Here is a 123,407-nt window from a genome sequence, read left to right on the forward strand (position 1 = left end):
GCATTACCTTGGCTATAAGGCCGTGCTCGAAAAAGGAGAAAAGAGAAAACACTAACAGGTATAAATTTATGCGGGAAGTGTTCTCTCCCAGGAACCGCTGTTTTCTTAGATCCTGGCCAATATATCAACCTAGAAATATAGGAAGACCAGTGCAAAACTATATATCTCAGTGTTATTACCCTACAATTCTGCCTCTGTAACCGCTTGGATGTGTCAGAAATCCCTCTCAACATGAGAAACAAGCCGCCACACTAGAATTACTACCCGGAGGCATTATGTTGGTTTCAAACATCAAGCTGTCTCCTCAGTCATGGTTATGTGATCTCTCTGACCAAATTAAACAGGAAATGGCCCTTTGCGAGCCTCATAGCTGGAAGGCCTTAACATTAAAAACAGAAAAATATCTGCGATGAGAAGTTAATTTCCATCTTTGTCTGATGAAACTCAGAGGAAATCTGCTTCTCCCTGTGGGAATTTAAAATGAGCCTTTACACATGTGTGTTCGCAGAAGAATGTCACATGGTGTGTTTCTTTATATATGAATAATTGAAACCCTCGACCTTGAGTATTTCTTGGGAGCAATGAAAATATATAAAATGTTCCTAATCATGCTGCGCAAGTTATTAAGGTGTAAAATGTATGATATTTATATAATTGTGAATACAGGTGTCAGCCTATAGTCAATCAAAAGGAGACCAACCACATGACTGTCATACATATAATTAAAAACAAGGTAGTGTTGGTTTTTCAAAAAAAAATAGATATTCACAAAAAAGTGAATAAATATTTTTTAATTAAGTTCAACACAGCTATTGTGGTCGTGAAACCATTAAGTAAATTCTGACTTAGCCTTGAAAGTCATTTTTTATTTAGCCAAAGGTTGAAAACCAATTTTCAATTCAATATACTTTATTAGCAGCAAAAATAACCACATATTATATTATCCAGTTTTACAGCATCATGAAACAGAACGAAAAAATCCAAAATAAACTTAATAGATGTTTTTAATACGATGAAGCAAGAATGTATATAAAATATGCAATAAAACGAGGAACAGCCATTTCTCCAACCAATTAAACACAAATTAAAATGGCCCTTAAAGGACATACCGTCAGAGGGCTTCTTCTTTGAATGTGCTGTAATTTAAATGTTACTGACATCACAGATTAAACAATCCTCTGAACCTGCTCCAGAGCCACTTTTACATTTCCTGGATAGTCATGTCAAATGACACTATTCCTCAAGCCCTGAGTGTAAATTCAGTACCTTGTGCTCTACTTGTTCTAAGGAAAAGACACACACACACACACACACACACACACACACACACACACACACACACACACACACACACACACACACACACACACACACACACACACACACACACACACACACACACACACACACACACACACACACACACACACACACACACACACACACACACACACACACACACACACACACACACACACACACACACACACAGTATGTAGCCATTACAAATCACAGTCTCATAAATACATCGACCAATCAGAAGCTTCTATTTTCTGGGAAAGCTGATAACTCTGTAAAAGGTTCCTGAAAGTGTTTTTTAATTTACATTTATTCATGAAAAGCTGAAGGTTCAGGTTATATTTTAAACATCTAAAACTTCAGTCCAAGCATTAATGCCACAGATATCTTTATCTCTTCACTCAATGTTAAAGGTTAGTTTGTCATTAGTTCTGTTGTTATGCTGATTCTTCAACTTGACCAGAAATGAGAAACTACTGGGAAGCCTCACAGGAGTCATGGAGTATTTTTAACACGAGCAGTTATATCTTTCTTCATGTCCGGGGCTGTTTGAGGATTTATGGCAGAGTTTAAAGACGGGTTTATGTGGATCACACAGACTGTAACCACATTTTAATTCTTTCTCAATATTAGATTGAAACAAATCTAACTGTGTTTATTCAAACAAACCAACTTCTGCCTCAACATTAATGGTTTTCATTTCTAAAAAATCTGTAACAATAATGAAACATCAAATTACCCTCTACATTACACTTCCCCATTCAATGTGATCACTACTATGTTACAGCATAGGTATTTACAGGTCTAAATGATGCTGACATACCACAGTTTAACATTTGTACCGCATGTTCAGAAACCACTGCATGGTCAGTTTGACTAAATACTAAATACACACATGTATCACACCAGGTTTGGTAAAATGGCGAGTTAAAGAGTTAGTCCAAAATAAGATTGTGTTAGAAAACACAAAGTAAAAGTCTTTATATCTATAAAAACATTCTTCATGATTAGAAAATATCAACATGTCGCATTTTTTATGGCACCACTTCCAAAGTCAAGTGCAAATGATCACAGAGAGGCAGCAGGAGTAAGGACACAGGAGTTTAGGGAGCAATTCAAACAGGGCTTCAGCATTAAGCTATACGTTCACCCTGTGTTGTAAAACCATTCGTGTTGTAAAAAGGAAAGAATTTCCACATAAAAGCTAAAACCAACATAAATAATAAACATAGTCATGACAGAATCACATGTGAGGTAACCCAAGCTTCTGGAGGCTGTGATTAGTAAAGTACCCATTTGACAGGAGAAGGCAGGTATGGTGAAGGAGGACACCGGGGCAGGTGTTGGGGTCATGAGGAGGTGTGCCTCTGCCTCTGGCTTCCCGCTCTGCCCCTCTGCTTGTCATACTTGACAGAGACAATAAGGAAGACCAGCAAGGTGACGCCCTGGATGCCCGCCAGGAGGAAGAAGTAGTAGTGCAGAGAGCAGTCGTTGATATTGCCTGGAAGAGAGAAAACCGGAGTGTTATTGTTTTATATAACGGTATACAGAGCCTCAGCGAGACTGGCATTCAAGTGACAGTTAAAACTTTTATAGCTTTGCAAACTGTGCAAAGCAAAATGACAAATATATGCAAATGTGAAGAAGATAACAGTCAGTCACGACATATTCAGATGGGGGCAGCAGGATCAGTCCTTGCTTCTCATCTCAATGCTGTGAAAGACAGTTGACCCCATGCTTCGCCGCTGACACAGAAAGGCGACAGTGGTGATGTGGAACTGGAGTCTCATCAATAACAGACGAACATACGCGATTTGACCCAGGGAGTCTTTCATCGCTGTTAAATGACTGCTTGTGTCCTCATGGGAATTGAATACAAATACAAAAAGGAGGAAAAACTGAAGTGATGTGTGAATTGTTGGGACTGAAATGTGACTGGGCTGAGCACACGCTGAACAGTACGTTTCGGTTATTTAAAAAAATGAATACAAATTCTAATTGTCTTATCATTTGCTGCCCAGTTGATTGAAGTGGTTCAGACACAAAGCCCAAGAGGAAAGCTCTTAATAATCCTGTTTTTCGCCTTGCTGGGGTTTTACATGAAGTGCAAAGCTCACCAAAATACAATTGTACTCCACAGTTTAAGTATGGAGACGAATGGATTGGCATTAGAGCGGCTTTTGTCCTCTTGACCATGTTAGCCAGACCAATTGACTTTGATGCTAGCAGCGTGAGATGAGGCTGTTTACTACTTTCCTGGGGTGAGCTGTAGGTCTACACTCAGTAGAGGAGGATTTGTGTTTAGGTTTTTCCCCCTGCTACAGCACATTTAAAAAAGTATAAACAGCATTTTTTTTATGTTTTGAACAGATTCAATTTTCATTGAAAGTTTCACCATATACCTAGAGCTTATTTCGTCATATGAGTAAATGTGAGGAGCGATCTGCGGTCTTCTCAAAGAGCTCCCATTAGCCTATCCATGTGGAAGTGTCACAGCAAATGAAGAGCCAGAGAAGGAGAGGCAGCCATGATTTTAATTAGAAATGGGAGAAATTCAAAATCCGTGTTCTGCCTGTTCCTGTGGCAGGTTGTGTGCAGAGTGTGTATTCGGGAGAGTGTTCTAATTGCACCTGTCAGTGGGTCCAGACAGGGCTTATGGACTTATACAGGACATCTAAAGATTGTTTTATTTATTTCACATCTAACATATTTTTACCTCATTAAACCACTTTGGAATGTGTTCATGTGATGCAGGTAGTGTAACCATGAAGCTGCTGTGCCCAATCACGGTGACGCATGACAACAACAACTCAATGAATGAAAAGCAAGTGATCCCGTTGACGAGCACAATCACTGGCGATCAGTAGAGCAGATCAAACTCTATAATGTCACCATGTGTTCTGTGCATGCAGACAAATCTTCAGTGTCTCTGTTGTCTGCATGCTTCTGTGGATAATTACAAATTGAGGGGAATAAAGAAACACGGTGATGATAGGCTGAGATTCTTTGTCGATGCTCTGTGCACTGGGCCGTCTCTATAGCGTGAAACCTTTGATCTAGGAACAGAGCCCTATCTGCTGACTGTGATGTTCTGCCAGAGCATTAATGAAATGAGTGGCAAATGGAAAACATGACAAACACTTTGACCCCCGTCGCAGTTTTAATTTATTTTGTTGTCATCTTAATCTGGTCTCAGGCTTAAACTGTGATAGATCAAAAACCAAAGCGGTGTGGGAATAATTCATGAAGCGCACAACAGTGTGCTTGACAGGAAGAGCATGGTAGGAAAGGCGTGTGTCTGTGGTGAGGGGGTGCTTTTATTTTCAATCGATAATTCACCTTAACAGATAGTACACCGAGAGTCGAGAGCTGCTGCAGTCTTAATTAACAGAGCGGTGCTGCTTTCAAAATATAAGGAATATGTCAGGGAAATTATGCAAGAGGGAATATGTGTGTGTTTGTGTGTTGGACAACAGCAGCAATATCCTGAGCTTTGAGTTCAATATGATGAGAACATTTACACAGTATGAAAATAAGTGCAGGATTCAAGAGTGCTCTCCTGGGCAGGTGCTCGATGTCAACATGAGGACGCATGGAACAAATTCAGATTTCAGGACTTTTTACTCCTTTGTAGAGGAAGGAAAAATGTTACTGCCCTGGGAAAATGATTCTGACAGATGACTGGATCTCCACCTTTGTTCTAGATTTCAAAACTTCTCTCTTAACACAAGAAATGAAAAAAGGGACCCTGGCAAAACTAAAAGTACCATCCAATTATTGAAACAGTCCTGGAAATTGTGCAAGGTTTCACTTTTGTAAGGGGTCTTGTTCTAATTTCATTATACATTAAGTGAGGCTCTACCTCTTCCACTCAGCCTCCCCAGGGCCCACTTGGCTGCTAAGCACTTTCGGAAAATATGGACGGAAAGCTAATTACAGCAGCAAAAGACTAAACAAGGACTTGGTGTTAGATTTTTTTTTTTGTCAGAGTCATAAATATTTGACAAATTCTGAGCGAGAGAGGGAATAGAGCTCAACAGTGTGGTTCCAGATGTAAAATCCCATTCATTTTCTGAAGAGATTTTGATTATCAGCCAAACTGTAACCATCCGAGGTAGACTCACAACAAGCCAAGAGATTGGGAAACACTGTTATGTGCCCCTGTAAAAGCCACAATTCGTATGAGATCAACTGCGTTATAAGAAAAACATGTTTTATTCAGAATGTGAAGGACAAGTACGGCACTGCCTACCATCGTCAGGTGAAATATTGACATTCCTGATTGGTGGAGCTCGCTGTTCCCATGGAAATGTTTACTGCAATAGTCATGCTGGCTACAATCAGCAATACTGTGTATTGATCGATAGATCCCATCTGTCGGGCAGTCAGCAGATGTGTCACTATTATAATGTTGGTTCATACCGGTTGTTTCTATAATGACTTTAGTTGATATTGTTTGTCATTAGCTGGCTGCAGATGACGTATGGCGGGTCTCAAATTCGAAGGGGGAATATTTTCTAGCCCTACCCCTCGTGTCTACATTTTGAGGGGGACACTCCCAGCAAAGGTCACTTCATATCTAGGGCCAAGGGAGAGGAATAGGGACAGGGCATATTATTGTAGCACTCTACAAGCAAAGTCAAAATCAAGGTTGAAGCATGCAGGAAGCTGTTCGAAATGAATGATTCGCAATGGTTTATGGGATACGTAGCTCCTTCCAATTTAAAATAAGTATGTTTTATGGATTTCCTAAAAAGTCAAAGCGAGAAAATGAATGGGAAATTAATAAATCTATTTAACCAGAGCTTTTCTAAAAGTTGGGCGTTCCCTGTTATAGTGCAATATAGTGCAATATAGTGCAATATAGTGCAATTTCAAGAACACAAGATGTGTCAGAGGTTTCCACACTTGTGCCCAAAGATCCTGTTACACAGCTCTGAGTTAGTTAATATAAGCATGACTGTGAATACACTGGATTACCCCACAGGAGGTCAGCCATCTAATATCTGAGTCATATTAACTCGGGAGACATTTTACGTGCGAGTGGGTTTGAGCGGCCCATGTGAGTCCAGATGAAACACGTCAATATCAATTTAACAGACCTTCAGTGGAGTGACCCAACATCTTAATGCTTCGGTGCTTTCAGTGCCCTCCTCTGAAAATGGAAATATCGGTATTTTCTGCAGCTCTCCATCGCCGCGTCAAAACTTTATGACTGACGCTGTTTTGAGTTTTGTAGCTAACCACAAACATGTGATGTTCATGTGGCCTCAGTTGCCTCTGTCTACTAAATAAATAAATAAATTACTTCATACCATTCAGAGAGAAAAAGAGTTCATCCTAAATTTGACAGATGTGACATGAAAGTCTTCTTTTAAAAATCACATAAAAAAAAGAAACATTGTTGAGCCGGATGTGTGAATGTCATCTCACTCTGGACGTCTGAACACGTCCTAGACATTTGATACGAGACCAGTCAGGACTTCAACACCTCAAACAAAAGGCCATTTCCTGTCATGTGACCAATGTGGCTCCCAAAAAAAAAAAACATTCACTTGAGTGAATAACCCCCCCTCCCGCCCCACAAAAGTGGAACATATTAAATACAACAAAGAGACATTTTCGCGAAATAAAAGCCTTTGTGTGTGTGTGTGTGTGACGGATAATTCTGGTGAAGAAAGTGCAGGTTGATATTTGACAGAAGAGGAAGAGATGCTTTGAGGTCATGCGGCCCTATAAAGATAAAAAAGAGCGTGAAGAAAGACTGCTCGTCCAGATGCATCTGGGGAGAGGGGGGAGGAATGTGCTGTGGGATTTTAAAGATCAATAATTTCAGCACATAAACTCAGCATTTTAAGTTTGAAAACAGATGTGGCTGAAATATAGTCTGACCGTTTCACCACAGCTCTGCAGGCTGCAGTCATTAGCTCTTACATTAATGGTCATTCAACTAATGGTCATGTGGACACTCAATTGAGAGGACTCTAAGAAAGTGGCCTGTTTTTTGAGTAATGTAATGTCTATGTTTTGTGAAACATTACAAACTCAAGTATGTATGATTATGTCACAAGTAACTAATGAAGATGATTTTAAGTTACGTTTTAAGTGGGGTTTTTTTTATATATGTCCAGGTTGCATTTATCGACTGTGACGAAAAAACACTAAAAACACTTGAAATTTAGTACTACAGAGAAAGGGATTGAAGGCTGAGTACAAAATTAATACGAATGGAAAATAAAAAGCAAAAGTGCACACAATTGGACACTAGACACAATATCTTATTTATCAGTTCAAAATTGTTTCCATAAAATGCCAGAATACAGCGAACAATGGCCATCACAACAACTCAATGCACCTTCTTTCAGAATTTGAGCCTTGAGTGTCACCAGTTTCCAAAGCAGCTGGTCATACGGTAACAAACGATGGACTCTGAATTTGACACTTTACCTATGCTGATTAAAATATATTTCATTCACAGCGAGGGAACATGAAGCTAGAGCACGACAGCAGCGAGCTGAGCATCCACCAGCGTGATGCCAGAGCGGCAGTGGCATCTCCATGTAGTGCTCCAGGGAAAGCTTTACTTAAGAGGAGCAGGGCTATGCAATCAGACCCCCAGCCTGTGATTAATGCTGCTCATCTGTCTTCAGGCCTGCACTGCAACTCAGCACAGCTCACCCAAGATGCTGTTTACTGCACACCATTCTGCCCGCAGCCTTGGAAATAAGTTGAATCCCTTCCACCTAGACAGCCATGAGACGTAGAAGAAGCGAACATCCAACAAAGAGTGAAAAACAGCCTCAGAAACCAACTGCATGATTCCTGACTTCACTTCATGCTGCAGCTTTGTGCCATGTGTCTTTTATCAGTGGCCAGGAGGATGGTTTGTTCCATTTCCGCTGCTCACTTTTTAAATGACTGGTTTTCCCAAGCAAAAAAGGAGTCTTACAGGCAATCCGGCGCTAGTTTAACTGTCCCTCAAGTGAAGCAAGGCTGAGCAAGTGATGGATTCATGAAGCATGCCAAGCATCTTCCAGTGCTAACATCATCAAAAGCACCCCCCACCCTCCGCTACCTGCCGGGACACATTAATTAACTATTAGGGGTTTGTGGGGAAATAAAAATACAGTGTTGGCTTATTTACCGCATGCTCAAGCAAAAGTGCATCTGTGTTGGGAGCCTCCTCTTGCTGGGAAGCCCATCCATCTGCTGCCACCACTAGGCTATTCATTCTACCACGTGGACAGATTTACACAAACCTTCTTATTGTTCGTTCCTGGAAAAAATACATTTCTGCATTTTTTATCAATACCAACAATTCGATCACAAGTCCATACATGCAGTCAATGTGCAAAGTCAATAGTGCACTCCATGTGCAGTGGATATCTATATCTATTACAGCAGGCTTTATATCTCTTAATGCTGAGCTCAGGTGGATTATGGACAGCCCTCAGAAAACTGAGTGAGCAATGACCATTCATATCACCTTTGTGCCAAAGATCATCTGATGAAATCATCATGCTTTAAGTTCAAAACTAGGAAACGTAATCATCATCAGCATGAAGAACTCCCTTGAGTCTACATGCATCTCATACAGCCACGAGATCAAATTACACGTCTCACATTGCTTCTGATTGGTGGAGTTTGCTGTTCCCATGGAAATGTTTACTGCAATAGTCATGCTGCCTACAATCAGCAATACTGTGTGTGATCAACGTCACAACACACATTGTGTCAAGCCTAATCCACAACGGCACAGCTCTATTAATATACATTTAAACATCGCTCTTCAGGATAATGTCAACACTATTGTCTATGTGGTATGACTTGGTTATTGATAGAATAAAGCAACATGTAAAGCTTTAAACCTGCAATGTCAGCAGAATTTAGCTGTAAACACAACATTGACATTTAAACATAACACTGTTTTGCCTTTTCACGCACTGTATCTAGAAGATCTGGAGATATTTTTGGCTGCTTAAATAGGTTGAATTTTGCAGAAGATGTTAAAACCTTTATGGATGCTTTAAAAAGGATCCTCCCAGTGCTGCTGTGGGTCAGTTGTGTTTTGCTGTCATTACGAACTGTGGTGAGACAGATACAATATAAATGGGGTATATACAATGGACGATATACATCACGTGCAGGGTATGCTTCACCCCTCCACTGCTTAAAATGTTCTTTACGTTAGTTACATTTTCTCCTGGCAGAAACATGTGATAAGTTATTGTGTGTCTTACCGAAGTCTCTGTGGGATGACATCCAGCCAATCTCTTTAAGGGAGACAAGAGCCAACAGGCCGTAGCCCACAAAAGAGCCAATCCCAGAGAAGAAGAAAAAGAGCCCCATGATGGCACTCTGCATGGACTTGGGTGCGGCAGAATAGGCGAACTCCAGACCTGTGAGACAAGGAGGGCATTTTTTTAATTATTATATAATCAAGTATTTATTGAATTGTCGATGAACATGTAGGAATTACAGTATATAAGGGAAGAACACTTAAAATTCTGTGACCTGCTGCAAATGAAAGTGTCTCCCATGCTGCAGCCAGTGATAGTGTGACATGCCATTTATCTATATACTAAGCAGAACTCATACTGCCAAGTTCCTGTCTGTAGTAGTTGAACAAATGAGGTATACATGCTTGAAACATGATCGGTTCTTGTGACAGAGGCTGATTTTCTTTTGCTAGGGTGGTGTATAAGAGACTGAAAGACTGCATGGTTGCATATGAGGCACACTGTAAAAACAGGAGAGCATCACACTCATCATCAGTCAGTATGTGTGACATAAAAGAACTACAAAACCAAGAAAATGGGCAAGGGACCTTAGAGAAAAGAAGCTGTGGAGTGAAAAAGAAAAACATAAAATCTGTCTTTTTCGCCCCAAGATCTGTCAGCCTGCAAGCTGACATTGATAATTTCATGGCACCTCAAACATGTGATTTTTTCAAATGAGGCCCTATAGCCACAACTGTCAGGAGATATTAGGGAGCTAGAGTTAAATACGTTTCAAGACGATTTGATGGTAGAGGGACATTTAACACATTAATGTGATGAAATAATTTCCTCACTGATACCTGCGCTAGCCGTGCAAAAAACGGAAAATCTACATAAGAAAAAGAATGAGATAAAAGCAAAGCAAAAAATAATGTAAACTCAGTGTAAAACTAGAATGACCTTTACAGAGGCTCACAACACTACATTTGTTTATATCCTGAGCTAACCTTTGGATAGCAACAAACACTGGTCAATAGCTACACACATCACAGGGGGCGGCAAAGGTTGATGAGGGTTTGCAGATACAGCTCTGTCAAACAGCAAGGTAAACGGTGCAGAGCTAAATTGTAGCATTATATTAAATCCAGCTCCTGTCTGCCTGTGAGAATAGTAATTTAGGATACAATCAGTGATTTCCACATCTTTCACCACATGCAAAACAAACAGCTTGACCTTTCTCCACCAGAACCCAGAAGTATTCGAGAAAACAGACAGAAAAAGGGAGGAATTTAAAATGTCTATCTAATTTTGTTCCTCCTATGAGCATTGTTAAGGAGTGATTTTTTTTTTCTTCGAAAACAACAGTAACCTTTAACATTTAAAAAAAGTGCAATTCATAATTTAAAATACTCTGGGTATTGAGGTTGAAAAACTTTTAGCATAGTCTTATTGCCCAAGAAGAGACTAACCTGGGTGGTTTGTGTGCAGAGAATTACCTAACGTCCTATAAGACTGGGGACTGCAGCGAGGAAGTTTGATGGCACCTGAGGTTTCAAAACAATTTATTCCATCAGAAGACTAAGGGGAAATATTCCTCTTAACCAGACATACTGTATGTCACAATTCTGTCAGCCAATTTCCTTTGAAATAAACCCAGTGGGATGGTATGCAGGGAGAGAGGAGGGTAAGTTTATTTTAAGGATCCCTTTGTTATGTTTGGATTTGACTTTCATTGGGACCCTGATAGTTTTGTCCAGAGTCGGAAATTCTGCTCAAGGGCTTTAATAAATATAATCAAATTATGAATAAAACAAATCTTAGGAACTGCGGATTATATAATAAAAGATGACAAATGTTCACTCTTGCATACAACCCAGCAGTAACTGGATCAGCCAGATAATACTTCCACTGTGGTGACAAAAGAAGTCGTAATGGTTCAATCTTCACTCTTATTGTGGAAATAAGTGAGGACTATATGGAAGAGCCAACAACATGATCTGTAGTAATAGGAGAATGACTCAATCATGGCCAGAGGCCTTAACAAGCTCAAATCACTAAGATAATTGAGGCCTGAGGGCGTGATCATGACTGTAGAAGTAAAAAAAAAACATTTAGATAGACAGATAACCACGGTTAGAGAGTCGATTTCTGTTGTGCATTGCAGGGTATATTGTAGGATAAAAATAATGCACAGCTGCCACATTGAAGTTGATGTCTCACAGACATAAGCTGCCCTCATTTTATACAGGAGGATATTGTTTCTGTCGTTTCCATGCTTGTCTCAGACTTAACAGCCACTACTTCATACAACATTATTATATACATTTAGAACAATTTCTCACTATGTGACATTATTGTATTACAGGGGAAAATGCCCTTACTTCTCATGGCTTTTAATGAAATGGCAATTCCTCTTAAGGCCAAGGCTCACGAGAAACAAGAGCCATCTTTTATGGAGCGGTTTGTGGCTGTCGGCTCCAGAACAAACCTTTCTGACCTGCTTCGATTCATTTCGTTATTTTAAAAATTATTATCTGGTAAGGAAGGGAAATATATTTCTCTGGGGAAATCAAATTCCACCAAATTTCCACCACAGGATTATGGGTGGCCTCATTTTGATGATGGTGACATCTTGGAATGAATCTGAGCTAAGGACATAGTCACAAAACTTCTTACTGTGACAAGCTAGTCCATGTGCTGTATTTCTGAAAAACATTCTTTAAAAGTGAAAGAATAATGAATAGGGAGGTTATTAGGAAGCTTAGAACTTTAATAATGGATCAATGCAGTCACAATCAATTTTAGTAGTGTTTTGTAATGCACATAGCTGGGTTCAATTATGTTGAGGTATTGAGACATGTGCCTTTAGATCTTTGGTTGCCCCCCTTGCCTTTGTGCCATGGAAGCAATACATGTTGCTGTATTTTGGGCAATGTTTTAATCAATAAGCCTACTTACAGAAAGACATAGGATTAGAAGAGTTTTGCCTCAATGAGCAGAGTGCTTTGATTTGTCAGGTATTTCATTCACCAAGTTTGCCGAAAGTAACAAAAAAAATAAAAGTAACAAAAAAAAAAAAAATTGTTACCATATATTTCTATTTAAGAGCAATAGAGTGGGGAACTAGACTGTGTACCATGTAGAATGATTTAAGCCCAATGTGTGTATTTTTGCCATAAAGCCACCATAGTGCCTTCTTAGATTCTGCCAGTTTTAATTGGACTTCACCGTTTGCTCTGCGAGAAGCCAAGTGCCCTTGTTCCTAATTACTCCACAGTAGAATGCCTCGTGCTCATGTGTACCATTTTCATGAGGATGTTTAAGACTCGTTCCCTGCCGCTTTGCTCTACATGCAAATGTAACTGTCAGCATCTTAACTACTTCAATGATAATGAAACATACCTTCATTTCCTCTGCATTTGAGTGCAATATGTCCCTGTGAACAGCTTGACAGCTGAGTAAGATGCTAATTGGATATGTAGTCACGTCAATGCAATTTATATTGTATCTTTGGGACTGTGTGTGGTGGAGGGGGCATACGCTGTGATACAATATTCCGTATGCTTGGACATTTTTACGTTCACGGTAAATGTCCAACACTACACCAGCTGACAGAACACGGGGGTTAAAAGTTTATGCTATATGTCAGATGTGTTGCAATTTCAACTACGCCCACAGGGACACATGGTGCAGCATTAAGTAGATGTCTATGTATTTATCCATCTTATTATCCACTCTGTCTTTTTGGACAATGAGCAGAGGAAGAGGGCTAATGTGATGCTAGTCTACGGCTGCCAAGGGCAAACCAAGTGCACAGCTTCATCATCATTTCAACTGTAAGGTTACTTTATCCACACCTTATTTATAAAACATCCCATTACTGAACAATGTCTTGCAGTGTTGTGAGAAAATCAATTATCGATCAACATCTTGGGCTATTTACTTTGAAATACAACCCACAAACACATTAAGACGCTGCCGGCAATGAATCAAACAAACTGGTCAAAAAGGGTGGATTTGTCTTCACTGCATTCTGCTTTGGAAGAATGGGCACTATGTGTTTTTCTGCCACTCAGAGAGAATATAAATCAGACCGGCTCACTCCGTGTGGATGGGTAGTGTATTTTACTGTTAGTTTGAATCATCGTGTCTTCTTGACTGTAGAAGTAGGAGGTAGCTTCTACAAGCTGCAACTTTTTACAAGAGATGACAAACAACTGTACCTGCGATGCTGGCAAAGATCTCGCTGATTCCTATCAGCACATATTGAGGCACTTGCCACCATATGGGTAAATCCGCCGCGTAGTAGATAACGTCGCCAAGCACCTGCTCGATGGTACCCTTGGATTTGACGATCTCCAAGCGTTTGGTCTCCAGAATACCTGAAGGGACGCACACAGAAAACAATGAACATTAAAAGTTAGCTGAGCGTAGAGGAATTAAAAAAAAATGGCCCAAAAATAAAACTGTATATTTACACGTTTATGTAAGTTATAAGGCTGCAAAATACTGAAAACACTAAAGACAACGTGTAACCAGGGCATTGGGTTAATTTAAAAGCTTGTATATTTCAGTCAGGATGAAGAAACAGTTGTTGGAGTATTTATCACTGAGAAGTCCATGACACCAACAAACAGCCAAACACGCCCAGAGCTGCAGGATTCAGAGACACTCCATTAAGGATTTAACTCGTTTTTAAGGCTACCCCAGCACTTCATTAAGATCACATCTGCACGCCTCCATATTACAGCAGTTAGCAAAGGAAGAGTGCAGACAGTTCAATAATAAGAGCGAAGCAGTTGTCATCAGCCCCTACCGCCTCCGAAAAGCTTTATTCGATAGCCATTATCATGTTACCAGCGGCTATTTCCAGATAACTCCCAGAAACAGTCTCCCATCATAAGCACACTTAATGCTGTATTTGAGGGGAGTTGTAGCCTTGTAATCCGACTCGCCAATAATAGCGGCCGTCCATCTCAGGCCACTAGGCTGCCGAGAGCAAGCCTCTCACTATAAACACATATCCCTGCTTTCATTTCCCATACCAAACTTCACACATCAGACAAGCCCGTGTGATCCCTGGGAAGTCTGCTCCAGCTTTTATAAAAAAATAAATAAAGAGACCTTAAAGCCATTGAAGGAGGTTGGACCATGAAGATAAGAGAATGAGATTAAACATACTTAAAAAAAAAACATATTTCTTCAGAAGCAGTGTTGGCAGAGAGCTGGGCCCAGCGTGCGTCCGACATTTCGGACACAAAAGAAACGGGGATCAGAATCAGTCCATACTGCTTGACAGCATATCTTCAGACGTCCCTTTGCACTGGATGGGAGGTCCGGTTGTCCTCGTGCCACGCATGTCACACAGCTCGTGCAATGAAATTCTGTGAAATATCGCTGCACCAGTGTTTTCATGGCACAATTGTTGCACATGCAGATGAAAGTGATTCTTTTTTTTACTTAAAAAAAAACATATTTCTTCAGAAGCAGTGTTGGCAGAGGAGGTTATTAGGAAGCTTAGAACTTTAATAATGGATCAATGAAGTCACCATCAATACTAGTAGTGTTTTGTAATGCACATAGCTGGGTTCAATTATGTTGAGGTATTGAGACATGTGCCTTTAGATCTTTGGTTGCCCCTTTGCCTTTGTGCCATGGAAGCAATACATGTTGCTGTATTTTGGGCAATGTTTTAATCAATAAGCCTACTTACAGAAAGACATAGGATTAGAAGAGTTTTGCCTCAATGAGCAGAGTGCTTTGATTTGTCAGGTATTTCATTCACCAAGTTTGCCGAAAGTAACAAAAAAAATAAAAGTAACAAAAAAAAAAAAATCGTTACCATCTATTTCTATTTAAGAGCAATAGAGTGGGGAACTAGACTGTGTACCATGTAGAATGATTTAAGCCCAATGTGTGTATTTTTGCCAAAAAGCCACCATAGTGCCTTCTTAGATTCTGCCAGTTTTAATTGGACTTCACCGCTTGCTTTGCGAGAAGCCAAGTGCCCTTGTTCATGGCACAATTGTTGCACATGCAGATGAAAGTGATTCTTTTTTTTACTTAAAAAAAAACATATTTCTTTAGAAGCAGTGTTGGCAGAGAGCTGGGCCCAGCGTGCGTCCGACATTTCGGACACAAAAGAAACGGGGATCAGAATCAGTCCTTACTGCTTGACAGCATATCTTCAGACGTCCCTTTGCACTGGATGGGAGGTCCGGTTGTCCTCTTGCCACGCATGTCACACGGCTCGTGCAATGAAATTCTGTGAAATATCGCTGCACCAGTGTTTTCATGGCACAATTGTTGCACATGCAGATGAAAGTAATTTTAACTCTGAAAAGCAGGGGTATGGTCGAGGTTGTGGACACAGAGTGGCAGGCTGACGATGCACTGTGATGGACTGGATATTCTGTGGGAGGAGGATGCCACAGTTGGTTCGTTCACAACTATCAACTAGTAGACAGATGCAGATGAGCCCATATGGAAATCTGGCTGAGAGAAAAACTGCTGAACATATATAACAGTTCAAGGCAGCTCCCAGGAGTCAATGTGTGTGACTGAATAATGTAAAGCAAGGCAATACTGAGGATAATCAGCACACTGGCTCAGGAAATTATTCCTGGATGAATAATTGTCACAATAAGATGCAGATACAATTTCAGTAATGCTGGATCTCAATAACTCACAGAGCATATTACTGTACAGATTGAATCCAGTCGTCTTATTCGACTCCTAAAATCCAGGTCAGAACTATGTTACTCACTAGTTGTGTATTCTCCTACTAATCTGTGACCAATGGCCACACCACGGCACCATCACAAGCCCTTTCTCCCCACTCCCAGCACTCAAACTTGCTTCCTGCAATATTAAGAATATATTTTGCCTGAATTCAAATGCAAGGATTGCACTTTCTTTCAAGCAGCCAAATGGAAAAGTAAATACCTGAATGGCTTCTGAAAATCGAATGATTATAGAGCACCTTTCCTTCTCGCACTGCTAATGTGCTCTGAAAAGAAAATAGTACCCTAAACCGAGAAATAGACACATCAGATTTGGTTAATAGACCCATTACCACAATCCCACTGATTGAAAAATATGTTTCTGATGGGCTAAGTCAGGCTTTAATAACTCCGACTACACCATCTGACTGCTCTGCCTCAACGAACCTTCTCATCTCTGCTTCACTACATCTGTATGATGTAAGAAACATGAATGTTTGAGTATAGTTCAGTAAACTAAAATATTTCACCTCACAAATGCTTAAATATTTCTATTTGCTCAAATTTATAGATTGAATGTCAGTGCATCTGTTAGATCCTCCTAATTTATTATTGTTTCAATTTGTACAAAATAATAAATATTTAATAAACTAATAAAAAAAAAATATCCTGCATAATTGCTTAAAACTTGATTGAGTTCATGTTTCACATTGAATTATCAACCTGGTTGAGGCCCAACAGCCAATATCTAAAAGGTCACTTATGACAGAACATGTTCATATTGGATGTGGCAGATGCAATGTGCATCTGAGAAAAAGAAAGGGCAGTAGTTGTGGGAAATATAATGTGCATTGATTCTAAGGAGTGTTACTGATTAGCTTTCTTCGTGCCTCTGCGCTTGTGTCTCTCTCAGAACATTAAAGCCAGGATGTATCAATGCAGCAGCACCCGCTGACAGGCCTGGATGAGACTTTGTTTTCAAAATAATCCACAGGCTGGAAGTAAATAGGACTGAGCAGCACTGCTGCACGTGGGTGCAGTCATTCAGGATCAAATAAGTGAGAGACCACAGCTCCCCCTGTGCTCTACAGGACGAGGAAGAAAGGTACAATTCTGGAAACCTGGTCCCTCTTTGCCAGGTGAAAAATTGTGTGATCATTGGCAATAAATACATATGGAACAAAAACCCTCTGCTAATTCCCATAGAAAAACAACACAATAAAGATAGAGAAAAAAATTCACAGAGTATCTCTGAATCATGCCATGGGCAGATCAAAAATGCCTGATCAATAATATTCCGCATTGAGCATTGCATATTTGTGTTGTGTTGTGTTGTGTTGTGCTGTTGCTGGTGAGGTGTTTCTTTTGATTGAAATTAAGATTATGTAGATGAGACACTGCAGCTTCATAGCTCGTTGCCTTTTCGAGCATTGATTACATGTGGCATTAACCACAGCTAACTTTGTTGTTTGCCGAGTTCTTCTGGCCTACTTAGGTGGCAGCGCAGAGGGGACGCGTCTGCCAGTGCACTCACCCGCTGCCACAGCCGACCACATCACAAAGAACATCCCCACTGCAATCCTCTTCAGAGAGGAGGGCAGCAGGCCGCGACGTTTCAAGATGGGGTCCACCACTTTGTCCTTAAGGGGAATCAGCATAAGGATGAGCACTGCGTCAAACATGGTGAGCCAGGCGGTCGGGAAGCGGAACGTCATCTGGGGGAACCAGAGGAGAAAGATGAGGTAAAACTGTGTAAAAAAGGCAACAAAGCATGAAAACTACAGAGAATGCTTATGAATTCCAACACAGTTCAGAGTGTGCATGAGAGTGTGCGTGAGTCTGTGTACTTTGGCCTCGATATTGCTTTGGCACCCCCATGTGGTCAAAACCAAGCACAAGGAAATTAAAAGATATTTGTTCAATTCAGAGTAAAGACAACACAGTCAAAACAATAGTATAATTAGTGAATATGTGTTAGAATTATTATTATTACTGTTATTATAATAACTATAATCATGACTGAAATATTTAAAAGAAACATTTGAAATCTAAATCTATCTATGAAAGGGAAAATAAAACTGTGCACATTGGATGACATATTAATCAGGTAAAAAAACAACAATCCATTTATGAGAATACATCCTATCTGCAGCTTCAGGCTCTGTCTCATTGACTGAGCATTGCAAGAGTGAAAACTGCTGCAGAGGATTTTTGCAATTCAAATGCCAAGTGCCATCTCAGCTCCTCATGTGTCTCCGGTTTAACACTTCTGATATCATCATTTATTCTCAAATTGAATTTTCATTTCTTGGAGTATCCGCTGGCAATCTATACACAGCTCCTTAGAGTGTGTTTTCCTCCCGTGCTTCCATATTATCATAATCAAAATTATAGAAAATGCTAAGTGCGATTTTTTCTATTTCAAAGGAAAGCCTGGCAGGAAGGAAAGAGCCGTCCCTGACGAGCTTTGTCTTGTGGTAAATAAGGGAAAAAAAATGTACTTCCCTAAATGGACTACAGACATGTGTACTGTACAGAAATGTGTACTGTATGCATCAACACTATATCATATGTCCCAGCTTGGGATCTAAAGAGATAAAAAGTTAAGAAATAAGAGAAAAGGCTTATTTCAATGCTAAAATAAGTTTTAAGTTTCAGGGGTACAATTATCTACTTTTGTGGCACAATAGTTAATTTTACCTCTTTAAAAATATAAATATATAAAAATTTGACAATGTGACTGTGGCTGAGGGGTATAGTGGTCGTCCCCCAATCTGAAGGTCGGCAGTTCGATCCCCAGTCTGACCCATCTGCATGCCCAAGTGTCCTTGGGCAAGATGCTGAACTCTGAATGGCCCCCCCATGGAATATCAAAGTGCTGCGAATAGATGCACTGTATGAATGTGTGTGTGAATGGATGAATGTAAAACTGTACTGTGAAGAGCCTGGAGTGGTCATCAAGACTAGAAAAGCGCTATATAAATACAAACCATTTACACAGAAATCACTTATTATTATTACTAGTGAAGAGTCTTGTTTCCTTGAAGAGATACTATTTGTTCAGTTTAGCCAATGAAATGTGTCAGGGGAGGTGAGGGAGCGGATCACAGAGGCATCTAATCTCACTTCCCTTTTGATGTTGAGAAGTGTCAGGACTGGTAGCAGAGAGGCTTAGTTCCGTTTTTGATACCCGATAAAAAGTATGCGGTGAAAAACCAGCTAATATATTTCTTAAACACAGTTAGACGCAATGTGAAGAACGACTCATGAAAACTTATCAGAACAATCTAACTGTGTCACAAGACTTACTGGTTATTATTGTGAAATAAAAGATTATACGTGTGGCCGTTATATAACACTAGGTTTGATTGTGTGGTTTACCAGCTTGTTTCACTTCATATTTCCATGAAGTCAGTGCACTTAACAGTCCCCCCCAGTGTGCCTGTGTAAAAGGCAAAAGAGCACCTGTTATTTTTATTCAACACTTCCTATTACAGTGTTATTCCGTTTAACCCATTGACATATGAGGGGGTTGTGTATCATAAGGAGTCAGTGAGGGCGTTTCTGTCAGACCCCAACATACAATCTGTCAGAGGGAGACGCAGGTAAGCCAGCAGCAGCCAGGGAGAATCAGGTGGAGGCGCTGAGATACAATCACTGGCAGGTTGCTAATCTGCCAAGTATTAGTCTGTGAAATCAGTTCAGATTTAATCCTCAGGGCATTACCAACCTTTGCTGCACCCTCCAGCTGTTGCCTTCCATTGTGTCTGTGACTACTGACTTGGTCGGACCTGCTTATGAGTTAGCAGGTCAGGGGTCCACGGGTTTAATGCAACAGAGGTATGGAGTAGTGGGAGCAACTAATCACAATGTCAAACCACACCGTTGTCGTGATCCAGCAAGGAGGTTATGTTTGCATTGCTGTTAATCTGTTAGGGCATGATAGTACAAAAACTACATACCCTATATTATTGAACCTAGGTAGAACGGTGCATTGTGGGCCAAGGGGGATCATTTTAACCTTTGAAGTGGATGCGGTTAAGGAGGTGGATCAGGAAATGTTTTCTCCTCTTTTAACAGGTATGCGCTCTCCGTTGCCCTTGGAGTTAAAAAGAAACAGGGGATGGAGTGAGAGTGTCTCGACTTTAAGTTACCTGGTGGGAGTCCCCGGTGCTGTTGGAGCTATCAGGAATCCTCAGATGGAGGCTCTGCAGGACGTATGTTGTCTGCATCTGCAGCACAATAAGATTAGAGTCTCAGCAGGAAGGCATTTCCATGTTATGATCACCAGGAGGTCTCGAGCAAAACATCAATAATCTGCCCTAATGTTTTCAGAGGCGTGTACAGAAAGCCAATACATTACATTCCTTGATATTTTTAATCATATGTGAAGAATAGTGTTTTGATGGGTTGGGTTGATGAGTTGATCTTACCTGGAAGTAAACAGTCCAATATGGGATAAGTGCCAAGAAAACTGGAAGGATTTTCACCAGAGCTTTCACTTCATCTACTTTCTCTTCTGGAAATTTCCCGCCATAGGTCACTTTGGCACTGTCCAATAGTGTTGGTTTGTTGCTTTTTGGGAATACAAAAAAATAGTTTAAATGGAAATAGGCTTTATATGCTATTCAAAACTACAGATTGAATCATACTTTAAAACAAACACATACAATAAATAAACAATCCATGGCATACAGTTGAGACTTATTCTAAATGCTTTGCAATGGGACACTAACCAGGCGTCTTTATGAACATGTCACTCTCAAATAACAACACTTCTAGAGACTTGTGATAGTTTTTATTCTAAAGCCTATAATTCCCTTCTCAGGAGAAAATGCCTTAATAAGGAATTCTTGAAAGGCTATGGGATTGGCAAATTTGAAATATTAAATTTCAAGTTTTTTGAACAGATTGTGCTACTTTGGTTCAAAGTCGAGTAACAGCACTTCAGAATAACTTTTCACCGCGGGGAATGAAGACAGACGCCTGGACCAGTGAGGAAAAAGGAATTATACAGGCCAGGGGGATCAAAAGGGGCTTTAACATAAAGTTTTAGCAACACCACCTGGGTGTGTTACTCCACTGGATCAGTCACCCTCCCATAAAGTCTACCATGAAAGGCTGCACCGTTGGAAAGAGATGCTTCAATGAGACTGATGAATGCTATGCTACAGCTAAGTTATTGTGAATGTGCTGTTGTCATTCAGTGTGTTTAAACCTTTTTTTGCCTGACGATACTGTCCATTGTTGCAGCTCCTCTCTATTCAGCCTCTGTCTGAAACACTTGGTATTGGCTCCTGTCTCTTTAGCCCCCCCCTACCTGATATATAGCCCAGTCTGCTCTGATTAGCCAGTAGGCCCACCCTGTTCTGATTGGTTAACTGCTTCCACCAATGTAAGAAATGTCACCCCTCACTTTCCCTGGCTGTCGGTGTATAAAATGCCATTATACAAAGAAGTGACATGCTGCTCTCACCGGAGCAGGCTAGGTTCTTTGGGTTTGGGGGACCAGCAGGCGAAGCTCAGGATCTTGGCCATGTCTGTGAAGGCGCTGCCATCAGCAGGCTTGGTGATGAAGACAGTTCGGCCCAAGAGGAAGACGAGGAAAGAGACCCCAAGGCACACTGCTGGAATGATGTAGCCGAGCTCAAAGCTTATATTCTGCTGAATGTAGGCCACGCCTCCCAGAGACAGGATGGCTCCTAGGTTAATGCACCAGTAGAACCAGTTGAAAAATCTGCGCGTGGCCTCTGGTCCTCTGTCTTTGACCTGAGATTACACAGAGAGAAAACAAACAGTCATGCTGCGATTGCGTCATGCATATACTTTTAAGAGAAATCTATTAAGCCACCTCAGGGTAAAGACCATAAACTCTGATGACTGAGTCATATTAGTCATTTCATTTTGAACGTGCAGCTTTCGTCTTTCAAAAGGTCTGGTCATCAGCCCTTTGATGGGAAAGTTGCCACATGAGGAAGTTTACTCCAAAATGTCTAAATCAACTGCTTTTAAGGCACAGCTACATCGGTGAAGCTACACATTAAATAATATAAAACAGCTTGATAAACAATGAGAACCGAATGGAAAAGAAAAGCTGCACTGATAAAGAGGAAGCATGATCACAAGCTCAAACTGACATGGATGTGAAAGTTATTGCATGGAATGCTTATACCAATAGGTTACTGTTAAAGTAACACATGACAGGGAAAGGGGGATTTGCTTTTTATTACTTATGAGAGTGATAAAATTTCAACATCAACTTTTTGTTTCTTCTTTCCTCCTGCTCTCTGTCGTTTTGAGGATTCTTCTGAAATGTGCTGTAATACACAACTACACTGATAGCTTACCGAAAAAACTGCAATAATTCAAGTAAACGTCTATGCAAGCAAATAATATTATTCTCTTAATGCCACTGAGCCATTCCACGTGCAGCTATCCCTGTGGATGTTATCAGTGTGTGATGAAGTGGATATGTCTTATGTATATGAGCCCCAAAAAATGCAGCAGTGAAGCTACTATTAACCATTGGGGGAGATAACGTCAGAGCATTCACAAGCTTTCCTCTCTTCCCACTTGTCTCAGTTACAAAATCACTTGCTTGTCCTGCGTTATCAACAACATCTGCAGTTTTGCTTTTGTTGCATTTATATTTACTTCTGACACAAGATCCCTGAGAGTAAACGGTTCCCCCAGTCTTCTAAGTCATGTCAGGACAACAAGACAAACCTGTAATTTACCATATGGTGTCAGTGTTGACCCTCCATCAAATACAGAATATGATCGGTAAATATCACACTGATTATAGGCTGACACATGATACATCTGCAGTGACTCACAAGAGGGAAAAATGGGATAAAGATGTAATAAGTTTTCTTCCCTTCTGAACCCTGCTTTAAGTTCATGACCCAACTGGAACATCTGCCCAGTAACAGCTGCCTGCATCGATACTTAATGGAGAAATAAAGATATTTGTGTCGGGCACCTAGTGGACGTATTCCACGTCTGCCTTTTTCATGTATGTTGTATGCTGCTTTGAGATTTCATACGTTTTTTCTCAGTTTAACTCAAACATATGGATGTTGCTGGCGGTTGTACATGATGCGTGTTTGAACACGATCAAAAGAAGCAGTGACAGAAAATCGTGTAATGAGAACTGTGGGCTCAGGCACTAAGCGTATTTACGCTGCCAGTCCCCCTCGAAAAGCTTTTACCCATTCCTGATTCGATACTTGGGAGAAACAATGTTCCCATTGATGAACTTTCTTATTACTTCACCTTTTAATTATAAATCTCTCTGCATAATCTGACATTATTTTGGCACCAAACTGCCAAACAGTGATGTATTTCACTTCTTATTACTTCCAAAGCTTCGTTCAAACTTGTGTTCTTGGGGTTTTGTGTGAGTGACAGAAATACAGAGGGGTTGTCATTGACTTGACATTAAAAGGTCCACAGTGTCTGGCCATGATGATCGAGAGCATGCGTGTCTCAGTGAACTGTCAGGATGCAACAGAGATCCCATCACATGTTTGACATTATGTCACACTGCATACCCAATCTTACACAGGCCTATCTCAGAAGAAAAACATTTCTCCAAGACCTTGTAGCTTATGATAAACTACAACACTCCTGTCAACGTTTACAGACTTTGAGATTGAATGTAATATTGTTTATACTCTACCTGATCGGCCCCAAACGGAGTGATGTTGGCCTTCACTGACCCCACACCCAGTGCAATTAAAAACAGTCCACTGTAGATTACAGGGCCACAGTATGAGGCCCGGATGGGGCAGGTTACATTGGCTGGAGGGGTGCTGTTTGTGCTCAGACACTCAATAGGCTGCACAGGGAACGACAGCTCTTCTCCACACATGTGGACCCTGGTGTCTTCATTAGAAATGAAGGGGAAAAACAGCAAGCCACTAAAATACAGGATCAGACTCGCCGCAATGGTCCAGAATTTCCCAAGGTAGGCGTCCGCCAGCCAGCCTCCAAAGGGTGAAATCAGGTAAGTAACTCCCATGAACACCAGCGGTGCCTGGCTGGCCTGCGTGCCCTCCCAATAGAAAGGGCTGCTGTTGAGGAAGAGAACCAGGTTGGATGTGATGCCGTAGAATGCAATCCTCTCCAGTGACTCCGCCAGCAGGATGGCTGCACATGCCAGTCTCCTTCCCTGGAACACTGACGGTGGTGGGGGTCTGTTCCCAGATGGGTCCAGGAGAGGGGTGCTCTCACTGGCATCCCTGCTGTTGGCCATGCTCGTCCACCTGAATCGAAGGCTCCTGTTTGATTGAAAGTTCAAACCTGAGAAGAAAACAAGGAGGGTTAGCTAAACTTGGCCATCACCGAGTGCCCAGAGAAAACAACACTCAACATCTGAACAGTGTAAGGAGACACACATTCTTCCTCATCACATGTCACAAGAACACTCAGTGAAAACAGTCAACTCTGTTAACCTAGCTTTAGCAAAACGTTAGCTTGGGGAATAAAAGTTTGCTTCTGAGGTTACCTTTAATGACTGACACTCACCGTTATCTCCATGAACTCAGATAGTGGTGGCCGCTCAAACGTCGACTCCGGCACGTCTGAAATCAACACTTTATCAAAGGAGAACTGGAAGTCAACAAAACCAGTCACAGTACCACCGCGTGACACACAGAGCGATCAGCGAGCAGTCACGCTTGCGTTTCCCTGGAGACGATCTATAAATGACCCAACCCGGATGTGCCCTGTCAGGGAGGCGGCTTCCACCTCATCCGCGTGGTTTACAGATCTGCTCCGTTCGCGCAGACGTCGAGTGGAGGAAGTTGTCTTTTTTTTCCATCGGAGTTGTTGTCAGCGCAAACCCTGACGTTGACACGCGTGTCTGGAGGATGCCGCTGTGTTCTGTGTGTGAATATGTATCTGTCAATGTGTGTAGAATCAAAATAAAGTGTCTTGGCGGTTGTGTCCGACCTTTGCGTGTTTCTAGGGGACCATATAGGGGGCGGACGTGTAAACATGTGGAGCGTGCTGCTCAGTCAAGCTACGCTAACCTAGCAGAGCGCTGGTGCATCTGAGTGCTGCGTGTAACTTCAGCATGTGTTCAGGAAACGTGATCTACCGGTGTAACGAGCCGAGGACAGCGCGCACCGAGGCTCCGCTCGCTGCCTCACTACGTGTGCTTAGTGCCCTCGCGTGAAATAGGTGTATATGCTCGACAGACCAGCCTTTTAGTGGAGGTATGAAATTACTGTTCCTAGCCTGCCTCAGCCCTCAAACTGGGAACCACACCACAGCTGAGCGGATCAGGTAATTGACAGTGTGCCTTTCAGAAACTGTTGTTGTTTAGGCTGTGAGAGGAAGTCGCAGTGTAGGTGTTGTCCGGGTTGACCTATAAATAAAGCAGTTGTGCAATAGCACAGTAACTTTCCTGGCTCGAGTAAGTCAGCTGGAGTTTTGACTGTGTGGTGTGATCAAGAAGCAGTAGATCAATAGCGAATGTTAACAAGGATTTTGAGATGAAGTTATTTGAATGTTTGCAACTTAACTGAACTTCCCCTGTTGTTCACAGTGACGTGTTTCTTCACACTGTAGGTCCTACATAGAGTCAGCAGGACACACGTGTGAGCTCAGGGATGCAGCAGAATTTCAGTCCCCTGCTGAGGTGGCGAACCTAGTATCCCAGAATCCTCCATTTGAGGCTGCACTGGCCATTCACCTGTTCAAGGCAGCTAGACTTCTTCTGGGTAAACGTACTTCCCACTGTGTGATCTATTTCCTTATCTGCTGTACATACGTGTCCCTTTGTCCACGCAATAACACCGTCACAAGCTGACAGCCACCTGTTCCACAGATGTGAGAGCCTTTCTGTTTTATGTCCAACCTTCACACCAGACATCCAGGTACCCTTCGGAGTTGTCTTTGGCGGAACCGACATAAATGAAGATGTGAAAGTGAAACAGAAGCGTGTGGTTATGGAGCAGGTGCTGCTGAAAGCCAGGTGATGCTGCTGAAAGCTACTGTTTTAACCTGCCTCCTTTCAGGGAGCTTGAGCACAGGAATCTTACACTTTTATTCAATACATCCCACAAACTGTATGAGACCACTTCCCGGTTACAGTGAGGGGGAACATGATCCACTGATCAAGCCGTTAATTAAACTAACGGTGGGATTGTAAAGTGTGTAAGAAGCAGTTTTTACAGCAGACAGGTGTAACTAATAACGTTTGTTATGGTTATGTTACTGTGCAGGCTGGTAGCTGTTATGTGATGATCATCATTTGTATGTTCAACCTGCTCTTGTTCTGCTTTAACAAGATGACATATCCCTGTTTGAACAAGTTATGTCCCCTGGGATATAATTATTATATCAGTAATGGACACTATTCAGTTGTTAGTACTAAGACCCATATGGATTTTGGGGAATTGTCAAAGAAATCTGATACCAATATATCAGACAATATATATACATATTTTTTAAGTAAGTTACTGTAATCCCTTCTATAAATAACTATAAAGCAAAATACAACCAAATATCCAGAATATGAATCAAACATAAAATGTAAACATAAACGCACAACTTTTCTGAAGTATTATTAAAAAAGTTTTAATATTGGCAAACACAAATTCCGACACCGATATATGTCCACATCTGCAATTTTTACCAGTCAATCAATAGATAGGCATAGCTCTACTGCATTTTTTTATTGAATCTGGACAGGCAGCAGATGTGACAACTTTTTTGCGCTTTTTTTATTACTCTACTTATTTATACATATCACTTGAAATTGTTCAAAAGAAATTGAGACATCCTTTAATTTCATTAATGCAATTTTTAGACATGCTCACAAACCTTTTGCAGATTTACAAGACAAAAAAAGGATTGTGTCAGAGTTGTGACCAATTGGAATAAATGGGTCATTGTCATAAAGCACTGTCTACAGTATGTTACCTATTTAAATGTGGAATAGTATTTAGTATTCTTGAATTTTCTGCTATATTTTCCACAAAGATTTCATCTGTTGCAAAGCATCTGAATCTTAACTAGTGTATCTGTGAATATATATATATTAAAAAACAGACTGGATCCTCACAAGAGCCTGGAGTACTGGCATGAAAGAATGAGGCTGAGCACATGGGAGCTAACCCCAGCCGTGCAGGCTGCGTGTTCTCTCCTTCCCTAGTTTAACACTGATACGTTTAAACCTTAATCTGCAGACAGACTTGTCCTGTGCCCTGACGTCACATCCCGGTGTGTGCTGCTATCGTTGCGATGGAAATAGGTGGTTAAGCATCAATCTTGTGAATCGAAGGGGCTAATTGTCTTCTGGGAGAAAAGGAGACATCAAGGTCTAATCACTTCAAACATCTGAATCCTTGCACCTCCTGCTGCTAGTGCCTCCTCACACAAACCTTAATCAGGAAATACAGTCACCACTCCGAGCCGTTCGGCCCATTTCCTTACGCACCCTCACATACCTGCAAATGAATATCTCCCCACTGTTTTTTGCTCTACATTCCCTTTGTTTTACTCTTTGTATTCTTGTTGTATTAATTTTTAAGTCCTGTGCCTTCAATCAAAATTGAATCCTTCAATCCAAAGCTTAACTGTTCAGTGTCAAGACTTTTTTGTGTCATCGATGCTTCGTCTCTATTGCTGTCATTGCTTGTCAAAGTGATCATTTACTGTTGGCAATGGAATTCTTGATTTTATGTGGGTGAAAACAAAGTTTCTTTTTTTTATTAGGTTTGCCGTTGCATTTACTGACAAACTAAAAGAAGATGCAGAGATGTCTTTGGTATGATTCTGGTCTTTTGTATTTTAATAAATCAACTTAACTAGTTTATAAGTAATCAGCATTGATGCATGATGAAGTTTGTTTCTCATGTCCGTCATTGATCATTTCTTGAGATTTTACTGTCAGAATTGTGTTTGTGCCTGTCGGCATATTCCAGCCTTTTGCTGCACCCTAACCCTCCAAACCTAGCAGCTAACAAAACCCACGAATGCTATTTTCATATAAACTAAACATCGACCTATTTCTTGCACAGCCCTTATGAAAATCAAGAGTGCGAGGAAAAGTTTTTTTTGTTCGCATTTTAAGGCACATCGACAGACAGCAGGAGGCTGCCGGCTTCAATAAATATAACAGAAGGGTTTTTTATATAAACACAATATCCTGCCCTGTCCCGTAATAGCTGAGCATTAAAACATTATTACCATGCTTTATTTTCAGATAAGATTCCAGCCGTGAGCAGTAGATTGCGGCGAGTGGCATGCTTTATCTGCAGCATTTAGTGCTGACAGCAGGCAGACAGGACAGGCACTGAGAGGCATCGCTACGCTTTCTAATGTGACAGAAAACACACGTAGGGGATGGATCCAGTGTGATAACACCCAGTCAATTTCCTTTCCCTCTGCGGTGATCTATTTTTCAGTGCCCTCATTATCTTAGCAACTGCTTTCCTGACTCTTTTAAAGTTAAGATTCCGATTAAGTACGATTGCCGCACAAAGAGCATTAAGTGGATCTTTCCATTTCCTGGCATAAAGAGGAAAAATACACAATAAGATATAATCAAATCTAATTTGTAAATAGAAGCAATATAAGTAATTACTGATTGATTTAAAAACACTTGTGCATTTATATTTAGTGCTTGTTTTATCCAGACTTTTCTAATGCTCTGTTTTTTTCTTTGAAGCTGTCCCAGGGCAGTAAAATCTATGTCCAGCCCCAAGGTAAGCTCTGCGGGATGAATATCCTCGCCTGATGATGTGCATCCCTGACTCTCTACTGAAGTGTTACATTAATCAGCTTTGACATTTTTTCCTCCATTATCATACTGTCTGCTGTACGGCGTCATATTCGCTTTTGCCATTGGCCACCGCAGCATGTAGGACGGCCCAAATCACTCTTCCGTGTTGCTTCCCACCAGCAGCCTTGTTTGGCAAATAGTGTCCCTTCATAGATTAGAGCAGAGCCCTGAGCCCGCTGCACGGCCAGTGGAAGCTTATTTCTCAAGCTTGTCACCAGATAGTGATCACACTGAAGAGCTTTTTTACATGGGCCGCACAAAATATTAGTCTGATCTTGTTCAATCGTCTTCTGTTTTTCACATACTGGAGGTTTTTAAACAAACGTCAGTGATTGCACCTTATACAAATAAACCCTATGAGGACTATAGGATGTGTCTGCAGTTTACGTTTTAAGAGGTTACACTATAAACTTAAGGCCATGGTAATCAAAAACAATTCAGGTTATATACCTCTGAAATTAAAAGCCACTTGGATTATTTATTTCACTGTGGATTGAATCACTGTTGTACATTAAAAGCTAACAGCCCTGTGCCCTGTGTTTATTTTAAAGGTATCCAGACGTACGTGACAGACAAATTCTCCTGGACAGAATTCTTGAGGAGCTCAGGTACTGTCACCACTTCAGCAGGTTGTCATTGCAGCAGTTGTCTAGATAACATGGGATGATTACCAGGCACCACTTTACACATCTGTAGGTTTACTATCTTTTCTAGTGAAAACTCTTCTGAGGTTTCTTTATCATCCAGAGAAAGCAAGTAATACACTTCTTTTTTTTTCTCCATTAGTTTTCATTGCCTTACTGACGGGATAGTAAATTGTGAAATTGCTGTCATATATATATTTGTTGTACATATGAAAGAAAAATAGTCTTTTACCTGGATATTTGTGTGCTGCGTAAGAACAGATTTTTATTGGGATGTAACATTATAGTAAAAGACAGAGGCAGTCTTGCGTAAGAATTTGTAAACATGACAGACTCAAAGTAATCGCTGTCTATCTAATCACAGCAGGGACAGCCTTACTGGAACAGGTGCTTGATACTTTTATCCGTGCATTAAAACAGAGAGGTAACTGCATAGCGAAGTTTAAGATCCCTTTTTAAAATAGGGATTCTGGTATCAGACATATAGTGCCCCATGTAACTGTTCTGCATGTAAAGAGTATATCCGATCTAATATATATCCTTATTCTAGACTGCATCCTTCATCTCTCCCCTTATCTCCTCTTCATATTCCCCAAACCTGAAAAGCTCCAAGCAGTGAGCATACATTTACTCAGCTGTGTGAGTTGCATCAGCCTGGTGATCAGGGAGGCCATGAGTTTCCAGCCTTATCCAACCTCCCATTTGAATACCCCAGTAAATGAACACAACAGCTCATCCGAGCATCCTCCCCACACACAACCCGGACTTTAAATTGGAAAATTGTGAGATGATTTCCCTCTCAGGTACATTCGTGCTCATACAAAGCACTGTTTGACTGCACAGAGGAGCAGTTGATTAATAGCCCTCCAGCCTGGGGCCATTCGTCACTATGCCTCACAACCAGTACCAGTAATACTTATCGCCCACAGACACTTCTCCATTTGTTATACTTGAAAAAGGGGCTAATACTATCAGATGAAAGCACTATATTCAGACTCATAGTTGTTTTCCAGGCTGTAAACATCGTGCCGCTTCCTGCATTTGTGAATTTTGGGGTTTTCTTCACTCAAAGATGTGGGTTAGATGCAGTGGTGGGAAGTAACGAAGTACAAATACTTTGTTACTCTACTTAAGTAGATTTAATATGAGCCACTTTAGGACTTTAACTCAAGTCACTTTCTGACGGGTGACTTTTACTTTTATCAAAGTCACTTTCAGGTAAGATATCTTTTAATACTTTTAGTACAGTACACTATGGCTTTCAAGTACTTTATACACCACTGGTTAGATGCAGTTCCATCCATTTAGTATTTTTCTGGTCACATTCCACCAGATTTTGAATTGTTTGTATGTAAAAGGGACAAGTGAAGGTGACCTCAAGCCAGAGAGTTCTGACTTCAAATTTTCATTAGAACTGATCCTGCATATGAAAAATGATTTCATAAAACCTTAAAGGCGTTGTTGATGGGTGATCTGGACTTAGCCATTCGATTTGACATGTGCTCCTTTAAGACCTTGATTACCTGCTTTGTCACTTTCGGTAAGCAGTCTCAGCAATTTCACTCATGTTTTAGGTTTATGAAAACACATCAAACGCATTCTGACAGAAGTGACTCCTGCAGCAACCTGCATTCTCTCCCGTCGCCTCTCATCCAATCTTCACACACACTCCCAGCACAGCAGGGGGCACTATCCCATGTGTGTGTCTTCTCTCCTCCCAGATCTGTGTGCATATTGATTACATTTTTCACCCCTCCATCTGGCGGGACATAAGCATATAAAAATCTTGAGTATGAGGTCTATAGGCGACCTTAACGAAGATGTGGAATAGATGTATTCTGTGTGGCGCTGTGGCGCAGTGACACACTATATAAAAATACATCCTGCAGTGAACATGAAAGAGGAAAAGCAACCCTCCTACATGATTGAAGATATGTGACTTTACTGTATACGTGTCTGTGATTATCCTCCGGGTGTCATGAACCCTCCTGAGGCACTAACTTCAGCACTGGGATCCAGAAGCTGTCAGTCCATGTAAGCCGATTGGTGTATGTTGTTTGTGGCCCCTGCTGTGTGCCCTGTGAGGTGAGGTTAAGGGGATACATGAGAAGAAAGTGCAGCGATCCTTTGACTCACCGAAGGATCATTGGAAACAAGCAGGGTGTGTGTTGGGTCGCGGATGATTGATATTGAATAAATTACACATGAAGCGTTGAGTGAAGAAGCTCTGTGAGAGATAGATTATTAAAATTCAAAGGACGGGCAAAGGTGAGGTGTTCAGAGAAATGCCAGTTATCTTCTTATAGTTTTCTATTTTCAGATTTGTGATACCCCCATTAAGGAGGTTATGTTTGTTGGTTGGTTGGTTTGTTTGTAAACAAGATTATTCAAAAAACAACCGAATTGATTCCCATAACACTTGGTGAAAGGATGGGGCATGGGTCAGGGAAGAACCCATTCAATTTTGGGGCAGATCTGAACCAGGGGGCAGATCCGGGATTTATTCATCAGTGTGTGCAGTTTGGTGCAGCTTGATCGAGTTGAAGGGAACTGTTGGACCTTGGCTGAGGTCTGCACTGTACTAAGTGTCATTCTTCATTTGTTTCTTAGTAAGATTAAGATTAAGATTAAGATGCATTTATTAGTCCCAAACACATGCAAAGACATGCAAAGGCACACTCATGCAGGTAGGGAAATTTAACCTCTGCTTTTGACCCATCTGGTGCAGGACACACAGAGCAGTGAGCGAACATGTACGGCGCTCGGGGAGCAGATGTTGGGGGAGTAAGTTGCCTTGCTCAGGGGCACTAGACAGGGTAGGGAGATCAGAGACTTTTGGATTTTTGGACAGATCAATCCAGGTTCGTCTTTTGTCGTCTCTCCGTGGAGTCGAACCAGAGACGAACCAGAGACCTTCTCTGCCCATAGTCCAAGTTTCTGCCACTAGACCACCGCCTCTCCTATTAGATATTAGATTACGCAAAATCTACTAAACCAAATTCTACTAAACTTGATGGAGAAGGAGCCTGGGAAGAACACATTACATTTTAGTGCAGATGTTAATCAGGGGGATTTATTTTGTTTTTGTATTGCAACATAGGGGATTTTTTCAGGGAATAATCCAACAATCTTAGTTTATTAAAATCCGGCGTATTTAGAGGGCTGACTTCAATGATATTTTCAGATTTCTTGAAAGGATTTGTTCAACGGCTGTTGTTAATTTGTTGTTAATCCGTAGCATTACTAGTTGGCCTATTTTGAGTTACTATACAATACTGTCTTAATGAGTCTTTAGTCTTTGTGTTCACTGTTAAGGATTGTGTCCATTTCGGTTTTTATTTTATATTTCTAATTTCTTATCGTATCTGATTTTGTAGCATTGATGGAGGTATGCACTTCAATGGGTTTCTATATTGAACCAAAAAAGTAAAACTTGTGGACATTAAAACCCGACAGAGCTTTTGTGCGCGACAAATACGACATGTATTTTCAGCTAAAAGAGGCATAGTTCCAAGTTCTTTAATCATAAGTCACAAACATACACAATGACTCACTCTCTTCTCATGTGACCTGGCTGTTTCTTTCCTGCTATTTAAAGAAGATAAGCTTCAAGCCTCGTATTTTCTCTGTTGTGGTGATAACCGAGTTGAACAACATCCACAGCCCACAGTGAAACTGCAGCACAAATGTTACTTGTTTGTGCAGCTTGATGTGTATTTTTCTGACTAGAAACGCTGCTTCCCTGCCGGAGCCCACTGTGTAATTTTGGAGCATTTCCTCCGCCGTGGCTTCATACAGGTAGATGATCACTCAAACATTTTAGTAAAGAAGTCAGACTTCAGGCTCCGGCAATTTGTGCACAAACTCTGAAATCGCTGTAGAGTTTAGACAGAATCTCACTTTTATAATTGAGTTAGTATATGTGATTGTGTCCCCTTTGCCGATGTTATTTTGTCTACACCCTGCAGACTCCAGTCTCTCTGTCATCCTGTGCCACCAGGCAGATTAAGAGAAGCTGTTCAGATAGATATATGCTCCCACATCCATGCACAGACATATACACAGACACACGCACACATCCTGATTAAAGCATCGGGGGATTTTTCAGAATGTCCTTCTGAAATCAAAGGCCAACGAACAAAAGTGTGTTTTTCATTGAATTCACAGAACGGCACAGAAAGAGAGCAGAGAGATAGCTGCTGGCACAACTGATGATTTGTACAATTTGTTTTTCTCCCCTGAGGAAAGATGAATTGTGTTTCACATCCAAAGACTTTGTTTGTTTCTTTGAATTTCTTGTTCACTTTGACAGGTCTGTGCTCTGGTATGATTCCAGCGATCCTCCATTATATTCCTGCTTCTTGTTGTGAGGTAGTGACACTTGTGTTTACCTTAGCTGACGACCTCTCACATCCTGCAAATCAATGCAAGGAAGTTTGATGCGTCCCACAGACGAAGTGGTTTTTTGACGATCCGCTTCACATCGGGGTCAATGCCCAGACTCCATGCTGACATTGGAAGATGCACTTTAATAGCATTAAAAGAGCTGCCTCAGCCTCCTGATCTGGACTTATCTGGCAGCAGGGGATTTCACTCGAGTGTCACTGTGCTTTAAGCACGTGCCGGTGTCTGTCTGTGGTATTATTTCTAAAATGTTTTGTTTCTTGGTTCGTCTAAGACAACACCCCACTGTCACCACCCCCGACCCCCCTCAGCTGTTTTTACCCTCAAATTGTGGTTCACCACAGCTTTGCCAGCTTAGCTATTAAGAGCAATACAATCTCTGCCATCATGATTTATCTGTCTGGCTCATTGTCAGACATCAAAGGTCAGGAATCTCAGATTAAACTTCTCTTGTAACCCTTTAATATTAAAATATTCTTATACATCTTAAGTGTTGCTTGACACCAACTTCGCTTAAAATGACATTAATCCGGGATTGTCTTTTCAGTTGTAAAGAATTTAGCATTAAAGCTTTGAGACTGATTAAATAAAATAAATATTCTTTTGTCGCTGCGTTCACCAGTAACCTTTTTATGGGATATGTGTGTTATCTTAACTCGTCTTGTTTGGGACTGGGACTGATATCTTGCAGTCTTTAATAGATTTCCATGGAACTTGGTACAGATATTTATCTCCAAACACTACTGTGCCCAAGTCCAGCCTCACAAAGCAACTTGAATGACTGGTAATCTCCATTTTGGTGGACGTTTAAATCAGGGTTACACCTCTTTGTTTAAGGACTCATGGATAATCACTTCCAGAAATTGGCACCCTTTAAAACAACTAGTCTCCCTGCTCACTCCACTCACCACAAGTAGCTGTGAATGTAACTCAGCCCACCTCCTATACGAACCCTGCCTATCAGGTACGGTGAGAAGTAATTATCTCTTTAAAGTTCATTAGAGGATTTGCTCATTGCTAAGTCCAGTGTCTGCTGCTATCACCCCAGAGCAGGGCTCTTTCATGAGGCTCCCAGCTCATATTCTCTGCCTCTAAAAAGTCAAATGCAGTCCACAGTAGAAACTGGAAGTGATCACATTTGTATTGCAGCCAGTTTACGACTAATCTTCGGATTGATCCTGAAAGTTGGATGGGCTGGGAAGAGAGTTGATTTAGTGGCCTGGCCTCTCAATTAAAGTAAGGTTCTGAAAAATATTTGATGTTTTTAGCATGGCACGGGGTTATCTCATTTTAATCTAGGTCTGCTCAGTGAGCAAATACTCTGGCTCTGTAGTTATGATGCTGTGTTACACTCTGATTATGCGGCAACTTTCCAATGTTTTCAGCAGACTATTGCCCTCCTGAGTGTTACAGCTCTGATCAGAGAATTGTGGGAGCACATTAGTCACCACTGTCTTACTTTCCTCATGACCTTGGGTGATGTATTGCTTTCATTATATGCCGATGTACTTGGGATGTTCATTATGCAGTGTTTTGATATTGTGGTGCTGTCTTTCTTTGTGTCTGGCGTCTCTCCAGGTGTAAGCACTGAGCATGCGGATGAGCTGCGTGTCTTCCTCTTGGTCTGTGGCCTCAGAAGAGTCAAGGACCCCCTCTATCTGGTGAAGGTATTTTCAGGTAAACCATGTAAGTCTTTTTGTACAAAAAATAAGAGATAATAATAATAAACTTAATTTACATAGAATGAGAAAGATAATCAGTTCATGCAACAGTAGGGTATAAAATGAAGCTACAAACAAAAGAAGAAACGCAGTAAATGTCAAATATTCATAAAAGGAGGACATTTTAAAGATGTTTTGATGTTGCTTTTCAGATCTCAGTGGGTAAACTGTTCCACAGCTTCTGAGCTTTAACAACAAAGGCCCAGTCACCCATAGTCACCAAATGAGACCTAGGAATATCAATCTATTGGAATTATATATGTTCTGGTAATAAAAAAGCTGGAACACATATTGTAGGCAGGCCAGCAAGAAGGGCTGGCATGCAGACATGTTATTTCGCCTCTGTCAACCTCAGGGTCAGGTGGACTCCCACAGCCCTCCTCACTGGCTTCTTGTCGTGGCCTGTGTCCTCATGACTTAAGAATGATGTTAGAGCTCTGTGGTTGACTTTCAGCTCATTGAAAATGTATGTGATAGAGCTATGAGATTCTTCTGACAGCTTATTCTGCGCCCCCACAAAGACACACTTTCTAGTTGAGACCTGTTTTTATTGTTTGGTTTGTCATATTTTTTTCTGATGATCTATTCCAATCTCCGATCTATTGCCAATGATCATCTTTTTATTTGGCTTTAATAACACATTTATGGTAGAGGGCGTTAAACTATACTGTATGAATGTATTATCCAGATAGAGATGTGTGGATTGTCACATGGCCTTCATTTGAATTGAATTGCACTGTGCAAACAAGATAGTTGCCCTCCAGGAGGTTGTTAGAGCCCCTGAAACTACTCTTTATTCCTCAATATAAAATTTCTCCAAAGTTTGAAAAAATGATATGGCCCTGCCCCTGTTCACTGTCTTGCCACCCTCACAGCTCACCTGTAGTTGAGGAGCGTCATCCAGCTCCTGAGCCCCAGCTGCAAGTTGACAGGATTGGTTTGTTAACTCTGGCAAGAAGGTTATATTTTCATCTGCATTTATTAGTTTTTTATTCAGCAGGATTACAAAAAAATACTGGAAGGATCCAGTATTGGTCATGGGAGAACCAATATCATTTAGTGTGTGGAGCGACTACTTTTGAAATTAAGATAAAGGCCTTTTTTTTTCTTTCACCAATTTCCAAGGTAATAATTATTGGATCTAGCTGAAGACCGATATCTATGAGTGTGTGCCATTTGTTGCAGCTTGATTGGACTTCATTTGACTGTTGGGCCATGGCGAACGTCTGAGCTTAACTGAATGCTGTTCTATTTTGGTTTCAGAATGGTATTTGTTCACTTCAGTGTTAAGATGGAAATACTCAGCCAGTAACATTAAATACATATTTCAATTAAAAAAAAAATGATATCCTATACAAGGCAAAACATCTTGACGTTAAAGCTTGATTTTCACGGAAGAGGGACAAATATATGCTGTAATAACAAATAAGAAAGCTGCCTCTGTTAATTTGTTTTTCATGCTAAGGTTGTTTTTGTTTACATCACCATTTACATTGTGTGTCTTATAGAGTGGCACTGTGAGAATCCACTGAATGTGCTGATCATTATTGGGCCAAAGGTATGTACCAATTATACAGAAAGTCAGTATGTTTATTTTCATACTCGCCATGTGTTCTCCTTCTGTACTGTGACTCTTTGTACGGTTAAATTACCTCGAAACCTGCCCTGGGAATACAGGATGCCTCTAATTGGATGTAGCAGAGATACTGGCTCTAGCTGTTTAGCTGGAATTAACAGTCATCGCCGGGAGGAAATGGCAGTGTTCTAAACACAGGGCGGGGGGTCAGCAGCAGCAGCTGTAGTGTGTGGTCTACTGATGCATTTCATACCCCAGATTAGCACTCACGTTTGTCTAGTGACCTGTGCAGAGCTACCTCATTTTAATACACATGGATGGGCATGTATCTGGACGTGTGCTGGTAGAAAGCAGTTAGCCCTGTCACACAACATCATGCTTCTTTCCTATGTGTCATCCTGGAAGACATTAACTGCACATACACTGACTGCACAAGTCTAGTAGCTGGAAGAAAAATCAATTTAACTCTTACAGCCTGCCATGATTTATGATATTCATAAATCAGCCTTTACATTTACTGTAAGTTTTTTTTACTGATTGCACTTTTATGCTGTTCTGCAGAAAGAAGTCATATCCTGGGCAGCAGCAGCAGCAGCAGCCGCCTCAGTGCTCTTACAGCTCTTGTGTGTTTTCCCTGATTTTATTTCCAATTTCCCACTCGCTGATTTCGCTGTATGTTTGTCTTCATCTCCTCTCGACCTTTGACTTGCTTTGATATGACATCATCGAACCGTATTCTAGTGTAGCATCAAACAGCGGAGTCAGGCAAGAGGCATGTTCTGCTTTAGTTTTGCTCGTAAACAACTCAATTAGACATGTACTGAAGCGTCTTGCTCTGCTCGGCTTTCTTGCTGTTTGATGAAATTGTTCAGTGGAAGGGGAGACGCGTGATTCATCTCAACACCCCTGAATCACAGTGGAAGCGTGTTAGTTTGTTTGTTCATCTGAGAAATGAAAAGCCATATATTATTCTCATGATAAACTTGTATTTTTTATGACTGTCAGATTACCGCCCTTGATAGATTCAGGATTCCACAGATAACAAAACGTAAACATTGCTTGACATTAATGAGGATACTGTAAAAAAATTAAATAAACACAAGACAGAAGTTAGATTGAGACGTGTTTGGTTTGGGCTGTCATGCTGCACCATGAATCCACAGCTAATTCATGAAAGTAGTAAGTGGTCTGGCTGCACAGCATCTGTCATTAAGAGTGAAATTCAGGTCAGTTTGCGAGCGATGACACATCTCACTGCCCGGTAACTGGGCTTTTTTCAAGGAACACGATCTGCAGCATACTTTCTACCACAATGAAAGAAAACGAACTGAAAGCTTACTGTGAAAATATAATGATATATAATGATAGATCTGACACAGTAGCAGAATGCACAATGTGAGTTGCTTTAAAACAAGAAATTATGTAGCAGAGGAAAAGAGAGCGTCGTTATTATCTCAGAAAAGGGAAAATATGACAGATTCACTTGGACAAGCAAAAACATTGGCGTAACATCTGCCCTCCCCTTCTGACTACTGAAGTCCCTCCCCTCTGTTTTCTGTTGACTCACTGCGGGACAGCAGAGAATCTGTGCTTAAATCATTTGTGATTGTTAATGCAGCCTTTATCGTGATCTATCCCCCGCTGGTTCTACAATGTCTGCTTAATCCCAGATTACAGCAGGATACAAAAAATGTTCTCAGTTCAAATTCTTTGATTTTAATGCACATTTGCTGCAAAGCAGATTCAATTTAGAAATTCCACGAGCTATAAAATGACAGACAGAGAAGAAAAACGAAGGATCCTGCTTCGTAGCATCTTTGACCTAAATTACTATGCTTTGATTTTTCTGTGGGCAAGCTAATGCAGGCAAATCCCACATTGCAATTAATCAGATTGTTCACCCACCCCATCCTGACCCCAATCTCTGAAAATACAGGATTTGCAGATAATGATTTGCTCTGAATAGAAATTATGAATTTTGCGTCATTGTTTATTTTGTCCTCCTGATTAAGTCATTGTTGCCGTCCTTGATGAGATCAGTGCTCAGATAAGGGGTTTCACGCGTCTTTGTAATTTTTAATCTTTCAGATTGATCCTGTGTTTACTGTCGAATTGGAAGCTGTTGTTCAAAGGTAAACCATCTGTTTTATTTTGTTGAATTTTTTTAATCAATTGCACGTCTCATAAAAGCAAATTTAAGATCTGACAGATTAATTTCCAAGATCTTGCTCCTATAACAAATTTGATGATTGATCTACCTTGTATTCATCCCATGTGGTACAACAAATGATTGCTTACATTTATTTTAGCATAATCTGAACAGAATGCCGATTTGAGGGGAGCATCAAGATCCTTTCTTTTCCTGTCACGCTGCTCTCTAGTCTTGGCTTTCAGTTTTTTCGCCGGGGGCCTTCACCGCAACAGCGATCTGTGCGGCAGGAAGCTGCCCTCTCCGGTTAGGACTTTACCTGCACACTCTGTGCATGTAGCCATGTTTCCTGCCCTGAGCGTGTCACTGCTGCTCAGAATCATTCATGCCTCTGTGAACCCTGAGTCACGCAGAACTGAGCTTTGCCATTGCGTCTGCAGAACAGCAGGGGTCTTCCTGGCCCAGGAGAGGAGCCAACAGGAGCTTCACGCTGCCATGAAAAGGTGCTTCGCCATGGTCAACAGCTCAATCTCAGAGGGCATGTCAGCAGCGATCTTGGAGGTAAACATCTTCAGGGCTCATGGGTAATTGTAGGACACCGTGTCGTGCCTTCGACATGGATACTGTTAAATTCAATTTATCGTTCTGTTGCTCCTGCATTGTGGTGCACATTAACATTAAGGGAATGAGAACTCGATTTATCGGATGTGAGTATTTACAGGAGTCCTTATCCCTGCTACAATGTTATCTGACCACCTCAGGGACAATTACCCAAATTAATTGCTTGACTCAAATCTTCCCATTCCTGAGTGAGCAAAACCTGCAAATCCACTTAATCTCTTTTAAACACAGTCGATTAAGACAACCCACAGTGGGCCTAAAGTCTGATTAGTATGTTAACATGTTTCACTCAACAACCTGCTGAAGGTATTAGCCGATACTGATTGTTAATTCTGTAAGTGAACTCAACTCGGCACCGAAGTGTAGAGGAGCTGAGCAGCACAATTTTCACGGAGCTCAGGTGCTTTTCTTTTTTAATCTCTTTTATTAGAATATAAAGAGTGAGTAACTTTTGTCCGTACTTATTTCGAATCTCAGTGTTTGTGACTTTTGAATGGGTAATGTTCTTTCTGCTCCAATAGGCCATGGACCTCGGGGTACCTGTGCTGGCCAGGGACATTCCAGGAAATTCAGCTGTGGTGCAGCATGAGTTCACTGGCCTGTTGTACTCGTCTCCTAAGGTATATAGTGACAGTCACTGACCAGGTCACCATATGCGTTAAGCCCCGTTAAGCTTTAACACTGTGTTGAGGGCCTGCACAGAGAATCTACTGCATATACCTCTGCGGCTAACACCTGCGACCTGCACTGACTCGAAGATTACTAATTGCGTATTATTGAAGCCCAGCCTCAGGATGTATCTTTAGAAGCCTTGAAACTTTTGAGAAAGAGTACTCCAACTTTACATCATATTGATACATTTTGTAATTTCAATTCCAAACATAGGTAAAATAATGTTAAAAGAGTTGATGTTTTCTCAGGTGGACAGGTTAGATTCAGAAAGTGAAGCATTCAGGGAGCAAAGATATCCCATTATCACATAGTGATGCAACGAGTAGCAGCAAGCAGGAAAGAGAGCCCCCTTGAGAACACTTCATTCTGATATTTAATGAGGTTCCATGCAAAGACAGGATGACATAGGTTAACTGACAGAGGGATTGAGCATGCTGCTGTCATCTAGCGTGATGTTGCCGTAACGGTAGAGATAAGTCCTCTCCAGGGGGGTCACGTGCTCAGCTGATCTGCCAGGAGGAAGCTCTCACAGATGGTTGCAGCGACTTGGGCTGGATAAACCACGACCTCAGCCAGGACTAATGGGCAGCGAGCACTGGTCTTTCAGCCAAAAACTTTCCTTGTGGTTGATCTACTTTTATTTCACCTGTCAAAATCCTATTTCATTTCCGATCATTCTGTCAGTTTTTCATCTTTCAATGTTAGTACACGTGCACAGGTATCAAGTAATGTGTAAAAGAAACAAACAAGTAGGGGGGGAAAAGTGAATGTGAAGTGATTATAAGCATGCTGCTCATAAGTTGAGCTTTAATCCTGTTGCTGAGGATTTATTACTCTCATATGGCCACAGAGAAGAGCTGTTTCCAACCAAGAGCCTCTTCAGACATAATCACATCCCTTGACTGAAGTGAAGTTAAGTGAAGTGGCCTGCTGACTGGCAGTGCCTAAAAGTTTGTGTGCCTATTGGCTCTCTGCGGCAGCAAATTTTGGCTGCCACACTGTAGGAATACTTTAAGGCACTTTAGCTACCTTTTGTTGGAGGCTTCTCTCAGTCTCATGGGCCAACAGTTGAGCAACCAGGATTCAGGATGCTTTGTGGCTAACCTACATGTCATTCAATGCTCAGTGATGGCAACATTATTCATTTTTTATGTATAATTAATAAATCCTTATTGTCCTGTGACAGCTGGTTGGGTAGTGTTGTTTAAATGTTTGCATTAACTTGATTTGGTTTCTCCTTTCTCTATAATTAAATGAGAAGTGGCAGCTATTACAGGATGGAATAAGAAGGTCTATTGGAAAGTCCTATTTGGCTCTGGAGACACAAATATCTCCATCCTCTGGCAATGTGTTTTTGAAGTATTTACTTATCAGTGCAGAGCCTTTGTTCTTATGTCTTGGATTGTCTTAATTGCTTAAAAAACATGTTTCTCCTGGCACCTTTCATGACCAGCTTCAAGTGGCATCAGACAGTAAATGAGACTTGTTTTGCTTTTGTTCCGACCAGGAATTTTTGCATGAAGCTCGGAGGCTCTTGTCAGATCTCGAGCTGAGAGAGAGAGTGGTGCAGAACGGAAAACTCTACGTGGAAGAGCATCACAGCTTGAAACAAGAGAGAGAAACCTATCAGCGGCTGGTGGACATTCTGCACTAAGATCACCACATTCAACTCGACTTTCTCAGGAACAGAAGCAACAGGGACATACAATGTATCTACAGGGCATTATTTACATGTCATTTTCACACGTGTCTTCTACAAATTAATCCGGTTTTATCTGCACTGCCAAACTGAAATGATGCAGCAGAGCACTTTGAACCAAAGAACTACAGTAGAAATTGGTTGTTTGCCTTGTCAATATATTTTATGTACTGTATTAGAAATTGATAATGTACTGTATTTATGGTTAATAATAATGTATGAGAGTCATCGGAACTACTTAATAAAAAAGGCAAACAGCTCCACGGGTTGTTGTTAACTGGGTGATGATCTGAAAATGTGTAGTGAGGCACAACATCTGTTTGTAATACAAACAGCTTGTATTGCAAACAGCCTAAATTCTTGAAAGTGCCATTAAATCTTGATTTAGGATCAGCAGGATCAGCTAATCTACAGTTGCTAAAAATGCTTCAAATGTTGCTTTCCCCTGCAGTCTGTTTGCTACCACATTCATTTTTAATAAAGCACAATGGTTGGCTTGAGATTCCAGAGGCTAGCAAAAACTTAATTTGTTTAAAGGGCAAAGGGGCACAAAAGGTTGTTGTAATTTTCCATTTCAAAGGTTGATTTTGGCAACACATTGGGCCTTTGGATGGTTAGAAAAACGTGATTGTTCTCTCAAATGTTTTGCACTATGTCACGCTGTACAATGAAACATTACACAAAATATAGACATCAGTAACTGACCAGCATACTGTTACCAACTGGTAAGCGTCTTATATTACATAATCGATTGAAAGGCAACAGTCAAGATCATAGATTTTAATGAGAGAAAATTTTATGAAAATTAATTAATTAAATTTACAAAGAAAATGGTCCTGGATATTTCATAATACAAAACACCAATTTCAGCCAGTATTATGTTTGATCAAAGCCACAGTTTTGGTGAAATCTATATCTGTCAGACTGAGTTCTATATTATGACTGGAAATTGGATATATTGGGTTTGTAATTTGAGATACTTTGTCAGTGTGTCTACACTATATCCCAGCATGTGAGTGCAAAAATTAGAGAAGTAGATATCCACATGCAGCATTAACATTGGGTGTCTTTAAACGTTGTGTCAATATTGCGTAGAGTCCATCTGGTCAGCCATCTTTAACATCTCCCCACACATCCACTCACCAATATTAACAATATTATACAGTACATGTACATGTAAAAGGCCTTGATAGGTAATGAAATGTAGAGGAGGGCAATTCCAAAATCACATGTTCTTCACAGTTGTTGGAGTTTACAAAGGCATTGAGGTGATCAAAGCCACATCCACTGTACATGTGAGGTCTGATCAGGTTCTATATTATAACCGGTCCCCAGGCTCTGTGATGGGCACTTGGGGTTCCTCCTCAAAACTGTCCTCCTTGCCAACCCAGTGGATGCCATAGCCGTTCTCCCTGGGTGGTGAATGCTGGCGTTCCATTGTGGAGAAGGTGGTGAACTGGACTCTCTTTCTCTTGCTGGTCGGCGAGTGGAGTGACTCGGTGTGCATAGGTTTGCTCCTGAAGGAGCCCACACATCCAACGGGAGAGTCTGTAACAGAGGCCAAGCAACTGGGCCTCCTGGACAGAGAGGTGGTCTTATCCGGCCCAATGTCTATCACGGTGGTGGTAGTCTGGGAGTCTTGCTGCACAGGGCTACCTGGCACACTCATCACCAGCTCAGCGTCTGTGCCGAGCCATACCCAGTCATGCCTGTGCCCTGTTGGCTCATGGGTATGAGAGGGAGGCTTCTTGTGTCTGAACTTAACAACGTGTGAAATACAGTTTACCAAGAACACCAGGATAGCGAGGCAAAAGACGCCCAAAAGAGCATACATGCCAATCTCCAAGTCTGTGAGAGGCCTGTTTGCCAACATTTCTTCACCCCCAATTTCTACCTCAGCTGTCTCCTCCACCTTGGTGGGGAAGTTGTAGTTTACCAGGTTCCCAGGGGCTTTCACAGTGCTAGTAAAGCTAACACTGCTCATATCCTCCACTATCACGTTGTCTGAGCCATATCCTTTGCTGCCGTCACCGGGGATGCTCATCATGCTGACATTTATCACCGTGGTAGGACTGCTGGGGTTTCCTGAATTGCTGGTCTTACCCACTCCTCCAAGGCTGCCACTGGTTATGAAGATTCTTTCTATAGATTTGATGGTGGTAGTGATCTTTTGCATGGCGCTCTCCTCTCTTTCTGAGGTTGAGCTGCGTGGTGGAGATTGCTTCCTCTGTTTCTTCTCACTATCCACCTCTTCTCCATCATTTCCATAGTCGCTGCCGTTGTCCTTTCTGCTAACAGTGCTACTCTCGAAGCTGCTGGTATTGCTGTTGGTTGACCTTCCGCTATTTCCCTGAAATTTGATCTTCAGGCTGCCGTTGCCAACCGCTACAGTGCTTTTGCGTTTGGACTTCTGGCAAGCCTCACAGATGGACATTTCTAGTCTGACCAGAACTCCCTCGCCCTCTCCCTCTGCCACCACAGTCGGAGGTGTGCCCTGCACAGACACCACGCCGTGATTCAGGGATGTCACCGTCACTCTGTAGTATGCAGGATCATAAATATCAAGAGGTGTCTGGCTACCATCACTGAACTGCACCCAGGCGCTGACCAACGCTTCCTGAAAGAGCAGAAAATGTCAGAAATTAGAATACTGCATTGAATCTAATCCTTGTTTCTAAAATGTTTAAATCTTTGAAGACTGTTACCTGTTTGGGGCTCTGTAGAACTTCCTGTGTTGTTGTGGTAGCTAGGATGGCCCTGTTGCTTCCTGTACTGAGCTGTAAAGTCATGGAGAGGCCTGTAACCAGCTGGACCCCCAACTCTGTAATGGTCACTTTGTCATCCACAACCTTGATAGTTGTCTTCGCCAAAATTGTGTCAGACATTGGAGAAAACACCTGTCACAGAATAATATCAGATACAACAAATTAATTAGGATGCCTCACACTGTATCTTCTTGTCAGAACCTGTTCAGTTAGGTTAAATTCACGTCCTTGTCAAACCTAAATCATACTTCTTTTCTAATCTAATCCAGGGACTGAATTGCTTATTATTATGACATTGTAACAGTCTATTTTGGCTAAGGTTAATCCAAGCAGCAGTTTGGATTATTACCTGGATGGTGGTGGTCCCAAGATCCCGTCCCGACAGCACTCTTCCAGCCTGCAGCTTTGCCACTCGAGGGTCTTCCACCTTCATGAAGTATCGAACCAGCCTTGTGACATCCACCTGCCAATCAGAGCCCAGGAAATAGGCCTTAGGATCCCGAGGGTCCGCCTGCTCTGCCACGAAATGAGTTAGCACCCGCACCAGTGCGTGCTGATACTGCAGCATGCAGCCCTTCCCCTTCCTGTCTTCTTCTTCACTGTTCCAGCCAGGTCTGGGACATGAACACAAAAACACACATGCAGGTCACACCTGTCACACAGCAAATGATTTGACCTGGTATTCTACAATCACTTAATCCTGTCTCTTTGCTTGATTGGATCACATTGAAATATAACAATACATTATGTAATGGAATAAAAACCCTAAACCCTTTGAGAGATATGATTTTGAAGTACGCTTCTAGAAATCCCATCTAGACCCTAAATAAGCACAGTTTTTGCGTTAAACACTGTGTTTGTTTGTGTGTCTCACCTTTTAGAGGTTAGTATTGGTACCCTCCAGCTTTTGATCTGGCTCAACTCTGTGTCCGACACCTCAATCTGGAGGGGGAGTTGGGGCATCCACACGTTCATTTCCAGCTGAGCACTCAGGTAGCTGTAGGTAAAGTTCACCATCATCTTCACTTTGCCCTTTGTCTCTTTGCCATTCAGGAAAACATAGTCGCACTTGTCCGACACCTGGAAAGGAAGAGATAAAAGATAAATGAATATCTTATCATTTTAATTTCTATGCTAATATCAAAGTTTTTGTGTACGTACGCTCGTATAAACAGTCCATAACAAAATTCAAGATGAGATGGTTGTCAATGAAGGAGCTGTTACTCATCTAACCAATGATAGAGAATAATCTGATATCTCATAAAAGTCACTATTTTAACGAATAGACCATTCTTACAACAACAAATGGCCTTGAGGCAATTTTGCACTGCGTGTGTTACCATAGTAATGTCAGATGGCTGTAATAAACTACTGCGATGATCACCGGTCCGAAGCTTTAGGAAAACCAGAATTGCAATTTTATGTTAATCAAAATATCATGTGGTGCAGCGCTGAATATCAGTCCTTCACAGCCAAGTGAATATATTACACTGTAATTCCAAAGGTGACCTTGGCAAGTTTGGGCAACTGCTGAAAGATCTCATGGAAATTTTGAGACACGAGTCAGGAGATTGTCATTGGCCACTGCTCTGAACAAATTGGATAATTAACGCAGCATTTAGAATTCAGTCACCAGCCTGTGAGAGTGCACAGGGGAGCAGAAGGAAGAAAAATGGTGACTTTGACAGATAGCCAGAGGAGGAATTCAAATAGCAAATAGATCCCCCGCTCTTATTTGCAACTGTTGGCTAGAGGATGTGCTGTCCCAGTGACAAGCTATTTTTGAGAGGGTCTTGTGTCATCATTCGCATCTGAGCCTCAGTCATCATGCACCCATGACCACAGCTTTGGCTTTGAAATGACTACATCACTATGTGTCATCCTTGCTGTTAACTGAGATGCCCTGAGCTTTCTGCACTGATAATTCTGTGCTTGATTTATATCCAACAACAGATTTGCAAAATGTGGCACTTAGGCCCTGGAAAAGTTGTTGCTATGGAAAATGTCTAATGCAAACGGTGAGCGTCTGATTTTGTTAAAGCGAAGTCGCATTTAATACCATGCAGACAAACAGTCATCCATGATCTACAACATTTCCCTTATTTCACAGAAGCATATTCCAGGATCTCCACTGAACTTAACACGAGTCACGTTTAAATGATATTCTGAATTAGTTGAAAAAGAATACCGTGTTAAACGTGCCATCCATCCCCTCATCCCGTTCACAATCTCACTCTGCTGCCAGGAATATCCCTCAGTGTTTTGGATGTCAAAAAGGATATTTATTTAAAACGGGATTTGACTTTTATCATTGGGTATAGTTTTAAAAGAGGCAGACATTTAATAAAGCTGAGAGTGTGCAGAATAAATGCAGCTTTTGTGTTACTTAGGGGGAAATGAAGTTCAAGCCTCCAAACGCAAATCAAAATAAGCCATGCGCACAAACACTGCATCGTAAAGCAGCAGAGTAGTTTGACTTTAAATTCAGCATCCAGCTAAATAAGTCCACTTTATTTTGTTAGGTCATTGTGGCTATATAACAATTAGATTTTTCTTTACACAATCAAATGAAACACAAACAGCTGGACAACAAACTGTTGCTGCTACAAAGCTAACATTTAGAAATGTAGAAATCAGTTGACAATACTGACATTTTGCCTCAATAGAACATAGTGAAAAGTAACTGTAACCCATTCGACAAGCAGAAACAGTGCAACATCCTTAGTAATGCCCCATAGGCAGCACTGACACACTAACACTGGCCTTAACATCCCCACCATTGCCGGCAAGCCCATTCTCAACTCCACTGCCCTCTTTCTCACAGAGCCAGGCTTGTGTAGAAACACAAGCCTGGCTTGTGTTTCAAAAAGCCTTCTGCTTTGGTGCAGACCCCCATCACATTATTGTAAAAAAATACAGAAATTACAACTCCCTCTAAAATTGTGACTCATTTTGAAACCACAAAATCTCAAAAGTAATGACAATATGGTTTTATTTTGTAAAATAAATAAATGTATTATTTTTGTGTGTTTTTCTCATCCCTAATTCTAAATCCATCCGTCATCCATGCAAATAGGAAAACCTTTCCATCATGACAGATTAGACTTTGTTTTGCTTTTGTTTTGCCACATGAGCTGCTCATTCTGGATAAAGCCTGACCCCCACTATCACAAGCAGATTTGATACTCTTCAGGCAAACCAGAAGAGAAAAGATATCTGAGTCAAGCTGTTAGACTAAGAAGATTAAAGGGTATATTTGTGACTGAAGCTGCTATCTGGTCAGCAAATACACTGAGCTACAGTAAGCTTAGAACAACAGCAAAGTTGGCTCCAACACAGGGTTGAAAAGATTGATTTAGTTCACAGCTGGCCTCTTGACATCCTCACATAATCCTGCTTTTCTTATAACTGATGCCCATCTGCACTTAAAACATTGGCATTTACTGTATGTACAGTCCTCTGGATCTGCTCATGGAGCAACACACAACACTTCACAAAACGGGACATTTATTAGCCAAGACATCCAATTGTTTGCTGAACCTGCTTTGGGACATATTTGACCAGCAGAAAAAAATATATTAGAGAGCTTGAGTCCACTGCATGTCTCTTTTCTTTGTTTACAATGCCACTTTAGCCTTGAGTAAATACATTCACAGCCCCAGACCTCAGGGGCCAGGGGCCTCACTTTCAATTTCATCAGTAAACAAAGCCGGCTTTTGGCAGTCAGCCGTGCTCAGGTTCACGGGATAAAAGGGACAAGTCATAGGACGGGCGCACGCGGGCGGACCATGGGGTGGGCAATTTAATGCAGTGGCTGTTGATTGTCTAGAAGATGAATGGACGATGTTGTCAGAGCCCAACTAATAGTTTGTTTTACTGTGTGGAAAAGAGACGGGGATCAGAGGTGACTTTGGCACAACTTATTTTTCCGCATCTGTCCTCACCATCACACATGAGACCCACCTTGGCCCCATGGAGCAACTTTTTATCCTCTGCTCCACATTTCTCTTTCTCACCTTAGCATCGGCATTGGCAGACAAAGACGTATATCTCACATTTTTCTGTTCGTTACTGCTAAACCCATTTTTGTTCCCAGGTAGCCAATTACTGGAAGTGATTGAATATTTTTTTTACATATTACAACTACAAAGAAAACTATTTAACGTTGAATAAAAGGTGTAGAAAAAAATCTTTAAAAGCAATTTCACCTCTTACCTTGTCAGCGTCCTTTTACACAAATAGACTTGAGCCTTATCTGCTACATAATAACAACTGCATTTGGAATATTTGAAACCAAAGAATGTAGAAATAAAGAATCAGAAAGCTATCATTCACTGTACAATATCTAGTACTATGTAAGATAGAGGAAGAAATCTTACCTTGAGAACATCTTCATCACTGGAGCTGCAGTCTGTGTAGTCCGACACATCAGTGATGACTCCATCCTCCTCCACAGCTACTATCCTCACAGGCATCGCCACCTTCTTTCCAGTCAACACAGCTGTGTTCAGGAGCTCTGTGTCCTGCAGAGCGACAAGGAACATAAAACACAGACTAAAAAAACAAATATAACAAACCTCATACAATTATTATATTACATTTGATTTGACATCTTATGCGGTGGAATTACCAGACATCTAAAGGCTTTTGTGTTTAGGAATCAGTTACTCAGTAATCCTGTTTGCCCCAAACGCTTCCCCCATGGGAGGTTGGTGAAGGGAGCAGGGTTTACACAGGGTGATGATCAGGTCACCACATGTGAGGGAGAGCTAAGCTTGGAGTTTGCTGCACTGGCATGGCCCTCAAAGGAATGTCATATCAGTTCAAACACGGCCAATTAACTAACGACAGGGACACAGACAAGGATAAATCACTGCACATATCTATGCATATACAGTACAGCCTGTTCCGTACTGCTCAATGCATTATTAAAGAGGGCAGCTATGGCAGGTATAGCAGGTGGTGCAGCTCCATCTTTGGCTTCCATTATCCACTCAGAAATCCAGTTGGTGTGAGAGAGATACTGAACGCAAAAGGCTCAGGATGGTGAGGCTAGCACCTCACGTCATCGTTGGGTTGTCAATATGTGAGTTAATGTATTTGAACAGGTTAACGAAAGAAAAAAAAGCTATGCAGTGATTTAGGTTATTATTTAGATTGAAGTTTAGGTTTAGGTAAGGGTTAGTAACCACGGTTGAGGTTAGTGAAAGTCTCCAGGAAATCAGTGTAAGTCAATGTAATGTCCGTGTGTGTGTGTGTGTGTGTGTGTGTGTGTGTGTGTGTGTGTGTCTGTGTGTGGTGTCTGTGTGTGTGCGTGCGTGTGTGTTTGTGTGTGTGTCTTTATGTGTATGTGTGTACAGCGAACCATTTGTATGCATGCATGAATAATCAAAGCCTATAAATGAAGCAGATGGATACATGTCCTCCACTGTAAAAACACACAAATTTCAAATGAAGTTGAAATGATTTAACATTGTGTGTGTACGTGTGTGTGTAGATCAGTGTGAGAGCAGCTGAGCACAGCCCGGTCAAGTTCTGTGAATGATCAGTTAAATCAAATTTAAAGAGACACTTGGCCGCTCCGAGGATGAAAATGAAGCAGATGGATACGTGTCCCTCGACTGTTAACTGCTTTAAATGAAGCTGAAACAACTGAACATCATTTTTTTTTTCCCAGCTGTCATTACAATATAGATGAAAAAACACTGATCTGAAGGTTGTGTCAGCGAGGCTTCCCGCCATTATGTAGAAGTATTGAGCAGCAGCAATAGCAGGATCAGTCAATGCTAATGTTCCTTCGAGTCAACCATCCAATGTCTGCATGTTAGGGCCTCAGCCTGAGGTCATCTTCTAATCCACAAAGGAGATGAACCATGTCCAATTCTCAAGTCAGGACACTGTGGTAAACCCTTATAAATTCAAGCAATCCAGCAGCATTGTGATGGAAAGGCAGCATTTAGCTCCGTGAGATGTGAGTAAACCAATGCCCAAACGTCGCCATAACCTAAAGTCCAGTCATTCCTATCCTTAACATAATTAACATTAAATTATTAATAATATGTGGTTAGATAAAGTTAAGAGACATGGGATAGGGCAGTGCGAGTGTATTACATGACAACTTGTCATGTGTCATTCTCAAACAACGCTGGATAAGGAAGTCACTGTCCTAGGTGACAGATATAACAGATTGGACGCTATAATTCAGCGCAGTGTTAACTCTTCTGTAATGTTCCATATCTATTATATCGTGGATTAATTATAGAGGTAGCATGATAAAGAGGCCTACAGCACCAAAATAGCACCACATGAAGCAACTGATTGTCGGAGACGATGACCACATATTGCACGCCAGAACAGAGCAGAACAAAACAGAGGAGAGACATCAGCTCGCTGACAGTCAACAACACAAGGTCACTCTCTGCTCAAAATAGAACCCATTTGCTAAACAAACCGAAGCATACCGAGCCGTCTGCATATGCAAACTAGACAGGAATGGATCACGGCAAAGTGCATTCTATGATATTTTCATGCATCAACGCTCAAAGGATACGGTCCAAGCATTATCGGAAACGCTGCTGTCTGTAACATCCCTGCCAGGTTTTTGGTAATGATCAGGTGTGACGTGGAGGCTGTTAGCGAACTCACCATCACGAGAGGAGCCAAGCCGACAAAGTCTCTCTGAGTGGTATAGATTCTCATGGCTCCTTCGGTCTTGGTTAGGTTTTGGGTCAGGGAAGGCAGCTCCAGTTTCCATACAATCACCTGACTGTCGAGAGGACTGCTCAGCTCCTCAACCTCAAAATCCATCTGAAGCACCTCCAGCAGGCTGCTATCAAGCCTGGGTGGGTTAACAGAGAGCACGAGTAGTTAGACGAAAACAGTAGAACACAAACACATATATAGATACAGTATAGGCTACACAGTTCCTGTTGAGACAAAGTATGTGTAAAAACTAGAATGGCACTCAGTAGAGCGCATACCTCCAACAAATATGTCAAATAACAGTCCCCTAAACATGCCTGGTTTTTGAAATGGCCATGTTGCAATGAAAGAAAAGGAAAAACAAACCCTGGATCTGCCCATTAATCCACATCCACACCCAAATGTAATGCAGGCTTTTCTGACCTATTTTGTATCCTTTCCCCAAATTTCGTGTTAATCTATCCTTTAGTTTTTGTGTAATCCTACTAACTCACCAATAGACAAACAAACGCAAATAAAACACTAACTCCTTGGTGGAGGTGATAAAGAAAAGGCAAGATAATATTTGACAAGACAAAATGTAAAACGTATTATGCATTGTGTGTTTTATTTTGTGAAAGCGGTGGGATGCTGCGATTTTTTTTTTGGTGCTTCCCTGATTCTTTCAACACCTTCACTTTGCACAATGACAGCAGGAACACACAACCTTTCCTTCACAGCCAATGGTACTTTATACGATTACTTCACCATTTGAGTCTCAGATTATCTTCCCTCTCTTTAAGGCCCTGTAGAGATAATTGTGTCTAGAAAGAGGCCACGTGACTCTGCGGCAGTGTAGCCCCCTTCACTTCAGCCTGTGGTGCTCACTGCTCTCGATGCTCGTGGATCCTAGGGAGCTGTCTTTTCTCTTTTTAAAGATTCTGATGAAGTCACGCTTTGCATTAGGATGTTAGACGTTTCGTTTGATAAATACTAGAAGACTTTGCAGCGACTGGAGGTTCGGAGATATCCGGCTCAAAATTCATAGTGCGATGTTATGAATTCTGCCCCTTGGGTAGTGAGACAGGGATTTGTTGGAGAGCGGCGTGATCCCCAGTAGTTGCGACAAGACCCAAATCCCCCCCTCCCTCCTTTTTTTTCATTTTTTTTTGAATTTGTGGAGAGCTTTGCATCTCTAGGCATTTTCACGAATCGAACTTAAAAAAAAAGGAATAGTAATGAATTTCTCTCTCCTGGCATTTTGCCGGAATTGTTGCTACTGATAAGTGTACAAAGAATAATAGGTGGTCTGAGGACAGAGGCGCTCTACATGCACCAAAAAGTTGAAGGCTTTGTAACCTTTAATGACCTCACAGCAATATAGTGTCCTAGTCATGGATTCAATATACTCTCCCTTGGCCTCTCCCAAGTTAGTTTCCTTGGCTCTGTGCTGAACAGGAGGAAAGATATATAGGTGGACAAAACACAGTAAGAATGCACATTCTGTACCCACATGGACATTATCAGACCCACTGCTGCCGTTGTGTACATGTTATATATATTTGTGTCAGCGCTGTGCAGACACAGTTGGACCGGCATCCTGAATTTAAATGACCTCTATAGGGCTGTGTACCGGCTGCCTTTGTGCAATAAAGCAACAACAACAGGAGAAACTGCAAATCATATTTTGTTAATCCTCCAATAAGGTTCAGACTCAACAACAAAGCAAACAAGTAATTCTCTACACCCCACTCTCATATCTGCCTTTATTAGAGGAAAGGCCGGAGATTTTGTGTAATTGAAAAATCTTAGCATATTGCTGAGAGACCTGAGATTAAAAGATAATAATGGCATTCTGGTCAAGAATCAAAACAAGATAGGCTCGATAAGGCTCACATAACCAGGCTTATATCCCTTTAAGTATGCATTAACACAGATATCCATAAGATAAAAGGATGTTGCCATGCTATTTACACCCACAGCCAGTTTTGTGAAGCTTTCAGGGGACTGCTGCTTCAACCATTTGTTTACAGCCGTGGGTCTGTCTGCGAGAGGCAGTGCTTTAATATTAAGATCCAAAACCAAGCCGCTGCCACAAAGGATAAAAAGGGCTTTAATGTACAGTTACGGCAAATACGTTTAGTGCTCACTAAAGCCATGAAGACAAAAAGTCAGAGAAATCTCCACAGTGATGTGACAGTAGAGGCTCTCTGCGGGGGTCCCGTTAGTTTCATGACATTTTAGAGAGGATTACCCAAAATGAATGAGTGGAAAAATATGTTGAACCCCACAGAAATTGCTATAAACAATGTCATAATCCATGCACCAGCAAACGGGGAAAACAGCATAATGAGGTCAAAGCAATAATGATGAGCACAGATAAGGTCAATGCTCTGTCTACAGTAGTCTGTGTCTATTGTATGGACTCTGGAGTCTGAGCCACATTAACTTCAAGATGTTAAAATGTATATCTGTACTGGAGTTCAGCAAATGCTATTGTCCGCTCATATTGTTCTTCTTCCTTCTTTGAAAAGTTGGCTGTGTACACTTGCTCTTCTCCAGCTATGCCAGGCACTCAAACACAGATTAGGGCTTTAGCTTTACAAGCACTTCTTGAAGCTGCCCTACAAAGCAGAAATAATCTCACAGTTTGAGTTCAATCTCAGAGGATCAAATCAAGTGAACATTACCGATATTGATGGTTTTCTGCTGAATATAGGATGCATTCAAGATATTTGGATTAGAGTTGTGAAAAGGGTCGGGTAGCCCGCAAAAAATGATATAACGGCAGAATGTTTGAAACATCTAAATAGGCCTCATATGCACACCAGACTAGGAAACACTCTGATCGCTGCAGGTGAACAGGTGCTGGGACAATTCAAAGATGCTTTTCCATGAACACAACTCTTCACCAGTTGATGGGAGTGTCTGTGTATGTAGAAGGTTTAATCATGAGTGACGGGTTTGATGTTAACGGGACCGGGTGGGTCCGGACTTGACTTGTAGGTAGAGTGACGGGTCTGGTCCTGTATGGAGCTTTGTGGATGCGCGTTTGCAAATGGACTTGTGTAGGACTCTGGTTTAAATTCCGTATCCTTCAATTAGTTCATCTAGATGACTTGTCAGCCGCGCTAGCAGCTGGGAAATGCCCGTCTATAAGTCCACAACTTACAGACAGAAACACATCAATATCCATACATGGTCTTTTAGGTTCAGGACTTGATCAGTGATCCCCCTGCCCTTTCCTTCAGTATTCATTTGTAGACATTCGTGGTTTTATTGTAAAACATCTCCACAGCTATTGGTTGGATAGCCATTAGATTCAGTACTGATATTCAGATCTCCTTCAGGATGAATTGTAATAACTCTGGTAATTCAAATTTTTCATGCAGCATCAGCATCACATTTGAAATGAGCTGTTTGTTAGGGAAAGGGTGAATTCCCATCGAATAAGGTTATGGTGCAAGCGGAATTTTGAAGAGCAAAGATTGAATGGACAAGTGTTATGTTTGAAGATGGCTCACTATAGTTCTGCTGTAGCGACCTCCCTGGCTTGCAGCTTTTAAAACACGTTCAATGTTTACTGCATTTTAGGAATGCATCGACATGCACAAGGCGGCACTTTGGGAAGTTGGGAATGAATCCTGTTCTACACTGCAGTCATCGAGTCTGTTCTCTGCACATCCATAACTGTCTGGTTTGGATCGGCCACTGAATTGGATAAAAACAGACTCCAACGGACAGTCACTCCCAAAATTATATTATATTATATATAATATATATTATAATTATATTTAATTATGTTTACTTATTTCACCCTCACTGGATAATTGTAATATGCACACCTGCACTTCTTTTCTTAGACTGTCGCACTGTTCGTTGTAACTGTTTGTAATGTTTCGTTTTGTTTTGTTTTGTCTTGTTTTGTTATGTTTGTTTGTGATGTGTATTCTTTGTAAGCAACTGAGAGCCACCGTCAAATTCCCTGTTTCTGCAAACTTACTTGGCCAATAAACCTGATTCTGATTCTGAAAGATGGGGGAAGCAGTCATTGTTTACAAGGGGCAGCTTTTTGAGAGCACCTGCAGCCAACCTGTGCTGAGAGGGTACATTGGGATGTCCTATGAGGATTGTGTTGTTTTCAGACCTCTACAGTAGCCTACAGACACGTTGTCTTTCTTTCCACAGGTGCAGAGACAGATACTGAAATGTTTTGCAGGATTGGCATTAAAAAAAAGTTTAACTTAGACAGTGAGACTCTGGGCCTTGAGAGTATTATGTATTCATTCAAGCAATAGCAATTTAGATTCAATAATCAATTTCTCGGTGATGACCAAGGAGACACAGAAAGGTAGTACACACAGGCAGGTTAGACACACTTGCCTTTTTCCAGGTATGGGAGCCTTCCTCTGACAAATGACAGCGATGGTTCCATCTGCACCCATATCCAGAGTGATGTCCCACAGTAAAGTGTTACTGGGTGTTGCTGTTCGAAAGGTCACACCTTTCTCAACTGTCGCTCTGTGAAAAGTCAAAAACAAAAAGGTCAAGGATGTGGTGAAGTTCAAATGTCCCATATGACTAGACAATGAAAATCAAGACAATGAATACTTCCAAAATGTAAACATATAAAGTGAATATATATTAAAATAATAAAATGAGATTGTCATATAATATCTATGATAAAATATATATAAAACAATATGGATATCATTCATTATTAACATAAAGCAAGCAAAACATGGTAGAGATAACAGAAAATGTCAACAATCAATGATTTACTGCCCTTTCAATCCCCCTCTACCCCTTCGCATTAGAAAAACATTGCTCTCTCTGTTCATATTTATATGCACTCATTATTTAAACTGTACTAATAGAGCTCTCGTTTCCTTAGTGCCTAATTTGCAGATGTCAAGTATTGTGCATGTGCATGTTCAGACCTTCCCACTGGGCATTCCCAGCGTGAGCAGCTTGCAGTACGCCAGATGTTAATGAAATATTCTTGTACAAGAATTGCAATCATGTCAGATGTAGCATGAAGAGATGCCAAGAGGTTCCAGTTTTCTGCTGCAGCAATACCAGTCATCGATTTACTGCTCCTTCTTTTATATACTGAAAGCTCCAATAACAGTTCAGAGAAACATTTTCCTGTCTCTGGTTTTCAACTGCATGCAAAGCTGTGCGTTTTATCGCTGAATCTTTGAGATAAAAACAAAGTGCATTACGAGCCTCTGAGGAGGTGTAATCCATAATAGGAGCAACAGCAATCTGATGATGAGCTGTGCTCAGCGCTGGGCTGGGGTTGGTTTGGACTCCTTAGGCAACAGGAGGGGGAACACTGCTCCCTGTTCAGCACAATTAAACAAAACGATCGACCGGCATCAATATTTAATTGAAAATATGCAAGATAACCTCTTCATGAGTGTTGTCTTCATGAGTGTTGTGTGCAGTAAAAGATCTTCGGCTACAGGTCGGCTGTGACTTTTTTTTATAATAGTGGTTTTAATCTTGTGCCATCATGACCTGGAAGACTGTCTGCTTCCATTCCAGCCGCACACCACAGACGCTGGTTTAACTGATTAACACAGGTTAAGCCAGGCAGCATAGGGCTCAAAGCTGATAGCATCTGGTATCTGGTCTGGAAAATTAAAAAACTCCCGGTTTGGTCATGATCACATACAGTGAACACTTTTATGGGTTAGAGTTAGATTATTTACTATAAGGTTCAGTAAATGGTCTGTATTTAGAAACAGTCCACTCAAGGCTCTTTACAGTTACATTCAAACATTCAAACAGTGCATCTATCACACAAAATACTTCTGATTCTGATTCTGATTCTGATTCATCACTCACACACTGCTAGCACAGGCGTCTGGACAAATTTGGAGGTCATGATTTTGCACAAGGACACTTCGGCACATATGATGGAATCGAACCGCCTGCCCTGCATCGGACGAGCCACTGTTACTCCTGCGACCCACTGCAGGTAGTTATAATAAACCCTCTGACCACCATCTTTACTACCAACCATAGGTGGCTGTGAGAAGTGCAGATCAGAAGACACACACTGAACTAGCTAGTTCTTTGCTTCTCACCAAAATAAATCAGATAAAGGATCCAAACCCTGTGGGTGCTGCATGGTCTTGGTGGTTGTATCTTCCCTGTGTGCTGTGCATGATATGAGAGAGCAAAAAGGTGAAGCCAGTCTAGTGTTATCAGTCAGAGGGCTCCCAGGAGGCAGAGGCGCCAACACAACACACGGGGACAAACACGCAGCCTGGGCTAAATGAGCAGAGAGAAACACACGCTTTGGTTTTAATGTGAACTGGCTACAGCTTTCTAATTATAACTAAATGTGAGGCAATAACGAGAAGGAACAATACAATACAGCCACTAAATAATTGTTTCCGTTTCTACAGTTTCCGTTTCTACAGATCTACAGAGTGTTGTCTTTACACCTCGGTTTTTCTATAAATTAAAAAATGTTACTTAGCTAACTTTAAGAGGTGCTAGTAGGTGGGTTTGATTATATTTGGCCAGAGCTTTAAGTTAACTCTTTCTGTTTCCAGTAACAGTTCAGACATTTGCGTCGTCTCATGAATCACTCAGCAAGAAGATGAAGAAACATATCTACCAACTAATTCCACAAATGTATGTCTGTGTGTCTGTCTGTCTGTTAGTGTGTGGAAAACCTATCTTGAAAACCATTCAACTTATTTGATGTCTCCAATTAACCTAACTCCAGATTGTGGATCTTCAGACTGTAGGAGGAAGCCAGAGCACCTGGAGAAAACCAAAGCAGACATGCAAGAACGTGAAAACTTCCCACAGAAAGACCCCTGCTGAACCAAGTCCCCTCTTGCTGTGAGGCATCAGTGCTAACCAATGCATTACCGTGTTGTCCCAACATTTCATTTCACATTTTTTTGTGTTTAATTGCAGCACTGACAACGCCTGTGGAGAATTGTAAGTGCAGTGCGATTATTTTCTTTCAATTTGAGAAACTTTAATCCGGCATAATCAATGAGGTAGGCATGATGGCATACTCAATGTAGTAATGAGAAAACCTAGGAGGACTCTTAATCTAGTAATGGCCTCTGAACAACATGGCCTGTTGTGATGAAACGCCTCTGTGTATTGAGCTGAGTGGTGAGGGGTTTACCTAATAAAAAGTGACACTAACAGGGAGACGTATCTTCAGCCCTTGTTTATTTCTTTCTCTTAGCCCCCCTTGTGTAAAAAAAAAAAAATATCCCATCTGACTGGAAGAGGTGTTTGTCTTTGAGTGGTTGGGAACAAGAACTGGTGTCCACGGCCTTGGTTAGCAGGCCCCGAGGAGGCAGCCGGCAGGGGGAGGAACCGGGGCAGGGAAGATGGATGGCTGTGGAGACTGAAGCTGACAGTGTGTGAGAACAGCAGCTCTCAGGTCCTGCACCTGCCATCCATCTCACTTCTGATGACGCAAGGCATAAGTGGCACTATTGTTTCACCTTTTACATACACCTCATTCACTCACACACACACATGCACGTACATAAAAATGCCACCAGACGCAAACTGGCACACAAATAGATACACACACTGTCAAGTTCACTCAAAGCAGACCTTGTGACCTTTATCAGTCAGCTCCCTTCCCTTACTTATTTGTGGAATGAAGTTTTCTTTGCACTTTTTGAAAGATCACAGAGCTATGACCAACAAAGGAAAGTAAACCAATTCAAAACCAATTCAAAAAACTGAATTAATAATAGAATAAAACACAGACACAGCTTGATCAAAGTCCTAGAAGAGAGATTGTATCCTCTGCGTGAGTGAGCCAGCATGGCCCAGATGCATTTCATCACCACGGCTGCTATCAGGATGCTACATAGGGTTTGTAATTACTTCCCTGATATAATTTGTGTTCCCATCTTTGGCTCAGAGAATGCAGCGCTGAGGGGCCCAGTACCACCACTGAACCCCAGTGCAATCTGAAACAGATGCAATCGTTAATTATGCAGTCAAATGTCCATCGTTTAGCCAGTCTGATGGCCAGCCATCGGCAACGTGCTTATCGTACTTATGGAGCGGTTTAGGGAGCTGGGGAGATGCTCATGCAACAATCCTGCCAAATGGCAGGCACCGCGGCACTAACAGAGGATGTAAAAGTCCTATTTGTCACACAGATGAGTGATTGGGCTCCCTGGTTGAAACGCTCACTGGCACGGCATCCTGTTGATACAGAGGTTCAAGTTTATTTATCGCCACATGCTGCCTCTAAATAAAACTCATGGAACAAGACAAACCGGCTCATAGGTGACTTCTAACTGCCTTTAGAATGCAGTCAAAAACTATGTATGTTCATAATGGCTGGTCGTACTCTAATAAACGCCCTCTACGTGGCTATTTGGATGATGGTTATACAATATGACCTTTATCAAACTGTCACAGAGTACGACAGCTTCATTTTGCCGGAGCGGACAGGTATGGCTTGTCTTTTCTCAATCGACCTCAAATTTGTATGTCCCTCTGCTCCAGCTATGGACATCAATAACAGGTTTATCATGCTGATGAGAGTATTAAGAAAAGCCTAATGGGACATTCAGACAGTGATGAAGCACACAGACAGCTGTTGAAGAGGGGATGCACAGCGCCTGGTAATGTGTTAATAAGCTGGAAGGGGAGTTAGAAACAGTCACCAGTATATACTAGATAAATAGAACTGCCCATCATACAAGGTTAACTACCACAAAGTGTCTTCCAATATCTTCCAACCCAGAAAACATTGCTGTGAGGAGAGCAATAGTGTGGAAGGAGAGAAAAGGAAATGAAAAGGAGGAAAGGGGGGGGGGGGCCAGATGAGAAAAATAAAGAAGAGTAAAATAATAGGAAGAGAGAGGGACGGACAGAAAAGGAAAGGGAAAAGAAGAAACAGAGGAAAGAGGAGGTGACATTTCTGCTATCGGACTCCGACACATGAGAGACTGAGTAAATGAATTAAAGAAGGAATGATTAAAAGCGACAGAATGAAGAGGGGAAATCAGGATTTCTTTTCTGGCTTCATTGCTCCGGCGAGGATAACAAAATGAAACCAATAATCTAAACCTTTAAAACACCTGGACGCAAGTTAATGTTTCCCCGACGGAAAAAAACCCTCAGCTCTGTGTCCCTCTGTTTCCTTTACAGCACCAGAAACCTGAGGAGAAATTCTGACAAACTACAAACTCTGAAATTGGACGAGAAGGACAAGTGCATCCATGCATAGCTGTCCACTCAATCAATATTCAGCTACTGCAGCGTTTCAGGACTGTCTGAGTGGATGAATGTGGGAACAGGTGAAAAAGGAATCGCCTCCTCACCCGCTCACCTCCACTGAAGCATGTATGAGCGAGTCAAGGCCGGAGTGAGTCAAGTATTATACATTTTTCATAAAGTATTGATTGCGTACCACAGAGTTTCTCAAACCCCAGAGACAGGCTGTGACAGTTGTAAAAGGAACAGTTGCATGAGCTGCCTTCAAGGTCTTTCTTGTTCCTGGTTGTTTCCTTGAGTCAGGACAACTCACTGGACGTCACCCAAAAAACACAGCAAACACCGAAATCATTTATCACATGATGTGAATGCAAACCACACGTGAAAGACAGATTTATGAGATGCCTTTGTCATGATCAAAATCTCTTCAGTATATAACTGTGAGAAAAATGTATTTCCCTCCGTCTGACAGTTCATTATTCACTGGTGGAGAGCAAAGCAGATAGTATCTATAATAATAATAATAATAATATTAATAATAATAATAATAATAATAATAATAATAATAATAATGATAGTAATAATAATAATAATAATAATGTTAAAAATAATAATAAAATAATAATGGAGAAGTCAGTTCTAATCAAGTTAGTCTAAATCTGTAATTATCTACTCTGACAGCTTACATGGACAAATCCAGCGACTCTACAACACACTTCTATTTGCTATCCAACAGCAAAAGATATTTCGCTGCTGGTGACCATGAAAACCAAACAGTTCGAGCCTTTAATTCAAATCCGCCTTTGAGCTGCCAATCCCTCATGTTTCATCATTTCACCTTGAAAAAAAGGGAAGAAACATTTTCATGTTTGAAAAGGCTGCTGGCCCTGTTATAAGCGATAGATCATCTTTATTGTCTGTCCCATCAGTGACAGAAACTCTCCTTCGACAGCGCAAAACACAATTCACATTTATCATTTTACTCTGGACAGAAAAAACGGAGGTGTTTGGAAACGATGACGTAGACCCTCACATCCACTTGCTGATTTGGTCTCTCTGTTCGCAACATAGTCTTTGTCGATTCGTCAGGCTCCTATCCACTGACCCCCCCCCCCATCCGTAAGAAAAAGATCCAGTATTATCCTCGGCTACCAGTGTAGAACCCAACATGGATAATCCTCCTGTTTCTGCTGACAGCTATTGTGCAGTTAAATTCTGCATTTTACAATTATAAAACTGTTCGAAGCAGACAAGCTGTTATTCGAGGAATGTCTGTTCACACCGGCATGCACAAACTCAGTGTACTTGAGTGGTCACATGATATGTTTCTTTTTTTATTACCAAAGATGACACAGAGACCTCCAGAGAAAAAAGACTGCTCTAGATTGGTTCTACAAATGCGCTCATCTTTATTCAAACAGTAATATTCTGCATGTCCAAAGGGGAGCAGAGCCTTAAATTAAATTGACCTATACCAGTATTACCCATGATCTTCATTCAGTCAATAGCAGAGATATGCATGTGTGAACACAGATCCTGCGAATACCCATGAGTCACAGGCAGCACGTGAGTTTTATTTGATCCATGTCAACCTTGGTGACTAGCGCGCTTCCAACAGTCCTTAATGTTCTTGTTTCAACTCTAAATCAAATAATCCAACCCACTTCCCAGAGAGACAGTTTACCTCCGTAATATTTTCAAAAAAATGCCATAATCCATCCCAATCTAATTTCCTCTAATATTCCCTTATTTCTTCGGCTGGAGAGGGATTTGTGCAAGGATTTGAAACGAGGACTGTTATTGTATATTTCCCCATGTTGAATTCCTGCCACAGGGGCTGGCGGTTTGATCCCAATCTTCCCCATTCAAAATGCCGAAGTGTCCTTGGGCAAGATACTGAACCCCCAAATTCCCCCTTCTCATAGAAAAAGTGCTGCAGATAGATGGCAAAACTGTAATGTAAAGCTCTTTGAGTGGTTGTCAAAACTGGAAAAGATCTTTATGAATACGGACCATTTACCGCTCTGACGTTTTGAAATGGTGAGACAAAAGAAAACACAATCTTACCTGAGTGTGAAGTTAGTCAGCTGAGCAGAGCTGGCCATGAGTATGTAGAACGTGGCGATATCGGTCGTCTTCAGGGGTTTGGAGGACGTCCGTATGACAATGACGTTGCCAAGCTTGAGGCGAGAGAGTGTGGCCATCCCTTTAGGCACCTGCAGAAGTCGTACACTGCCAATCCTCTGCATGGGAGTGACAGGAACATACTCGGCCTGCTGCTGTGAGCGACTTCCATCCACAGAATAACATTTCCCTCTGACTTTAGGCTGAGCCTGGTAGTACAACTCCACAGGGTTCCCAGTGGAGGGGTCCTGCCTCTCCCTGCTGGTGCCCTCTGACCCCGGAGCAAACCAGCCAAGAGAAGGAGCCAGCTCGGCGATGCAGGTTCCCCTCTCGCCCCCAAGGGCACAAGAGGCCCTGACCTCCTGGGTCTGCCAGAAAGCGTACACTGTCACACACGGTAACTCATCCTCAGCTCCCTCCCCCCTGCCCCAATCCCTCCCTGCGACATAGAAGAGCACCCGCACTTTGGGCTTAGAGGAGAAAACCCGGGGCGTCAGTGCAAAGGCCTGGATTCTCCAGTTAAAGGTGAAGACCTCTGGAGCGTCGAAGAGCTGCACAGACTGAACCAGATCCAGAGGCACAAGTTGCTCGGTGGACATGGTGCCATAGCTCGCTTTGACAGCTGGCTGGCGGCTGGCTCTTAAAATAACAAAGGGCTGCGTGTGACTCTGCATGCTGGAGTTCCTCATGAAGTCCTGGCCGGCCTCCTTCAGGAAGAGGTAGTCAGCGTCTTGCACGTCGTAGTTGACTGGCAAGTAGACAGGGAAAGGCACTGGGCTCTTCCTGTCGGTCAGCTCTTTACTGCTCAAATCTGAAAAGAAAGAATGGAAAATGTCTCGGCTTAAAATTGTACGTGAAACAAAAACAGAAGTGAGGCCGTCACCTTTCCTTCAAATGTGACAGTAAAATATTATCCCAGGAACTAACTCTTAGGTTTAAAAGTTATCTTAGGTCAAATGATCAACTGAGTGGGGAATCAAAGTATTGCACTAAAAGGCCTCTGAGCTTAACCTTAAAATCCCTTTAACAGATCACAAAGTCCGAAATAATGTAAATTACAACAAGAGAAGCTTAGGAGTGTTTTTGCTTCTGCCACAGCAGCTTCTGCTTGCATGGACCAACGGGGGAACTCTGTGGATTTTACATTTTCCAGTGTTGTTTAATGGTGCACCCCAGTTTCAATCTTAATCTCTCAATGGAATTTGCACTGTGAGCCACAGATGTACACATTAATAAATCCCTGATAAAGAGGCACAACTGTTTTTCACTGCATATGGCAAAGTTCACCTTCATGAACATGCTGCCGGCTTAAACTGTCTGTCTGACTATTTAAAAACTGTTTTGACAAAGAATAAAAAAGGCCGTCCACTCCTCTACACCTCCACCAAATAGTAATAGAAAAATTACAATACTTGATACCATAATACAATTATATTAAAGTGATGTAGAAGGTCGTGTCATGAAAAGATAAACTACTACTTCATTTGCTAATATTCTTTGCTTTTGAAGACCTGAAAATACTGTAAGTAAATCAAGTAATTCAAAAAGTTTTCATTGAAAAATATTTCCAGCCATGTTGTGCCCCAGTTTCATCTCTCTCACATGGCTGATCAGCTTTCTGTATATGGGCGGAAAAGGTGGGATCTGATACATCTGGCACAAGGTTGACTAGAGGGATTAAAATGGCTTTTCAGATTGTCAGCAGGACGTGAATTGAATGCCTTGCAGATCCACCATATTAAAAAAGATGAGTCGAGTACATCATGGTGTGAGGTAGAAGATATGGATGCAACATTCTGATTAAAACAAACAAAGCTAATTAAAACAGAAATGCATCTTGAGTATTTTATATCAGTTAGTAATATTATTTGTGTCGCCACTTCACATTGCCTGTATAATGTTTTAAAGGATTACAGGCTGACTGTTAAACACAAGTGCAAAGAATTACCTTTTTTTACATGAGTGAGTAAGAACAAGCCCAGAGCAGAAATATTCCCTGATCTGGTTTAAGAGCTTGATGATGAGTGTTTGCCCCTGATGGAAATGAGCAGAGGCAGAGGTCACTCGGCCGTCATGTGTCCTCATTAAACATCCATTTTGATAGAATTATGAAGATTATAGTCGCTGACCTGAGCGTGCACTGTTTATCTGGTGGCTAATTGCCCTGCTTGGTGAATTAAGGACAAAAACACTGGGGTTTACTCTGGAGATTATAAACTGCACCAAGCAAAGCACTGCACGGTGAAAAACAAATACCGTGGCAAATGATCCTCTCCTCTATGGTGTCGAAGAGATCACATCTAGATTGATAGAGCGGAGTAAGATGCATTTGCAAAATCATAATAAAAAGAGGCCATTCACGACGTCCTTCATGGCTGCTGGCATTTGACAGGCCTCTTGTTTATCTCGCCCTCCTCTGCTCCTTCATCCTCACGCGTGCACCCATTCAAAGAGCCCGTCATGATGCTCCGACAGCTTGCACGGCAACGACTATACTGTAAGTGTCACAATCCTAACCCAACACCATCGATCTCCCCCCTCCACTCCCTTCACTCCCAGACGGGAGTGTCAGTCATGTTCTCTGAGTGGGCGACACACGCTGCATGAGGCAGACACTGGAGCCGGGAGCCGGGGTTTGTCCTGGCTTAGCCTACCGGTGGCCATAGTGACAGATGTGCTGTTTAATACCAGAGCTGGCAGCGGCTCTGGCTGGAGTGAATATAAACTGGCTCAGTGACTCCAGCGGGGAGAGCGCAGTGCCAGCGTGGAAACAAAGTGCTGCACACGAAAACCCATCCCTTTACAGTTGTGTTTGATGGATCATCTGTGCTCCTCTTGTTATTTCACATGCTTCTCATTCCACACGACCCAAAGGAAACCGATTTAAGTGAGGCATACACAGCACACACAATCTATTGGTGAGTGTGATGCCAGATACTGCACAAATTGTTTGCTTAAGATTTTATTTTTTGCAGTTTTTAGAGAGAGTTCTTCTTTGCCAGTATTCGCTTTGCCAATATTTTGGATTTAACAGGTAGCCAATGTAAACAAAACTCCATTTCACTGGTCCTGCCCTCAACTGATAAAACATGAGAGCCAATCCACGGCAGCAGCTGTTCCCGCCTCTCAAATCACTCATTGAAGCGCCTCAGCATCTCTTCCTTCTTGGCCGAGTCAGAAAGCATCAGTGTAGCCTTGCTCATGCTTCACCCACGTCTCCAGGACTCCTGTCATCCTGCACACCGACATGTTCACTTCCCCACGCTGTTGCTTTGATTTATTCTTTTTCTCTATGGTTTATGTTTAGTCCTCATTTAATGCAAGGGTTTAAATCAACTGTTGTTATTCAGTGCTTAGTTCACGTTTCCCGCTGAAAAACTCTCCTTGAATCTGTTCAGACTGCAGAGTTGTGTTCCATCACAATCCACCTTTGGCTGAAAACAGAAAATTCACGTAAACAGGGATTTCCTGTAACTTTGTGTGAAAGAGCTTTTCATGTTGACACTATCCCTCAGCCCTGTTTGTTTTTAGTGGAGTCACTCATATGAAGCAAGTTCAATTTCAGAAAGGGAAACCAAACTCAGATTAGTTCTGTGTGAGCAACGACAGCGTTTACTTTGGGCTTTAGTCTTACATCTTCATTTCAATAGTAATGTTCCCCATTACCGGTTTTAATAAAAAAAACTGCTCTGTCTAACGAGCGACATTTCATCCTATGGTTTGTCTCGAGGCCCAGCATCAACCTGTCTTCGCTAGCATGTCAGCTAACTTCTTTTCAGTGCACTTCTCTTTCAACGTGGTTCCTTCATTTGTAATCAATCTCTCTATTATTCTATTAAAAAGGCAGAAAGCTGGAGATACCATTGTGAATTTTAATGTGCAGTAATGACTCCTGCCATATGTGCAAAGCAGATGCAGAAGTGACTCAACTCCCAACAGCACCTCAGACGACAACGATGGATGTCTGCATTTTAATCTGTGACTGTGAGATTATAAAAGACATGTTTGTGCCTCAAAGTTTCTCTTTCATGTCACCTTTTGGATCAAATATTGGGCCCATTTATAGCAACACCCTGATTATAACATTTAAAAAAAGAACGTGTTTGGAACCGGCAAGATGCTTACAACACCTGTGGCAAACAGCATTTTCTTAATCTGTCGTCAGCCCTGTGTGTTACTATCTTTTACCTGGCTGACCTTTCCAGCCCCTTTTATATTGAAACAGGTACAGTCTCATTAGGATCTGACAGCTTGTCGATGAATAGGTCCTTAGACGCAAAGACTTGCATTTATGTCGTCTGTGAGACGCTGAAACACTTTGCAGTCGCCTGGGAAGGGAAACAGGGTTTTTTAACTATGCTTAGGAATTAAGTAGCAATTGATAATCAAAGTGCGACTAAAAATTTGGAGAAAATCTAATTCAAAAAGCTCTGGGAGACATGCATGTGGCGTCTGCTGCAGGTGGCTAATTGGACAATTGTGTTACCCAATTAAATCAAAAGTCACAAAGATGTGAGTTCATATTCCTGAAACTGTGCTCTCAAATATTAAATTGAACAAAAATTTGTAAGATACAGGGTTTTCCAAACTATGCACTGTTAGTGTATTTATGTTCTGTGACCAAGAATTTGCATTACGTGACAACAACAGACCTGCAACACAGGCTTAACTACATCCAGGATATAAATTAAAATACAATTTATGATTCTAATTTGCAAAAATTGTCTTGTTAAGTGGATTTGTCAGCATTATATCCTCGCCTCACATACTTAAGTAAGTGTTTTACACATCCGGAGGAGAGATCAGAGTACATCATGATCATATATGTAATGTTCTCTGGTGAGAGGGTGGAGATAATAAGGAGAGTGAGAGAGAGAGAGAGAGAGAGAGAAAGAGAGATTGAGTGAGGCTTAAGCTCATGCAGTGATTGCTATGTCCAATGAGACTCTTAAATCTGCTTAAAAAAAATCTGTTTTATCACAATTTTCCAATTTTACACATCTCTTTATCCACACAAATCAGCCGGCATGCATTCCCTGGAAATAGCCATCTATGAGGCAGATATAGGCTTTTCAGTAAATGCCCTGTGGTGTGCGTTTTTCCCCTCTTCTGTTGCCATTATCAAAGTTGGGAGTTTAGATTGTCTGCTTCTTGTGTGAAAATTGGGTTCCCTGGTTTTCTAGCAGCCATCCATAAGGGGACGAAATGTATTCCCAGAGAGAGGGAAACCACTGAGCATATAAAGGCACAGATCAAGTTGTAATGTAAACCCATAAAGTCTTTTACCCCTCAACAATTTCATCCTAAATGTTTAATATCCCACTCAGGGCTGTGACACCCCTTCGCTGCGGTGAGTAAGATGCTCATGTTAGCCTCTCTGGAATACTGTATCACTGTGGATTAAGATGTAAGTTTGTGGCACAAATGAGGACATGTATGTATTATTTAGACTTTCCAGAGGAGGCTGTTCTACTGCTGGCATTGCTTTGCTAAGAGACAGGGGCCCACCTCCCCTCAGTAACATGTGCACAACACAGACAGTCTATTCTAATAGAGCATTTGTTTTTAACTGTCATCATTAAATCCAGTGTGGTCACAGCGAGGCTTCGGGTTAAATCCCTGCACTTTGGCTTAGGCTGCGTTTCACGTGTGTATTTGAGATTTGATTTATTTGTAAGAATCAAAACGTTCATCCAAATAGTTCCAGGTCACTTACCTTGTGTAAGAACTGCTGTAATTGTTGCCAACACTATCTGTAAGATCCTCCAGCTCTGCCAGTAAAGGCTCATTTTGGCACCCGGCGCTGCTCGCTGCTGTTTCAGGCAAGTTCCCAGTGTCCGTGAGGTTCAGGTCTTGTTTCAGCAGAGCGTGGAGCGCATCGTTTCATCCATGTCTGCAGTTCGCACACTTATTAACATAATCACACCTGTGGGGGGTATAAATCGTAGCGTAGTCCCAGCTGAGAGTGACATGGACCTCGCATCGGGATCCGTTCGTCGGCTGTGCGTAAAAGTTGTGCGTAACGAGTCTGGGGACGTCTCTCCTGGAGACCGCGTCCGGTCAGAAGATGAGGGGATATTGAGCCGAAGCTGCGTTACCGACGATCTTTAGTTTCGATCAATGTCACCTTCGAAGCAAATAATCTCAACAAGTCCCACTCTGAGTCCGTCTCCTCCGTCTCCTCCGTCTGCTGCCGCGGCGGGGACTCTGCTGTGTTAAACGGCTCCTAGAACAGTCAGCGATCAGTGGGGTGTCTTGTGCGCAATCCTCAGGGCACTAAACTCATCATCTGTCACTGTCCATCCGCTTAGGAAGCCACGTCCAGTGCGCAGCTGGTACAGGATTAACCCTGCGTGGGGTTTGGATGTGATGTCAGAGGAAACGATCAGTGTGGTTGCTCCTGATCACCACATCTGTTAATGCAGCGGCTTCATTACACTCAACCAGAGTCAACAGGATATATATTGAGAGGGAAGCTCGCGCAGTTTCATCTGGAGACTCCCACGTTCTGCTGTCCCGTCTCAAAGTGTCCCTCACTCCAGAGTCAACACGCAGGAACAGTTGACTCTGGAGCCATTGTGAGAGATGATTGTTCAGATCTGCTGCGAGAATTTGGAACATGGATGTATGTGAGATTACTTCACCCGCAATATATTAATTATAGTTGGTGAATTAATAGTAGATAATCAAAATTGGAATCAAATCAATTAAAAGTAAGTGATAGTCTGACCTATTTGTGTTTCACCTGAGGATTGTCTTGTGAGATGTATCCTCAAACCAATTAGAGAAAATAATATAAACTTATCTTGAATTTACACATTTCTCGACAACTAAATCGCTGTCTTTCCACAAGTGTAAAAATTATTGTTTTTCACCCATAATTATGAAAGATTTTCTCCACAGTCAATATATATCAATCTCCTCAGACCCTCACTAGAGATCAGTGATGGGCCGTAACAATCACAGTTCAAATTCAACCAGAGCAAATCAGTGTAATTAGGACGTGATTACATCTCACTTATCTCATTGTTATGGTTCATTCGAAACTTGATTGAAGGGGAATTTAAATTTTTTTATTTCATTCAGTCACTTTATTCATTCAGTCACACTTTAAATTGGTTTCCATGATGGTGAGATTGTCATGGTCTGTGGCTGGGAGAGCATCAGGTGGATTATTAGTGCCCTCTGATGGTTAGGAGGAGTTTTCATGGCAGTTGAGCAAAGGTGTGACAAAGTGAGGTGCTAACACTTGAGCCACATTTTCTGTTTTGGCCACAGGGAGCAGATTTGAGCAGGGAATGGTCCATCAGAAACTCAACACATAGAACAAGTTTTACTTAAAAGTCATTTGCAGAAGCCAGTTACTTGTTTGCAGACTCGTGGCAGTAAACGTAACAGGGCTTCATGGACTAATAAAGAGGATTAACCAGCATATCAGTGCACAGTGTGTGACCAGACCTCACAGTATCTGGAGACAGGAGGAAGTTGCCACAAGCTACACTACTGTGAGCTTCCTTCAGCTCCTCCGTAGCACTGCAGCGCTGTGATAAGCAGCATCTGTGTGTTGGGGTTGCTCCAGTGTGCCGTGGCACTGCCGTGGGATAATTTAGATCCTTTCCTTTTTACCTGCTACTCACACAGGCAGAAGCAGCGAGTACACTTTGTATCACGAACAGGCTTAGAAGATTTATCCGCTCAAAACTGCTGCTGAAGTTGTTGCAGCAGTGCACAAACACAGAAGTTGAGGCTGTATAAAGATGACATGAACGCTTGTCATATATGCATACAAGCACAAATATTTGATGAGATGCAGCCGGGCTTAAGAGCTGAAAGTAAACTAAAGCCCAGTCTTCTATGAACATTCGACAGTTTGGATTTGAGGAATTGGCAGCTGAATGGTTGAGTAATCTCCCAACTGAATCTTCATTAAAATAGCAGAGACATGCTGCAGCAGGGAAACAGCCTTTTCAGTCACCTGATGTTGCACGTAATGCAAATCACTTGTCAGAGGTGTCACGCATTCACCCATCATTTAACATGACATCACAAAAAAATCTTTTAAAAAAATTTTCTGACTCTGTTCGGGAGAATCTCAATATGGGGCATCCAGACGAAGAGGAAACATATGGTGTCAAGAATATATTATGAAACACTTAAAGAACAGACGAACAACGCTGGCCTCTGGCTATGAAAGTTAGGAAGTTGACATAGATGGATGTCACAGCAGAGATGTGCTGGAGTCGGGAGAGTGGCCATAAACTGGTGATAGATGTGAGTGCCACAAGCAAGGGAATGTGTTTTCAATGTACATCATCCTTCTGTTTGACAGATAGAGGCTCCTTCTGCTGAGGTGCATTCAGCCACACACGACGCTCCAATGTTTCCATTCTCATTCTCATTGCTCACTCAGAGAGAGAGCGCTCCGAATTTTGCACATGTTCAAAATAACATGGTTAACAACTGTTTAGGGTTGAGTATATGGACAACAAATTTGGACTTTGTGTGTGTGTGTTTGACAACGATAACTGTATAACAGTCATATTTAGTAATAACATTGATGCTGTCTGATGTATTTGATAACAATGCAGTTGTGAAAGAACCGCCAAGGCCAAAAAGTCCTATGGTAAATGGTCTGTATTTATCAAATTGTCCTAGTCTTGATAGTCCACTCAAAGTGCTTTACAAAAAATGATGTGCCATTCATGCACACATTCACACACACATACATACAGAGCATCTATGGGCCGTGAGAGCAGCACAGATGTCAGGGACAGTTTAGGGTTCGGTTACCTCAAGGACACTTGGGCGTGGGGAATGGGGGAGACTGGGATCGAGCAACTAAACTTTTGGTTAGAGGACGACCAGCTGTATCGACCTGACATAAATTCACTAGATCTCGATGTGATACACTCATAAATATCATTCCCTTAAACATGTCAGATTTTTCATCAAGATCCATGAATTATTCCCTGAGAATTCAAGGAAAATAAGGAAGTCAGAAATACTATCTGCCCCCTGCTCCAGATCTGCAGTAAAATGTGATGGGTTCTTCCTTCACCCATGCTACATCCATACAAGCTGCAGGGTAATTGATCCAATAGTTTTTGTATAGTCATGCTAAAAGTCACAAAACGTTTTGGTGGAGGTAATAAATGCTCATGCAGTTACATCCAACATCCTTCTAATGTCCGTCTGTTAACTGGGAATGTGCAGTGTGCACCTAGTTAGCTTAGCTAAGCAGAAACACAGAAACATTGCAAACAGCTAGCCGGGTTTCACAAAGGCATCACAACAGCCTGCTGGTTCTTCCAAGGATCACTTATTTACAATTTGTTTAATATGTACACAGACCAATGTTTTAAAAGACAATTAATAATCTAATAGTTTATTTGTAAGAATGTAAAAAATCAAGCAAAAAGAAAATGCAAACAAATTCTTTTTTAAACCACCTTATTATTTTTCGCAGTCTGACATCCTCAAAGCTTTCATGTAACTTGTAACTGAGAAATAAAAAAGTCAAAGTTAGAAACATTCAGAGTCTTAATACATTTGGATTGGATTGAGTTAATTTGCTATTTCTCATGATATATCACCTCTGCAAACCTAAAGCAAGGTGTTTGATCAACTTTGAGGAACCTGGTGTCAAGTTTCTTCTTAAGATTATTATTTTTATAAATGCAAACAAGAGGACTTGTGCTAATCTACAGGTAATAATCTGTAATAAACAGGACCATTGATAACACACAAACTAGACTGACTAAACAAACATACATTTTATAATAATAAGTGCTGTTGTGTGATCCAGACTATGCATTTTGCAGGTTGTGGTGGCTGTGATCAAACACGGGAATAAACTACACTCCTGAATAAAAGTGTCATGTGAATAACAGTAAAAAAAGAATCTGACAAGTCAAACTACACCCACTAAAGCTCCAGATCATACAGGGTATTCTCAAAACCCTGTCAATCACTGCGTGCAATTACAGTTGGGGCTGCTCCCACCTCCTGTAGGATCTGTCTGCACTTCCTCACCCAATAAACCTTCAAAGAGTGTACATTGTTCAAACTGCAATGAATAACAAGCCCTCTGCTTACAATACTGAAGAACACCATTATATTCTGCTCGGGATAAAACAGTTATAGGCAAATCTTTGATATTCCGGAGGCTTCTTCCTGTTAAATGAAAGAAAATGGCGTCTGCGCTCTCAATAGGCAGCAGGCGACTGGAGGCCTTTTCATAGTAGATGTCTGTGCCCCATCCAGGGCAATCCCCCGCACACTGCTGCTCCGCTACCGTTAATAGTAAATCTGCAAAATTGAAAAAGGTACAAAACAAAGACCTGAGCAAACACTTGAGCTCACATGGCTCAAATACACACTGGAGCCTGAACTCGCTTTATTCCCTTGGGTCCTAGAGGCAACATGTTAGCTCTGCATGAATGCCACCCAGAGTCAGTTTCAGGCAAACACTACACTTTATATGTGAGGGGTTCTGATCACTGATGTGTCTGTTAGACACTTCTCAGTCTCTAAAAGTTTAGATTTCATGGATGGATAGATGGATACTTTATTAATCCCGAGGGAAATTCGGAAAATTTCTGAAGCTTGTGTGCATATTTGTGCACTCATTTGAACCATTTCAACAGCATAGAGACAGTAGTTTTTCTCCAAAAACTCTTGTGCACAGAAATGCTGTCTGCAGCTTCCTAATCCAGCCCAAACTGGGGCATGAGAGACAGCTCTCCATGTTTGGGATGAATACCCCCAGGCAGCCAAAGAAGAGTTTGTTCAGCCTAATCTGTGATGTGTGACTTTTTTTCCCCTGACGCAGCACTCGTGTAATCTGCTGTTTGTGTCGCTTTAAGTCCGGGGTAGTGAGGGGTTGAAGCGGGAGACTACATGATGGGAACTGTCATCTCTGTCCCATCGATGGGTTCTGCCAGAATCCTGCTAATCCCCAGCGTAATCCCGGCACCACAACAGGGAAATCAGACACACCAAGGCAGGCCGAGCAGGACTCTGCATGCAGCCCGATGCACAGCCAACACATACAGATGTGTACACACAGCCACACGCAAACTGTGTGTTAACACAGCAAAAACAGCCACTTTACATGAAAATTGTCTCTCTCCCTCATGCTTGATTAATGATAGAACTGATGTTTACATGTCATGACAAATAAAAATTCACCAACCAACTGATGATGATTTGCATTTTGAGTGAAACGGAATCACTTGACACAAACTTCCATTCTGGGACACGTGTGATTGAGATTTCTGGCATAAGCCTACGTCTCCATATTCTTTCCTATGCTCAAATCTAGGAGAGGATCTCACATAAATAACATTTATTTGGTTCAGAAAACATTTCTGCTCAACCCTGACACTCTTCTAAAACCACTGAACCTCTTCAAAGAAATCTGCAAACCCTCCATTTTGAGTTTTTATTTTGTTGTGCCGACCGCTATGTGATAGTGGGTTTGAGGATTTGGAATCATTCAGGCAAGGAAACATTTCTGTTGCCTGAAAAAGCAGAATCCAGATGGAATCTGAAGGGGGGAAAGCCAGATGTTTGATTGCTGCGTCAAATCTGCTTTTCACTTTACGATGTAAACAATTCTCCTTTCTCGTATTTTCTTTTTTGCCTAATTAGGAAGCTTCGATGTTTCCGCGTATTCAATATTTCCCCCTGGAAGCTGTCGGCTGTACAGTTATCAAGGAATATGTTAACAATGGTGACATGAAACAATAATGAGATCTTGACATCTTAAGATTTGTTTCCTTTAAAACCCAGTAGAAGAACACATTTCAGGCAATTATCAAACTGTTGGGTTGTCTCTGCACAAAGATCATTTGTTTCACACAGAATATTTTAATAATCAGCTTTTTCATTTCCATGTAGGCAGGAGGTTGTAGAGGAAAGTTGCACTTTGTATGTTGTGTTAATGAGCAAACCTTTGCATGCCAAGTAGATGTTTTTTAGAAATCTAATGACAAAAATATTAGAAATCTCAATTTTATCCATAATTATTACAAAGGATATAAATATGAGTTAAATCTAAAATAAAAGCATGAAAACAAAAATATTTTCCCCACATGACCTCTGACTTGATTATGACATATAATGTAATATATATGACAGTGTCACTTGGTGTAGTTTAATTTACACATCGCGATATATGCACATGTGCAATTTATTTTGCAAATTAGCTCAAATTATTATTCTATGTGCATATTTCACGACCATCTCTGAGTATATTCGGGGTAACAAAATTAAACTAAGATGTCAAACATGACAAATGACGAGACTGCTTAACATCAGTATGGTAACACATTTTTTAACGAATTTAGTTCTGTGCCAAAATACAGTTTCAATCGGCTGCCAGCATGACTGGAGACTGTTAGTTTTATTAACAAGAAAATACCTAAGAGGACGTTTGCCCAATCTAAGGTTGTAAAAGAATATCTCCAAGAATAACCTCTTCTTTCTCTCCTTTTCTGATACTGTGTAGAGGTTAAGTGGTAAAAATGGATAAAAGATGCCTGTTTTCATGGCCGCATCAGTGGCTCCATATAATGGATTGAATATCTGCTACAATACAGTTTGTGTGGCAGCTACTGAGGTCAGACAAGGAGACGAGACAGATCCTTATTTCAGTTGCTGGCAAGCTGAGAGGCCTTGACCCAAATTTAATATATTTGTCAAAAGGACATGTACATGCTCAGTATGAGGAGGTTGTTGGCTGCAAACCTCGAACAGTGAAAGAGAACCAAAAATAGATGATAAAATAACTTTGTCTGTAATCGGACAAGTGAACTAAAGGGCAGAGATGACAGGTTATTTAAGTGCAAGGAGGGTTCAGCACAATGCAGGCTGGCAGCGAAGATATTAATCCACTTTGGGAGGGGCACATAAATGCTACCCAAGGTACCTATGAGGATGATGAGGTTGATGGAGGGGTCGGTGCGAGTGCATTGCGACACCCCATTGGTTGAGCGTTACGGTCATGAGGTGGACCTCGGCAGAATCCGATTGTCAAGGATGAAAGGTGCCAGGGGCAACGTTCAATAAAACATGAGAGCAATCTTCTCACCAGGAGTAAAAATGCTCGGCGGTTCAGCGTCGGGCCGCCCAAACAGATTTCCCCTGTGAGCCAAACACACTGCGGCTGCTCGGTCACCACAGCTGGCAATCCAAGCTGCCGTCCAATCGACAGCCGCCACCACAAATAGTGCTGGAAATTGGTGGGACTATCACATAGTTTATCTGACCTCTGACAAAGCTTATCTCACACAGGAAAACGTATAGAGGTAAAAAATGTCTGTCTGCCTCAGCTCCTCTTTCTGCCTCATTAGCTGCTGATATTGGATAGGTTATCTCAGCTTACGGAACATTTTAATGTTACAGACGGCTCACCTTATCCGGAGGATGCTGCGGAGGAAAGGTTACGTTTTTTGTGCGAGATTATCACAACTGAAATTCCTTTGAATATCATGATTAACTGTGCCCACTGCTTCCTTCTGTGTGCGGCAATGAAGGTGTGTGTGTGTGTGTGTGTGTGTGTTTGTCAATGATGGCTACATCCTGAGTTTGTTCCTTCTGTGATGACTGCCTGCTACAGGGCATGAAATGAGGAGACAGATGATAAGCTTCTCCATCACGCTCTGGGGAACACGGTCGGCCATGATGGTATGATTCATAACAGGGGCAGGAATCTCAGAGTCAGATAAGTATGTGTTCGCAAACACTGTACGATGCATTGACGGCCGCAGCATTGACATCCCTCGACATCTGTTTGGACGTGGCCCACTGGGTTCTGGGAGGCCTGGATACAGGGGATTCTTTAAGTTTGATTGACTATGAATGTAGTTTGACCTGATTACACTTGTTTCGGTTCAAACTTGCACATGAACAACAATCATCAGCCTAAGTAGTGCAGGTTGCAAACATTAAACTTCTAAGTCTCCCCCTTCAGCATCCTTAAAGACACTCTGCAAAACCAGAGGGGCTCCACATGTTAAACCCAATTTCCCCCTCACTTATAGTGTGCCAAGTTCAAGGAATTACCTGGCGAGCGGTGATCAGGTCCAAAGGATTAACAGGAATCTTTCCAAGAGACTTTTTTCTTTCTACATCTCCAGAGGGAGGTTTAGGAAAAGGCCAACGAGTAGGATGTCAGAGCTCAACTTTAATTTATGTATTTTTCTTTTCCTGTGAGCTCACAACAGCATGACATGAAGGCTGAGCAGTTAGTCAGCCATGTTATTAGATTTTTTTTTTTCTTTACCGGGGTTGATGGTGTGCACATGAGGAGTTTGTGGACAGGCAGCATGTCATGTTTTAACACCCGCTGAATGGACATATGACAACGTATGTAATCATGTTGTACAAATGATCAGGTGAGATGTGGGGATGTTAAAATAGTCAATCAGGAGGCGGTGCAGCAGTGCGGTGGTGCTGCCATCTAGTGTTTCAGTCCTGCACCTCACCCCTTCATTTATCTTATTTCATTTATCCCCTTGGAAGCGTGTGTGTGTGTGTGTGTGGGTGTGTCGGTGAGTGTGTGTGTTTGTGTGTGTGTGTGTGTGTGTGTGTGTGTGTGTGTGTGTGAGTGTGTATTTGTGTGCCACCAGGGATTGTGCCTCAGCACATCCTTTTATTCTTTGCATCTTACAGTAGCAGCGGTGCACATGTCTCCAGTAAGGGTAATCCCAGAGGGAATCAAAGCCACAGTCTTACCAGTGTTGTTGCCACACTCTATCCTTTTAACTGCACAGTGGGTATCTGTTTGCCTGGTGTTGTAACTGTGTCTAATTCAACCCCAGCCGTAACCCACAAATAAATACATTTAATTGAATGAAAACTCAAGCTTACAGCCCATAGCATGTTACTCATGTTTGTTTTTTTACTTTAATGTAATAATTTTGTGACTTCTAATTTACCTTCTGTATATTGGGGTCGTGACAAAATTGTTGTTGATAACATTGTCTGAGTGGCGGCGAAGAGGAGAAAGTGGAAAAACATCACACTTTCTATTGTGGGTGAATCAGACATTTATATAGATGAGTGCATTTTTCCAGATCTGAAGCACCCATTTGTTGCTTTAGGCTATGCAACAGGACACAAGCCGAAATCATCATATAGTACTGTGGCTTAATGGTAAACAGTTTCCATATCTTCAGAGCTGTGCATTCTCAAAACCATCATCTTTGAATCCAAAAACCCAGAGGGGTTGAAAGTATTTTTTCTTTTAAAAAGTTACACCATTTGCTATTGGACGTGGAGTGAATTACGTGTTTAGAAGCCTGATTTCCTGGTGATAAAAGAGACAGGAAGTATTATCAGATATTACATATCATCTGTAAAATTCACTCTCATCAAGAAAAGCAACCAAAACTGAAGTTTAAAAATGTGATAAATAATCAAAATCACTTTAGTTAACGTTACAAATAAACCACCTGAGAGGTTGAGTTTCCATAGAAGGGCAGGATCTTATATTGCAGTGACATGTGAGCAAGCAGGGAGTAAAGGAAAGTGTGTTGGTGCACAGAGGGTTAAGAAGCCGATGAACAAAGTAATTGCAGGTCATGACAGTTAGAGTGTCAAAATCAAAATCAAAAAATCTCTCATCGGAGCTAAAGTGGAGAATTCTTCTGTCACTTCAGCCGATACAGATGTCACCTCAGGTTTTGTTATTGCTCTGCTCTCCTTCACAGGCTGCTGTTGTGCTGTGGCTCTGCTTTGCGCTTGTCTGCGTATGCAGCAGGACGCACCAGGACAGAGACACTTATCACTCCAGGAGCGATGGATGACCCATGAGCAGAGACCCAGCCCCGGACAACACGCTGTGTCATCTGTCAGCCGGCCGTGTATAGGTAAAGCGGATGAAGAGGAGAGATGAGCAGAAGTGAGATTTAGTGCCAACCCTCCTCACATTATCTCCCCCTCACACCAATGCTCATGCTGTGATGCCTCCGGGAGCTAAGAGCCCACTGGAACAGACTTTAAAATGGGAGAATGAGGGGACAGCTGAAGGATGATGGTGGGCTACACCATCGGATACAAGCTGTAGGGGTTGTAATGAGAAAGACTCAAGATCACTATATTTATCAAGTACAACGAGTCTCAGCTAATTTGTCTTGTCAGCACCAAGGCAGGGATGTATCAACAACCACACACTGGTGCCAGCTGGACAAACCTCTCTGCATCTATTCTGATTCAAGGCAGAAGGGGTTTGAGTTTGAGGTCCGAACTTTCACTTCTCACGCCACCTCTCCTGTGCTGCAGCACAAGGTTATTAGGGCGGTGCTCAAACCAATGGAGGACCATGCCAGGGGATTAAAGATGCATTGTGCTGTAAAAACACCTCTTTTATCCCTCATTTGCATCGTGATCAATGTTCACGGGATAACGGACCTGGCCAGAGCCCATCATACATTAAACAACAAGCTCTTAACATAATTGTCTCCACGTGCAGTTCAGTCAACTGTTCAGTCTGCGTGGGAGGCAGCAAGTCATGCAGACCCCGACACATCTCTCCATCCAAGCAGGGAGGAATGTGTGTTCAGTGGAGCTGACAGGTACCTACCTCAGATTCAATGTGATTTATTTCCACACAGAGCGTGGACGTGGCCAGTGCATCGGCAGGTCAATTTGGTTTGGGTAGACGAGGAGTCGTCTGATTGATGGAATGGGGGCCAGCCATGTTCTCTCTATGCTTGGCTCCCCCTCTATCAGGGCCCCTGCTATGGTCGATTAATCCTCTGTACACCGGGCAGAGGCACTGGGATTTGTGTGTGTGTGTAAACCGTTATCTCTAAGCTAAGCCTGCCTCCTCTTAGGTCCATTTTGACATGGGTGAGTCTACATTATGTATATATATATTCATAGCACTTGGCGGCACAGGGGTAAAGTTGTAAGCAGCACACAACAAGACGGTTTGGGGGTCTTTCTGTGTTCTTCTTGAGGCAGGGGCGGCTCCTGGAACACGCGACATATGCGGTTGCCTAGGGTACAAAATGCCGACAGGCGGCACAAGAGACTGATTTGTCACGACGTGACACATGCTATGTAAAACAATACAGTAACGTCACAGTGCACACCATCATCCTCTAACCCCGGGACGCACCAGAGCTAGAAGCGCCGCGAAAAGCGGTCCGCCTCCTTTCCTCGCCCATGTTAAGTACTTGGGCTGTTCGCACCGGCAGCGTAGTGCCGGAGAGAACCGGGATGCGCCGCGGCCACGCACACAAGCACCTCATCTGAGGTAATGAGGTAATTTTATTTTATTAAATTAGATTAAATTGAATATAGTCCTAATTAAGTTTTACTCAACCTGCGACTTTCCATGGCTGTGACCAAACAGCTGCACTCCAGCTGTTGTCCTGAATGAGCTTTGCTAATGAAAGAATACTGCAGAGTCACAAGCAGTATGCGTTGAGAGCACAGCTTCCTGGTTTAAATGTTACTATCAACTCATCTCCTTTGGTACTCTGTGTGCAACAAGCATACTGTGTTTTAAAATGAATTACACTGCATACAGTACAAGCGACACAACAGGAGAAAACTTCCTTCAAAGTCGTACACAACACAATATGGATGATGGGTACACAGTTGTAGCGATGATGGATAATTGTGTATTCATTCTATTAGAAGAATTTAGATAAATCATTAATATTAGAAGAAGAGAATTTCCTTCTCAAACAGAGAAACTGATTCTGTTTACACCTTAATCCGAATATAGCTTAAAAATAATAAAATCATTTCAACATGCATCAGTAGACATTCAATTATCTGAAAGAATTTTAATAAAACATGCACTTGTCAAAGTGTAGGTGTGCTATGTCTTGAAAAACAGCTTCAGATTCCTATCACTTTTCTGTGCATATGTACTAACCAAGGCCAAGTATGAATTACGAAATGTGAGAATGGATTTAAAAAAAAGAACTGAACGGGATGCATGACAGTTTGCGTGTGTATTTTGGGGGGGGGCACCAATTGCCAGGGCCGATCTTGGTCTGAGGGTTTTCTCCAGGTACTCCAGACACTTGGAGATTGGTGTTAGGCGAATGAGAAACTCGACATCGAGCGTATTTGTGCATGTGAGAATGAATGGATGTTTCTCTCCATGTGTTAACCCTGTGATGCGGGGGGGACCTGTCCAGTCCAGTTGACCCCACGTCTCGCCAAAGGTCAGCTGGTCTCCACTGCCCCCTGTGACCCGCAAAGAAAAGTAGTAAAGATGATGGATGGATTATCACAGCATTTAGAATGAATCCTTCATTACTCAAAGGATCTGCAGAGAGAAAGTACATAATATACTGTTGTCACCACTAGATGGCAATATCAGCTAAATGAGCTAATTTACAATTTCCATTTTTTTCCAAGGTGAATATTTAGTTGTTCTACCACCTGAACTGGCGGAAGGTACATATATCAATATTTACTTATTTCAGCTTTTTCAACTATTTATGATTATATTTATAAATGTATGTTTATCTTTAGTATAGACCTCTAGCTTACTATTTAAACCAATCATCTTACTTTCCCCTCTCTATTTCAAACATGTATCATCCCTGTAAGATAACTTTCTTAAGGTTATATCCATTAAAATCTGCCATCTCAACCATTAAATGTATCAATGTGTACTTAACATTTGTTTTGATAATTCCTACATTAAGATTTGGACTATTTATCCATCACTAACTTAATTTAAAGCATATATAACTTTAAGCTATCTAGTTCGAACTTTGTGTAATTATTATTTCTTAACTTCTCTTCTCATATGCTATTTTGTAACACTGTCAATGTTCAGGTGTTGTTGGTTAGTGTATGTTCTTGTCTTGGTTTGTGTTTTTGTTTGTTTATTTATTAGTATATTACGCCAAAACTTCTCAACCAATTTCCATTGAACTTTGTGAAGGGTTGGGGCATAACCCAAGAAACAACTCATAGAATTGTGATGTGGTTCTAAATTAGGCTGCAGATACAAAATTATTATTCTTGCTTTCTTTAACATGTAAATTGTTTTAGATCTAGCGAATCTAATGTTTCATAATGGGACCGTTGGGCCTTTGCGGAGGTATAACCGCCATTTTAGTTCTTCATCAAACAGTAGTTTCTATTTGATCAAATAACCTGAGGCGCTCCACAAGCTTTCCAGGTAGGTAAACCCTAGAAGAACGCCTGCTCAAACATTGTTTTTCATAAATTAAATCAATGAGACAATATTATTCCCCTAAGTCTTTGCTTCTACAAGACGACTCCATAGTTATATATCTTCATAAGAATAAGGAGCTGCTGACTTGCTTCTTCATCAGTAAAATCAGCACAGCCATCCTGGTGCCTGTGATTCACTTCAGTGCCACTCTCCTGGTGCTTTCTCTCAGTGCTCAGCCTGGGCCCTGCTGTGTTGGATGAAACTTGACAGACCCCTGGCCCCTCACATCTTCAAGGCTTGGTGTGGTCAAAGAGCCCCCTGACGTCCCACCGCCCCAGCCCACCTCAGAGTATCTGACCAAGGCCTCTCTTTCCACCTGAAACCTCCCAAAGGATTGTTTTTTTTATATCTTAATCCAGGCATGACATCAGAATTCCAGATCAGGATTAGGGTCAGTATCTGGATCAGTTGTATCAGATATCTACTGAAGCATATCTCTCCATCTCTCTCTTTCTACTCCTCCTCTCTGGCTTCTCTGGTCCAAAAGATGTTTAATCTTGTGCTCCCCTCCCCGTCTCTCCTGGAGATGAGTGACACATCAGAGATAGCCTTCAGCTAATCCTATCCTTTCTACTCTGTGAGAGTAACTTGCGAGCCTGTGGCCCTTTCACACTTTAATTGTTGTCGTTTGAAATCATACTTAATGTCAGGCTCGACGTCAGATGAGGAGATCTGGGGCCCTTTTTTTTTTCAAAATTTCACTCGGGTCGATGATGTGCTTGTCAGAAGGAGAAACTTAAACATCAAAGCGAGACAAGGAGCCTTCCAGTCAAACTGTTGGTTACTGTTGGATTTGCTCCAGGAAAAACTGGATGAATGCACAGGCAGCAGGCTTTCAAGCCAGCGTTGTGTTAGGTTGGGAGGTTTTGAAAGCTTCCCGTCCTGCTGTCATTGTACAACACTGGGCTCCATGCACCAGGGTGTGATTGAAGCGAGTCATAGCACATATCTCTTGTTTCTATCGCTGTAGCATCATTCACAAGCTAATCTCACTTATGACGTTCTGTATTAGATATTATGCTTTTTTTGCCTGTTTCTAATTTTACTCTTCATTTAAGCAAAAACTGCTGTCTCTCACCCTGTGCAGCTGTATTTGCTAATTTCTCCAGCAGGTGGTGCTGTCGAGCTGATAGTTACAGACAGTGTATGTGTGAGCGGACCATAACAGGGACCTCTCCCCAGAGCTTTACCTGACCTCCCATTCCCCTCTGCTGCACACACCTTGTCAGCAGGTCGGGGCCTTATCTCTCTCTCTCTCGCTCTGCGACTGAAGCGAGCCATTGAGCGCACACTTGACCTTGTCATTATCTTGTACCTGGCTTTGTTCCACTCTCCTTTCTCCCTTTTGTGTGTTTCCTGACTTTCCCTTTCCACCATGTTTGAACAAAGATAAGAACCGAGTCTATTTACTGAACCCCCCTTCCACCTCCACCACCATTTGCTGACACACACCCTCTCTTCTCTCCTGCCCTGTCTTTTGTTTGAGAAAGAAGTCCTGTGTCTAGGCCCTGACCATGACCTTTCCATGGTGGTTTCAATTTGTTGTGTTCACCACCACTACATTTTTTTTGTCTTTCATTTACAAAATAGAGGAAGGACTCAGGATCCTACTTTATCCTGAACACAAAGCATATTAAATGTGTGTGCGGTTGATCTTCCTGTTTAACACTATGAACAGATTACATACAATGAAGGAACACGGCCCATTAAGGAAGACAGGAAGAGAAGGAACAATTAGGAGAATTATTATGGATTGATGCATTATATTCAAGTCTTTTACTGGAGTGAAAGATTTCATTATGCACCAGTTTGATAAACTGAGCAGCAAATATCGCTGTAATTTATTTCCTGTTAGATTTCTTGTCTTCCTCTCACACGACATGGATGAAAGGAAAACTGCAGCGGTGGCTTAAGAGCTCGTTCTCAGTGTAACCGTGGGATGCAGTCGAGTTTCAAAGTCGCTTTTGGAATTACAATAGGCATATGCTACCCATAAAGCAAGCCTCAATATATCCGTCCATCAAAAAGTTCACTGACAGCGTGTGGATAGATGGTGCTCGCCTTTGATTCTAATGCTAAGAGCATAATTTATGTAAGATGTTTGAATGGCTTTTTTGAGTAAGAATAGATTAAAGGAAGTTTCATGTTTGAGGAGCTAAGAAAGTGCCTGCAAAAGCACTGTTTTTAAATCTCCTGGGGCCGCGGGGAGAGTTGATGAACGGGGCGGGTGCAAACGGTGATTAGCTCCAGCCACTTATCGCGCTAACAAAACAGTGTGCCAATCACGGCCGTCCCTTGTGTTTTCCTCTCTTTTTCCGTAAATATGAAAGACCTTGTCCCGACAGTGACTTCAAACGTGGCAGCAGCAGGCCCCATACCAGGCCGAGGCGTCTCCCCGAGCCCTTCCCCTCCATACATCAAACCCCGGCTGACAAAAGAAGCTCTAGGTGGCATAATGAGGCACGTCGCTCCTTTCAACTGTGTGTGAAGTGTGACATTCTCTGTCTACTTGTGTCATGTGTTGACACTGCAGCCTGCGTGTGAGGAGTCGACCGGACAGTCGCCACAGCCCCCAACCCCCCCCCCCCCCCCCCCCTCCGTCTTGGACACTAGCCACAGAAGGCAGCATCAAAGCCCTGGAAGTTCCTTGGAGTCAACAGCCAGGGATGTACACACAAACACACACACACACACACACGACGAACACAAAGGCAGAGGAGAGCAGTTTGGGTACGGATCCTCCCTCTTGCAGCTTCCTCCCGATATTTAATTGTTTCATGTGTGTCCAGAGGGAGGCCTGCAGCGCAAAATTGTCAACTGATGACTTCATTTTCACGTCTTTTCCTGACTTCAGAGGCAGCGCTGGCTAACTGTACTGCCGTTTTAGGGGAATGTTTCATACACGCCGTATCCTATCAGACAGAAGATAGCGGAAGGCATGCTCCTGCCTTGTGACTGACTCTCTGGTGTTTTTGGAGGTGATGGAGGCTATTATTAGTGGATTAACTGAAGCTAAGATGGTGGGGGCTCCCAGTGTTGGAACATGCTGCCCTCATTCTCCCCTCGCCTGCATCCCATGTATTACTCTCGTCCAGTGGCCAGCAGATAAGATCCCTCGGAGAGACAGAAACTATGCATACTTGCACTGCGCCTCTCATATGACCGTAATGCCAGAGCCAACAGTAAAAGAGTAGTTCAGTAAGCTGTGAGAGGCCCGGCCATGCTTGAAGTCCACAGGCAGGTTTTTCTGAAAAATAGAGGGAACCTGCGCTGTGAATCCCGCGGAGGCCCAGAAAGTAGCATTCAACATGTCACAACACAGCCCCGAAAAACAAAGAGCGGGTTCTGCTCCCTGGAAGCACACACACAACAGCTGCATTCATATTCTCCCACCATTCATCTCAACTCATGGCATAATACAATTGGACAGGTGGATTGATAATCTAATATGGCTTAGTTTTTTTTATCCTATTCCTCTCACTTTTCAAATAGTTTACTCGGAGCCTGAGGGTGTGAGCCTTCCTGTTTTCTATGGCCGCCCAAATACCTCAGAGCGCGCAGTGCCTCGCTCGCTGCCAGAGAGGGAGGCGAGTATTGTTTTCATGACAGAGATCAATGGGTGGGTGAATGTGCTTTAATTCTGCAGGAGCTCCTCTCCCAGGCTAATAAATGCAAGCCTCCCTGCTGACTGGGCTGTCGTGCTGAGCCCAGCGGGGGTCAGCCTTTTTGTGTTCCTGTGCCCAAATTATGGAACCATCAATACGCTCCCTGGAACCAGTCAATAGAAGCCCGATTTGCGGCCGAGGGGAGACCGACTTCAAGGCTGTTCCAAAAAGAAGAGAAAAAACCCTAAGCTCCGACATATTTACCAAAATCAGATCAGACTCAGAACGTACAGATAAATTATACATTCAACAGTTCAGAATTGCTGCTCATGCTACAGACTTTGGGCGTATCTCACCAGTGTGTTGCATCCAGACAAACCTGTTGGAGCTCCTTTTCAATAATTACAATTTACATGTGGAAAATGTTGAGCTGTATGTTCACATCCTAGCCAGTGCACAAAGATTTGAACACGAGGCTGTAACTACTCGAGAGTCATTTTGTTTTCTGAACATCCATGAAGGGACAAAATGGAGTCAATAGTTAGGGCAGTTGCAGTAACTTTGCAAATGTTGTGAAAATAAGCAAATTTTTCAAAAAGTTCAATTATTATTAAAACTTCTTTCAAACACCACTTCTTTACAAAATGCTACATTTCTGTCGCCCAAACCAGGGGTTGTGACACACTTTCTTTTGACAACGTATAGGCGGTGAAAACTGTTGTCATGCATGAGCATGTTTCCGTACCGCCTTACTGCTGCTTGTAGCATCAAGTGAATTATTAAGCATCCGGCTTCAAAAAGCTTGTAAAACTCTGTCCTCCTGAAAATCTCAAACTTTTTTTCCTTCCCCTCTCCCCTTTTCTCTCCTTCTTTTATTTTTGTTGGTTTCTCAGACATCAAGTTGTCTTCGGATTTTCAAAAGGGTTGAAAAATAAGAGTTTCCCCAGCTTGCAAGCGCATTCAAAGGCCGTGCTCTTCAGATGTGCCACCTTGCAGCGTGGTGGTGGCTGTGCAGGAACAGGATCATTCAGATATGCTAATGGATCAGCGGGGTAGCTCCAAGCGCGGCTTACCCCGCTTTAAAAGACAGCTGCCTTCTCCCTTTCTTTTCATGCCCTACTCACAGAGCTGCCTCTCTCTTTCCCACTCTACATTGATAGCAGGTTGAAATTTAATAACCATTACATTTCTTCTAATTAGACAGATAGAGCAATTAGCCGGGTGCATGTAAATCCAGTTTGTGAAATATGTTGGACAAAGAGAGTTCAGAGGATGAGTTTGGGCAGTGAGTGAACGCAGCTGAGTCGGCACAGTGTAATGATATCATGCTCAATGCAGAGTGCTGCAGATAATAGAACCAGTGCACGCCGGCCCTCCCCTTGGCAAAGTGGCCCTCTGTGTCAGTGCTTGTCTATGAGCTGTTGGCTCTGCCGCTGAGGCTCCAGTCCCACACTCTCCTGGGCTATCTATTCTCTCCAGCCAGAGTCATGCTGCGCAGGAATCCTGGGTGATTGGGTTTCTTTCAGGGGCCTTATAGTCAGTCATAAATCGGAGGGGATCCTGCCCGGCCCCTCGCTCTCGCCCCTAACCCTGGCTCCAGCTGGCAGGGGACGATTGTTGGAGAGCCGAGGTCACTGCAGGGTCGCTCTCTATGGCGCTTCTTAACTCCCCTTGCCTACTTTTTTCTACCCCACCTCTTCCTTGTTTCCCCCCCTTTTTTGCTCTGTCTCCCGGCTGACGTTGCTAAGGCTTGGTATTTGCTTTTTAAGACCATGTTGTAATTACAGAGGAGCTCTACTCCCCTCACAGCCTCTGCCTCTCTCTCCTCTTTTTTATCACTCCTGATTGGTGGTAAGAAGCCATACTGGGGCCATCTCACCCCCCACAACAAGCTTTTGTGCTGCCTCTTCCCTGGGCACACACAGACCTGATTCATTCACATCTCGTAACCTTTACAGAAGTAGAAAAAGACCAGGGTGGCCTCCTAACACCGATCAGACAGACACCACAGGATAGGAGGTGGGAGTGACCTACACAGGAAGTAAGTGCAGGATTCTAAACATTAATGAGATGAAACAACAGTCCCTGCTAAATTTATTGTAGAAAATAAAAGGTGAATCAATAAATCTAAAGCCATATCCTATTTACAGTGGTAGATTTTTTTTTTATGCAAATCTACAGTGCCTCAGATTCAGACTGGACAATTGGGATTGCAAAACAATTAAAACTATAAACTTGGTTAACCATCAGGTCGCCACAGGCTCCGGCCACGTTTCTTTGCTGTGTGGCTGCTCTGGGTTTGCGGGAGGACGGATCTGTGTTTGCTGTTTTAGGAGAACTACACCACAGAGAACATCAGACGGCCCCGAAATGTCTTTTCTGTGGGAGTGCACCCCTCTGCCAACATCTGGGACCATAAACCAAGATCAGAAAGTGACAGTGAAAAACAACACCGCAATGACAACAAACAGTCATTGGACAATAAATGGAGGGGGAGTCGCCTCAAACCACAGCTAGAAGGGAGGAAGAAGAGAACGCTAAGTCAGTTCCTTTGTCTGTGTTGAATTTGATCTTATTTGCAATAAAACAAAAATGGTCTGTAGGTGTAAACTGTAAATAAATTGTGGGATTAAAAGCTCAGAGTTACAGTTACCGCAGCTGCAGCTCACATGGCACTTTTTCTATGGGTCAGACGCCAGAGATGCAGCAGCTCACCATATATATGCTGTAGGTATGACCCATTAAAACAGAGTCTGGAACTAAATGATTATATCCACATCACAAATCCTTTAGAGCGAGCAAAGTATTTGATGCTGTGCAGAGGCTTGTCTTTCCCCGAACACACATCAAAGCAATCCGCACCAAAATATCACAAAAATGCATACAGTGTGCATTGTTCCCTATGAAATAGGATACAAGCTTGCAAGCGCTATTGTTCTATTTCAGTTTGCTTGAATCTCCTCTGTTGCATGCTGGCTCCCTGCTTCACCGTTCTGACTTCTGACAAACAGCATCTGCACCAGGGACGCCACTTCCTCCCACGAGGCAGATGGGAACAAACCCAGTATAATCACTTCAAATAAACAGGATGCCATTAATTGTTTGCCCCATCAATTGAAGTGTGTCCCTCGGTATTCAGCGAGAACTTGATTAATCATTTTAGTGGTTTGACTTGACGCCAGTGAGAGGAGATGAATTGTCTGGCAAGGAATAAATTACTGGTTGAAGCCCACATCACTCTGCAGAGGCCGGGCTTATTTCATAACTATAGACAGTTAATCCATTTATACTGTAGCTCTTTGATAACCGCATGTGACCATAGAGAGCCGCAGCTAAACCACAACTTCAAGAAAAACTCAATCACAATCATGGTGAAATCCAAACCTGACACTTAGCTATTAAGCCAATTCTTGTTGTTCTAGTTGTTTATTTAATATGTCTGTTCTAGTGATCTTTGATATCCATCCTTTACAATAAGTTGAGGTGCCACATCTAGTTCAGGGGCATCTGTAATCAAAGACTGTGGATTGTGTCACCAAAGTTGGAAAGATCATATCATAGTGGATATCATAATCAAGGTTTCCATTCAAATTTTGACCTAATTTTAGCCATCAACTACTGTTATTGAAGGATAGGTGTTGGGTGCATCGAGATCAACAGTGAGAGCTGGTTTTTATGTCGCGAGCAGTTAAACCAATAGAGAAGAAGATTGCTCAATGAAACAGTATGAATAATAATTCCACTTCAAACCTTCAAATGTAATGTAGTCTCAGCTGTCAATCATGACATTTCACCCCATATTTATTAATTTCTTATACAACCAAACTAAAACCACAAAAACAAACATCAGTGTTAAACGAGCTAATTAAAATGACCGTCTTTGATAAAAATATATGTGACTTGGACTTTTCAATTTCGTCTTTGTCCCATCCAAAACATGGAAAATGCAAAATGATGACCTATACTGCAGCCAGCCACCAGGTGGTGATCGAGACACTCGATCACCACCGTCCGACCATCCGTGCGTCCATTGCGGCAGCTAGCTTCCCCCCAGCTTCCACACACAGTCAGCAGGGACTCCCGATACTAACTACTACCAAGTGTTTGCTTCTAACCTGACGGTGTTTCAGAAACAGTGTCATGAGAGCCGTGGGATTAAAGTCAGCGGGTTTTTGCGCTGTTCCCACTGCAGTTAGCATGGTGGCTAGCCCGCTAGCCCCGTTATCAAAGTTTGTTATAACCGTATGTGACCACACACACGCCGTAACAGCCACCGTCAGCCGGACAACAGCGCTGGCTTAACACACTTGTCACATTAATCATAGAGTCGTAGTTGTGATTTAGGTTTATTGTGATTTAGGGAATGAAACGGGGAAGTTTGAGGTCCGGAAATGATGTTGTCCCGAAATGCTGGCGTTAGCGGACCAATCACAGCCAAGGGCTATCTGTGGGTCTCCGCCATGCCGACGTGTAGTTAGAAAAATCAGAGCTGCACGAAAAGCTCTCCGAGATGCCCGGAGAGAGCTTCCACGGCGGAGAAGGCGGTCCTATCCGTGTCCGTCAAAACGGAGAAGCATTCATTGGCCTTTAGGCTTAATTTTTGTGGAGGAGCCATTTGCAAAAATATTTGATGTACAGTCCATGATTTAAGTTTTTAATTATGATTAATGCAATGATTGAATATAGATGGTAAAGCCAAGGAAAACAATTGATGCTTTTCAGTAAAACCACTGAGAGAAATGTCCAACAGTGGATAGGTGAACATTAGTTAGCAAGGAGGAGACATCCGGACTTTAATTCTCTCTACTCATGAACTCTTGACCATGACTGCCAAACGATTGAAGAATAAAATGCATGCAAGGACAAGAAATACCCCACAATAAGAAATGCTTTCCTCATGTTTTAGCGAAAACAAGTAACACACCTCACAACAAAATGTAGTGCTCTCAGGAAGGATATTTGTTCAGGGCAGGTATTTCTTACAGTGAGCCAAATGTCAATAGACGTAAACAAACACCTCCAGACAGCGAAGCAAACATATTTTGTTATTGTCTTTTGCTGAACCGAGGAGTTCCTCCCAGTGTTGTCAGGTGTGTCTGCTTTGACATCATCACAGCGGCAGGCTAACAACCCGACCGTGGTCAGATCACAAGGACTCAAACGGCTGGATGAAAGGGCTTCACCTAAAGGTGCTAATGGAAACGTCCTGAACCCGAAACACCGGCCTCTCTGTCAAAACCCACAGAGGGAGAGGAGGTGAGAGATAGAGAGAAGACAGACTCCTGGAGAGGCAGCCGTTGTTTGTCCAAACTGAGGGAGAGAGGTGGTGGTGACAGCACGTCCTATTCTTTATGGCGATCGCTGGTTGTGTCAGCTCCCAGAGGACAGCCGGTGTTGTCTTTCACCCCCGCTGACTGCTTGAACTACATTGGGCCGGCCGCTGTTCGCCTGTTTAGACAGCTAACAGTCTGCTGACTCTGAACCCACACTGTCAACAGCACTTGACACTCAACACGGCACTTAAAAGCACCAAAGGTTTTGTTTAACCTCCACTTGGTCTTCCTCTCAAGTGAAGGAAGGCGCACATCTTCTCAACATCTGCACTGAAGAACAGAATAATTATCTGAGTCAACCATGAGAAAGACAAGCTGTCGGTGAGGTTCTCACAGAACCTTGTCGTCATTGAAGTAACACCTGGTAAATATTAGAGAAGAATTTATTAGTTGGTGTCACAGAAGATAGACAGACTGAACTAAGCTATAGAATAATGTTCATTTGCACACATTCCAATTGGAACACGTAGGCCCAACTGAAATTATTGCATCATCAACTTGTCCCGCCATTACAACCATTGTCTAGCACCAGAACTACAGACAAAAAGTTCTACGCTGAAAGTGTTTTTTTTTATGGTCCGTGTGGGTTGAGAGCTTACATTCAAAAATAACTCTTCTGATGTTTTCACCTTGCTTTCTGTCGCCATTACCTCTTTGAAAAACCGTTTGTCACAGAAGCGCAATGAAACATGGGATATGTTGGGCCGGTAAGGTACACCTTATGGAGCATCCATTGCTTGAGGGTGGAAGGGCGCATTTGTCTGCTGCATTTTGAGGAGTGTTCGAATGGGGACAGTCTATTCGTGCCCCGGAATTGAGACACTGCTAAAAAAGAAAAATAGTGTTCACTTCAAACCTATGATTCTGAAATATGAAATTTTAAACCATTTTACAGACACACGTTTGGTATGAAGTTTGCCAGCTAGCTTCAGCTTCAACATACAATATGTAACTCCGGTCACTAGGGGGGAGTAACCAAAGACCTGGTTTGATGACGCTGTGAAGCAGCATGGGATCATGGGAGATGTCAGTGTGCCAATGAAAATCTACCTGACACAATTTAGGTGCAAAACAACAATACGTGTGAGGATTGTATTACAATTTGATTCATGGCAGTATAACCAGGATCCATTAAAAGTGACAAATACAAACAGCGGAAAGAAAAAGAGCTGACTGGCTAACATGCAAACAGTCTGCTTTCCCCACAGAAGTTATAGAAGAGACGCACAAATGCACACATAAAGTGAAAATGACACAATTAACAGGCGACGAAAATGAAATGTCATGCCATTTTGGATATTGAAGATTCACAAGTCAACAAAATATATAATATAGGTTGAGTCGTTTTTGAACTTTTTAATAATGAATTCTTACATATTAGGTTTTTAAGGGAATTCAAATTTTGGCAAACGCGCTTATTCACTTTCTTGCCAAGACTTAGATGTGTAGATACCACTCTTGGGTGTAAATATGGTAAATATAGGTGAGGTTAGTTTAGCATTTGATAAAGACTGGAAAAAGGGAGGCACTGGCAGTTTCAATTTGCCCTTAAGCTGTTTCTGACTGCAGACTTATATTTACCTGGCAGATATGACAGTTATATCAATTTCCTCAGCAAGAAAGTGAATGAGGAAATTTTCCAAACAGTCAAACTTTCTTTTAAAAAATGTCCTGTAAATGTGAACGTTTCCCTAAAAGGTGCAATTGAGCCGAGGTCAATATTTCACTTAAATTCTTCTTGACAATTGTTTGTGATTGAATACCTCGTTTTAAATGAAATTATAATGACTCTCAAAGGCAGAGAGAGATCTGCTCTAAGCTTTAGGCCATGAATGCTTTTAATAACGAGCTTAAGAGCTCAGACCCGGCCTCCACTAGTCGACATCCAGCAGCCATCTCCGAACATCTTTGTGCTCCCTTTTCTCTCTTTCACCGTCTTCTTATCAGAGCCGCCACCAATCAAACCGCTCTCAAATCCCTCTTCTAAGACCTCCACACAATCCTCTCCCAGGACCAGAAGCAGTCACGGTTATCGTCTGCAGCTATGAAACAGAAAAGGCTGCATATGTATGTCTGCATGTGTGATAGATGGATGAACTCATGTTGTTTCCTGGGTTGTTTAATCACACAAAGAAAACAGCCCCTCCACAAAGACACCTGTATACTTTGGAGATAAACCTGAGGCATATCAAACAGAATGTATAAGACTTGCGTGTCAAACAGCTCGGAGCAGGACGACGTTTGACTGACTGTCACAGTGGCTTACGCACTTCTGACAGTGTTGGATTTGTCACAGGTTCCCCGGTCGATCACTGAGGAGGCGGCGAGTCACTGATGTGGAATGGAAATCACTCGGTGTTAAGTCTGATATCAGTGTGCGGAACTTTTTTTGAACACCAAATGTGTAAAAGCCAAACAGCTATTACACTTGCTCAGAGTGCGAGAGACAGCCCACGGCACTATTCATAACTAGGTTACATCCAAGGTTATGTACAAGAAATTAAAACGGTTTTATCATTTCACAATTCACTAACGGAGTCCACTTTTAAAAATCATTACACCGCTTTTGTTTCGTCCTTAAATTGCACTAGAATGTCCTGACCTTTAACCTTTAGAGGTCGAATATTTGTAGGGGCAAATTTTCCCATCAAAAAATTTCCACAAGCACGATCACGCAGCGACGTCTGTTCGGTGGAGGGAGGATGACAGGTTATTTACTGCTGTTTTGATATCTGAGCCCGAGGAATGCCTACGGATACGATGATCCGGAGGAAGCTTCATAGATGAGGTAAGACTGCTTACAGCTATGAAACAATATCTGAAACAGTTTAAAAGACATGTTCCTCAGCCTGACTCATGTTCCTTTCAGCTCGCCCAGGTGTTGCACCTCTCGACGGAGAGGTGAAGGGAGCAGGGCAGATGTGCAAATGCGGAGATACAGTAAGTTGTCACATGTGCTTTCAGATAAAGTTTGATGCGCAAAACTGGAAAGATCCAACATGAGGGGACTTACAGCCGAGAGAGAGACACACTCCTGCTCCGCAGCGTCTGCACACACTGATTGTTTCAGCTTGTCTTCATACCTGTTCAGGTTTCACTCTGAGGCTTGTCAATCCGGCCCAGCACTTCAAACGCGGCGCTGAATCCCTCAGCTGCACCTTCACTCATCCCCTCACACCTTGCTGACAACCTGCAGTACAGGTAGAGCGTAAAGTAAATTACCCATAATTACCTAGATTTGCGCCCGTCATTACAAAGAGAAGAATTTTGTTTGCTGTTGTGTTATTACTGGAACATGTCGTCCTCCAGCTCTCTAATTAAAGCTGTAACCTTTCAAGCGCGCAGCTATCTGCAGAGCAGCGCTGACAAAAACATCATCTGTGCCTCATTCTTCGTGACTGCACTGAACATAAAAGCAAATACAAAAGAGAAATGGCCAGTGAAAGACGCTCTTCAGTCTCTTTGCGAATCTAAATAAACTTCACAGAGATATAGACTCCACATGTGGTTCCTTAAAAGAGACTAATGCTGCGGATGAGAAGACAATAACAAAACTACATGCCTTCTACTGTCCAGAGAATCAGAGCTAATAACAGCACCAGACAACACCGCTCCCATGCTCGCTCGTCATGCCCCTCCGATGCTTGCCATTAGATGTTCTCTCATTATTCTTCCCTGTGTCGTGCTGCAAAAGTGAAAACAGATTTGGACGGGAATGAGAAGTTACCCAATCACTTAGATCTCAAGCGCTCTGTGAAATCCGTTTATCCCAGATCATTATTACAGTATTTTGCTGTCTGTATCGATAGTCATTTCCTTTCTCCCTGCAGCAGCCTCACAGTCTCCATCGCTGGCGCTGAGCACAGCACAGCCAGCGCAGTCCCACGGAGTGCAAGCAAAGGAGGGAATCAATAGAGAAAATATCGCTGCAGGCTCACACATTTTTATCTTGCTTTGAACGAGTCAGCTTTAATTTTGCTTTGATCTCAATTTGCTGCTTTTGGGAAAGCTCGGCTGCACATTGAACCAGGAGGAGAAAGCCTCCACCAGGGCTTTCTTACAAAAAACCCTTTCAACTGAGGCCTTTATTTTGCCTATATGCGTCAGTGTCCAATACTGGTTTACAAGGAATAAAGATGCAAGGAATCAAAACAACTAATACTACAGGACTTGGACACAATGGTGCACAGCTCACGCAGGCAAGTTTGCCGACTGCACTTTATCTATTTTGGTCAGGGAGGATTTTCGGCCAAACAGAGCAACCATTGGACAATGTTGGTGAGGGGCCACAATAAAGAGATCTTTAGTATTGCTTACAGAAACACAGGTTGTTGTGGGGTAACAGGTTGACACGATGCGCAGCTGGCGTTGATCTCACTGCTCCGCCAACCACACCGCCACACCTCTCCCCTTCCCCTCACATCATTAGGGCTGGCACACCAAAAGGATGGCGATATTATAACATCACCCCAGGTCTGCTAAAGATGTCTGCAATTCCCTCATCTTTTTTTATTTTTCGCCAAACCAGTGCATTCTTAGGAGAGGAGTTGTTTGGGAATTTGTTTCTCTTTTATAAAGCAGAGACAAAAGGGGTAGAATAAATGATCGGGCAGAGAAAAGACCAGCGCCTTGCTGGGGAGAAAGGGAAGGGTCTAATCTAATTTGGTTAGAGGAGGATGTGTGCTGTGTGGGTGCGTGCACATGTCTCTGTGTGCGCGTGTGTGTGTGTGTGTGTGCGCAGGCATGGCTGCGCTGCACAGTGTGAGGGGACTGTGGGAATGGGACAGGAGGGCTGCACAATTGAATGGAGCCTCCAGAGCCAGAAGCAGTGGGGAGTCTCCCCAGACGCGCTGATACCAGGCCGGCCACTCAAAGAGGGATTAGGCCAGAGAAGGCCTTCCTGATTAGCAATTCACACTCAAGTGCCCCCACAAGGACCCTGGGTAATAATATTACCATCAGTGTCCTTCACCGACGCAGGCAATTAAATGTTTACTCCGTTTGGATTTTTGCTTCAACCTCCTTCATCTGTAACGTCCACTAATCACTCTCATGTTATTTCAAGAACTCTGTAGAAAAGTCAAACAACTCCTGCAAACGTCCGCCACCGAAGTGTGACGAGCCTTTCAGAGACAAAAAAATGCATTTTCGAAGCTGTTGACTGTTTTGGTTCCTCGCTCCGTCTCACTCTGCTGAACCGCAACAGCCTACGCCCCCTTCCCCGCTTCTTCCTGCCCTCCTTCTTCTCTCTCTCCGCTGTTAAACGACCACCACATGAAAGAGAATGATGTAAGAACACCCCACTAAACTAATATTGCTGTTTCAAAGCAGCCTCTGCCCAGATGTTATTGGGCTTCATAACAAACAAAATTCATTACAACCCTGCTTATTGCAGATTGACGGCTTTCCCAGTCCTATAAAGCTCCACCATCCATATAATTATACTAATCTACAGTATAAACACTTACAAAGGTCACAAAACACAGCGACTTCTTCTTATCGACCACAAAACACGATGAATGTGGTCGGAGGGTTAACCTTTGACAGATGGGACTCTTCACATGATAGCAGCAGAGAAACAAAGCTGACTTTAATGGAGCAAAGTGAAAAGAAGAGACAGAGAAATTAGTCCTCATTAATAAGTTATTCATTGAACTATTTAAACCATATGAGGGAAGAATACTGCGGGCTTTGATGTTGACAGGGCCCTTTAATAATTAATTGCTTGATTCATATGCGTTTCCTCAAAACGTCTGACCCCTTATGAGAACTGGTGCTCTTATTAAAGATGTAAGAAATTATCTATGTGAGCAGTTGAAAAGGAAATCTCTACTTTTTTGTTCAACAGGGGTTCTTTGCTGGATGTGTAGAGATGCAACAGCCTTTCCATCCCTGCTTTTGGTTTTTGGCACCAACCTCTTCACAAAACTAAAGAGAGGCAATAAGATGAAAATAACAGATTATGTTGATAAATAGGATCATCCTGAGCTAAATGCCGAACGCATGCAATCAGGAGGGAGAACAGGATCCCTGGACAATGTGCAGGGCATGCGGACAAATAGTCTCACCTCCAACTGAGTGTGTTGTTTCTTCTCATTGTGCCCTCTGAAAGAGAAGAGGAGGGCCTTGGTTAAGAAGATTATAGCCCTACCCCACCCGTACGTTTAATCAACATGCCCTTTCAGCGCCAGCAACAATGCCAAACATGTCCAAAACGTCCCCCCATCTCTCCTATAGCATACCTCACATGTCGGGACAGCATGCCAGTCATCAAACGTCAGCAATTAGGAGAAATACTACCGTTATTATTCTTAGGGATACAGCGTTGGTGTGGGCAGATCATATTATCCCCGTCAAAGAAGGGATGCCGTCAATTTCGGAAATGTCACCATCACAGTGCTGCGTTTGATACCCATTTAATTTCAGGCGCTGCAAACAAAAATGTATTGGCTTCAATTCATTTTTACTGATCAAAATTCCCTGAAGAACCCGAGGAGCTTTGTTTCCTCACCCTTCACTTCTTTCATCCATGGTTAAATATGTAAATAAAATGTCTAAAGTCATTCTTCAAAGGGGAACAAAAGAAAAAAAGGGGGCTGAGGGAAAAGACAGCCATAAAATTCCTCCGATTCTCCATAACATTAGCCAGAGGGGGCCAGCTTCCAGCCAGAGCCTAACAGCAGGGGAGCCAGCTCGCTCCATAGAATCACACATCTCAAATCCCACACACAAAAAATAAAATATCTTTTCAGCTTCAGTCATCAAAGGGCCCCCCCTCCTTTCACTTTATTAGTTACAGAATTATCTCACAGATTTTTCAGAGATGGAGCTGCACTGCTTTTCTTCGTCACACTGTTGTGCTTGCAAAGATGAGATAAAATGAGTGAGAGAGTGTGTGTGTGTGTGTGTGTGTGTGTGTGTGTGTGTGTGTGTGCACATTTTGCACGTGTGCGAGAAGGAATGAGCCGAGTGTAAGGAGTGTATATGGAAAAGAGGGTGGGAGACAGAAAAAGAACATAAAAGGAACAGTAGTCGCTGCTGAGGCTGTGGATGCTAAAGAGTGAACAGGCCTGATTCCTCTCTCCTTCTCTTTTCTTCTCATTTTCAAAGAGATATCATCATGACCAGCAAAACAATCATGAAAGAGAAGGAGGCAGGAGGCAAGACAGGAGCAAGAACAGAACAAAGCCGATGAATTACCACAAGCTAGACGACTGTGTCTTCTTTTTAGACTGTGTCACAAAATTATCTTGTCAGTTTCATTACACCAAAGGCAGCCATAATAAGGTCAGTTGTTTGCTTTAAAACACGCCAGACAGGGTTTCCTCATAGATGGATGATCAGTGAATAGAGCGCAGAGCTGGGCCCGGCTGGGGCAAAGCATTGATATTCCATTCTTCTTCTTCACATTAAAGCTTCCGTCTGTTTTTGTCATCTCCTCTACACATCAGCGACATAATAAACATGTAAGTGGAGAGGGGGGGGGACAGAGCAGGCATGTCAGCTGTTGTCCTTGTCTTTGTGAGTGAGAGGTCACACTATAGAAGATGCATGCAGTGTTGGGGACAAAGGAAAATAGTTTGCATACCATTATGAATATCCCACAATATATATGTTTGTGTGCGTGTGTTTACGTAATGGTTTTTCTATGTATGTATACGTTCTGACCAAAACCCCTTCAAACGTCAACAGCTGGATAAGTGAAACCTGAGCTGCGTAGGAGGAGTGTATTGTGTTCATAAGTGTATTCATACCCTATATTTATGCTGCTGCTCCACACACTGAGCGCTAACAGCTGAAATGCCCTCACTAAGATATGCTGTGCTTAAACCATTTATGCACGCTGGTGCCAGGTTTCTCATCTTGCACAGACACATTTCAGTAATACCTCCAAAAGCACTTTTAGTGACTCTTGTTAAATGCTCTAAAAGCACTGCTGTTTACTTGTGATCAGTATTTCAGCCATGATGGAGACCATGACATGGGCCTCGGCATAAATCTTACAGCCAAAAAATGTTTACAAGGTAATGTGAGTGGGGTCTGGAGGATCTCTCTCACACACGTACACATTAAAAAAGGCAAAAGGCCTCATAACCTATTCGTCTCATAGTAGTACATGCCACCCTGCTCCTCCACGAACGGGCTGATGATATAAAACCACGATGGTGTTCTTACTCGCTCCAACAACAATGCATCATGGGTTTACTGATGCCATTTATTACTGCACTCTTTGTGTTGAAACGTTGTGTTTGGTTCATTTTATAACGGGCTGTGACACTGGTGGTGCTGTGTTTCACTTTAACAGTCTGATAAAAGCACATCCATCCTTTCATTTTCTAAACCACTCATTCTGTTCTGGGTCACAAGGAGGCTGGAGCCAGCCCCATGCAGGAGACCGGATACACTCTAGACACTTTATCACAGAGGTAACAGGGCAGTGAGTGAATGGCATAACATCTGTCCTCATGGGGAGATGGTCCCTTTGGAGAGGGAGAGGGGAACGCACAATGACCTGAGCTGAAGATGCTAAAAACTCTACTTCACCAGAGGCCAGTGATTCAGTTTGCGATATAACAAGCTACAAAAAAGATTAATCCAAATGAATTCAACTCTGTTTATTCCCATGAGAATAGCAACTGATTTGGACAAAGTGCTTTATGATTAGTTCATTATTTTTAATTAGAAATATCTTCCTGCGCCAATAATGGTAAATGGTCTGTATTTACATAGAACGTGCCTTGTCCTGATGACTATTCAAAGCACTTTACATTCACCCATTATCACACACATTCGTACGCTGCATGTATGTGCAGCACTTGCTCTATCACACATCCCTCAAACACAGCCATCAGGGGCATTTTGGGGTCCAGAGTCTTTCCCAAGGACATTTTGTAGTTTGACATGGAGGAGCCTGGGATCGAACCACCAACCTTCTGGCTAGTGGACGACCCGCTCCAGCTCCTGAGCCACAACTACCCAATAGCCCATGACATAACTTCACATGTGGGAATATTTTTTCTGCAGAACATCCCGACAAACATTTGCCAAAATATCCAATGAAATGTAAGCCTGTTTAGATGTTAACAATGTAAAAACTATTTCCTGAGCAGTGTCTGCAAGGCCACGTTGCCTGTCCCTGTGGAGCAAACTTTAGAAAGGGTTTCATTAGAGTTTGTGGTCGGGAGAAAGGGCACATAAATATCCATGATAAGGCACAAAGGTGCATTTAAGTCGTTGTGAATGTACAACTAGATAAATTATTATCCCAGTGTGAACTTAAAATTTCCTGAACGAATGGTGTGATGACATATGTCACTGGAATGAAAGGCTGAGTTGCCGCTGATTTATTTTGCAAGCTCACTCTCAACAATAGAATTATGTCGACACTTTGGGCTGACATTTAAAAAGTCATCGACCCTCCTTCTTTGTTCGCTGGATTATATCCATCACTGAGAAAGAGTAAATGAATGCAAGGTGTTGTTGAGTTTGGCACAAAGAACGCTGCGGCCACAACACACAGATTCCCACACTGCTACATTATAAACAGATTCTAAACTGGGATACAAATATTCCCCATGAGTGGTTTGCCCTGGTGCTTTCAAAAACGCCTGGGGGAAGTTTCATGCAGTCCACACACTGACAAATTGACTCACATGTCTCTTTCAACAAAAAGACCATTGTTTCTTGTGTCCACTGTTGTTTTGTTTGTGTATGTGTGAATATTATTATTGTGTGCGGTTTGCAAACTTGCCTTGAATCGACTACTGAGGAATGAATAATTCATCTGGGCTGAATTCAGATAAAAATCCATGTGCATATTTCACAGTAGGTGTGTCTTGTTTATACACCGTGTACATTGAATACAATATAGGGGAGAAATCCACAAACACAACATCATTCATGCTTTCTGCTGGTATTAATAGCTCTGCTCTGGAAATCATATAACAATCTTTTTACTCCTGAAAATCACTGTGGTTGGTTCCAGAAAGATGTTTATGTTGCTGATGGAAATTGAATATAGCACTTTACTTATAGTACTTAAGTAAAGCTCTGAAATATGTGTACTTTATTTTCATATGTTTAACTTTCTGCTCCTCTGCTTTTGCAGAAATTGGTGACATTTTTACTAATTTTTGTTTGTAGCAGAGCTTTACTTAAGTACTATAAACCTTAATCAATTCATTGCAGCTAGTTGTCCAAAATAGGTACATGTGCAACCTTAACATCAACACGCACATATTGACAGAGATGTCTCGCTGAGTTTTGGGAAGAAAACTGCGAATATGTTACAATTGCAGTTTTGTAATCAACTATTTTGAAGTGGACTCGCATCTTAAAAGTTGGAGGGGGGGGGGGGTATACAAACTTGTCCAGCCCCAGACTGGTCCATATATGTTTGGTGTGTGCTGCGTCTGGAGCCTCGTGTGTGTCCCGTGTGTTGCGCAGCATTTTGGGATAGTCACGAAACGTGTTGTCGTAGTTGTGAATCTTGTGTCCGGGCGCAAACAGAGCGACAGAGACGGGGCGAGGGGAGTTCGCTGAGAGCCTGTGAACCCGCTATAATGAACAAGCTGTTCCGCACGACTCGAGAATAATCCGCGTGTCAGTGTCATCTTTCTCATGTAAAGTAGCTGGGGCTTTGAAGGCGGATCTCTTGGCAGGTTAGACCGGGACGGAGCCTCCGACCAGCTCAGACGAGCGCTGCCACCAAACCAGACGCACCCGTTGGCCGCCGCTGTGTGACGGGAGGAGCATAATCCGGCTTGTTCTGGGACACGTTTAGTTTCATGTATTTATTTTGCAGTTTAGTTGTGTCGGGATCCCGGCGAGGACACATCTCTGCGTAAAGGAGCTGCCGCGCAAAGGACTATTTTTTTTGTTGTTTTTTTTCTCCAAGTTGTCGCACGGACCGCACATCGCTTTGCTGCGCAGGGAAAAGTGACATTAAAATGCGAGGACGGGTGAGCGGATCTTCAGGGAACAAGTGAGAGATAAGTCGGAGAGACCCAGCTCTTCTATTTGAACCCCAGCAGACTGAGCTGTGTGCTGCGGGACACTGAGCAAGTCCCGCTCCAACACTTGCGCTCGGGAAGCATGGACCTGTGCGCACGATACTTCCAGCGAGAACGCGTCCGCGGACCATCGCGGGAAATATGTTCTCATTAAACTCTCCACGCCTAAAATGAGAAAGCGATCTCCCTGCAGATAGTTGTGTAAGTTCTCCCACACTGATCCACCCGAGGCACCGACACCCAGCCTGGATTCATCACCGACTTTTCAATGAGAGAAACGTGTGCTGCGGTAGTGATGGACGTCCTGTCGTTTTCTTCATTAAAACAAGACCGGAGGATGCGTGCATGTGCCAAGCTGAGCCTTGTGTATGCGCTGCTGGTCCTGTGGAGCAGTGGAGCTTCAGCTATCAGCTCCATAGACCCGGACTGGTCAGGAGAGGGGAGATGTCAACACATCAACATCCCCCAGTGTAAAGACATTGGCTACAATATGACTCGCATGCCAAATCTCATGGGCCACGATGACCAAAAAGAGGCAGCGATAAAGCTGCAGGAGTTTGCAACACTGATACAGTTTGGATGCCACAGTCATCTCAAATTTTTCCTGTGCTCGCTGTACGCTCCCATGTGCACGGAGCAGGTTTCCAACCCCATCCCTGCGTGTAGAGTTATGTGTGAGCAGGTGAAGTTAAAATGCTCGCCCATCTTAACACAGTTTAAGTTCCCGTGGCCCGACTCTCTGGACTGCTCCCGGCTGCCGACCAAAAATGACCCAAACAACCTCTGCATGGAGGCGCCCAACAACGGCTCAGATGAGCCCCCCAAAGTCTCCCACACCCAGCCCCCAGACTACAGGCCACAGCGGCCTCTGGGCGGCCACGACCTGCACCTGAAGGACAGCAGCAGCAAGCGTACGTGCAGCAACCAAGGCAAGTTCCACTTTGTGGAGAAGAGCGAGTCCTGTGCCCCCAAATGCTACCCCAAAGTGGACGTATACTGGAGTCAGGGAGACAAGCAGTTCTCTCTGGTGTGGATTGCCATCTGGTCCATCCTATGCTTTGTCTCCAGTGCCTTCACTGTGCTCACGTTCCTCATAGACCCTCAGAGATTCAAATACCCAGAGAGGCCGATCATCTTCCTCTCCATGTCCTACTGTGTTTACTCTGTGGGCTACCTCATCCGACTTTTTGTGGGCGCTGACAGAATAGCCTGTGACAGAGACAATGGGGTGCAATATGTTATCCAGGAGGGTCTGGAGAGCACCGGCTGCACTATTGTGTTCCTCATCCTGTATTATTTTGGCATGGCCAGCTCCCTCTGGTGGGTTATCCTGACCCTCACATGGTTCCTGGCTGCGGGGAAGAAGTGGGGTCATGAGGCCATCGAGGCCAACAGCAGCTACTTCCACCTGGCGGCGTGGGCCATCCCGGCTGTGAAGACCATCATGATCCTGGTGATGAGGAAGGTGGCGGGGGACGAGCTGACGGGCATCTGCTATGTGGGCAGCATGGATGTCAAAGCTCTCACCGGCTTTGTGCTAATTCCTCTCTCCTGCTATCTTATCATTGGCACTTCTTTCCTGCTGTCGGGCTTTGTGGCCCTCTTCCACATCCGTAAGATAATGAAAACAGAGGGAGAAAACACGGACAAGCTGGAGAAGCTGATGGTTCGCATCGGGGTCTTCTCCGTGCTCTACACTGTCCCCGCCACCTGCGTCATCGCCTGCTACTTCTACGAGAGGCTCAACATGGACTACTGGCGCATCCTGGCAGTGGAGCAGAAGTGTGCGGACGGCGGCGGGCCGGAGTCGGCTGAGTGTGTCATGAAGGCTTCCATCCCCGCCATCGAGATCTTCATGGTGAAGATCTTCATGCTGCTGGTGGTGGGCATCACCAGCGGCATGTGGATCTGGACGTCAAAGACGCTGCAGTCGTGGCAGAATGTGTTCAGCAGGAAGCTGAAGAAGAGGACGAGGAGAAAGGCTGCCAGCGTGTTCACCAGCAGCAGGCCTTACATCAAACCTCACCCATCTCTCAAAGGGCCCAGCACTAAGTATGAGCCGACACGGCCTCCTCCAACATGTGTATGAGCTGGCTCTCCTTGTATATACCCCAAAAATACGTTTAAAGCCCTTATCTAAATGAGACTTTGTAATCAGAGTGCCATCACAAGAATCAAGGTTTGTGTTTTATTTATGCAGACTCTGTTATAGATAATGCAATGTGGGTTTTGTTTGTATGTTGAGCCATCTCATGCAACAAGAGCTGCCTTTGTTTGAGGAAAAATCTGCTACTCCTGGATTCACTTATCGTATTGAGGACCTTGGTTGTGGAAAAAAAATCGCATTGTTCCCAAGACAAAAAGAGTGGAATAAACCATTTGGACGGCCACGGGGTAACTTGAATAATGTGCAATAGGTGTTTTCCTTACAGGCATAACAAAAAAGACACTTGTACTGTTAGTGACAGATTACAGACAATGCAAGAACCCCCGCAGACAATGGAGACAAATGGTCAGAGAGACACAACCGAGAGAGTGTTGTGCTTGGAGGCTTTTAATACAAACTGAGGCAGTGTCACACATTGAACTGATGTGAGAGCAGCTGCTGACAAGCGCTTGAGACCTTACAAACCCCATTGTGAGGCGAATCCACACCATCAATTTATCAAGCACTCATCACTGAAAAAAAGTTATTTGTACACGATGTTGAGTTTTCATTGTTTTTTTTTCTTTGCTGTTTTATAGCACAAGAGAACGTTTGTATATATTTCTGAAAAAAAAGAGAAAGCAGAGATTTTATATAAAAATTAATAAAACGTTCTAGTTTTAAATGTTTGTAAAGTCGGACTTGTGTATTGCAACTGTGTTCTTATTCTCTCTACTGGATTGTGTCTCCATCCTCGTCCAGCTGCGTTAAGATGTTTTAATTCAGTTACAACCTTTGTCATAATATGCTGACAGTGTGCAGCAGTAATTCTTATAAAACACACAAATCCACTTCAGTGAGCTTGAGTTGTGAATGTACAGGTATGTTGGAACTGGATTTAGAATTATTCATCTTTAGAAAGAATTGATTTAAACAACATTGTATAACCAAAAGTGAGAAAGACAAACATTTTAATATAAATACTATGATAATAACTGACTGGTTGTATGAGCAGATCGTGTCATAAACGTTGCACTCACACGTCTCTGGAAACCTATTACATCTCATAAAAGATTAACATTTTACCTGACTTTGCAGAAATTCACTGGTACACAAGACAACCCAAAGTATTAACAGAACCATCTCGTCACACAACAGCAAAAAAGTAGGATTGTCTCATGACTTTCATTTGCTGCTTGTGTACGGTATAATAATAATTTATTTGCACACTTTTAGATTGATTCAGTGTTTTGAATATACAATTTGTTTTAGTCTTATATTGTAACATATTTGCTTCACCGAGAAAAAAAAATCAGATTATACATTTATACTTGATTCACAAGTTTTGGTTAAATGCTTTGATTTTTGCGATCTATTGGTGTTTTATCAAGAATTCAGTTTGAAAATTGAAATTAGGTACTGTCAGGTAAAAAAAAAGGGTAAATTATGTGACCAGAATGTCTTATATCTTAAGTTAAATATCAGTTTTGATAACCTGTTAATGATTTCTTTATATCCCTTTCTGCATTTAAACTGGGTGCTTTTATAACCCTGTGTATAATTCTTCACATTCACAAGTGAATATAAAACTTATTTTCTCTTTCTTCCTTTCTCCTCATATCGCTCTTTTGCGTGTTTCGGTGCGTAGCCGCGATGGAGCTATACAATAATCCAGCTCTCATTCAGGACAGGATTAGACTGTTTGGAGGGGGCTGACTTTGAAAACCAGGATCGCTGCAAACCAAAATACAGGATATCTGTCATCGTGTCTCTCCTTATCAGCCGGGGCATGGTGACATTTCTAAAGACACATCTGGCCTGGATTTGAAGTTGTTACATATTGACTGAAGTCGTTTTCCAAAGCATGAGCAAACTGAAAATACATTGTGTGGTATCCTGAGATGTGTGACGTTAAACGATCCTTTACCCTGTCAACAGATTTTTAGGTGCAAAGAGAGAAATAGAGGGAGAGCGAGAGAGAGAGGGAGAGAGATGCATGTCTGGTCTTGAATCTGAGCAAGGCCAATTGACTTTTGTCTTGACAGGGCTGACAGAGCAACAGGAAAACATGGATACTTAGAGTAATTGTATAAGTATGTGAACCGTATAAGAGACATATAGAAATATGAATAGATTGTCAGAAGTCAATGTAACAAGTAAAGCACGAGGTTGTACTTTCAGATACGGGAGGGAGAATATGCAGTTTTACAGGATCCTTTACACACCTTACCTTCAAATCTTTTTTCGAGAGTTTAAAACCTGTGAGAGTCCTCTCTGGTCTAATAAAGTTTTAGAAGTGTAGTAATACTTCATCCCCGAGGGCATTCAAGTTCCAGCGTCAACCCAACCCGTTTCAACAGTCAAAAAATGACTCACAACCTCTATGTGGCGGAATCAAAGTCAGCCAGTGTCTATTGATACTCTGAGTTGTGAAAAAGGTGTGAGTGCTTCTGAGAGCTTCAACAGAGGCCACCTGGATAACAGCCCCCGAGGTGTCTGGGAAGGCTGTAAATATAAATGACAGTTACCACCCCCCTCCAGGGCTTCTTCAGCCAAACAGCCTTCACTTCTCTTCTTCTCTGCGCTTCAAAGGGAAAAATCCTGCTCAGAGCAAGGGCAAAGTATTGCTGGCAAGAAAGAAAGATTTTTTTTTTTTTTGGGGTGGGGAGAGAGAGAATCACACTCAACTGTATGTGTTGCAGGATTTGGGCTTTAAAAGTATAGATCTTATTTCATCAGACCACAGGCTATAAAGCCAAAAGTGTCTCTCAGCAGAGTGAAACATCCTCCATCTGATCCTTACATGTTGTTTCTGTGCGATGAATTGCTTTATTTGACCAAGCGGGGGAATCCCACACCGACCATGTGACGAAAGGCTGATGAGTCTCAGACACACGTACCTCCAAACTCCGCCGGGACGAATGCCGTCACCCGGCTGCTCATCCCACTTCCTGCCTCTCATTCTTTCCGCCGTGCCATGACGGAGGCTGCAGCGTCCGTGCTGGCTCGTGATGTGTTGACAATAAGAAGCTTCTGCTCGTGAGCAGGGTTGTTGAAACGGCGTCAAACCTTTGATAATGACTTGAATTTAATTTAATCTGATTGGTTCGCCGGCGAGCCAGGATTTTCAGCTTTTCACACTCTGTAATTGAGCTGATGTTAAGTGTCTTTGTGGAACCCAGCGGTATTAAAAAACATAAAGTTGAGATGACAGAACAATTAAGTCTACTCTGCAAGTCAAAGCCTGATTTGAGAAAGATACATCATCATCATCAGTCAAAACCTTCAAACAATGCTCCTGTGTCAGTGGAAGACTACACCTTTGTCTCTGTGCCGTGTTGTTGCAATTGGAGGCGTGGATGAGTCTGTGTACCTTCAGTTTGTGTGCTGCCTTTGCAAGCAGTCATAAAGTTCTCTGACACAGTGACATAAATCAAGTTGCCGGTATGACTGGCGGCTGAGGCAGCTTCGCTTTGATCGGGCTTCGTGGAGACGCCCCATGTCCTCATCCTCAGCTGCTCCAGCAGCACCTGTTTACTCGTTCAGGCCTGTCTGTTTGCAAGGCACTGCTTAGCCTCTCAATGTCATACACTCATATATGACACACACAACATACACACAAAGGAATTCGGTGGATGCTGAGGGGTGGGTGGGTGTTGTAATGTGTGCTTTTAATGTGCTAGACCCACACGGATTCTTGGCACTTGTGTCTCGTATTAGACAGCTGCTTTAAATGCAAACTCTGTCGCCTTTTGGAGGATTCTGCCTCCTTTGGTCGGAAGAAAGATCGTTGTTGCATCATGACAAATGAAAGGGCTTTGTTTTCCTGCTGAAGAAGTAACTTGCAGTAAGAGGGTTACTGAAGAAGAAAAAACTTTTCACAGAGCGCTGCAAGTTTTCATTCACCTAAAGTGTTATCATAGGGTGCAATGAAAAGGGCAATGAAAGCCCCCTCTCATCCCACAAGTTCTCGTGGCGCATAAATCCAGAGTACTGAGACTTTGGGTTGAATGAAGTGTGGGTGGGCTTCATGGTCTGGATTGATCTATATAGAAAAGAATCTAGGGCAAAGTAAAAGTACAGTATATAGGCCCAATCTGCAGTCACACGCCACATGAAAAGCTCACACACACACACACACAGACACACACCTCAGTTTGCAGTGTAGGCATTTGTTCCTAGCCACTGCTGAAGGTGAGAGTAATTACATAAAAAGCTGGCAACAATGAGCTCTGTCCTGACAAAAGCGGGGGCATGGCACTTTTTTTCCGAATGCATAATGAACTACCTCACAGGCGCTCTGCTGATCAAACAAGTGTTTGATAGTGGCTTTGGTTTGAAAGAGGGCTGAATATGTTTATTTGCATGTGGAGAAGTGAGTGACTTCGAGGTGGAGATCAGGCAGATTAGTGTTAACTGACAGACCTGTGCAAACAGACACTCCCCCTCCATACAGACAGGGCAGCGGCACACTTCCTCAGAGGACGGAGGACTAGTTAGGCTGAATTCAACATCAGATACACCAGAGCATGGCGACCGCTGCTGCTTTTCGGGCCATTGCTCTTTGTATGCCAGTCTCCTCCCTTCAGCCCGACCCTCTTTTTATTGGCTTGTTTGCACTGGTGCATGTGAAAGCATGCACAGCGAATTCTGGCAAACAATGTAAGAGATGTGAAATCCAATAACTGGCAGCTTTTCATCAAAGATATTCTCATTTACAAACGGCTTTAGAGCCACATTCACAACTATAGAATCACTTAAGTGTCACGAGAGCGATACATTACAAACTATAACATGGGCTTATACTGAATGCAGTGCATTCTGGGAAACATATGGAGATAGAAGAACAGGTGCAAGGGGCTTCTCAGCTGATATCCAACCATATCAGGCCACAAAATCTCGTCGAGTTGCCAAAAGTTAGATGAGAGGATCAATACCACTTTCATGTTGTATGCTAAATATAAAGCTTTATCCAGCAGCTGCCGTGGTAATCTTACCATAAAGAGGGGAAATGCCAGGCTAATCGTATAGACGCAAACATATAGGAATACTGATAAGCCAACCAGTTGCTGCTGGTGAACTTATGTTTAATGGACAGACTTTGGAGAGGCTTCAAACTTTCCATTTTACTCTTGGCGAAGGAATAAGCATGATATCCAAAACGTCAAACTATTAACTTAACAAGAGCAAGATGAACAAGATGCACATGTTCTCTGCTGCTACAATGACAGATATGCAGCTTTCAGCACAACGCTGTCAAATGCAAGGAAGAGGTGCCGGCACCCATGGGCCGCAACGTGACTGCAATGGCAAGAGAGCTTGTGGTTAGAGCGATGTGAATAGTTTGGCGTCAGCTGGAACCCAGATTTTTGCCATGGTGAATTAGCAGAAGACTCTAATCTGCCACCTTCCTAATCCACAAGGAGCTCAACAATTATTTTAAAACAGCAGAATTGTAGGAATGGCTTTCCTCGGTCGGCGGACCTTCTCTTACAGACGCCCACAATTTATTTTGCTGCTTAGATGTGATGTTCTAGAAAAGAGGCAATCATTTTCTTTCAAGTTCATGAGTTACATCACAAAAGCACATTTCGATGTCTATGTATTTAATGGCATGTAGTTATGATGTGTGTGTGTGTGTGTGTGTGTGTGTGTGTGTCTGGGTGTGTGTGTTTGTGTGTGTGTGTGTTTGTGTGTGTGTGTTGGGTTATGAGCGTGTGACTGTTTCCGGAGATGTTATGAAGGCAGTGACAGTACTCATGGTAGAGTGGGGAGAGCAACAAGCACAACAGGAGACTGTTTGCGTGTGTATTTATGTGGGTGTGTGTGTGGGTGTGTGTGGGTGTGGGTGTTTACAGACAGTATAGGAGCTATAGAGGGACAGACAGAGGGAGAGGCATGCTGATGGATCTGGCAGGGCTGAGAGAAGATGCCTGTGGTTCAAAGACACTCTCAGGAAACTTAACAAAGAAAGATGGCACAGAGGGGGAGAACATGAGAGGAAGCTACACAATCACTGTCACTTGAACTTGGAGTAAACATCCCAGCCCTACTGACAGAGTATACTGTATGCAAAAAAAAAAATGTTTCTTGCTATTCTTTTACAAAAAATTAATGCAACGGACAATACAAAGTGAGATCCACAATAACACATTTGAAGATTCAGTAATACTGCAGACCATCTACTATTTAATGACTTACTTGTAGTTAGACGCTTCACTCTAAAATACTGACGGTGTGTGTCCTCACTCTAAACACACAAGCTAGGCTGGCATTCGATATACAGCAACCACATAATTATGGACTAACATGAGGTCTCTGTGCATTAAAACTGGTGAATAATAATCTATTAATCTATTAATATTTCACTATTGTAACTGAGGAGCAGCGTTTTTAAAGTTTTATTACAGTTTACTTAACTTCATCCTCCCTTTGTCATAAACATTCAAATTGTCTTTAGTTTGTCCAGTCTGGTTACTGTTATAAAAAAAAAAATGGGGTCTCCTCCGTAGAGAGGATCCACTCCTGATGTAAATATAAAGTATTTAAATATAAAGGGCCCGTTCTAGGGTAAAGAAAACAACATATTGTACAATTTAGATGATTACACACTGGCGAAAACTTCACTAGTATTATTTTAATATAAAATGTCTGCCAATAGATCCCTTTCACCTAAGTCTTACACACTGGACCTAGTTTAAATTTTAAAAAAAATGTAATCTTAGGAAATAGGCTTTTCACGTTTAATTCAAGAAGATCAAAACCACTGAATGTCATGGTAGCCTGCGGCTGGTTAGCTTAGCATTATGACTTGAAAAAGGGAAACAGGTAGCCAGGCTCTGCTCAACAATAAATGATTCTTATCTTTTGGACAGAGTCACACAAACTGGCTCCCCCTGTTACCAATCTCACTGTGTATTTACCCTACAGACACTGAAAGTGCTACAACGATACATGTCATATTATTCCTGATTTATAACCATCAAGTAGTGGAAAACTGAAACACTTAAACAAACTACATGTAAACCATATGTCACAACTTAGCAGCACACAACTCAAACAAGAGAAGCTGAATGAGAGACTTCAGCCTCAGTCTTGTGATAACAGCAGGAGGAAGCAAACAAGACTGATACCGCGGAGGCTTTAGCTTATGACTAGCACATCTGTGCTGCTCTTCTATTTATACAGACATGAAACACAAGATAACACACAACCTATTTGTCATCTGCCTTGTCTTGTACTGCCACCACACACTTTGTTTTTGGCCACATACTCCTCGGTCTGGCAAACATCCTTGCATAGAGTTCTTTTCTCTTTCTTGGGGCATCAAGTTAATATGAGTGGGCATGCAAAACACATAACATGTGTTGGTCTACAGGGATCCAAGGCAATGTCCCATTTTGCTCCCAGCTTGCTTTATGCAGTTACGGGAATGGAAGCAATTTGGTGAAAGTACAGAGGAACAGTTGGGGAGATGATAAAGGACGTTATTGTTGGGTTTTGCAACTGTATCTGATGCCTTTTGCATGTGTTCCTTTGACTAATCAAGCTGTAGCATGGCAAAAGAATCTTGGTTTCCTGGACACTGGTGGCGGGCCAGATTGTCTGGTCCTGATAATAGTAATGGGAGTGATAGCAGCAGTGGCTAATCTACACAGAGAAGGGGTCAGGACCTGCTTATCATGCCTGAGTGGAAAATAACAGGACTTAAACAGCACTTAAAGGACCAGTCTGTGATTGGGGTATGACAACCCGGTTGAAATATTATTGCCCCACTTCTGCCTTTGTTTATGTAAAGACTTTCCGGCTTTGAGACATGTTTTCACACTGACATGTATTTCATAAGCTTTTGATGTGTGACTTGAGGCCTTGAGGTTTGTTTATGTTCGTTAACTTATCAACACTTGAATTAAATGCATTTGTATTGTTGGTTGGATGGTTAAAGAACCCTTCTAAAACATCTACTTCATTCTCTGTGTCAAATTCCTTTCGAGCAGAAGTGAGCATTGTCATAATTTACTTGTCAGATAAAACAAACTGATTGTAGTCCATAAAACAGCTGTCGTAAATGCAAGAGAGGCCCAAACCAAAGGCATTCCATCAGACTGTATTTCACTAAAACGTGCAAGCTATACACAGTATTTACTGCACATCACCTGCACAGCATGCTTATGAATCTTTGCAGATACAGTGCATCTGCATGCAACACAGACCAACATGGAAACCAAGTACTAAATTTGGTTCCGTGTTTGATCATTGCCTCAGGTCCTGGACAACTCAACCAACATGCCCAGATTCACAAAACAACATTCAGAAAAGCCTGTTTTCTTCTGTTTCTTCAGAGGAGGGAAAGGAGCAGAGCTTCAGACAACAACATTTTGGTTTTAGTTAAAAAATACAAAGAGCAGATACCCGATGAAGATGGGGATTGAATTGCAGGACCAAAGAGTTTGATTTTGCGTTCGAGAAATGTGTATTGTTTAATGATATAAAAGGTTTATTGTGTGTGCTATTAAAAGCAGGGGTTCAAAACTTTTCCCACATGTCCTATCGACTAACATGGAGTAGGCAGGATTTATGAACTTAACTACTGCCAGTCACCAGGGGGCGATGACTTCACTTTTGGGAGGCTGTCATGTGGTCCATCTTTACTTAACTACCTACAATCTATTGTTCCAAGTGTGATAATTTCAATTAACCTGCACATTATTGTATTTTTTTCCTTATAAAGGCATTGTCAGTGTATTAGTTTAGTACTGCTTTCACTACATCTATTTTATATGTCACTTTAACTAGCTTGTTTAATTATTTCAAACTATCCGGTAACCATACCTTTAGCTAACTGTGCAGTGCTTCACCAGCTAACAATTTGAACTGTTTATCTATTAATTTAAATTATTTCTCTTGTGTATTCTCGCTTATGTTAAACTTCTTACAACATTTATCCTTTACTTATGTTTTTGTGTATTTATTTAAACACATAATGCGCATTAATTAACATGCATACTTAAGTCCAACATGTAAATGTGTGATATTTAGCCATACAGGCTAGTTTTCATCTGCCATCTCTTTTAGCTATTTACTTTTAGCAAATTATATTTGCGTCACGCTTGCTAGCTAGTTCTCAGGAGGGATGTCCTATAAATTTATTCAGACTATAGAAGCTTGCTTAGGAGTAATCATTATAAATATATAAAAACTCAGTATTACACACATTTGTTTCCTATTGAATATTTATTTTTAGCTCCTAGCTGAAATGTGTGGAGGTCTGAGACCTGGCAGCTGAAGCAGTTAACCTCTGTGTAGGACCCACTGGTTGGGAATCGCTGCTCCGGCAGAAAACAAATGAGCAGAACCAACTTCAAACTGGAAGCAGGAATGCGTGTGTGCTGATGAAGTGTTGTTTAACCCTGTGGAAACGGCCTTCCTGGTCTGAATGCAGAGAGAGGCTGGAAGCAGGTCAGCAGGGGTCAGAGAGGACAGCCACAGCTTCTCTTGTGAGTCAGACACTTTTGAAGACCACTGCAAGGGGCACTGAATCAGTTCATTGATATTCAAGGATTTGACCCGCCGACAACAGGCATGTCACTGAGGTTAAGACAGCCGTACTCTCCGTATTGTTCAGGGCCAAAAAGCCAGGGGGTCCCTCGGTCCCCCAACCCCCCTGTGCACGGTTGTCATGGTGAGCAAATCAGTCCGGCAGCACTATGTCACACTCATGCAGACACATTCTCTCTTTCTTCCTCTCCCTCTTTTCTTTCTCTGACTTTCTATCTTGCTGCTCCACTGAGGGGTACTGCCAGAGAGAGCTTTCTGTCCACTGACAATGCCTGGTGTGTCATGGATATCCTCATACATATACAGTGCAAAGAAGAAGAATCCTAGTGCTTCCCTTCCCATAACGCATGGCAACACATATATTTCCTCTCTGCTGTGGGATCCCAGCGACTGTGTTGTACGTGTGAGGTCAGGTTGTGAATAATCGCTGTGGGTCACCAAGTCCAAATAAATCATATTTCATACATCTGGAGAGAGGGACTGTTGAAGGAGCGGTTTCAAAGTGTTGCTAGCCCCAAACAGCTAATATAAGCTGAAACAGCTGTTTAGTTATTTATCAAGAAGAGATATTGCAAGTTCATCATTACACTTCATTATGTTTTCGTCTGTTTGTTGCCTCTGCCAAGGATGTTGTGTTTTGTTTGTCTGTTATTTTAGCAGGATTACACAAAAAACTACTGGACAGATGACCGCACAATCTTGGAAGCTGTGCAATGGGTCAGGAAAGTACCTATAACGTTTTGGTGAAGATCTGGATCAGGGGGCAGATCCAGTGATGATTTTTTTATTTCTATAACATTGTAACATTTGTTGGTTTCTGAGAGAACAAGTCATGTAAGTTTCCCCAAAAATCTGCACATAGTCAATTTAAAAGTTGTTTCATAAGGAGACTGTTGGACTGTGGTAGAGGTATCTGCTCTTTGAGTACCATTCTGATTCCTTCATGTCTTCACTTGTTATGCTTCTATTTATTTTCCTATTGGATTTAATTTAATTTCCTCAGTTCTTTGATTCTACTGAAGCAAGCAAGCTAACCAGCAAGCCCGGCCCAACAGGCTTGACTCACTACTTTCGAGTGGAGGTGGTGTTATAGGCATCATTAGTTTGTGCTGCCACTGTACTCACCAGTTTGTTTAATGGTTTAAAGTACAGTATATAGTATAGTTATAATATTAAAGGACCACTCTAACGTCATCACAAAAGCTCATACTTAACATGCACTTCTCATAACTTTCCTGTGTCTTCTAATGGAAAACAATTGACTGATGTTTCTCGGTATATAGGCCTCTGCAGTCTCTCCTTGTCAAACAAATATGTTCCTATAGAGCCGGTGTCAAGGAGATCAGGCTGAAGGGAAAATTGCAGCTGTATTTAGAAGTAAAGCTGGTGAGTTGCTGCTCTCAGGTGATGGGGCATGTCTGTGCCTTACCCCATCTGAACCTGACGGCTGCTGCAGTTGGCACTGTAATTACAGAGGTTAGGAATAAATCACCAGGCGAGAGGTAGGAGACAGGGAGAGAGAGTCGGAGAAAGAAAAGAGAGAGTGACTAGTACAGCCTCTGGGCAAGAGGAGGCCCTGACACTCAGAAACACACTGCTCCATCCTAAATGCTCTCCCACTCAGTCTCTTATTTTTCCTTCTTTCTCTCTCCCTTTTTTTTCTTCCTCTCATCGCTCCCACACATGTGTCAAACACAAACACACAATCGCAGTTCGTCTTTAAGGGTTCACATCCTTCCTGTGGCTGCGGCAGTCAGACTATACTGGGTCCTATACTGGTCCTGCGGGCTCCTGATTACACCACTCTTCTTCATCCTGTACACAAAAGCCGTGAGCAACATACCACAGGAAATCATGTCTGGAGCTGCTGATGTGTACCTTTACGCCAATCTTCTTGTTTCCAGCTCCAAGACCAGATTTATCCGCTTTGAATTTGGGGGATATACTCCATTTATGATTACAGCATTTGAAGGTCCTTGGAGCAGAAATATATGATGTGTTCTCTATCATTGTATTGTTATAACGAGTGATCACGGTAATTCAAACGTGAAATTAGTTAATTAGTCCATAAAATGTCACTCTGAATACCATTCTCTACCTTGCTTTATGCGAATTAGGTATTTTGATACTACATTTAGCTGCAAATGGTTTGGAGGTATTTTGTTGGTAAGAAGAGAGAAGAGAAGGGAAAGTGACGTCCATAGGTCCCAACCAAATCAAGTCAACTGGTCCATAGCATGAACTACTTGGCCACCAGGAAACCACACATCCCTTATTTCTGAGGCAAAGGAGTTATTTCAGTCATCAAAATCATGTTTTTATATAATCGAAAGAATCACTTTTACTTTTAGACTTCAACAAGACAAGTTTTTGAACAGAATGTTGTATTGGGTAAATTGCAGCTGTACGACCATCATTCATATGATGTGAAGGCACATCCCTATTCTTTTGCTCTATTCTGCAAGTAAGGTTTTGTATTTAGCATGTTATGATTTAAATTGTCATTTTTTGTATTAATAGGTGCACTGTACTTATTTTACTGTACTTAATTTTCATTGTTTATATGGACCGTGAAAACCCCAATATAAGAGAGAATTGAAAAAAGAAAGAAAAGGAATCATTAAAATCGTCACAGCAGAAGTGGGAATCCTGGCTATCGGCTCTTATCAACATCCAAGAGCACTGGATCCCAAGTTTTTAATAGTGTCACTTCTTCTTTCTGGTCCTGGTTATAATGATAACTTCATTACACTACTTACTACTCTGATCAAGAGACAAGAATCATTATTCCTACAGAAGCACATGTTATTGCAGAAACATCAGATGCTCTTGATTTGCTCGGGAGGACAGTCTGTTTCATAACTAGTAAATTGAACTTTATGTGTTAAGACAGAGAGCAAAAAAAACTACACACTGGAAAGAGCTTGAAATCAAGAAATGTTCACACAATATTAACTTCATCAGGGGAAAATCACTTTCATTTATGTACATACAGTAGCTGATGTATGATCTTCAATGTATTCACAATGGAAAAGGCACCTCTTCAGAACACATTCCATAAAAGTAGCAAAAATGCTTGATCATTCATGTACAGTGCATTAAAAATAATGTTTAGAGGAGAGGAGAGGTCTTTGATCCTGATCTCCTCATGTGATCCAGGGAAAAGAGAAAAAAGAATAGACATCTACTTATGATCTCTAGGTGGGATAGTTTTACAGAGGCATGTTGTAGGTCACAAGCAATTACTGAACCATTTGAGTGAAGGACTACTAGCACGTGTGAGCCTATACAACATGAGTTGTGTTTCAATGGGACTTGATTTGTAAATATTTTCACCTGACAATATATCTTTCTCAGTATTTACAACCGATGATGAACAGTAGTCAGCCGTTACTGAAGGACATGACATCCCCTACGAAAGAAGCTGAAAATATGATATGATTGTCCCTCAGTTGTACATTTAATCTGTATCATCAAATCACAGATGAGCATATCGTGAATATGAGTGGAAATTATAGACTGTCGCTGCAAAGAATCCACTGAATCATGAGAGTGAGGAAAATGTGAAGTCTGCAGCCAAAGGAACCAGGATACATGGAAATGAGCGCATCTCTGCCGGAGCTCCAATCTCTCTCTTCCAAATCAGACTAAAACTCAAGGTCAACGCTCTTCAGGAAGAGATAACGTTGCTGAGCAGACAATCAACTCTCTTGATTGCATTTAGTGCCACAGATCGTAACGTGGCTTCCGCTGATCCACAATATCATCACCAAGAGGCTTTTAACAGGTTCCAAGGACCATGGCTTACTTTTTAAATAAAATATAAACAAGGGGAAATATCAAATCCATTAATCTTTCATTAGGCTCACCGGATAAAAAAGAATCGCTTAAAGTATCATTCGTTACCATCACTGCGTGTGCAAAAGCCCCCCGCTAACATCAAAGGCTCCTCAAAGAAACAGAGCGGGAGAGAGTCAGTTCGCTGAATTTGGCTGAGAACCAGCTTGTGGTTGGGCTTTAATTTGGCCTAACTCGTAATGGCACGAAGGAGGAAACAGGAACCCAGTCTATAATGGTTCTTGTGGCATTGGGGCCCTTTTTGAGCAAACACATAAACAATGCGCTGCAGATTCAGGCTGGATGCTCACAAAGGTTGAGAGCTCATCCTCATCCTGCACAAGTCTTTGTGTTGGTGAAAGATCAGAGGCTTCATGGCCAAAGAGAGAAGAGAAAGAGGGGAGACTCCATCTCAAATACATAACACACACACACACACACGCACACACTTGCGCTGCAGAGGTGGGAGGATGTACCAGCACTATTTAGGAACACACAGATCCTGCTTTACACTGCACGTTTGGGTGTGGCATCCTGGCACTGCTACTTTCATATAGGATCTCTGAATAATTTAGAAAATTCACACACAGCATTTTGGAGATTCTTAATTCAATGCTGCCACTGCTTTTGAACTAGCTGCCGTGGCTGATGACACATGCATACTATAGTACTGTGATATATATAAGAAGTACCACTGAGTGACAGATAGGTGCTCTCTACCTGCGAGAAACACAATAATGCTCTGACATCCTGTCTTCTACATTAGTTCTGTCGCTGTCATTTGAAAGGCACTAAAAACAGCTTGGCACTGATGCCAAGTAGGTTAATAACATGCAGTGGATTAAGGTTTTAGTGTAGCACTGTAGCACCGTTATACAGAAGAACTGATTTTACTATGGAAGGAAATAAACCCAACACAGTTTCCTGACCTGCATCCCTGCGCTGAGGTACATCTTTGCCAAAATACAGTGACACATTCCTTTCTGTCCGCGGTTCACAAAGCCAGCGGAGGAGAAGCCTTCGACTGACTTCAGAGGCCCAGTATATTACACGAGTTAGTCATGGCTCATACTGAATTAAACATGGGAAGAAGGGTTTCTTTTCATCCACAGCCAAAATGTGCTAAGTCTGACCACTGCAACTGATACTCGCACACTCCAAATCCTGCCTTTGATAGTGGAAGCGTAGGAGCTTCAAATGTATCAGTTTGTCCTCATTCTGTAATGGGTTTCAGTCACAAACACTAGTTGATGTTTGCGATGGAAAATATACAATCATGCGGTCTTTTCCCACCTCATTCCTCTGCGGGGGGAAATAAATCACTGTTACGTTGTGGTCGCTCTTTCATATCTGGATTTGTTCATTGTTTGCAGCACAGGTAGATTTAATCAACCGACAGCAGGGTGACAGCTTCCCTCCAAGCCATCTCTGATAGGTGCAATAATAATTAGAGTGGGCATGAATAGACAGGCCTGGGAGATCTCCCACTGTTCTTTTGGAGTTGGATGATAGATAGATAATTCTCTGTTCGGCTCAGAGATGTGTTCTGGTTGTGAGGAACTCATCTTCGCTGGGGTGGAGTTGTGATATTTTTGGACAAGCAGGGATGAAAGCCGAGGGTCCTGTGGCTAATGAGATACTGAGGCAGTGGGAATGGTGGTTTTAATTACTGCCCAGGACTGGTCTAAAGGGGGCGATTGCTGAAGCGCATGCTGAGTGTCCTAGGTTGGGAGTTCAGACCAACGCCAGTCATGCTGTGCCTGCCTCCCTTTGATGCTCACTCCCCTCTGCTTTATTCCCACATTGTGCTTATTAGATTCTTTGCTGCCGATGCTTCACTGCACCTTTGTTCACACCGATTCTTTGGACAAAGAGAGGAATAACCAGCGAGACTTCAACTTCAAACCCCAAGAAGTGTCAGTGATGCAGAAGGCAACTTAATCTTTTGGGGGAAATTAAAGCTGGATCCCTCCCATTGTCCGGTGGCTCTCTGGCACAGTGGAGATGTATTGCGAGTTTGCTTGGAGCAGACGGCGTGGTGCCATGCTACACGGTTGACTAACAGGAGTGTGAAAATTAGCAGTTGCTTCTGTGATGATAAAACTGAAATGGAGGAATATTGCTCCCCACTGTCCGCTCCTGTTGCACAGCGGGCGAAAAATCTACAGTAGATCCACCGGCAGGTTGCGAGTCCTCCGTCTCCTCGGCTGCTCCCAGCAGGAGGGTGTTGCTACGTGCCTGCTCTGTGTTCTCCTGCAACCCAGCTGTGGACCAACCCTTGTTGACTTTTCAGAGATCACATGGCATCTTCAGTGAGGCTGGCTCAGAGGGGGCTCTGCCTCCGCAGGACTCTGCTGTGGTCAGCACAGGCCTCTTCCTCCTGCTGCCTTTAGCACTCGCCTTTGGGCTGGTGTTTGAACACACTAAGCATATTAACTAACACAACAACTTAGACATTTGCCAAATTCTTTCTTGCCATTCCTGGCACTTGGCAAACGGACCAAGGATTGATAAGACACCATATCTTAGTTTTATCTTCTACAGATTGGACAAATCCAAGAATGTTGACTGAATTCTGTCTATTTCCCTTTTCTGTCTGCACGAATAATCTCTAGCAAGTCAAGGACACCAGCCAGAGTTTTGTTATCAAATGAACAGGAAACAGTATTTGCCAAACATTGTAAGAACAAAATGGTGCTTGAATGGGACATGTCCTTGGCACACACGCTTGCAGGAAGTGTGGATAAGGGAATGAATAAATAGTGAAAAAAGTAACCGTATTTTAAAGCTGCAGTGATGATTTCTGGGAACCCAGTTACTGTTTAGGTTTTATTTAGAGCAGGCTACATAGAAATTCGGCCATAGTGTGTCTTGATTATTTATATAACTATTTTGGCTTAGTCCCTGTTCTGAGCCAGATACAATCCAAAGTACTTGACTTCTGTCCTCTGCCAGATTCTTGCTGATGTTGATTTTAGCATTCACATGGAAAACATGAAATTAAATAACTGGTAGAGCTATTCATGTTAATAAATAAGACCAATTATCATGAAATCAGCATAATAAACTGAATCAATTACACTATTGGGGGAAATCAATGTTGTAAAAATATCTAACTCAATCAGATGTAGTCGCAAAATACTAATAAGGCTTATCAATATATTTAAATCAAATATCTATAAATATATAAATACAGGAGAATTGCTCATATTATTTCTCAGAAAACCATCCCATATCTTTATTTATTTGCAAATCATTCATTTGTTTCTCATTCAGAATTTACATGAATATGATCCTCTGCCTGTTGGAGGACTGCTGGTGGAAGTTATAGTCTTTAGTGATGTTGAACATTACATCTGTGCACCATCATTAACAAAGCCTGAAACTGTTAGTCTTTCTGGCTACAGATAAAACACCAGTTTGATTTAGATTCAACGAACCAACTGCTGATCCTGCATGGGCTATGGAAACCAATGCTGCCAGTTCCTGTGTGTGTGTGATGCAGTGCTTGTTGTCTTTTTAAGGGGGAATACACTGGTGCAGAGCAGATTAGGTTCCACGGCAGGTGAGAGAATAATCTAATTTTCGAACCGGCTTACTGATATCATGGCACTGTAGATCCTTCTTATTCACAATCCCCTCCTGTTCTGATTTGGCAATCAGGGGGTTCGAGCTTCACGGGGCCACTTTGATTTATGTTAAACTGCAGCTTTGATCCTGTTTTGTTTTCATGTTTCAAACAGGAAGTGAGCTTGAACTACCGAGCAGCACAGAACCGCGTTCCTGACAGCGATGGTGCCGATGAAGATGAGGACGGTGGTGATGATGACGCATCCTCGGCTGTGATGATAATAACGTCAGACTGAGGGGTGTGTATTTTGTGAAAGTGGAGCCAGTTTGACATACCAACTGTGCTGCGAGTTCCCTTTCATCAGCTTCGGGCCGCGGTATCTCACGGAGCATGATTAGCGTAAGCGTGGAAGCCACGCCGCTGGGGGGCTGCAGGGCGAGCTTGAAGCCTGAAGCGCATTCATCACCGTCCCTGGCAGGGTGCACCTTTCTCATCCTCACGCCGCTCAGCTTGCAGCCCTCTCACCAGCCACGTTTACTCCTTTTCAGTGGCCTCTGCTGTTTTTTATGCAGAGCTGAACTATTTGTGTCACATGCATATTGTTCAGCATTTTGTAAACATAATATGAATGTGTGTGTGTGTGTGTGTGTGTGTGTGTGTGTGTGTGTGTGTGTGTGTTATGTTAAGTTATATTCATAACTGCTCACATATGGTGGATTTCTCTGTCATCGGGTGAGACTTTCTCTTTCTACCCCATAATGAGGCCTGATGACACCGATGTCCCAGCCTTCCTCTTCATCTCTCCACAGTTTCCTTGCAGCAGGTAAACAGCGACTGGAGCGGGTCCTCCCAGACTGGTCCCTCAGGTCTGAATCTGTAATCACTCTTAGATCTCACACATGAAAGACTTGCGTACATCTTCCTAAAAATGCCCTCTGAGGAGCCAAGTTCTCTTTCAAATGCATGTGAAGAGGAGAGGGAAAGTTTGGGAAGAATGAACAGCTCACAATGACGTACCTCTTTTTTTTCTTTTGTCAAAGCATTCACATGACACATTTCTAAATATTTCACTCTTCATCATGGTCATAAGTTAAACTTGATAAGAAAGTGGAAAGATCAACTCCTGCCACAAGGCTTTGTTAGTCAGGGTGAGCCCTCATGTCTTTGTTTCATACATCACCATAGCAGGGTCATGAGTATGCAGATAATACCTCACTTCACATCACTCATACTATAAAGAAAAATACTATTAACACTCTTTCTTTTTGATCCCCTTTATTCAGTAAAAGGTTACATCCATCTTCAATCACTCACTATTTCAACCTGAGAAGTGTGTGTGGTGTACATTTACATTTACACTTTTAATCATGAAAATAAGAATTAGTAAATGTATATTTCCAAAGGTGACAAGATTTATCCTGCAGTTATTAGTCTTTCAATGTATGCAAAGTGGAAGTCACTTTTCTTCACATCACAAAAGTACGACATTTTCATATTGAGTGACATGAGTATATGTAAATCTCATAACTCTGCCTATGTATGGTTCATAGACATTATTTTATTTGATCAAATTATGTAAATGAGAATTATACCTCTTTATTATTATTAGTAGTAGTATTGTCATTATTAAATATTTATATTATATTGTTTTAATACATTTTAGTTCATGATGTCAGCAATTTAAATTGTTTTTAATTAGCCTTGGCTCAGCGGTCAATTTTGTTAAACTTTGAACTATATGATACTACATGATATGATGTACGAAAGGGGCAGTAAAAGCCAATAAATAATAATGAAAATGAG

The 123,407-nt window shown here is 42.2% G+C and overlaps 4 protein-coding genes across 5 annotated transcripts; 2 read left to right on the forward strand and 2 right to left on the reverse strand.

The window, feature by feature from the left end:
- Nucleotides 1-986: 986 nt before the first annotated feature.
- On the reverse strand, nucleotides 987-25,062 carry slc15a4 (solute carrier family 15 member 4). The gene is made up of 9 exons (XM_062383570.1): nucleotides 24,770-25,062; nucleotides 23,922-24,544; nucleotides 21,717-22,009; nucleotides 20,674-20,815; nucleotides 20,395-20,472; nucleotides 17,775-17,955; nucleotides 13,742-13,900; nucleotides 9,540-9,698; nucleotides 987-2,800 (listed from the first exon to the last, which is right to left on the reverse strand). Exons 2-9 carry the CDS (start codon nucleotides 24,495-24,497, stop codon nucleotides 2,649-2,651), a joined length of 1,740 nt encoding a protein of 579 aa, XP_062239554.1. The 5' UTR covers nucleotides 24,498-24,544; nucleotides 24,770-25,062; the 3' UTR covers nucleotides 987-2,648.
- A 218-nt stretch (nucleotides 25,063-25,280) lies between these two features.
- glt1d1 (glycosyltransferase 1 domain containing 1) lies at nucleotides 25,281-43,022 on the forward strand. 2 transcript variants are annotated; one of them, XM_062383582.1, is made up of 12 exons: nucleotides 25,281-25,531; nucleotides 25,817-25,974; nucleotides 26,117-26,222; nucleotides 27,968-28,019; nucleotides 28,923-28,959; nucleotides 29,588-29,644; nucleotides 35,663-35,761; nucleotides 37,314-37,363; nucleotides 39,470-39,513; nucleotides 39,971-40,091; nucleotides 40,673-40,771; nucleotides 42,331-43,022. In XM_062383582.1, exons 1-12 carry the CDS (start codon nucleotides 25,464-25,466, stop codon nucleotides 42,475-42,477), a joined length of 1,038 nt encoding a protein of 345 aa, XP_062239566.1. In that variant the 5' UTR covers nucleotides 25,281-25,463; the 3' UTR covers nucleotides 42,478-43,022. The 2 variants fall into 2 exon arrangements, with proteins under 2 accessions (XP_062239566.1, XP_062239575.1); XM_062383591.1 differs by having other exon boundaries at nucleotides 25,286-25,531; nucleotides 25,817-25,968.
- A 288-nt stretch (nucleotides 43,023-43,310) lies between these two features.
- On the reverse strand, nucleotides 43,311-69,145 carry LOC133949624 (transmembrane protein 132D). Its single transcript, XM_062383558.1, has 9 exons — nucleotides 69,040-69,145; nucleotides 63,267-64,134; nucleotides 56,352-56,489; nucleotides 51,933-52,125; nucleotides 49,667-49,810; nucleotides 46,162-46,367; nucleotides 45,637-45,901; nucleotides 45,228-45,419; nucleotides 43,311-45,139 (listed from the first exon to the last, which is right to left on the reverse strand). The coding sequence occupies exons 1-9, from the start codon at nucleotides 69,110-69,112 to the stop codon at nucleotides 43,841-43,843; spliced, it is 3,378 nt and encodes a 1,125-aa protein (XP_062239542.1). The 5' UTR covers nucleotides 69,113-69,145; the 3' UTR covers nucleotides 43,311-43,840.
- Nucleotides 69,146-101,920: 32,775 nt separating this feature from the next.
- On the forward strand, nucleotides 101,921-106,207 carry fzd10 (frizzled class receptor 10). The gene has a single exon (XM_062384894.1). It carries the CDS (start codon nucleotides 102,761-102,763, stop codon nucleotides 104,579-104,581), a length of 1,821 nt encoding a protein of 606 aa, XP_062240878.1. The 5' UTR covers nucleotides 101,921-102,760; the 3' UTR covers nucleotides 104,582-106,207.
- The last annotated feature ends 17,200 nt before the right edge of the window (nucleotides 106,208-123,407 follow it).

Source organism: Platichthys flesus, chromosome 3 (assembly GCF_949316205.1).
Source record: "Platichthys flesus chromosome 3, fPlaFle2.1, whole genome shotgun sequence".
Lineage (NCBI taxonomy): Eukaryota > Metazoa > Chordata > Actinopteri > Pleuronectiformes > Pleuronectidae > Platichthys > Platichthys flesus.

Excerpts from the sequence above, each read along its gene's own strand:
- slc15a4 (XM_062383570.1), bottom strand. The coding sequence starts at position 24,497 with ATGGCCAACAGCAGGGATGCCAGTGAGAGCACCCCTCTCCTGGACCCA. Across the intron at positions 13,901-17,774 it reads GTGGTCGGCTGTGGCAGCGG|GTATTCTGGAGACCAAACGC; the intron begins GTGAGTGCACTG and ends GCGTCCCTTCAG. Across the intron at positions 9,699-13,741 it reads GATCTTTGCCAGCATCGCAG|GTCTGGAGTTCGCCTATTCT; the intron begins GTACAGTTGTTT and ends CTTGTCTCACAG.
- glt1d1 (XM_062383582.1), top strand. The coding sequence starts at position 25,464 with ATGAAATTACTGTTCCTAGCCTGCCTCAGCCCTCAAACTGGGAACCAC. Across the intron at positions 25,532-25,816 it reads ACCACAGCTGAGCGGATCAG|GTCCTACATAGAGTCAGCAG; the intron begins GTAATTGACAGT and ends TTCACACTGTAG. Across the intron at positions 28,020-28,922 it reads AAGATGCAGAGATGTCTTTG|CTGTCCCAGGGCAGTAAAAT; the intron begins GTATGATTCTGG and ends TTTTCTTTGAAG.
- LOC133949624 (XM_062383558.1), bottom strand. The coding sequence starts at position 69,112 with ATGAGCCTTTACTGGCAGAGCTGGAGGATCTTACAGATAGTGTTGGCA. Across the intron at positions 52,126-56,351 it reads GCTCCCATACCTGGAAAAAG|GCTTGATAGCAGCCTGCTGG; the intron begins GCAAGTGTGTCT and ends TAACCCACCCAG. Across the intron at positions 46,368-49,666 it reads GTGATGAAGATGTTCTCAAG|GTGTCGGACAAGTGCGACTA; the intron begins GTAAGATTTCTT and ends CTTCCTTTCCAG.
- fzd10 (XM_062384894.1), top strand. The coding sequence starts at position 102,761 with ATGAGAGAAACGTGTGCTGCGGTAGTGATGGACGTCCTGTCGTTTTCT.